At 42.5% G+C, this 114,811-nt stretch overlaps 5 protein-coding genes across 5 annotated transcripts; 3 read left to right on the top strand and 2 right to left on the bottom strand.

The window, feature by feature from the left end:
- Positions 1 to 3,526: 3,526 nt before the first annotated feature.
- Positions 3,527 to 9,771, top strand: MIF4GD (MIF4G domain containing). The gene is made up of 6 exons (XM_075177851.1): positions 3,527 to 3,643; positions 5,695 to 5,820; positions 5,950 to 6,059; positions 6,673 to 6,828; positions 7,534 to 7,626; positions 8,590 to 9,771. Exons 2-6 carry the CDS (start codon positions 5,751 to 5,753, stop codon positions 8,815 to 8,817), a joined length of 657 nt encoding a protein of 218 aa, XP_075033952.1. The 5' UTR covers positions 3,527 to 3,643; positions 5,695 to 5,750; the 3' UTR covers positions 8,818 to 9,771.
- Positions 9,772 to 11,470: 1,699 nt separating this feature from the next.
- Positions 11,471 to 17,101, bottom strand: MRPS7 (mitochondrial ribosomal protein S7). Its single transcript, XM_075177856.1, has 5 exons — positions 16,993 to 17,101; positions 15,112 to 15,303; positions 13,044 to 13,107; positions 11,957 to 12,124; positions 11,471 to 11,875 (listed from the first exon to the last, which is right to left on the bottom strand). The coding sequence occupies exons 1-5, from the start codon at positions 17,049 to 17,051 to the stop codon at positions 11,654 to 11,656; spliced, it is 705 nt and encodes a 234-aa protein (XP_075033957.1). The 5' UTR covers positions 17,052 to 17,101; the 3' UTR covers positions 11,471 to 11,653.
- Positions 17,029 to 43,140, top strand: GGA3 (golgi associated, gamma adaptin ear containing, ARF binding protein 3). The gene is made up of 17 exons (XM_075177854.1): positions 17,029 to 17,205; positions 19,950 to 20,034; positions 21,119 to 21,194; positions 23,844 to 23,942; positions 25,889 to 26,012; positions 29,725 to 29,828; positions 29,919 to 29,999; positions 31,300 to 31,437; positions 32,993 to 33,074; positions 33,209 to 33,325; positions 35,363 to 35,611; positions 35,893 to 35,960; positions 36,044 to 36,297; positions 37,330 to 37,559; positions 40,476 to 40,645; positions 41,502 to 41,612; positions 42,627 to 43,140. Exons 1-17 carry the CDS (start codon positions 17,166 to 17,168, stop codon positions 42,735 to 42,737), a joined length of 2,139 nt encoding a protein of 712 aa, XP_075033955.1. The 5' UTR covers positions 17,029 to 17,165; the 3' UTR covers positions 42,738 to 43,140.
- A 1,069-nt stretch (positions 43,141 to 44,209) lies between these two features.
- Positions 44,210 to 73,982, bottom strand: NUP85 (nucleoporin 85). Its single transcript, XM_075177855.1, has 19 exons — positions 73,879 to 73,982; positions 72,080 to 72,173; positions 69,497 to 69,668; positions 68,749 to 68,819; positions 67,976 to 68,019; positions 66,365 to 66,434; positions 60,325 to 60,446; positions 59,510 to 59,644; positions 55,528 to 55,650; positions 55,161 to 55,292; positions 52,572 to 52,678; positions 52,332 to 52,415; positions 51,372 to 51,437; positions 50,991 to 51,142; positions 49,509 to 49,626; positions 48,685 to 48,785; positions 48,427 to 48,578; positions 44,534 to 44,638; positions 44,210 to 44,373 (listed from the first exon to the last, which is right to left on the bottom strand). The coding sequence occupies exons 1-19, from the start codon at positions 73,912 to 73,914 to the stop codon at positions 44,275 to 44,277; spliced, it is 1,983 nt and encodes a 660-aa protein (XP_075033956.1). The 5' UTR covers positions 73,915 to 73,982; the 3' UTR covers positions 44,210 to 44,274.
- Positions 73,983 to 81,099: 7,117 nt separating this feature from the next.
- Positions 81,100 to 86,228, top strand: SUMO2 (small ubiquitin like modifier 2). Its single transcript, XM_075177863.1, has 4 exons — positions 81,100 to 81,229; positions 83,462 to 83,593; positions 84,581 to 84,652; positions 85,532 to 86,228. Exons 1-4 carry the CDS (start codon positions 81,209 to 81,211, stop codon positions 85,592 to 85,594), a joined length of 288 nt encoding a protein of 95 aa, XP_075033964.1. The 5' UTR covers positions 81,100 to 81,208; the 3' UTR covers positions 85,595 to 86,228.
- Positions 86,229 to 114,811: the final 28,583 nt, after the last annotated feature.

Below are 114,811 nucleotides of genomic sequence, written 5' to 3' on the forward strand. Positions count from 1 at the left end.
AAGCCTGATTGAGTGGTAGGGAACTCCATCAGTGGGGAGCAGCGCGTGAGAAGCCTTTTAGGTGGGAGTGAAAGGTGGTTATCAGAGACAAGACAAGGTGCAGGTCAGAGGTAGATCTAAGAGGGCAGGAGGGAGAATATTTTAATATGAGATTTGAGATGTATGCAGGGGGAGTGTTGTTGAGGGGTGTGTAGATAAGGGTGAGTAATTTGAACTGGATTCTGGAGGACACAGGGAGACAGTGTAGAGATTTGCAAAGTGGTGCAGCAGATGTGGAGCGGTGAGAGGAAGATCATTCTGGCAGCTGCATTTAGGATAGATTGAAGTGGCAGTACATGGGTGATGAGAGAATGGATAAGAGTTTAGCACCTATAATATATTTTGTAGGAGGTTCCTTTGATCTTAATAGAAATTGAACTTTTATTGATTCCTAATCTCGTGTCCTTCCAAGCTCCTCAGCAAGATGTAATATGATCAGTAGTAATAACCAGCAAGATGTCATATGGTCAGTAATGATGCCCAGCAAGATGTAATATGATCAGTAATAATGTCCAGTAAGATGTAATGTGATCAGTAATAATACCCAGCAAGGTGTAATATGATCAGTAATAATGACCAGCAAGATGTCATATGGTCAGTAATAATACCCAGCCAGGTGTAATATGATCAGTAATAATACCCAGCCAGGTGTAATATGATCAGTAATAATGACCAGCCAGGTGTAATATGATCAGTAGTAATGACCAGCAAGATGTCATATGGTCAGTAATGATGCCCAGCCAGGTGTAATATGATCAGTAGTAATGACCAGCAAGATGTCATATGGGCAGTAATAATGTCCAGTAAAATGTAATATGATCAGTAATAATACCCAGCAAGGTGTAATATGATCAGTAATAATGTCCAGTAAGGTGTAATATGATCAGTAATAATACCAAGCAAGGTGTAATATGATCAGTAATGATGACCAGCAAGGTGTGATATGGTCAGTAATAATGTCCAGCAAGATGTAATATGATCAGTAATAATACCGAGCAAGGTGTAATATGATCAGTAATAATGACCAGCAAGATGTAATATGGTCAGTAATAATACCCAGCAAGGTGTAATATGATCAGTAATAATACCCAGCAAGATGTCATATGGTCAGTAATAATACCCAGCAATATGTAATATGGTCAGTAATAATACCCAGCCAGGTGTAATATGATCAGTAATAATACCCAGCCAGGTGTAATATGATCAGTAATAATACCCAGCAAGGTGTAATATGATCAGTAATAATGACCAGCAAGATGTCATATGGTCAGTAATAATACCCAGCCAGGTGTAATATGATCAGTAATAATACCCAGCCAGGTGTAATATGATCAGTAATAATGACCAGCAAGGTGTAATATGATCAGTAATAATGACCAGCAAGGTGTAATATGATCAGTAATAATACCCAGCAGGGTGTAATATGATCAGTAATAATGACCAGCAAGATGTAATATGATCAGTAGTAATGACCAGCAAGATGTCATATGGTCAGTAATGATGCCCAGCCAGGTGTAATATGATCAGTAATAATGACCAGCAAGATGTCATATGGTCAGTAATGATGCCCAGCCAGGTGTAATATGATCAGTAGTAATGACCAGCAAGATGTCATATGGTCAGTAATAATGTCCAGTAAGATGTAATATGATCAGTAATAATGACCAGCAAGGTGTAATATGATCAGTAGTAATGACCAGCAAGATGTCATATGGTCAGTAATGATGCCCAGCCAGGTGTAATATGATCAGTAATAATGACCAGCAAGATGTCATATGGTCAGTAATGATGCCCAGCCAGGTGTAATATGATCAGTAGTAATGACCAGCAAGATGTCATATGGTCAGTAATAATGTCCAGTAAGATGTAATATGATCAGTAATAATGACCAGCAAGGTGTAATATGATCAGTAGTAATGACCAGCAAGATGTCATATGGTCAGTAATGATGCCCAGCCAGGTGTAATATGATCAGTAATAATGACCAGCAAGATGTCATATGGTCAGTAATGATGCCCAGCCAGGTGTAATATGATCAGTAGTAATGACCAGCAAGATGTCATATGGTCAGTAATAATGACCAGCAAGATGTCATATGGTCAGTAATGATGCCCAGCCAGGTGTAATATGATCAGTAGTAATGACCAGCAAGATGTCATATGGTCAGTAATAATGTCCAGTAAGATGTAATATGATCAGTAATAATACCCAGCAAGGTGTAATATGATCAGTAATAATGTCCAGTAAGGTGTAATATGATCAGTAATAATACCCAGCAAGGTGTAATATGATCAGTAATAATGACCAGCAAGGTGTGATATGGTCAGTAATAATGTCCAGCAAGATGTAATATGATCAGTAATAATACCCAGCCAGGTGTAATATGATCAGTGATAATACCCAGCAATGTGTAATATGATCAGTAATAATGAAGGGGTGGGGTGGGGAGGTGTTCTTACTGAATCTTACTGCTGCCCACTGACCACCAATGCAGGCCCGGCGCTCCCATTAGGCAAGGTTAGGCACTTGCCTAGGGCGCCGGGCTCTGGAGGGCGCCCTCCAGAATGAAAATTACTTTAAAACTGTGTGGCGACCGCTGACCATACCTGTCACGGCCGCCACACAGCATTCAGATGCACGGGGGAGGGGGGAAGAGGCTATTGCTCACCACCGCCGCCTCTCTGCTCCGTCTCCTCCCCTCCACTCACTAGTGTCAGTGAGTGGAGGGGAGGAGACGGAGCAGAGAGGCGACTGTGGTGAGGTAAGGGAAGACGGGGTGAGGAGGGAGGAGGGCGCCGATTGTTGCGGGGGGGGGGGGGAGCTGGGGCGCCGATTTTGTAAAAATGCCTAGGGCGCCATGGAGGCTAGCACCGGCCCTGCACCAATGTTAAATAGACCCCTTGACATAGATATGGCTCTGCATACTATGCTTGCTACCAGATATTGCTCTACATCATACTTTTGGCAAGTTGTATCCGGGAGAGGGGCGTGTCTAGAGGGCGGGGGCAATTGCGTCATTTTGTCCCCACCCCCCCACGACAAACATGCCGTTTTGTTGCGGGGGGCGGGGCCAATATGACGGAATTCACTGCGAATCGCGTCATTTTAGCCCTGTAATTGCGGGATGCGGGAGACTTGCCAGCTCTCCCGGGAGTCCGTGAGACCGACCCAAATTTGAGTTGGCAAGTATGTATTAAAACTATTTTTTTAATGTATTTTTATTAATGATTATAGTATTAACAGGTGTTGATGTTTTTAATATTTTTTATTCTTTTTCTGTGCGTTCTGGGACTTGACAATGCAGTTATGCATTGTGCATATACTGCGATGGATACTAAACTTTTTTTTATAATGTAGCTGCATTGAGGGTGTATAGTTAAAAAAAAGAAAGAAAAAGTATAGTTGAAAAACTAAACACGACAACAATCCCTCCACCAGCTGTCACTGTCCTCACAGGTGTGGCAGTGCCTACAGGCCCCCGGTAGGTGTCGCTCTATGTAAGCATTGCTGCGGCCTGCTCCACGTCCAGCCTCGGCCTTGCCTGGGAGTATGTCCCTATAAAGAGACGGCCTCCAGTGTAAGCAATATGATACACGGTTAAGAGGTGAGACAACGCCGGTGATCGCGGCTCTCAGCCCATAAATCAGTGACTCGGTGATCGGGTTCGATCTGTGCTGCTTTAAAACCTTATTATTTGTTTCATCACCGATCCCGTCCCTTCACATTGTGACTTGTACTAATGCAGTGATCTCCGTGTTACTTGTCGCTGTAGTTATATTTCTGTATTGCTGTACTGTATGAGTGACCATAGCTGCAAGGTCTTCTGTAAACACATGTATTGGTTCCAGTAGCAGCCTCCCCCTGGTTGGCCTGTAGGCAGTGAATGGTGATTATGTATAATACAGATTCTGTCTCCAGTTATAATATATAGAACGTTCGATTTCTGAGGGTTCCAGGACCTATTGTTATGTGATCTTCCAGCTGATTGTCGCAGTGTTCTCTTCCCTCCTAGCTATTGTCCTTATGGGTTCTACAGATTACTTGGCAAAAGTGAATTTCATGTGATAATCATGGCTCTGTTTGTGACTTAGTAACTCGCACAGCAGTAGATCTTTTGTGTCACCCTGACACTAGTGTATCCAGTTGGTCAGTTCTCCTGTTATTCTCTTTACAGTTTTGCAAAAATTGTGGTGACCAACCCCTGCCCCCTGTGAGTTTAGCTTAAGTAAATACATAACCATAAACAGGGGCTGGTTGGGCGTGGCAGGCATCTGTCCCCTGGGTAGGTGCATAGTGGGCTACTTTGGGTTGGGCAACCTGCATTTGTTTCCCTTCAAAATAGGCTGCAGAGTTGAGTCTTGCACCCCTGGGTTAGAATGTGCCAGCCCTCCCAAATGATATACAGTTATCTTGTTAAATTGTCCTATAATGAATTGCAATGCCAGAATGGCCGCCAATTTCCAGTTTGAAAATGTTGCAGGGCATTTACTGGACTTCATATGTATTGAGATAATGTAATACATTTAATTACATTTTTATATAACATAAAATTTGGAAAAATAGGAGAATTATGCAAATGAAGGATATCCTTCCAATATTAGATTGGTATAAGTTAAAACATGAACTGTAATTATTTGAAGGATAATTAATGTAATACAATTTAATAGCCAAGAAATAGATTTAAGTCCTATAATAATAATAATAATAATAAAAAAACATTATTTTTTTTTTTTAAAGTAGCTGGGGTACTGTTTTCAGATGCCTTCGATCTGACAGCAGGGAGCAGTGTAGAGAACAGAAAGATCTTCAAATACATAGTAAAATGATTCACAGTGAGCAGATCTTAGGAGATAGAAAGCCAGTACTTTAAAGTAGTGTAGTTATAATTGGCATTCCTGTAAGGAACGGCTTGTATATGTGCCCACTTGTGTCTTGTAACACTTTGTTGTAAACGAAGACTATAACATGAAAATACACTCAATTTCAGGCTACTTTTACCTGTAAAGTGAATCAAAGAGATGTGTATAGTTGATGTTTAACCCATTTGCCTGTTTGGGCTTTTCTAACCCCTGTGCTGATCAAAAATGATCAGCAGACAATAAATATTAATACTATAATTTGAAAGGTGAGACTTTTCCCTTTCAAACAAGGGTTCCCCTACCTTTCTAAGTATCAGGTATAGGGAGATAGAAGTTCTAAAACAGAATCCCCCCCATCCCTGGCGTTTCTAGTAAGTAGCTATTAGCATTGACCTTGCTATCTAAGGGAAAGTGCCTCCCACAACATATTGATATCACGGTCCTGGAGTATGCACTCCTACTCACCATTGCTGCTGATTTCCCCTCCTAGTTCCATGCAGACTTCACTTTAGACCAGTTTTCTTGTGCAAATTGCCCTGTCTTGGTCACTGAAGCTCCTGTCAAACCAGCCCCAACAATTGCTCCTCTTTGAAATCCACTGTGGGTCTCCTCTTGTAGACATAATAAAAAGCAACTAGGGCAGTCCAGCATTTTTATACATGGGCTTTATCTGTGTGGAAGCTTTCAATATGCTTGGTGTTCCTCATTCACCCAGGTGTTTCAATTTTTACTTTTTGTTGCAGTATATGTAATAACCTTTTGTCTTTTTTCTTTTTTTTTTTTTTATGTTGTCTAGGTTTTGTTTGTTTTTTTTAATTTTTATTTTTATTACCCTTGTCTTTGCTTGGAACTATGGGGGAAGAGTACAAGATGCATGCGTTCGATGCTGAAACCCAGAATCTGCTCAAGACAGCTCTGAAAGGTTAGGAGGCTCTAAATATCTCTGATTTCATTTACCTAGAGACTTTGGGCTTCCACACTGCCCTGTGTTGTCTACCAATACCAATAATGTGCCTGTTCTCTCTGGTAATGGTCATCTATTTATTCTTAGAGCCTGGCTCTGTGGATCTAGAAAAAGTGGCCAATGTGATCGTAGAGCAGTCATTGAGAGATGCCACATTTAGCAAAGAGGCTGGGAAAATGTGTTACACTATCATTCAGGTGAGAAGACTCGCAATCTTCTGACAATGGATATGAGCAAAAAAACTGTCTATAGAGAGTATACAGAGTATTTTAGATTGGACGTTTTTCAACCAAATTGCCCAGACAACACTCTATGGGGGAGACTTAATGTGGTGTGAGGTCCCGTAGGAACCTTGTACAATGTGGCTCCGTGGGATGTTCCAGTTAATAAGCTCTGCTCATTTTTGCCCATATCTCAGTGTGGTGCCAGCAGAAGTGAGCAATGTTTTCTGTACCAGAATTGCAGCTTGTCTGACCTGGAACACATCGCTTGAGGTTCCTAGGAACCTTGCGGCTAATTCAATCTCCCCTATATGTCAGCCCAGGATTGACGTTAGCAGATGGCTGTAATTCTCAGGTGTGTGGTGTCATTGGTGGAGCGCGAGAATCGGACCCAATGTGACGCTGTCAAGTATGTGGCCAAAATGGACACATAACCTAATTTTCAGTGGTAACTGGTATGGTGTTTGTGTGAACAGCTTTTGTCACGTTGTAGGGAAGGTGTAAGTCTAATACTCAACGGATATATGTGTGGAAAGTATATTTCTATACTGTCTACTCACAGAATTATTTTATCCTTTGTGTCCTCCAGGCAGAGAGCAAACAGACGGGTCGAAGCGTCTTCCGCAGCGGACTGTTGAACAGGCTGCAGAGCGAGTATCGGAACCGGGAGGAGATGAGAGCCCGCTCCGTGCAGGAGTGGGTCTGCTACGTCAGCTTCATCTGCAATGTCTTCGACTACTTAAGAGTAAGTGTAGATGAAGTGGGGTGACTGTGGGTGTATTTACCTCTTTGCCATTTTCTACACTTTTTATTTTGTTTAGATCATTGAATCAGAATAAATTTATTGGGGTTATTTTTACCTGTAACTTCATAATTTCATTCACTCCTTTTGCTGTTTGCCTAAATAAATCCTGCATTTAGAGGTCACCTAATTAATTGGAGCTGATCTGTTGAAAACTAGGGGTAAATGTATCAATCTGAGAGTTTTTCAGGGGGGTTGAAAAGTGGAGATGTTGCCTATAGCAACCAATCAGATTCTAGCTATCATTTATTTAGTACATTCTACAAAATGACAGCTAGAATCTGATTGGTTGCTGTAGGCAACATCTCCACTTTTTCAAACCCGCAGTTTAGTAAATCTAGCCCCAAGAGTAAATGATTTACCCACAACCTTGTGTGCTTTGTAATTGAGGAAAGGCTTTGGGGATTGTGTGTGTTTTTGTTTTGTCTCTTTCATTAGCATTGTTTGTACTGTTCAGTGGTAAAAATTCCAAAAGAAATTCATTTTGACTCCCATGATGTAGGAAAATAAAATGTCAAAAATTGCCAACGCTGGATGAATACTTTATGTGTATTGTGTCCTGTGGTGTGATGTATTTTCTATACTGTATGCTTTACATTGCTCCATTCTGTCTTCACTTCTAATTATAGTGTGTCTGTTTCCCTTCAGGTCAATAACATGCCAATGCTGGCCTTGGTAAATCCTGTGTATGACTGCCTGTTCCAGCTGGCACAGCCTGAAAGTCTGCAGAGAGAGGAGGAGGTACCCACTCAGTACATCACTGCTCTAGTGTCCTATATGAATTATTATCTCTTACACTTATCAATGTGTTGTGCTGTCTGTCTACTGCAAGCTTGCTAGGAAAGCACGCCTGTCAACGATTGCATCTAATTGCAGTGATGTGATGTTTTTTGTTTTTTTTTGTTTTCTACAACCTATGTCTGTTTGAGACCACAGTTGTAACACTTTGCCCGTAAACACGCTCCTGTTCTAGTGCAAATTTTACATTTATCCACTTACACTACAGACCTGCTCCTATCTTTATTATTGGCTTTGTGTCCATACCCTCATGCATAGGATAAGTATCCCCTTTACTACAAATTTCTTACAGTTAAAGTTTAATTCCTTATGCAGCATGGTGGTTTGGTGGTTAACACTTCTGCCTCACAGCACTGGGGTCATGAGTTCAATTCCCAACCATAGCCTTATCTGTGTGGAGTTTGTATGTTCTCCCCGTGTTTGCGTGGGTTTCCTCCGGGTACTCCGGTTTCCTTCCACACTCCAAAAACAGACTAGTAGGTTAATTGGCTGCTAACAAATTGACCCTAGTCTGTCTGTCTGTGTGTGTTAGGGAATTTAGACTGTAAGCTCCAATGGGGCAGAGACTGATGTGAGTGAGTTCTCTGTACAGTGCTGTGGAATTAGTGGCGCTATATCAATGGTGATGATGATGAATAATGCACAGTACATTAATGCAAACGTGTGAAACCTGTCATGCAAGTCCTCTGATTTGTCAGATATGTACTTCTGTTCTTTTGGCACTATCTTGGGCGCAGAACAATGGCATACTGAAACCGCTAATAAAAGGGTTGGCATTAGTTTATGGGGTGTCAGGTTTTTCAGAATTGCACTTCTTTAATTGTTTTGTGAGAATACAGCTTGACGCTTATTAACCGCTAACGTTCTACTACAACATTCACACTCCAACCCTGTATCTCTCCGCAGGTGGACTGTTTAGTTCTGCAGCTACACCGCGTGGGGGAGCAGCTAGAGAAGATGAACACCCAGAAAATGGATGAGCTTTTTTCACTTCTGAGAGATAGCTTTTTACTGCAAGGCGGACTGGGATCGTTGGCCCAGCTTCTACTGCTAGAGATGATCGAGTATCGGGCAGCAGGCTGGAAAATGACAGACGCTGCACACAAGTATTACTACAGTGAGGTGTCAGAGTGACACCATTTTGGGGTGAATTTTAATATCTTTTAATAAGGAATTTTGTTTTTTGTTTTGCCGGGAGTCAGGAACACATTGCAATAATTATAGAATGTTGCGAGCAATGCCAATTCTTTCAACGTGAGCAAAGTATTTTACTGTAGACAGAAACTGGATTTTATTTAGGTTTTTAAAGAACTATGTAACACATATTTAAAACATTACTGGCCCTTCTGGCTGTGTTTTTTTTTTATTTTTTTTTTTATTTATTTTTTGGTGCATTTGATCCTCTGCCATTGAGGAAATTTGGTGACGGGACAGTACAGCAGATTCACAACGCCTTCCAACCACTCCTAGATGAAATGCACTGCTTGTCTTTTTAACATTGTAAGGCTCATTGGATGGTGACTTATGGCTTTATCTGTTAGACTGAAGACTACCTAATCAATGACCATTCCCTTTTCTAGGTATACCAGCAATATTCAGAACCTCTCACAACGGTTTCTAAAAACTGCACAAGTATTTAATGCTTTAAATAGATTGCAGATAGATCTGCACTAAGTGTACCAGCCAAATTCCTTCTTCCCAGCGCCCCTGATGTACAGTAACTACCAGGCTAGGTGTTACCTGGCCCTCAGGATGTGTACCCTCCCCCATTGTGATGAAGTGCAGTGTTCTATTATTATTGCTGTGGGGAAAACTTGAGTAAGGGATCTGTTTTCTTCTAATAACCGAGTGTTCTATAAATGGCTAAGGCATCTGGTTGGTCTTATTATTTTAAGCAGGCCTCTGATAAGAGATGCACAATACTATCTGCAAGTACCACTTTGCCATTCAGATTTATACACTTCCCTCTTTTCATAAATTGCTTTTTTTGGGTTGGGGGGATGGTACACTTTTCTGCATAATCTTTTGTAATTTCAACTGTACAGACAAGAGGGTGCTTTTATGAATTTTAATACAGTTTTTGATGCAGTTTGTGTCTTCCTTTTTCTTGAAACGGGGTATTACAGCCTGTGCGTTTGGTTGGGTGGACTTTATATTGTGCAGGTGATTGGGGGAGAAATAGACAGTTCAATATTTTATGGAATGATTCACAGCAGAAGAGAGGAAAGCACTAGGATTAGCATGTAATAGTTGTTTATTCAAGAACAGTAGAAATAGAAGGTAAAATCCAATTAGCTGCTCACTGCAGAAGAGAGAAACCCACTATCCAGAGGTCCAAACCGGACATACATAGTCCATTCCAGCTGTAATCCCACGGAGTCTAGATGAGTGTAGACGTGTCTGGATAAGCATTGTGTTCTTGTAGGTGGAATGCACCATTTACATCTGGTTCCAGCTTTACTCCCTTCTTTCTAGATGGCAATGAGCAGCTATGTGTAGTTTACCTTGTTGTTATTTGTTCTTGAATAAATAATTTTAATCCTGGTACTTTTCTTATGGGAACTGCCTTTAGTACTGGACTGTGCAGGTCCAGCTTTGAGTGGCAGACACAGATTCCATTGGTAGTAAACCCAGTAGAAGACATAAATTCCAGCTACTCATTTGTTTCATTGAAAAATCCTGCATCAATAAGTTAAAGGAATTGGAACTTGTAGTAACAAAACCAGAGAAAAATAAGCCTGTGCTCGGTATATCCCATATTCTATGTGGTACCAGCTGCGTGGCAATATAAATGCCCATATATGTATACAAACAAATAGACAGTTGTCAGCGCTTATCCTTTAAACTGCATATCTGTGTGTGTCTAGCAAAATGAAAACATGAGGTATTAGTTCATATTTTGATCAAAACATTTAAGCCTGCATCCCAAAGTCAAGGGCACCTCATTATATGCAGGTCCTACTCTGACCTATATGCTTTAAACACCATTAAAATGCAGTTAACATCAGATGCACTCACCTCCCAGGTATAGGAGTTTACATCTAGCAAGGGCTGGCTTGTGAGCCACACCCAAATGTGCCTTAAATAGGCTTGATGGACAGCTGCTATGACAAAAAGGCAATATTTTAAAACAAAACAATAGAAAAATAAGCCCGCGCTCGGTATCTCCCACATTATAATATGGTACCAGCTGCTTGGCAATAAGCCCGCACTCTGTATATCCCATATTCTATGTGGTACCAGCTGCGTGGCAATATAAATGCCCATATATGTATACAAAACGAAAAGACAATTGTCAGCGCTTATCCTTTAAACTTTTAACAAAGCCACATTCAGTGCTTTAAAACCCTAGAACACTTGACCAAAGCTTAGCCGAGATTCATCTTCATTGGGGCTGGTGTTAGGCCTCCTATCCCCCTGTCATTACACTACAGGCACTTACTAGCCTTTTTAACAGCTGGCACACCCACTGGTATGTGGTCACATTGCAGTTTTCCGAATGCTTCTTGTACCATTAAGTGCGTTTAACGCAAGTTAAGCGTATTGCGGTCAACAGAGAGACCGCAAGTGAACAAGATGTCAGATGCGTTTGACTTGTATTTAAAGATGCACAGGAAAGTGCAGGTCAAATGCCAATGGGTAAAAGGTCTAAAGCTTGCTGAATACAGGAAGCAGACTGGCTACAGTGGTAGTGTCGCAGCTAATTAATACATCCAAGTGTAGAGATGTACTTGACTTGAAAATATAAAACATTCAAAAGCTCTGCTTGTAAATTCCTCTGAAGATGTAGTGGAAACAAAATGCCATTTTATTACATTTTTGTACAAAAAAACAACATGCTAGAAAATGTACACAGATGAGTTTGACGCCAGGCAGACGATAAGCTGTATATACATGTAGCTAATGGGACGTTGCATACTATCAGTCACTGTATGAACAAAAGATGACCGTGCTCTATGGGATCACACCGCTACCACCAGCGGAAGTGAGCAAAGGCTCGATTCGACTCGGCCATTTTATGCAGATCGTGCTTCCTTTTAATAACATTTCCCTGTCCGTGAAAAGATTCCAACAGTACAGCTGCAAGCTTCTCGTACATAAAGGTCCGGCGATCTTTGTTTTCTCTGCTCTCTGTCAGTAACCACTTCATGGCCATGAACTGACGCTTGGTGTCCATGAGGGGTGTAGGTACCTGCACCAGAGACAACAGGGTTATGTTACCAAGCATAGAGACAAGTGCTAAGTTGTAAGATGCAGGTACTTCTGTAAATACCTGGTAGGATTTCCCTCCTCGTGTGATAGTGGTGAGCCCGATGACAGGTTTGCAGTTATTCAGGGCTTGGTGAAAGATGGTGTAGGGATTGCATTCAATATTGTCTCTCTCCTCCGGGGAGGCCATGTAATATTTCTCCAACTGTGTTCTCTTTATTTTCTCCAAAGTCTAAAAAGAGCAGAATGTGTAAATCCTTCTGGTAAATAACAAGACCCAATTTTTTTTAATTTTTTTTTCTGATAGGTTTTATTTTATAGGATAGCCAGATTTACTTAAAAAATAGTTCCCTACAGCTGTGTCATAGCCCCAGGTAATGAACATAAGCTGATGACATAAATACATGGCTTAAAAGCACAGAAGTAAGCCAGTGAAATAAGGCAATAGACTTCTAGTATAACCCACTCACGAAATACACCATTGTAATCACACCCAAAACGTACACCAGGCTCCCACCACACTAAGGCTCTAGGGAACATTTCATGTAAAAATATTTATAGTCTACCACTAGTTAGAGTTGCAAAACAATATTCTTTACAACGCTAACCCAGCAGCTGAAGGACTTGTGGAGACGGGGGTAACTCTACGCCACACGTGGTTGACTTGTCCACAGATCTTTGTCTTCTGGCACAAGGTACACAACCACTTGAATTCGCTACTGAAAGCACTGATTCCTTGGATCTTTCTCCTAGGTCAGTGTTGGCTAACCTGTGACACTTCAGGTGTTGTGAAACTACAAGTCCCAACATACCCTTCCAGCAATAAGCTGCTATATATTGGCAAAGCATGCTGGGACTTGTAGTTTCGCAACACCTGGAGTGTCACAGGTTAGCCAACACTATCCTAGGTTAATTCCCCCCTACTAGGCCTATGCATTGTTTGTGTAAAACATGTCTCCAACATTCTGGCTGCAGCAAAATCTGATTTGATATAATATAAATATATATATATATATATATATATATTCAGTAAAATGGTAATGCTAAATGATAAAAGGAGAATAAATGTAAGAACGCAATACTGGAAAATATTCTTTAATATATTGCAATATGATTAGCAAAAGCAACACAAGAAGAAGACTAAGACTAACCTTATTCATGATAGAGCGAGAGAGGATCTTGTCACCACCTTTCATCATCATGTTGGTTAACTTGCTGGAATATATAAATAAAATTAAACAAATTGTAATGTCACACAGGACCTGGCTGAATACCTTTTTTTTTCCCCCTCAACACCACAATGGACAAATATTTCCAGTAAGATTTTAACTGTACAAGCAACAATTGTAGTGAACTATACAGAATCATTACTTTGAGTATACTTGTGAAACAAATGAATATTTAATTGTAATTTAATTTAAACTTATTGGGCCTGATTCATTAAGGAAAGATAAGCAAAAGTAAGTAAGGCAAAACCATGTTGCATTGGAGGGGGAGGTAAATTTAAAATGTGATGGCAGATTTTTATTTGAGGTAGGGCATGTCCTAGATCAACTATACATTTCATTGTACGAAAATGCTATCAATTATTTGTTTGCTACATGAAAAAACAGCCAGTATTTTCCTTACGTGCAAAATAATAAACTACTTTGCACTCTTGCATTGTAACATGGTTTTGTCCAGAAGAGTTGAGTAACAAAACTTACTCAATTCTTTGCTTAACTTTCCTTAATGAATCGGGTCCATTAAAACCAGGTCCGGATAATGCAGCTTTTTTGTTTGAAAAGTGTAAATGTGAAATCTCCTTTAATTTCTATCTTAACAATGTCCGGCATTGTATTTAATTGCAGGATAAATTAATCTGTAATGAGATAAGGTACCAAAAGGAGCAAATCCAAGACTATATAGAAATATGTCATTGAGCAATATGCTCTCACTGATAAGTCATCAAAACGTTGATGAAATGGTGAGCTGTTAATAGTGTTCTACAACACAGAATGGATAAGATCCAATGTGGACAGTGGCTAAACACACAGTCCTTCCAGGTGAGGTTTCTGACAAGTATACAGAGAGAGAAGGCAATCTAAATAACAACCTACACTAGTGATGGCTAACCTGTGACACTCCAGGTGTTGTGAAACTACAAGCCCCAGCATGCTTTGCCAGTAGATAACTAGCTGGCAAAGCATGCTGGGGCTTGTAGTTTCACAACACCTGGAGTGTCACAGGTTAGCCATCACTGACCTACACCATAGTTTATTGAACAGTTCTAGAAAAATGAAGCAAGCCTAAAGGAGTGGACAAAATTGTATTATCCTTTTTTTTTCTATTATTTACCACCTACATAAGACAGAGGTTTACAGAAAATATTTATTCATATCAGTCCCTGCCCTAGTGGAGTGTACAATGTAATTTCCATAGCACTGGCACACAAGAGTCAGACGCCAATGAACTTACAAGTATGTTTTTCTTTAGAGCAGGCTGGCCAACCTGTGGCTCTCCAGGTGTTGTGAAACTACAAGCCCCAGCATGCTTTGCCAGTATATAGCCAGCCATTACCTGATGGGGCATGCTGGGATGTGTAGTTTCACAACACCTGGAGAGCCACAGGTTGCTTTAGAGCAGTGTTGGCTAACCTGTGACACTCCAGGTGTTGTGAAACTACAAGTCCCAGCATGCCTTGTCAATAAATAGCCGCTTATTGCTGGAAGGATATGCTGGGACTTGTAGTTTCACAGGTTAGCCAACACTGCTTTAGAGGAAGGAAACCAGAACACTTTGAGTAAACCCATTGGAAGCTTCCTTCACAAAATTGACCATAAATCCTCACAAAATTGACCATAAATCCTCATAGCTGTGGGGCAGCAATGCTTACCACTGCGCTGCTTTCATACATATATGTGAAAATGCACACAGGTAAGAAAGAGAAGACATGAAAGGAAGGGGTGAAACAAGTGTCTATATATTGTTACAGGGTTACCAATGGTAAAGTAGATACATTTATTTAAATAGACCAGGGGGTTGTTTACTAAACTGCGGGTTTGAAAAAGGTGAGATGTTGTCTATAGCAACCAATCAGGTTTTTGCTGTTATTTTGCAGAATGTACTAAATAAATGATAGCTAGAATCTGATTGGTTGCTATAGGCAACATCTCCACTTTTTCAAACCCGCAGTTTAGTAAATACACCCCCAGGTATGATTCAGTTATTGGTACATACCTTATGGTTAGATCAGTGAAGACAGAGCTGGTTAGATTGGGTGGGCATGCCTTGATTGGTCTGATGACTTTAAGTTCCCATTCTTCCTGTTCTTCTTTACTGAGTCCCTCTAAAGGACGGCTGTACTTCTCTTTGTCTGTGACTGGGTCCAGGTAATTTGGATTATACCTGCTCCACCGCACTGGGACCAAACTGCATAACAGCAAATGTCACCAACAGGTCTGAATATATATCGCCAAAATGTTTGTCCTTCATCATGTTAATACCTGTCTGACCTGGCTCAGTCAAATATATAATTTAGAAATAGATCACATCTAGTTTGCAGGTGAAATATGAAAATATGGAGATTCTGCAAGTACTTTGTATCTTTCCGATGCCCTTAAAAAATATATTGATCACTAGTTTGTTTTATACCTGGACAGGCTTAATACGCATTATATACAGATAGGACAGGATTCACAATTTGCCATAATAATGTTGATTAAAGCAATGGGCAGCAAATACAATAATTGCATTTTACATTGTGCTGCTATGACTAGGTAAAGCACTAACTCAGCATACCATAGTGGTAATTGTTATTAAATCTTTTGCCATTTGGTGTAGTAAAGTCTCCTCCATCTGCATGCTGTCCAGTATCAAACAGAACCCAAAAGGACCATGGCCTTATCTGTGATTAGTTTGTATGTTCGCCCCGTGTTTGCGTGGGTTTCCTCCCATACTCCAAAAACATACTAGTAGATTAATTGGCTGCTATCAAATTGACCTTAGTCTGTATATCTTAGAGCGGCGGTTTCCAAAGTGTGGGCCAGCCATAGCAAAAGCAAAACACAAAAACTTACCAAACCACGCGCCGCCGGGACCCAGCATTCAGTGACACACTGCGGGAGAGAGGAGGATGCTGGGTTCCGACGCCGCGCGGTTTGGTAAGTTTTTGTGTTTTGTTTTTGCTATGGCTGGCCCGCGGCAGAGGGGACAGAGGTGGGGGGACCAGCGTGTCAGAGGGCAGAGGAGGGGGGACCAGCATGACAGAGGGCAGAGTGTCTGGATGCAGAGGGGGCATTTTGACATACAACTAAATAAATATTTCTGTCCTGACCTAAATACTTATTACAATTTTTTTAAACAACTACTTCTAAAACAGGACTGCTCAGTAATTATTTTGGAGGGGTGCCTGGAAAAAATTAGGGAGACTCTAAGGGTGCCGCGAACTGCTAAAGTTTGGGAACCACTGTCTTACAGAATTTAGACTCCAAAATAAGCTTCAATGGGGCAGGGACTGATGTGAGCGAGTTCTCTGTACAGCACTGTAGAATTAGTGGCGCTTTATATATATAAATAAATGAGGATTATGAAGGTTTCTGAAGCCTGGAGAATGAGGTGGGGATTGTGTATATCAACAAATTACAAGAGACTTACACTTTTGACAGTTAAATGGACAATAACCTCAATTGTTCTTATATATGTGTGCAGGAATGGGAAAATATTGTCTAATGCTTTGTGAGAGTGTTTGTTTACATACAGCAGGCAGTAAATAATGCTCCCCTACATCTTTTAAACTAGTGATGTGCAACAGTGGCCCTCCGAGCTTATTGTTAGAGGTTTGTAACGCTTGTTTAAAATTCCTGGTGACCCTTAGCTGTATAGGTCTCAGCCCACCTCCCTATTTTGGCTCTTCCCGTTGCTTGCAGCCATACTGCACCCAAATGATCAGATCACCATAATATAAGCATATAATAGAAGCATCCTCTGTGCCCTTCACTCAGTGTCACCTCTCTAGACAGTCTATAACCCGTACACCCCTCCTTCCTGTGCTTATTATTACCTGCTCTGATCCCTGGCTCACCCCTTGTTATCCCCATAGCTCCACCACTACACACGCACCTGGGCCAGGCAGCCCTGATGTCCTGGGCCAGCAGCAGGCCGCCTCTGGGCGCCGCCATCTTGGAAGTGACCTCTCACGAGATCCTCCCCGGAATCTACCCCGCGTGAAATCTTGCGAGAAGCAGAGCGCAAGCTTCCCTGCCAGACCTGGGGGCGGCGCCTCCGCTAGCAACATGGCGGAGAGTGACGGGGAGACCCTGGAGTCCTGGCTGAGTGAGTGACAGAGACCCCCGCCGGGTCACACCCTCTCATCAATCACCTGTGTGCACGGGGACCAGACACCCCCCTGTCATGTGGGGGTGGTGCAGGGGATGGGCAGCACCGTACACGACCTGTGTGGTCTCTGTATCCATACATCACCCCCTGCATTATAAGGGGAGTCTGTGGCCCTCCAGGTGTTGTGAAACTACAAGCCCCAGCATCCTTTGCCGGTAGACAACCAGTTGATAGCTGGAAGGGCATGCTGGGACTTGTAGTTTTACAACACCTGGAGGGCCGCAGGTTGGACAGGCCTGTCAGTGTAAAGCTTCTTAATGTCAGACTTCATGGCAGCCTGACACACCCTGAGTCACCACCTCTCATACTTCCCATACTTGGCAACCCTGCTTTTTCTCCAGACGTTGTGGAACTACAAGTCCCACAATAGCTGGAGAACCACAGATGGCATGTGTGTAGGGTGTAAGAGCAGCCTTGGGTGGCAGGCTAACAAGTAGTGGGACTATGACACTTACATTTTGCTACTCCAATTGTTTTCTGCATCACAAAAAGTAATGAGTCAATAGTCTAATGGCAGTGTTGTGTCACCACCTAAATTCATGTTAATTACTGAGGTGTTTGTCTGATGAATGATTCATACTGATAACACAAACATGGCATCTAAAACAGTATAGAATACATCCATCTGTTTGCAACCCTCTGACACCTACAGCTTTCAATGGTCAGTAGGTCTAGTCCATTGTTATCACTGGTTATTGTCAACCATTCTACTTGTCACATTGTATATCCAGTTTTTATGGGTAATTAGTAATTACTAATTACTGCAAGGCATAGTGTCATGTCAATCTCAAACCTTCACCCAGCATGAATACTACACTGGATGCCTGCATTGCAATGACATTCATTTGTTGCCAAGATGGCATAATCTATGGGTTACAAAGCTTTGCATCTTGTGACAGATGGAGCTGGGCAGGTCAGCAAGTTCCTGCTTAGTGCGAGCATATAAAATGCAGTTTTTGTTGGATGAAATCATTTAAATGGGATTTAAAGGATAGGGAACGTACATTTATTGGGGGATGGGGGAGGAATTATCTGGTGTTCAGGTGACTGAATAGCATTTTTGTTCTTGCAAAGCTACTTGTTGTTCCAATGTCCCTGACAATGGTGGAAACCAAGCAGTGGACTATACTTTCAGTGGTACAGCTTTTTTTAATTACTTTCCAAGCTCCCGTTTTGCAGCAAAGCTGATTTGGACTAATGTAATAAAAACATTAAAACTCAAAAGTGACATGTAACAAAGAAAGCCTGATGTCCACTCACTCATGATTAGTTTAACGAGTGAAGATAAACGAGCAAAATTTTAGAAAACAAAACCTAAAAGTTTAAATTAATGAAGGGTGTGGTCTTAAAGTGGGTGATACGCTGGACTTTGAAGGGATGCTTTTACTATTTCCACTATCCACATTTCCTGCCAGAAAAAGACTGCATAGAGCGTTTTTATTGGGCAGTTCCAAAATCCAGAACAAACTCTCTGCTATGTGCGAGACAGACAGAAATGTTGTGCCTTTGGATGATTAGAAATATACTGCACATCCTCATATTTTGCAGTTCGTACATGACCTTTAGGGGTATATTTACTAAACTGAGGGTTTGAAAAAGTGGAGATGTTGCCTATAGCAACCAATCAAATGCTAGCTGTCATTTTGTAGAATGCACTAAATAAATGAAAGCTAGAATCTGATTGTTTGCTATAGGCAACATCTCCACTTTTTTTAAACCCGCAGCTTAGTAAATATACCCCTTAGTGTCTATGCCTACTGACTCTAAATAGTTTGAAACTCTCAAACTTATAACTTTAATCCTTTCAAACAACTGTTCAGCCTGCTGACATTTGCTGTGTTATATCTCACTCTTCCTTTTACTGCCTTCAGGGTAACTTTTCAAGGACCCGTAGTTGTCTATTGCTGTACACAGATCTTAATCTTGATTCAACATTTTTTGTTGCTGTGCATTAAGTACCTTTACATATTGCACCTTGTATACTAGAGAGAATGCCTTCCCTTCATGAACATTTTCAATGAATTTTTATGCTACAGAAGCTAAACATCACAGCTAAGCCTTTCTTATAAACGTTTTGTCTCTGATTCATTAAGGAAAGTAAGGCAAAAAAAGGAGCAACTTTTCTCCTGGACAAACCATGTTACAATGCAAAATACTGGGTGTTTTTTCATTTATCACACCAATACTTGATACATTTATTTTTACATTGAAATTTAAAGTTGATCTAGGACATACCCTACTCCAACTATAAATCTGTCCCCATATTTTAAATTTACCTCCCCCTCCAATGCAACATGGTTTTGCCAAGGTGCAAAGTTACTCATTTTTTTATTTTTTTTGCTTTGCTCTCTTTAATGACTCGGGCCTAGTGAGTTTACGGATACTTGCTCATTTGCTGCCAATACCCCCAAATGTTAGTTCCCATTTTTACATATTAATGAGGTCCGCTTTGTATCATCCATTTTAGCAGCAACTTGTTAAATATGATTGACAACAATTCAAGTGGCTGTCCTAGCAAATTATCATTTATACATGGTCAGGGAGAATAACCCAAGTGACAGATTGCAGTCTTTCCATTTGTTTTGCTTTAATTTGTGTTTCAGATTTGGCTCTGATTTATATTAAATATATTTTCACAAATATTCCATACATTGACTTTCTTTTCTCTCTTCTTGCTTCAGATAAAGCCACAAACCCTTGTAACCGTCAAGAGGACTGGGAATACATTATCAGTTTCTGTGACCAAATCAACAAGGAGCTTGAGGGGTAAGGAGAGGATAGGATACAGTACATGCTTTTAGGGAACAGGGATAAGGATTTGTCTTAGTGGAAATTTTGAAAAAGTGGCACCAAACAAATTTTTCTTGAAATTCGTATTCCTCAATTGATAATAATATCAATTTATTGTTGGAAAAATAAGCGTACATTTGATTGTAATTTGTGATGGAAAATACATTTGCTATAAATACTATGTGTATATGTTGTTTTAGAAACTTTAGAACTAAATAAACTCAGTATGACCACATCTAGGTAGATTATAGCTGTATGTGCCCCTGTACTATTAGATCACTTAAGTACTCATTTTTCCTTTATGCAGAATGAGAATAAGACTAGGCGGTAAATTTATCAAGCTGGGGGTTTGAAAAAGTGGAGATGTTGCCTGTAGCAGCCAATCAGATTCTAGCTGTCATTTTGTATAATGCATTAAATAAAAGTTAATTAAAATCTGATTGGTTGCTATAGGCAACATCTCCACTTTTTAAACCTGCAGTTTAGTAAATACACCCCAAGGAGTACTTTGTTCATTTAGTTTCTCCCTGATGTCGTTGCAAATTATGTTTAATAATGTTTTCAATTTGTTTAGACTTGGTAGTATAAATTGTCACAAAATGTAAGGGGTTCCATTCTTAGAAGTGTGAAATTGATATTGTGCATTGTATAGTAACAGGGCTGGGTAACTCCCAGCACATAAATGTAATACATATGTAGTAATCATCTCTGTATGTACAGATACATCACCATGATACTTTCAGTGTGTCTCCACCACTTAGAGGCATAGAGGAATATTTGGCTTCTGTAGTTGTGTTTTTGTTTCGTTTTTATTTTTGTACCTAAACGTGTTTATGGGTTGATTATTATTATCATCTTGCTTGTGAGTGAAGGTACCTTGCTATATTAATATATATTGTAAGAATTTTAGTTTGCTTTCAAAACTTCCACAAACAATCCAAGCAACAAAACAATTGAAACTTGACAACGTTAGACTAGGACAGCACAATCACTTGCACCTGTATATTATTATTATTATTATTATTGTTCAATATACTTGACAAGCATGTTCTCTTCTCAGTCCACAGATTGCTGTCAGACTACTAGCTCATAAAATCCAGTCCCCACAAGAATGGGAAGCTCTGCAGGCACTGACAGTGAGTACATTTACCTGCTGATTCTCGTCTCTCTGGTGTGTGCATTGTAGCTAGTCTCCTGTGCCAGCTGAGTGCACTTGGTGAATATATAGCTAGAGATATATCACACACACTCCCCGATCAGCCACAACATTAAAACCACCTGCCTAATATTGTGTAGGTCCCCCTTGTGCCACCACAACAGCTCAGACCCGTGGAGGCATGGACCTCTGAAGGTGACCTGAGGTATCTGCCACCAAGACGTTATCAGCAGATCCTTAAGTCCTGTAAGTTGCGAGGTGGGGCCTCCATGGCTGGATTGGCTTGAGATATGGGGAATTTGGAGGCCGAGTCAACACCTTCAACTCTGTGTAATGTTCCTCAAACCATTCCTGAACTATTTTTGCAGTGTGGCAGGGTGCATTATCCTGCTGAATGAGGCCTCTAACATCAGGGAATAACGTTGCCATGATGCCGGCTTGCCTTCTTCCCTTAATGCATCCTGGTGCCATCTCTTCCCCAGATACAGACAGACTGTCCATGTAGTGTAAAAGAAAACAGGATTCATCAGAACAGGCCACCTTTTTCCATTGCTCCATGGTCCAGTTCTGGGGCTCACGTGCCCCTTGTAGGCACTTTTGGTGGTGGACAGGGGTCAGCATGGGCACTCTGACCGCTCTGCGGCTACGCAGCCCCATATGCAGCAAACTGCAATGCACTGTGTGTTCTGACACCTTTCTGTTGTAGCCAGCATTAACCTTTTCAGCAATATGTGCTACAGTAGCTCTTCTGTGGGATTGGACCAGACGGGCTCCCCACAAGCCTCAAAGAGCCTTGGACACCCATAACCCTGTTGCCGGTTCACCGTTTTCCCTTCCTTGGACCACTTTTGGTAGGTACTAACCACTGCTTACCTGGAACACCCCACAAGAGATTTTATTTCACTTTTTATAATCAATTGTTACATATTTCTCTTCATAGACAAAACCAACAATGCTAAAAGTTAACTAACTAACTATATATATATATATATATATATATATATATATATATATAATTAATCATTTTGTCATTTAGGTATGGGAGAACAAATAACTTTTTATTTAAGCTAATTTTAATGGAGAAAATAAAAAAATATTCTTCTTAGGATGATGAAAGATAAAAAAAATGTGCTTAAAAAATGGTGAAATTGGTATTCCTTAATGTAATAAGTTGTAGAATAAATTTAGAAATATATTTGGGGGGGTTCTGATATGCAAAACAAAATGGTGAAACTTGATGGCTTCTCGGCTAAACCAAAAAGTGGCCCAGTATTGTGCCACAACCGAGGATACGCAGGCATCTCTAGTCAATGCCATGACAGTTCCTTGGAATTACGGACTGATATATATCTTTCCTCCAATTCCTATGTTACCTTGGGAGACACAGAAGACTAAAAGATAGGGAGTACAGGTAATTCTGCTGACACCAGACTGTCTGAGAAGATTCTGGTACACCATAGGCTGGTGTGAACAACGATGTGCACCCACCTCTTAGTTCCGTCTGACTCGGTTATTGTCTTTCCTCCAGGATGGCCTGGACAAGGGTCTGCGTTTGGCGTCTCTTAAGCTTCAGGTCTCCGCCTTGTCTGTCTATTTCCAAAGACGAGTGACTGTGTTGCCGGAGGTCCACACCTTTCTTCAGGGGGTCCTTCACCTCCAACCACCTTTTGTTCCGCCGTGGGACCTGAATTTGGTTCTTTCAGTGTTGCAGAAGTCGCTGTTTGAATTGTTAGAATCTGTTCCCTTAAAAATTCGCTTCTGTTGGATGTGGTTCGGGCTTTCCGGATCTATGTGACTCGCACGGCATTTGTGCATAAAACTGATAGTCTCCTGGTGTTATACGACGCTCACAAGCAAGGATGGCGGGCAACCAAACAGACAGTTGCCAGATGTATTAAAACTAACATTCGTTAGGTTTATCTCTCAGAGGGTTCTCCAGTTTCAGAAGAGATTACGTCTCACTCCACCAGGTCAGTCAGCTTTTCCTGGGTGGTGCGAAATGGAGCATCGGTCAGGCAGGTCCACACGTTTACCAGATTCTATGGCTTCAACGTCTCTGTCTCCAAAGACGCTAGCTTTGACCGAAACGTCTTGCGCGCAGCACAGTCTGAGTGTACCCACCCATAGGGGCAACTTTGGGACGTCCCCATTGTCAGCAGTGTCGCCCAAATGGCTATGCAAGAGAAAAGAGGATTTTTGTACTTGCCGTAAAATCCGTTTCTTTTAACCCCTTTTATTCTGACAATATTTGGTTGTATTTTCTGTTTGAATGTGTCTTTAGTACTATCTTTAGGGCGTTGTTAGTTAAATAAACTCCACCGTCCCGGGGGCATAGAGGGGAGGGAGCAGGCCAGTCAGGCTGTTAGTAATTAGTGCCTTACTCCAAGTACAGCGCCCTCTATACCCTATGGTCAGCAGTGTCCCCCAAATGGGTTAAGAGAAACGGATTTTACGGTGAGTACAAAAATCCTCTTTTTGCATAAGGGATTAAGGATATTCACTTGTAAGCCCATTCATTTCGATACAATGGACATCTTATTTATAATCAACACCATCAAAACAGTTGCACTACCAATGTTAGTTATTGGTTATGGGTCTTTTAGCGTGTGCTCTGTTCTTGGTCCTCCAGGTTCTAGAAGCCTGCATGAAGAACTGCGGGAGGAGATTCCATAGTGAGGTTGGCAAATTTCGCTTCCTGAATGAGCTGATTAAGGTTGTCTCCCCCAAGGTGAGTGTGTGCATACCTGGTCTCTGAGTACTGACAATGGATGGGAAGAATCAAAACATACTAATATCATAATCCTCTCTTCTGAGTGCAGCCAGTTAGTAGTAATGCTTGTAAAGCAAACAACCACCAATGGAAACGATTTGTCTAACACGCCCCTCCCCATAGTCCCCATAGAGCCCGGGGACTGCTACATGCAGCCGTTTTTCAATTTACTTTGCCATATTGAAATGGAGGCGGTGACAGGAAGCCAATGGGAGGACCAATCACAAGCTGCAAAGTGTTTTGGCTGGGGCTGAGAGGAATGAATAAGACCTGCATGTAACAGTCCCCAGGGTTTTGGTTGGGGAAGGGGCAGGTTAGTATAATCTTTTCTCTTTATTCCACTTTGCTAACGTTGGGGTTTATCGGTAGGTGACAGGGCATCTTTAATATGAGTCTGCCCCATTGGTATTTATTTTACACAGCCCTTCCATTTCCCCCAAAGTAGTACAAACGTGGTTCTTTCCCTTGACCTCATCCAGCTCTAACACAGTGGTTGGTATAAGAGGCATCTTCTGGCTGGACGGCCGATACACACGTGCTTTTGTCAATGTCGTGTGTGGTTTGGCTCAAGAAATTAACAGCTAAACCCCATTTTACAGGCAAACATGACAATTTGTTATTTGAAGTTATTATTGTAGAATTCCTCTTTCCTTTCTACTTATATAGAATGATTTTCTCCTGTGGAAAAAGCCATCTCTGCTTGTTGATTCACTGACCCATACTTAACTAGATCTGTGTAATTTGTACCATACCCATTAGATTGCGTTGATCTGTTTAATAAGTCAGTCTGTGATGTGGAGGCCTACCTGATTGACACAATATTGACTATTTATGTTTAGTATTGTATCCGTTAAGCAATACATTTTACTTATATTTTAATAAGGTAGACAAGTGTATCTAATTCTGTTCTTATCATAAGGCAGCTTGTAAAGATTAAAAGTTTACATGGGCTGAACAGATTTATTTTTGTGATAACTGAACACACTTTGGGGTAGATTCCATTGTAAAAAAAAAAATCTCCACGTAGTGTTCCGGAACGACCGTGCAAGACTCTACGTGGCAATTTTTTTTTTTTGTGAAATATCGGCTCACTTTTTGGTCGCGTCCCATAAAGAAGCGAGCAAAAGTGAGCGTTATTTTTTACCATATAAACAAAACAAGTTGAATGTAGTATTTACAGTGTTGTTACATTCTTATAAAGAATGTTGATATATGTGTTGTTTTTCCTCCCAAGATTGCCAATGTGAATTAGAAACTTGTTAACCATCATCATCATCATCATTTATTTATATAGCGCCAACATATTCCTGCGTTTTACAATTGGGGGCAAACACAGTAAACTAATAAACAAACTGGGTAAAACAGACAGAGAGGTAAGAAGGCCCTGCTCGCAAGCTTACAATCTATGGGACAATGGGAGTTTGACACATGAGGTTAAGTCTACATTTTGCATTTTGGCCCAGTCAGACTGCAAGGGTAAAACTGACTCATAGGCTAAATGATCCTGTCACACAACAATGTTGGTCAGGGGATAGTTGTCATGTGTGAAATTGTGTAACTGGTGGTAATAGGGTAATGTAGTGAGGTTAAGAGGGTGGTTGAGGAATATTATACGCTTGTCTGAAGAGATGGGTTTTCAGAGAACACTTGAAAGTTTACCATATAAGGAAATTGTAAAATTAGAGTAAAGGGCAGTGTACTGTGTATTATGTGTTTGTTGAAAGGTTTATACGCTTGTAGTTATCTTTATAAGGACCTATTTCTCTTTCTGATTGAGGAGTGTGATTGATTAACAAAGTCATATTTACTCCAGAAGACTTTGTAAGACTCTTTGTTCTGGGTTGTTGTCTGATGTAGTTGTCTCACCATTATCCTTCCTAACTCTATCACTCTCTTATCTACAGTACTTGGGGGACAGGGTGTCGGAGAAGGTAAAGAACAAAGTGGTGGGCCTGCTGTATAGTTGGACCGTGGCTCTTCCCGAGGAGAATAAAATAAAGGATGCCTACCACATGCTGAAGAGACAAGGTACTGTCTTCTTGAACGCTGCATAGTGTGACCCCTTTTGTACATGGATATCAGAAATAACTTTGTCTTTTGCATTTGAGAGACACTGCTGACCATGGGGTATAGAGGGCACTGTGCTGGGAGTAAGGCACTAATTCTAACAAACTTGCCTGGCCTGCGCCCCCCCCCCCCCCCCAGCCCCTCTATGCCCCCTGGACGGAGGACAACCAGTTTTTTCTTTCGCTTCAACGCTGAAAAGCTTTATGTGCAGTCTGAGCGTACCCAACCATAGGGGCAGTTTTGGAACGTCGCCATAGTCCAGAGTGTCCCCCAAATGACTGTACAGGAGATTTTTGCACTCGACGTAAAATCCGTTTCTCTTAACCCATCTTAACCCATTTAGGGGACACTGCGCTCCCACATTTTCGTTCTGACGGTTTCGGTATGTTCCTGTTCCTCTAGTATATAGAAACGGAAGATAGAGATGCTCAAAATATACTCCCTTTACTAAGATCTTTAGGATTTCTCTGCTATGTCAATAACATGGTAAAAATCTAAATGATACAAGTGATAACATTATTGTTTTCTAGTATGTGAAATCGCTTCATGTAATTTGGACACTAAGGGGGAGATTCATCAACGGCCGATTTGATCAAATCTTTTAGTGATCTACATGACGGTTTGCATTGGTGGTCAGTACTTGCTTAGCTAATCGGTCAGCATGTAACCATTGCTTGTGATTGGCTGAGCTTTCCCTATTCATTTTTATGGGCAGTGACTTTCAATGAGCATCCTGTGTCCATTGAAAGCGCATTGCCTATTCAAGTGGGAAAGGGCGTCTCCCATTGAGTTCAGAGGCCGGCATAGCCAACAGAGGCAGCACATTAGGAAGGCTCAAATCTCCCTAAAGACTCCATTGAGACCCCTATGTGTCCAATCAAGTCTGGATCATGTGACCAGGGACGACCAGTCAACACCGTCCAGCTACAGGACACAGTAGCAGTTCTTACAAGCTGACTCCCACTGTCCTCTGTTCACCTGTACCTCACTTTTTTATTATGTTTTTTTCCTCCTTTCATTATGACCTGTCAGTTGGGTGGGTAGTATTGTTTCAGTTGACCAGTACCCAGTTCTCTAGATGCTTCCAATTTGTTTGCTACAGGACGAAACAGGCTCATCTTGGATATCACCCTAGTGTTTCTGTCTGATTTTCAAGAACCCAATTCATATAGGGGATAAAACCCTTCACCTTGGTGGTGCATAACTATATTTTTGCAAAGTGCCAAAGAAAACTACCTGCAAGACAACCTCTCACACACTGTACGTCTTGCATTAACCCGGAGCCACCAACCACACCTTATTTGGGGACACCCTTATAGTGGTACCAGTACCCGGGTAGTTCTGGTCCATGGCCAAGTCAGAGGCTCACCTTTCCTGACTTCAATCCTCACTGAAGTTTCAGAGGAGGGCTCTAACACATCACAACCCCCTGTCTAGGGTGGTTGGTGCCTTTTAGGCCTTTCACACATCAAAGCGTAAAGCATCTTCCTACTCCCTCTGTTAATCCCTAAGGAAGTATTTCGGATGAGTCTGTGGTGAACCCATCCTTGGGCAAATATGACGGTGAAACCAAGGGAAAACTTTGAGGCTAAAGACAATTCAAACACTGTGACCGAAATGTAAGCGACAAGAGGTCACACTAATCCATAATTTAAAATGCAGAAAGACCAGTCATAGGAGTGGGGGTGTATATATATGGTGATATGCCACACCACTACTTCTCCTACTGATTTGTTTGTAAAAATATAAAATTCCATTTACTTAAATTTTCCATATTCCCACTTTTAAATTTCCTCTTTAACCAATGAGACAGATAGAATTTTTTTGGAATAAGATCGCTAATTGCGGGACGGTTGTTGTCTCTGATGTTCGATAACCCCTAGGCTTGCCCAAATTCCTCCTCCTCTTCATATCATTATAATTCACACTTAGACATATTCACCATATTTCTCTGTGTGACTTTGCTGGACAGGCTGTCAATCTGAAATTGTAATAATTGTTTTTGTTCATTATTTTCCCCCACTTTAATGTCTGTAATTTGCGTTTTGTTTAAAGCTTAAGCTTCCTTTGTTCCCTTTTCAGTAATGTTGAATTATAATATATACATGAAAAGCATCCAGGGATATATTCAGATATACTCTCTCACTATACAAAAACCGTACAATGGCTTATTGCATATTTACTGTTTATTGACAATTTTATCTTGTAAAATAAAAAGTCACAAAAACATAAGGCAGTTCAACCACTCATTGGGAATATGGGTCACTTCGATCGATATTCAGGGTCTTAAGGATCAGTTCCTATCACTGTGACCCCTTTTTCAGAAAGAGATATGATGGCCATCTCTTTCCCCTTGATGGTTTTAGAGTAATGGGAAATCTCGGACAAGCACATTGGTGCTCTCTGCTCCTTCCCCCAAACAGACCTGGGGGTAAATGTATGAATCTCCAGATTCTTCATCTCCGGCGTGTTCAGCCTCTTCAGCGCTTAAATTTAAAGCGGCGCTGCATTGTAAAGGGAAGTTTCCCTTTACAATGCAGCGCCGCTTTAAATTTAAGCGCTGAAGAGGCTGAACACGCCGGAGATGAAGAATCCGGAGATTCATACATTTACCCCCTGGAGTGGTGAGAAACATTAGGTTGGAGGGTATGCTCATAAACCTAATTTGTGTTTCTGGCTCGGCCCTTAGTCCAGTCTTTGCAGGGACTCTGGGTGATAAGATGACATTCAAGTGTGTGGAGCAAATCCTAGAGAGTTTGCAACTTGGTACCCCTAGGGCAGCCCTCATGCAACTTTCTTTGAATATCCAGGATGCACTCACTTACATGAAGTATGCTTCCTTGGGTTCCGCAAGATTGTCTGTGAGAGCTTTGCTTAAGGCAGTCGTGGCTCACAGAATCCTATGGCTGATACCCTGGCCGGCAGCAATATGTCCAAGAAGTCCTTGTTTGCAATACCTTTTTCCGGGAAACCTGCTTTGGTCCTGACTTGTCTCATCATGGGTGCAATGGGTGGGAAGAATTACCTTCCAACCGCAGAATAGACATAAGCAGAGTAGTTTGTGCCATAAGTGTTCCTTTTCTGCAAGGGGTGGACCATGTTCTTGTTAGTTGCTTGTGGTAAATTGTCTGGGGCAGTAGTGACAAGGGGTTTATAGAGAGAAGGAAGAGCAAAGGCAAAAAAGTGAGAAAAGAGTCTGTAGACAGCACCCAGTGGTGATCCACTTAATTGTTAGTAGTGTAATCACTTCATTGTTAGTAGTGTAATCATGCTTTTGAGATATATAACTCTTCTTGCACTCAATCCAAAATGATGGCACCAGTGCATTTTAATCCGTATGTTACCTTACAGGACATTTTTGTAAATGTGTTTTCCACCTTCTTAACTTATTTTTAAACCTAAACCCACACTAGTACTTCTTTAGGGGTCTCTCACCTGGTACCCCTGTCACTTTCTCCATTTAGCTGGATTCCAATACTTAGTGTTGGGGAACTTTGGTGGCCAAGGCTCCATAAAGATCAAACCAGTCGAGAAACGATAGCTGGATCCTAATTGGACAATTTCCACGGTCATCCAGTCAAGAGCTGGCTATCTTTTCTAGCTATTCCCTCTATTATCTCTTTCCTTTATGATACTTGCAACCTTTTCACTTCTTTTCTCTTAATTCCCCCAGGTATTGTCCTCTCCGACCCTGTCATCCCAGTGGACTGCACATTGATCCCTTCACCTCCAGTCCGACCCAAAAATCCAATCTTTGATGATGAGGAGAGGTCCAAGGTAGGAGAGTGGCTGTCTGTCAGGTACCTTATACCCAGCTGATTGTTAGCTCCTTCTTACATATTGTCTGCTTTTTCCCACATATCTCAGTTGTTAGCCAAATTGTTGAAAAGTAAGAACCCCGATGACCTCCAGGAAGCCAACAAGTTGATTAAATCCATGGTTAAGGAGGTGAGTGTGCACTTACTTACTGGATTCTCAATAAGGTTATTTAATATATTCTACTTAAAAATGTATGTTTACGTTTAAATTAGAAATGGTCTGGAAAGTGAATAGTTTTATTTCAGCCTTGTGATGTACTACTATATTGTAAACTGTTTTAGATATTGTGGTCCAGTCTGGATAATAGAGGTAGTGGTTAAGACCCAACAAAAGAACAGGCCTTAAATGGTGCTTTGTGCATTCTTAAATAGCCATGTTGATGGGAGGTAGTAGACATGCCACCTCTTGACTAAGATACCACCAGCTCCACTTTTATATGAGTATATTTGACCCTGGCTAGGCTGCACGGAATGGGAAGCTGTGCCTCCCTGGAATGCCCCAAGTGTGGTGACCTTGAGGGCACTTTTTGGCACCTTTTATGGACATGTCCAGTTGTCCAGTCCTTCTGGATCAGAATATGGGAACGTATCTCCTCCACTCTACCTGTGGCCCCTCAGTTGTGCCCCAAGATCTGCCGGTTTGGCCCTACACTGGAAGAGGAACTGGGTAACCCAATCTTTAAATATATTTTTACCTTGGCCTCCCTAGCTAAGGGCGTTAACGCAAGGGGGTGGAAGGCTGAGCCACCTAGTGTGCTTCAGTGGACCACTTTAGTTACTGAGGTATGGAGATATGAGCGGTTCATGTACGAAAGTAGGAAGGCCATCCATAAAAACCATAAGGTATGGCTTCACTGGTATGACTCCAGATTTGTTGCCCACCCTTTTAGGACGACATGGTGGGTTTGGGGAACTATCAGGCTGATAGTTATCTCACAGCCCTGCGCAGCCTCTTTGGGTCTGATCTGGAGTGTAATTTCTCTGGTCTTTTGTGGTTTTAGACAATCTGTTGGAACAATGTTATTCAAATCTCTACTGTATTATTGATTGAAAGTGTGTTGTTGATCTCCTTGCCTTGACAGTTCACATGAAATCACGGTAAACTGTTTATAGCGACATACATACGGGTTTAATTAGGTAGGATGTTTAAGATGATAATTGTATGTTATTACTGAAAAGCTTCAATAAAAATACTTTACTTAAAAAAAATAAATAAAATATCCAGGTTATATATTAACTGCTTTCATTTATTCACTACAATTGCATGCATGTTTGCAACAGAGTAAGTGTATAAGCTACATATAAATTAGCTGTCGGTGTGGTTTGCCCGGTTTCATGAGTGCAATAGAAGCCTTACATCATGTGTCTATAGCTTTTCACATGAAAATCTTCTTCCAATATTAAATGTTCACATGCCTGCAATCCCTTAGGACGAGGTGAGAATACAGAAGGTCAGTAAGCGTATTCACACCCTGGAGGAGGTCAACAATAACGTGAAGCTGTTGCAAGAAATGTTGATACATTATAACAAAGAAGAATCATCGGAAGGGGACAAAGAGCTTATGAAGGTGAGTGATTGGTAAGACATGGACTATATAGACTTGTAGACATTATATTGATGGATATGGGTTGGTCTGGGGAAATAGTCACCATGTTATGGTACATGAATACAACTAATGGTGTTAGGACTTCCATGATTGGTGGGGTGAATAATGGTCTTATTTCTGCTGTGTTTCGGATTTTATTATATGACAGCTCAGTGCCAGAAGATGATGGGTATCGTGGTGTAACACCAGGGAAGTCTAAGGCTTCCATTGGTCCTGGTCTTACCAGGACAATCCCCTTTCTTATACTCAAAATCTTTTAACTCTCAATACTTTTTGCCCCATAATGGAAATTCCTGATAAACCCAAACTAAAAGGACAAGTTGAAGTGAGTTCCTGTAGTCTAAGCTGTCAAAAGCCGGGTCCTCTGTACCTTTGTCTGCACCTCCTGTAATTGTTCTCTTTTTATCTGTGACTGTATCTTAAATGATTTATAACTCTGACTGTCCAACGCTGCAAAGATTTGTGGCGCCTTTAAAATAAAAAAAACCCGATGATGATCATATCTTATTTGAGACCTTATTTGGATTTTTGGGTTCAAGTAAACTTCAGCTCACATAGATATCCCAAGTTTTTCATTTCACAGTAAATTGAGTACTATGTGACTATTATTTGAGAGCTTGTAGCGATTAGTTGAATGTTCTGAGGCTGAGGATATTGTATGTGGCGTTATAGACACCCTAACCTCAAGCATTTTTCTAGCCTAGTACCTGGGATTAATATACTACACATCGATTTCTGCTACTTCTCTATAAACAAACAAAGGGAGTTTTGTGTTTCCTGCCTACGCCTGCTCTCTGACATGTTTAAACGTTACCATTAGTTCATGCTAACCATTGGTATCCAGGGGATTATCGCACATGTTTATATGACCGTTCCACCAACGATTTATACTCGGCTGCAGAATGTCACAACATTCTGTTCACATTCGCTTCAGACTACTAACCCCATCAGTAACATAATGTTGAGCCATAGCTCAGTTATCGGCTCATGTCGATCTTGCTGCTATGCAGTGAAGAGGAACCAAAATGGGAGACAAGAGCAGGGAATGTTTGGGGAGGAGATAAGGAACACAGACTATGACAATACTACTCTAGTCCAGTGGTTCCCAAATTGCGTGCCTAGGCTCCCTGGGGTGCCTTGGAGATCTCACAAGGGGGACTCGGCCAGGGCCAGTGGTAATTATTTTGGCTCAGGGGTGCCTTGAAATATTTTTGGAGAACCTAAGGGTGCCTTGAACTGAAAACGTTTGGAATCCACTCCTCTAGTCAATAGTTCTGGCAGCAGGATTAGGAAGATCATTATAAGCTATATACATCTTGGTCACATGTTTTCACTCATCTTTTAATATTTACATTAGACAAACACAAAGAGGAAAAAATTATCTTTAATCCAACAGTTTGTGTTTAATACTGGTGAGCACTGGACACATAGAAGGGGGGGGGGAGCGGTTTGAGTCGGATTTTCCTTTTGGGTAGTTCAATTAGATTATTATGACAGTTCTTTCCATTCCCTTTAGGAGCTGTTTGAGAGATGTGAAACCAAGAGACTCACCCTGTTCAAAATGGCCAGTGAAACGGAGGACAATGACAGCAGCCTTGGTAGGAGATCATTATGTCTGGGATGTAATTGTCATTCGGGGTTTGTTATTATCTGTTTAGCATTGTAACATATTGGGCTCCTTGGAATTATTTTCCTAAATGTATACATTGATGACTGTGTCTCGGGTGTACAGGGGACATCCTGCAGGCTAGTGACAATTTATCTCGCGCCATCAATATGTACAAGAAGGTTGTAGAAGGTCAAGACATCAACGGGGACATGGACCTTCCAGAGATAGCCGATAGTAAAGGTCAGTACCACCCTGTCTCTTTCCTTTTTTTAGGCGTTTATATTGACTCCATTGACTGTCATAATTCCATTCACTGTTGCTACTAACGTCAACTCGCTTTAATGAGACAGCATAAAAATACAGCATATTAATGCTTAAAGGGCCACAGCAACATAGACAAGACATTGATCACTGCTACTATTCCCCTCTGCAAACAGGTCTGTTACGTTACACAATATCTGTTTTATTAGATCTGTTCCAGCATATCAACAATTAATCGCGATAGCTTTACATAAAAGAAAAGTTACCTGCTTCCATCTAGTATATATTCCACCCAAAGATAATTTTCAGTTGTGGGGGAATTTATTCTTTAAGAGGAATGATTAAGTGTAATATGAAGATATCAGTGTATCAGTGCAATAATATTTATCTACAACTAACAATCTTGACTGACAGCGATACAATTTGAGTTTGCATCTATTGTATCTTAAGGATCTTCTAGTTAGTGGGTAAGTGGAGACAACCAGAGATCTGTTGAACCCAAGAATGAACCACAAAGATGAGCTCGTACTAGGTCACAGATTTCAGGATCCTCTCTCAGTTGCCGTTGATAGGTCTGTTGCTTTTCTCCATCATTATTTCAGAACGATCACACAGAACTGCCCTTGTAGACTGTCCCTGCAGCCAGAGTTCAAAAGGCCATTTAGTTCATAAGCATCTTCAGACACTAGCTTTACCAGCATGGTTGTTGAGGCCTTGACTCCCTCTAGTAAGGTCTAGCTCTGAGGTCTGACTTCATAGCTCTTTTGTTTCCCCCAGAAATCTTGTGCCTCCATCACGGAGGTCAAGGTGTTTATCAATGGAGTTTACCTCATCCACTTGGTTCAACTTTAGAACTACAACCTGGTTTATATTTTTCTATTCGCTCACACATCTCCAAAGATGGTTTCTGAGTGTTTATCACTTCGTAGTGGCATAAGACTATGGGTTTTTGTTTTTTTTCTTAAACAAGGTGAATATCAATGGTTTGTTTATTTAAACTAGTGGTTTGTAATTCCATAGTACTGTCTGTACAGTATGTGATGGAGGTCCTCACTGCATTCCTTGAGTTTAATGAGGGCAATTTAGAATAGAAGCTTCAAATGTCTGTTCTGGATGAACAACTAGTTCTGTGCGTGAATCCTAAGCAGTGTTATGGCGCCTTCTACTCATTCCATTCTAGTTTTATTGTTTGGTTAAGTTAAGTTGCCACCTTTTCATTTCATCACTTCACCAAAGGAGTCGGTTTATTATGGGCAGTCAGTCAACCAAACAGTCTGAATAGCCATGAAAGCCACATGATCGTCTTCTCAGACCTTCTATTAATGATTTGAATATTTTTGCATCAATTGATTCGATTATTAGGCAGGATATTTTTTACAGGTAGCTGTTCCTTTCTTAGGCTTTGTAGACTTCAGTTATTTTGCTGCCTCCACAAAGTACAATAAGGGGATGTCTGAAAACCTAAAGGGGGGGGGTAGATAACTAATCAGTGATCAAAACCTGAAATTATTGTAAAAATAGTCTGTTTGTAGAATCTGAAATGTGGATGTAGTATATAAAATATAGTATTTACAGGTCTATAGTAGTCCTTACCACTGGGTTTATTGATGGACCCTCCAGACCCCAGTCTGGCACTGTGCAGTTTTGTGTTTGTGTTCTGAGTGCTGTGGCGTACGACGTACCTGTGATCTGATGGCTGGAGGGGTAGACAGAGTGGAGGAAACACTTGGTTAGTTGTCCCTTTACGTTAAGTATGATACTTCCCCCTATGTGCCTGATTTCTATATACACTTTTTTACTAACTTCACTTTTACTTTCCAGGCTTTGTCTTTGCACAGTTTGTCAAATTTTGGCAATTATATTTGATATATTATATTATATACATGAGTTTTAATATACATTAGCACCACTTGTGTATTATACCTCTCTCGTGTATTGTACATTTCTCAGCGTATATTTATCAGGTCAGAGTGGTGTCTTTCTTTATGTGAACCTAACACGATTCTCCTCATCCAGAAGCGACAACGTCCAATACCGAGCTGCCTACTCTAATCGATTTGGCGGGATTTGAGCCGTCCGTTCCGCCGGTGGATCCAGAGCCGCTCCCTTCGGCAGCACAGCAGTCCCCAGCACTGATACCCATCCTTCCTCCTCCTCCCCTTATCCCAACGCATTCCCACTCATCTCATTCGGACCACGCGGTCACTCAGATGCACAGTGCGTCCAATTCGCTGTGTCTGCTTGACGAAGAGCTGCTGTATCTAGGTAACACATCTTAGTCCTTGTTGTTTGTCCCATTGTGCAATGTTGTGAGTTTTGTCATCTTCAGTTGTCCATGTTCTATTCTTCAGTTTCTTATATTGACATGACTGGAACAATGACATTACTTTGTGTCACAGCTTGATCATACATCTGATTAGGAGAATTTAATTGTAACATAACATCATTTTAATAACATCCACAAAGGTGTTGTCTGTGGTCAGTGTTTTGAACGCGTTATTTTGTGCACAGCTTGTAGTAGTCAGTTCTATTATATTGTTTTTCAGGTCTAGATGATCCACCAACAAATGCAGCACCAGAATTGACTATAAGCTCCAAGTGTGACTTATTTCAGGTATTAATCTGTCTCCGTTATGGAATGCTGCAGAGGTCGTGCTCATCCCTAAATCTGTTGTTGGGGTTGACTCTGTCTTGCAGGTGGACAGTCAAGAGCTTGATTTCTTCATAGGCCCATCGCTAGATCCCCGAACCTCAACCGCCACCCCGTTGTTGGCACAGCCAGTAATACCCATGGGTACCTCCGCTGTTACTTCCTACTCCTCGTCTGCTACCTATCCTGCTTTGTTCAATGCTACTTCTGCAACAGTGGCAGAATCTGCTCCTCTTACAGGGGGCATCGCACTTCACGAACTTGAGGTGCTAGGACAGCAGCTCCTGGAGGAAGCAAAGGGGTAAGTTTGATGCAAGAGTTACCTTTATCTTTGCAGGGTAATATTACTTGGTGGCTATGTGTGTTAGTATCACTTGGTGGCTATGTGTGTTAGTATCACTTGGTGGCTATGGGTGTTCGTATTACTTGGTGGCTATGGGTGTTCGTATTACTTGGTGGCTATGGGTGTTCGTATTACTTGGTGGCTATGGGTGTTCGTATTACTTGGTCGCTATGGGTGTTCGTATTACTTGGTGGCTATGGGTGTTCGTATTACTTGGTGGCTATGGGTGTTCGTATTACTTGGTGGCTATGGGTGTTAGTATCACTTGGTGGCTATGGGTGTTCGTATCACTTGGTGGCTATGGGTGTTCGTATCACTTGGTGGCTATGGGTGTTCGTATTACTTGGTGGCTATGGGTGTTCGTATTACTTGGTGGCTATGGGTGTTAGTATCACTTGGTGGCTATGGGTGTTCGTATTACTTGGTGGCTATGGGTGTTAGTATCACTTGGTGGCTATGGGTGTTCGTATTACTTGGTGGCTATGGGTGTTCGTATTACTTGGTGGCTATGGGTGTTCGTATTACTTGGTGGCTATGGGTGTTCGTATTACTTGGTCGCTATGGGTGTTCGTATTACTTGGTGGCTATGGGTGTTCGTATTACTTGGTGGCTATGGGTGTTAGTATTACTTGGTGGCTATGGGTGTTAGTATCACTTGGTGGCTATGGGTGTTCGTATCACTTGGTGGCTATGGGTGTTCGTATCACTTGGTGGCTATGGGTGTTCGTATTACTTGGTGGCTATGGGTGTTCGTATCACTTGGTGGCTATGGGTGTTAGTATTACTTGGTGGCTATGGGTGTTAGTATCACTTGGTGGCTATGGGTGTTCGTATCACTTGGTGGCTATGGGTGTTCGTATTACTTGGTGGCTATGGGTGTTCGTATTACTTGGTGGCTATGGGTGTTCGTATTACTTGGTGGCTATGGGTGTTCGTATTACTTGGTGGCTATGGGTGTGAGATAATTCTATTCATCTTTTTACTTTTTAGGGCCTCAGCCAAACCCACCGCTTCTGCCGCTGCTCTAAGCACCATGCCAGCCTTTGGACCAGTGAAACCTCCAAATGGGATTGGAGCTATGGTTTCTGCTTCTCCGTATGGTTCCTTGCCCGTGGCCCCTGGTAGCCCCCTCTTCCTACCACAACAGCAGGAAAGCCCTCAGAAAGGATCACATATTTCCCTAGGAAATGTGACTGTACCCTTGGAATCTATTACACCAAGTGAGTTGGCTAAATGTAAATCTTGCTTATTTGCAACAGTATACTGCATGGTAAGGACTTAATCCACCATTGTGACCTTTTCTTCTTTTTTTTAAATATAACCATACATTATTGGGTTAGAACTGAGTAGCATGTAATGCTATTTTCACTACTCAGTTCAAACTTGATAAAACCAGGTTTCTGACCCCTTGGTGAGGGACAGCCATAGACAGAAGTCTACATATGATTGGAACCAGTGGTCAAAGTGGAAATTTAGAAGTGGCGGTGTGAAGAATGTAAGTGAATGGATTTTAATAGTTTTACAATGAAGGCAGTAGGAGAAGTGACGGTATGGTATACTTACCGTATACACCCCTTCTTCCACCACTGACTGGCACCCCAAAGACGGAGACCCTCCAGTAGTCGTACGTGCTAGATACACTGTCATAGAGAGTATGTCTCATAAACAGACAAACATTAGTCCACCAAAGCTTCTCAATGAACAAAGTCAAATTGATTAATGTTCAGATTTGCCATATTGCATCTTGCAAATACCAAGGTGCTGCATTACCAAGACAATGTACATTCGGAAGGACACGGCCGCATGGGGTATTGTCTCTGCCACTAGACGCATGGACACTAACAGGTGATGCCTCCTACTCAGGCCATACACTCTGACATGACACAAGCTGATGGGGTCGTATTTTTGGGAATGCAATTCGACACATATGCAGAGTGTGTTTATATCTAGATTAATGCCTCGCAGTGAGGATCCATGTTGTTCAGCTCCAACGCTGCTGGTCAGATGTTATCGGGACACTTCAAATGTCCAATCACTGCAGTCTCGCATTGTCATAATGTTAGCTGCCTTCTGCTCTTGACCAGCCTTCCCAGGACCCTATACTTTACCAAAACCCTGCAGTTCACCCTAGTTGGTAGGGCCCCAGTCTTTCATAAAACTGAAGGCGATAGCCAGAAAGTAGTGCAGTATATCCACCCTGACTGTGCTCTCCTCTCTGTCACACAGCCACATTGAGGTAATTTCACCCATCTCTGTCATGATGTACTTTGGCCGGCGTGGAAGTGCTCCCCAGATTGCAAGAGAGATCCCGGGTCCCTGGCTGTCACTCTCTCACCACACACTTCTAATCGGCTAATACCAACCATTTCTGGTGTCTCTCCTCTGGGTCCTAGTGCCAGGGGGCCACACATTCAGTCACCAGGAGGCATGCATAACAGCACCAGAGGGAACGTTACGTACACAATCCCTTGTTGCCGTCTTTATTGAACTCCTAAATCCATAGGAATTTCTTTACTTCTATCCTGTAGTAATCTGAAATAATCCAATCAGGAAATAACAAAAAGTATTTAAAAAAAACAAAAACCTTGTTAAACAACGCACAACTTGATCGTAGCGGAGCTACTAGGAGCCTTTGTGTCCACTTCTATACTGACACTTTGAATTAAATGTATCCGTGAATTCATTTGAGATAATGTAGTTCATTAATGCCCCACAAGGGATCTATATGTGGTCAGCCAATCAGGGCAGTTTTCTCACAATGCAAACTGCTCCTTATTGGCTCGCTGCGGACAGGCTTCTAGGTGGAGCAGGAAGCAACATCTATTTTTCTGTTATCTCCTGATTGGATTTTATCGGATTGCTACAGAAGAGTGGAATTCAATAAAGATGGGAATGAGGGATTGTGTGAATATTCCTAACAAAGGGCATGCTGGTACCTGTAGTTCTACAAGTACCAGCAGGCCCAAGCCGTTAATGATCTATGTTCTCAGTCTGTTTCTACAAGTTGGATATTTTGTTATTGCGGTTTAGCTAATTACTGTCTAACTAAGCAGCTTCTGTCATAATAGGGGAAATAACCTACAGAGTAGAAGTCATTACTAAGCTCCACCCTCCGGCCTTCAGGGCCAATACCCCAGTTCTGTATCCGTCCAATGAGCCTGGGGTAAAAGGGTTTTATGGTGGCTACAAAACATTTGTAGCTGTAGACATTTACCTCTGTAGTTTCTTTCTGAAGCTCAGATCTGACCTTGGCTTAGTTAAGCATCTGATTAGCCAATTCCATTGCTATGTGAGTGCCAATTTTTACACTAAATACTCCGTAGGTAAACGAGGGTGGACAATACATTCAATCTAATTGCAAACCATTAAACCCCACTGAAAAGATAAGTTATAAATGAACATATCATTGACTTTCCACCTAACCAAATATCTGTTCATTATTTAAAAGACTGTTGTTTGGTTTTAAAAATGTAAAAAGTTTTTTTAGTAATCTTTGTATACAAACTATAGTCCACAAGAGCTTCCATGTAGCAGATCTTGGGCCTGATTCATTAAGGAAAGTTAAGCAAAAGTAAGCAAGTAAGGCAAAACCATGTTGCATTGGAGGGGGAGGTAAATTTAAAAATGTGATGGGAGATTTATATTTGGGGTAGGGCATGTCCTAGATCAACTTTAAATGTCAGTGTACAAATAAGCTTTCAAGTATTTGTGTGCTACATGAAAAACAGCCAGTAGTTTCCTTATGTGCAAAATAATAAACTAATTTGCACCCCTTGCATTGTAACATGGTTTTGTCCAGGAAACTTACTCAATTTTATGCTTAACTTTCCTTAATGAATCAGGCCCCTTGATATTAGCTAAAACAAACCCATAACACTCCAGGGGTTCAGCATAGGAAGCATAATTGTACTACTACAAGATGCTTTCAGTGCAGATACACAGAGAAGGGATCACAAACAGGAAGCAAACATTGTAAATACTCATTTTTGACAATGAAATAGTTGTTGAAAGGTTAGAACTTATTCTGAAAGCAGATAATGGACTGGTTATTAACAGAGCAGCCATCTGTCTGCTGCAGATTGCAGGTAACGTGTCGATAGACACAAACGTAATTGACAGATATATTGGCTCCCCAGGTTCTCTCCTTCCTGTCACGGCTTATGATAAGAGCGGTTTTCGCATCTTGCTGCACTTCGCCAAGGACTGCCCACCTGACCGCCCGGACGTCCTGGTAGTGGTGATCTCTATGCTCAACACGGCTCCACTGCCGCTCCGAAATATTCTATTCCAGGCAGCGGTGCCCAAAGTGAGTATTTTAGGGATTGTACGTTGTCTGTTTTTTTTTTTTACAACTCTATTCAGAGTTTTCATGTATTACAAAACTACTCAATCACACTCGCACACGATCCTGATATACACAGCCCATCTCTGCTTATCCTGTAGTTATCACTAGGATATTAATTCATTATCTATACGACAACTCTGTACTATAACCACAGGGGCTACAAATGTCTGCCAAAATCTATTTCGGAGAGTAAGGCTTGAAAATGTTTAGTTGTGGCAATTGAGTTTAGAAGCCTATACAGTATCTCTGCGAAACAATCCGAGAGCCACCCTGGGATCTGCTAAACCTATGACCTCATTTTTACCACTAGCACCATAATGTAGCAATATTGATTACATAAATGGAAATGCAACGTAGAATTCAAGTTTTATATTTGAATACTTTTAACAGAAATATGGTACTGCCAGAATCTTGGTACATAAGCTGTTTACATAGTTGACCAAATGGTGTTTAGGGGTGTAATTAGTTTTAAAAAATCAAATTCCGCAAGCCAGCAACTATAGTCCATGTTTATTTTTTTTTAAACTCTTTATTTTGAAAGGACGCATGTAGTGACTACATTCTGTACAGGATATAAGAGAAACAACATGTACAGGGTCCATATTTTGTTAGAAATACCATCACAATTTTGGAGGGAAGGAAGGTGGGAGGGGATAATGGGACGTAATAGGCATTTGGTACATTTTGGGAGGGGTAGTAAATATGCTCAGCAGGCTATATTTGAATTTGAGGGCCCCTCAGACACAAGAAGTGGGAGAACACCTAAGTAGTCCATGTTTTTGATGAAATAATGTTTTGTCTTTTTTTTTTAAATTAGACGATGAAGGTGAAGTTGCAGCCTGCTTCTGGGACAGATATGGCAGCCTTTAACCCTATCCATCCCCCTGCATCAGTCACACAAGTCATGTTATTGGCAAATCCTCTGAAGGTAAAATGGCAGGAGAAAAAGCATTGCGTGTATGTGTTTATTAGATTATTCATACATGTCTGACCTTGTGGTGAATGGACCGTTTTCATCAATGTCCTTGTCCTATATTTGCCTGTGATGTGGTGGGATGGCAGATTCTCTCACACATATCACAGGACAAAACTTATAGTTTTCATTAGAATCAATAACCGTTACAATAAGTGCATGTAAAAGTCCCTATACCATTGAAAATGTTTCTGGGTATCAAATTGTAGAGGATTCTCTTAATGAAAATCTAGAACTATTCGAGTTTCTGTAGCACGATGATCCCAGCATAGGTAAACTAGCTGTGCTTTTAAAGTGCATTTGACATGGGTCAGAGAATATTTTGAAATCATTCTTTATCTGCTGCTGTAACTGGACAGATTGAACATCCTGTAATCATTCTGAATGCAGAGTGCTCAGAGCAGTAGAGTATTTCAGGAGATGTCTGATAATTGTGTGAAGTCAAATAACTATTATGCAAGTGTGGACAGGGCTGATTATCTCCCAGACTGAGACTAAAGTTGGGTACACATCTGTTCAATTAACGTGCAGATCACACGATTCACAACCGTTTGTTCACATATTGCAAAAGTTTGAATGCTCCCATGATCATGTTTAATCTTATCACAACACATGGAATATGTGGATTTGGTTTTCTAAACTTACTAAAAATCACAATCAAATGTGGAAGTGTGTGCGCACTCACGACCAGCATTGTAGGCAGATAGCTGTAGAGTGTACACAATCTTTTCAGCAGATGGTTATGAGAGATGAAGATCACAGATCTGAATGTAAATCGTGTAGTTGTGTACACACGACTCTGCATGGTCATTGGTGAAATTGCATCTGCGGTAAGATTTCATAGGTGTGTACCCAGCTTTAGACTTTGCAAGCAACATCTTCCTATTAGATTGAAGTGGAAAGATTGGTGGCAAATGCACTTTTATATGAAACAACGTTCACACATCCAACTTATTTTCTTTCCTGTAGGAGAAAGTGCGGCTCAGGTATAAACTGTCCTTTGCCCTTGGAGAGGAGCTCAGCACAGAGGTGGGGGAAGTAGACCAGTTCCCAGAACCCGATCACTGGGGAAAGCTATGACCCAGGTTCCCCATTGTCCATCTCAGACTGTGACATCGCTTTCAGATTCAGGTTGTTTTCTTGTCCTATACACTGGCAGTGATAAACTGGACTCAAGAGGAAGTAAGAGAGACCCTCACCGCACTTTATTCTCCCGAGTGGACTCATTCATCTCCCATCAGGACTCTTGGTGTCCAGAGCTTTTACGGCATTCCCACTACTGTGGTGTAGGGAGAAGCCTTTCCTCTGTCTAAGCCCTCGCCCCTAGAGACCCAATTCGTAGGCGCAGGGCAGAAGCTTTCATATGTGGCAAGTTTTTCTGTACACAGTATTATTGCTAATTTATTTGTTATTGTAGAGACCTGTCTGCACCCTAACATCGTGTTCAGCTGTCAAAAATAAAGGTTAAATATGGTTAATTTTTTCTTCTTCTCCTGTAAACCTTATTAATGATTATACATGGTGGCGGTGGACCTGGGAAACAAGAGGATAATGCAAGGGTCCCGCTATAGACTGCAGGTTGGGGGTTGGTTTCAAGGGGTCTTCAATCCACATATTGTAGAACCTTCTGTCAGCCACCTCTATCATGTAGTTTTGGCACAGAGTCCAACAAGTGTACAGTGGGGTCTAAAACCAGGGAAATGGCAAAATATCTACCCAGCATATTGGCTGCTAGTGGCATGACCATATCCTTTGGAGGAAGGTTCCATCCCTTATATGACAAGAGAATGAAAAACAATAGTGTGTATATGGTACAGATTGTGATCTATACCAGGTGTATAGGATATAACTGCGCATATCCATTCTCCTGATGAGATGTCTGTGTGCAGAAGGAGCTCCGGGGCCCTGTGTGATTATTCCTGAGGGAATTGGTGGCATTTTACTTTTGTTCCCATAGAAAGTTATGTGAGTTAGCGGATTCCTGCGATCTGGAAGATTTATATTATGCAGTTATCTTTTTAACTACCAATACTTTCCGTATAGTGCATCTCCTGTGTAGTGAGCAGTAGGTATCTGTTTCAACCGGCAAAAAACATCACTGAGAATACAGATTGTAGTATAGTAAGTAATAGTAATAATGACGGCCTACTGTCGGGTTGTCTTAAAATGACAAAACACCCATAGGACCTGTTGTGTAGGCCTTAAAAAGTCATTTATTATGTTAGAAACATGCATTGTGTGTCAACCCAAGAGGGTTTGTTGCTGAGGACTCCCCACCTATTAAACCTGGAGGTCCTGCTTAATGGAATGGAGAAGTACTGTAATGTTTCTTGTGGGAATGTAGCGACAAACCTACACTGTGAGGATCCTGCGTGTTCTATAAACTGATTGTTTTCCTTGCACTAATTCCCGGCCACTAAGATAGAGTCCAGAGCTTGCAGTGAAAGGGAAGTAGAAGTTGCAGATTGTTCCCCCTGAGGATGGTATATATGCTTATTACTGCGATAATGGAAGTATTTTTTTAATTTATGTATTATGCTCCAGGGACCAGAAACTGAAAAAAAGAAATTTATTTGAAAACATTTTATACAAGAATTTTGATTTGCAATCCCTCCATCTACACTTGAAGTGTTCCTTCTTTTACTATGGCACGTGCCAGGTTTCGTGCCAGCGCCAATCGCAGCATCTCAACCTTTGTACTTTCAATGCTTCTATCCTGTATTAGAAAAGAAAAGAACAAAGTTCAACACCAAATATTTACCACAAACAACCAACTCCCTCCTAGTCAGTAACACCGATAGACTACGCATACATAAAAATAAAGCCATCGGTGACAGATCACTACACTGAGTGTGTCATTGTATATTGTGATTTACCTGAGGTTTCTGGCTCGGCTGTGAAATGATGGGTTCTGCCTTCACCGCCATCCTGTCTTCCAGGCAGCGCATTAGCTGGTAGGTCTGCTCCGCGGAAAATATCACCTGTGCAAAGACAGCCGATGAGTGACTGGATAGTAAATTAGAAGGAGGTGAATGTCTGTTCCTGAGCTAGTATGTATCTGGAGGTTTACAAATCCTCACTCCCAATTAAGAAATACTGGCTCTACTCCTGCCCAAGGTACATTTTATTCAGCAATTCTTCATAGCAATTAAAAGCAGCAATGCCATGAAAAAAATCAGGTGTTTTTGTTTTTAAAATAAGTCACTGTGGCCGGCTATAAGAAGAATGTTGGTATTCACCATTTTCCTTGTTTTTCCCCCTTCAGTCTGCTATTAAATGTTTAGGATTCTAGACTACAATGGCAACCAGTCACATGAGCAGAGGCACTTCGGAATGCCCTTCTGAGCTCTTTCTGCACTGTGGTTTCCTTCTTATCCCCTTCTCTGCCATCACCTGAAATGCTGTGAGCCTGTGTCTGTGTACCAGACTGACTAAGTCTGTCAGCTATTTTTGTTTGCCAACAAAAGATGTGGATAAGCAGTTTATGATTTGTAGAATGATAGATAAGAAAAAAATCAGATACATGCTTAAAAAAGTTACCCGCTACCTAGGACAGCATTCTTCTAACAAAGTAACAAAAGACAGAACCAGGGTTACAGAACAAGAAGGAGCCGAGAGAACAGTGTGAAAAAAGAGCGTAAAGGGGGACACTGGAACACTGGGGTTGTCCTAAAGCTGTCCCTAAGAAAGGGTACGCTCAGAAGAGGCGTTGCACGGCACCTTACATCGAAATCTGGAATCTTTGGACACAATCGTATTGAAATTGCAGAATTCTGTGAAAGTTTGTATCAAAGACTAGGTCGCCAGCTCTGCACAGCTCCTCAGCCAAGGGCCTGTGCCATGTGGTGTAATGTGCCATCACACTATCGGGAACAGTCTGTCTTGACCAAATGTAAGCCTGGCGCATTACTGAAGTAATCCACCTGGAAATGGTCTGCTTAGAGGCTGACCAGCCTCTCCTGTGTACTTCGTAAAGAACCAAAGTCATCCGTCCTGCGCAAATCTCTGGTCCTATGTACATAGGTGCTCAAAGCCTAACCAGGTCGAAAGACATCTTCCCCTGGAGACTTATCCTGGTCCAAATCCAAAGTCGCCATATCTTGATTCAGATGGTTCTTGGAGACCACCATGGACTGAAGGAGCAATTGGGTGGATGTATGAATGGTGCACAGCCTACTTTCCTCTGAGAACATCAAGAAGGCCAAGACCTGAACCTTCAAAGAGCTGAGTTTTAAACAGCCGTCCAGACCATCCTGCAGGAGCAGTAGTAACTGGTCTAACCAAAAAGAGATAGGAAATCCATTCATTTCACACCAGAAGATGCAGATCTTCCAAACCCTGTGGTTACTTCTAGCCGAAACAGGCTTCTGAGCCTTGAGCATAGTCTTAAGCACTGTCAGAAAAACCTTTTAACTCTAAATATCATGACATCAAAGCCAGCCAAGGTAAACTCTGGTGCAGGCAGGGGCCCTGACTTGACAGGTCTGGCCTTAGAGGCAGGCACCACGCCAAGCTCTCTGGCATACTTGGGATGGAAACTGGCTAAGCTAAGCTGTGTCTAAAGGGAGAGGCCCCAATGCCATGTAAACGGTTTTAAGTATGACCTCAAATTCTCCTATCTGTGCTATCCTGTAAGATAACAGTTTTTGGAATCGGAATGTTGGTGGTTTTGGATAGGTATGCTATGAGAGCATCCACCGTAGATGGGGATTCCCATTTTTCCATATCCTCGCTAGGGAGAGGATAAAGGGACTGCTCCATATCCTCGCTAGGGAGAGGATAAAGGGACTGCAATCTGCATGAGACCTGAAATCTACGGTTAGGTCTAGACCCTCGCTAAGCAGGTTCTCCAACTGAGCAGATGAGGGAAAGGACACTTTTTTTTCTGTTGAACAGCGAACAGTCCAGAATCTCCGATTGCTTGCAGTCCTCAATCTTGAGTAACGCCATGTACAAAATCATACACTCCCCCTACTTCCTAAATGATACCTCAGAGTCAGAGCTTTCTACCACTTCCCCTCTCTTTTGAAGAAAACTCATAATCAGACCCTTCCAGAGCCAGCTGAGGCTTCCGTGGTCTAGACGTGGTGGTGGTCAGAATCCGCTCCAAGGAAGAGAATACATGATCTAAGCCCTGCACAGAACTAACCAGGTGCTATAAGAGTAGAAATCGAAGGGTCCAGATAAAGAGACTCAGGGAAGGTATTAAATTCCCTAAGGCTGCCATGGGAGGGGCAGAGGCGGGAGCATCCCTGCTCTGCTCCCTAGGACGTGTGGTGAGCTGTAATAGCCTGGGCCACAGATGCAGACTAGGCTGGCTCATCATCTCAGTGGACACACACAACGGCTAATACTGCCGCCGGTGCTTCATCTCACATGCTGCGCACAGGGCATCCATTCCGGACTGTTTGCAAGGCAATTTGGGGTGACATCTGGGATAGTGACCTTTGTCACTGTTTCATCTCCATGCTCTTCCCAGACAACACAAAAAAAAAAAAAAAAGGAGGGAAGAAAAAGCGAGGACAGAAGCAGCTGTACAATCTAGAAGGATGTGGTGCTGGAAAAGACAGACCAAAGAAAGAGGAAATCCCACAGACAACCAGCACCCCACCGCTATTTCTGTACAGCTGAGGGGGCAGATCGGAAGGAAAAGGAGCTGCTGCTTCAGGCTGCATCCATGATGACTGCAGTTTCCTTTCTAGTGTGCTTGTCTAACTGGGAAGCCATACTAGGGGGGAGGTGCTGAATAGATTTCACCTTCACCCAGGGCCCAGCCCCTAGGGATGGCCCTCTTAGCCTCCCTGTGCATAGTGTGGGGCTGCTATAAAGGTCTCAATGCCATGGAAACCTTGCTCTCTGCTCCATAAGGAGCAGTGAGCCACTTGCTGAATGCCTCACCTCTGGTGCCATTTGGGTAGGGCTGGAGGTATGGGGATCCTGGTCACTACCTGTGACAGCAGTGCTCGGGTCCCACCCAGAGGCGCTCTCACGTTGGAAGTGAGCTGGCTGCGGAAGGAGTCGTCGATCACAACACATTCCCAGATGTGACCGAAATGCGGTTTCAATGGGAAATATGGCTGTATTAAATGATAAAAAGAAAGGCAAAACATAATCCCATAGGAAGCCACAGTAAACTCGCCCAGCTCAGACAGGCACTGAAAAAAAAAATATCCTAACCAGTGAGTTTAAGCATTTCCCAGTATATTTAAAAGTGCCTAAAATGGATATTTTTACACTTATGTTTGGGTGTGTGCTTTCTAAGAAGGCTCAGATATGTCAAGATAAGGCCAGCAACAGGCAAGCCCAACAGAGCAGCCTGTTGTCCACAAGTTCCAGAAGGACAAAATTCCATTCAGTTACCAAGAAAAGGGCTTTATGCCAAGGGTAAAAAAAAATCAATTTTACGTCAGCCTTGAGTGACAAAATTATCACTGATGCCCTAACTAAAAAGGGAAGGAAGACCACAAGCGAAGAGACTGCAGCTGCAACAAGTTCATTTCAAAGTCCACATCTGCAGAGAGCAGGACCTTACCTTGTAGAAACTGGTGATAGAATCATGGGGATTCTACACCACTGTCCCACATTGCTGTGCTGACAGTAGAAATGCTCTAGTGCGACATTCTCTTTATTCGCTCCCTTAACATTAATCACTTTAGAATGCTATGGTTTCTTTGTAGGAAAACTCTGGCATTTTAAATCCCCCACAGTTGAACCTTTACCTGAGGAAGAGATTCCACCAGGATTCCGAAAAGGTGTGTGTGTGTCTTACCTCTTGCTGTTCAAGCAGGGGCAGTGCATCCAGCAGTAAGGTAAGCCAGAAGGAGCAGGGGGCGATCCGAGCAGTCATGAGTAAGAGTAACAAGCTGGCAGCTTCGTCAAACTGATGTTCACTGTACAGCCTGTGAAACTCTCTGTATTTACCTGGGATTAAATAGATAGCAGAGATATCAGTAGTACTATAGATGGGAAGTAACAAGCTGAGCAGAACGTCAACTTACATTCAGTCATTGCTACTTAATGCACTAACCTAGGAAGGTCAGACGATCACTGAGCAACATAGCAGGACCAAGATTGTCAATCAGGTCCAAGTCTGAGAATCTCCCTCGCTCACAGTAGTCCTTCAGGAACCTGTACAAAGATAAGTTATACAATCACACATCTGCTATAGCTGCAGAAATATTACAGGCACATTTTAAAGTTCCCCTGTCATATACAAACATTACAGACAGTCATTTTGTAGACTGAATCAACAATATTTATGACAATGCAGCCGATCTATTCACTAAGAACAGTGATCTCCCTGGGGCATTCCATGACCAATTCTTTGTAAGGCATTGTTTCCTAGTGCATTAATAGATTGCATTCTCAAGAACATTGAAAATGGACAGTCTGTGAGTTAGGTGTACTTTAAGGTGTATAGGCAGGTCCAGATTTAAAGTGGGTGCTGCCCTAGGAATTGTAAGTGAATACAACCTAAATTGTGGAACATGATAACATGCGCCTCTACCATATTTCTCCTTAATTATGTTTTGTGGAAAGTAGATGCTTGGTAAAGAAAGAAAAACACATAAAACTATTTCTATGCTGCCCAAGAAGTGTTGGTAGTCTGTCTACATGGTAAATACAGCTCTGGTTAGGTGTTGAGTGCACAGAAAATTCTATCAGGAAGACAATGAAAATTGTTCCACTGTATCGTATATTGCTTACAGTCAGTAGATTCTCTCATAAATATGGTAGAATAACTGAAATTATATCCTGGTTAGGGCTGTTTTACACATAAAAGATAAAATGGTACAGTTCACACATATCCAAGTACATTTATATTTAGTTCCACTTAAAGACTATTCTCACTGGTCAGATATGAGTGTTGCAAATGCTGCATCCTTGGCTCGAATGCTCCATGACAATGCTGACCCCAGTCGACTGTTCCGCAAAGCTTTCATTGCCATTGTTTTACAGATACTGCGAACTGGAAGTGGGAAAAAAAACAAAACACACATTTAAGAGCCTCATATAACATCCAGCTCATTTGACTTACAGTACACCGGTCAGCCACAACATTGAAACTATCTGCCTAATATTGTGTAGGTCCCCCTCCTCCAGCCAGCTCTGACCCGTCGAGGCATGGGCTCCACAAGACCTCTGAGGTGTCCTGTGGTATCTGGCACCTAGACATTAGCAGCAGATCCTTCAAGTCCTGTAAGTTATGAGGTGGGGCCTCCATGGCTCGGACTTCTTTCTCCAGCACATCCCACAGATGCTCAATCGGATTGAGATCTGGGGAATTTGGAGGCCAAGTCAGCACCTTAAACTCTTTGTCATGCTCCTCAAACCATTACGGAACTAGTTTTTGCAGTATAGCAGGGCGCATTATCCTGAACGAGACCACTGCGTCAGGGAATTTTGTTGCCATGAAGGAGTGTACTTTGTCTGCAACAATGTTTAGGTAGGTGGTGCGTGTCAAAATAACATCCACATGAATGCCAGGACCCAAGGTTTCCCAGCAGAACATTGCCCAGAGCATCACACTGCCTCCACTGGCTGCCTTCTTCCTATAGTGCATCCTGGTGCCATTTATCCCCTCAGGTAAAACACGCACCCGGCCGTCCACATGATGTAAAAGAAAACGTGATTCATCAGACCAGGCCACCTCCTTTCATTGCTCCATGGTCCAGTTCTGGCACTCAAATACCCATTGTAGGTGCACTCAGCGGTCAGCATGGGCACTGACCAATCTGCAGCTATGCAGCAAGCTGTGATGCACTGTGTATTCTGACACATGTTCTATCATAGCCAGCATTAACTCTTTCAGCAATTTGTGCTACAGTAGCTCTTCTGTGAGACTGGACCAGACAGGCTAACCTTCGCTCCCCACACACATCAACGAGCCTTGGGCGCCAATGACCCTGTCGCCAGTTTTGGTAGGTAATAACCACTGTATGCCAGGAACAACCCCACAAGACCTGCCATTTTGGAAATGCTCTGACCCAGTTGTCTAGCTATCACAATTTGGCCCTTGTCAAAATCACTCAGATTCGTACACTTGCCCATTTTTTTCTACTTCCAACACATCAACGTCAAGAACTGACTGTTCACTTGCTGCCTAATATATCCCACCCCTTTTCAGGTGCCATTGTAACCAGATGATCAATGTTAATCCCTTCACTTGTCAGTGGTTTTCATGTTGTGGCTGATCGGTGTCTATATATGGTATCAGGTTTCGAACTACAAGTGACTACAGTAGGAGAAATGTAGGTACTAGTCTACTGCTGGATGAAAGATCTGTAACACCACCAAAGGCCTGCGTAGGCTACATATTCTCTCAAGACGCACCTTGCTCAGTCATCTGCCTCTGCTCACAGATCCGCAATGCCTTCAGCGCTTTCTTCTCAGTGGTCAGAGGGATCCGCTCCATGTGAAGCTCAAGGTAAACTCTGCCCGAATCAGGACAGTAATCAAAGTAATCAACCCCCAACTGCCAGAGGCTGCAAGAAAGAAATGGCTCTTCATATTTAGGAGTCTTTTGGTGTCAGGGATCTCAGTTCCATCACGTAACATATTTACACACTGGCTGCCTCTACCAAAAATGGTTAAACGGGTGTTAATAAAGTGGTTGATGGGTGCTCAGGGATAGACAGACTGATTAGCCAAGCACTAATAACAGCAGTACATTCAGGATCATCTGCATGAAGGAGATATAGATTAGGAAATTACCTGTGATGGGAGAAGAGACCAGATGCATACTCCAGCAGGAGATATTCTCGCATGTTGGACCCAAAACTGTACAACAGGGAGGAACAGTATTACTTGAGGCTTTAACCATAACATCATCACCACCATTTATATAGCGCCACTAATTTCACAGCGCTGTACAGATAACTCACAACAGTTCCTGCCCCATTGGAGCTTACAGTCTAAATTCCCTAACACACACACACACACACACACACACACACACACACACACAGAGAGAGAGACACACACACACACACACACACAGAGAGAGAGACTAGGGTCAATTTTTTTTTATTTATTTTTTGGATAGCAGCCAATTAACCTACCAGTATGTTTCTGGAGTGTAGGAGGAAACCGAAGCACCTGGAGGAAACCCACGCAAACACAGGGAGAACATACAAACTCCACACAGATAAGGCCATGGTCGGGAATCAAACTCATGACCCCAGTGCTGTTAGGCAGAAGCGCTCACCACTATGCCACAGTGCTGCTTATCACATTCCTGTGCTTTCTTCTTATATACTGTATTATTATTACGGTTTATTTATAGAGCACCAATTATATTATGCAGCGCGCGCTAACACACACACACACACGTATGTTTTTGGCCTGTGGCAGGAAATTCTCACAAATATGGGGAGAACGTACAAACAACACATATAGGACCTTGGTTGGGATTGAATCCATGACCCCAAGGCTGTAAGGCAGCAATGCTCACTACTGTGCCACCAAGTGGTGTTTCCATCTTTATAAATAGGACGTTTTGAAAAAGTCAGTGTATTACATTGTTGCATTATTTAGTGTAGTAAGAATCCTGTGGCTTCGGGTGGGCAACAGTATCATACACTGAATACCAAAAGCTGTAACGTAAGTTACCTTTAAATATTGTCTTTTTAGTTTTCCAAGACAACACTCATCATTAAACAGATTATTACTTACTATAAGTTGTGGGACTGGAAGAGCTGACAGTGATCCAGCAGGTCCGTGAGATGAGCCACAAACCACCAGTTGTTTGAAACAATGCTGTGGAAACAGGGAGGGTAGAGGGTTAAATTAGAGGCAAGAGCTTGAATTCTGGGAAGAATGTGGATTTCATATACAGACAACAGGATAAAACAAGCTACAACACAGCATCTAAGACAGGCATGGATGACTAGGGCAAGGAGACTTATCTTTTACCTAAATTCCTTGATGACTTGATGAATATCCAGCTCAAAAGCGGCGAGCAGGATATTGTCCAGTGGCTCAGAGTTGCTTTCGCCGGTGGTAAAGATGTCCAGACAGGACTGATAGGAAAGGAGGGAGACAGAGGATGAAAATCCCATCATAACAGTTAAAAATGTCACTGTTTACCCAAATTTGTCCTGGAAGACCCAGCATACATCCATGCAGTGAAATGCTGCCTGCAAACTAAATACCAGCTTCAGGCCTGCTCTCCACTAACACACACCGCTTACCCTAATCCACATGGCTTCTCTTTACAAGACCCTCAATCAGGGGGGAGCTGGGGGGCAGGGTGGCATCTGCCTCCCCTCCCAAGCCAGTCCCATAGTGGGCCACCTGCATTTTTTTCCCCCTTTAAAATGTTCCCAATAGGCTGCCAATTAGAGTCTTGCCACCCAGGGTAAAATTTGCTAGCCCTCCCCTGCCCTCAATTACTGGCATTTCAGGATATCAAATATGTTCATATTATTTTCAACCCTCTAATGTCCTGTGTCCTTCCTATTGTGGCATAGGAGTTACTGGCTGACAGTGTCATAGAAAACATCTCAGAGGTTAAAGTAAAAATCTTATCAGAATTTTAAACCCAGAACATTCTATTTGTTCCCATTTGGAATTGAAGTAGACATGTTTTCTATTGAATAGGTAAACGAACATTTGCCTGCTGATTGGTGCAACAGGCAACAAGACAGGCCGCTTCAGGAACTCCTCTATAAAGAACTATAAATTTCACACTTTAGTAGCAGGTCCTGTCTTTAATGATTTTAGCACATCTAAAAACTATTACAAATAAAACGCCTCTTTTCAGAAGGAGATGAAACATATATAAAACACTGTAAAAGGTAAACAACAAATCAAACAGTAAGAGGGTATGAGAGCCACATGTGCACAATTTGAGGGCCAGCTTTTGCTTTTCTAGTTCACCACTAAACTCTGGATTTATAGCAGTAACAACTTACTGTAATCTATCTGCTGTCAATGCAGTTTTCAGCATCTAGGCCCTGAAAACTCCATTCAAAATAGTATGCCTGGTTTTGTATGGGTGGTGTAACATCCGCTACCTGTAAGTGGGTATATTGTGTGTAACAGCTCTTATGAACAGTAAACAACACTGTGCTATTTCTATAAGACGCCTACACCTGCTGTACTCCTGTGACCTACTGATATAAGCTCAGACTATCCATCCCATAACAGTCCTGTGTTGAACCCAGGGTCCCCAGTCACTGTTCAACCCACTAGCCAGCTGTCCTGATCCAAAGAAAGCAGTCATGAGGATCCAGGCACAGAATTGACTAAAGCAAGGGAAAATTGCAGAGGATTACTAAAAATAAAATCCAACCATAGCATACAGAGCCAAAAGATTCTACCCTGTCATAGGAGCGATGAGAGCCGGACACGGCACAGGTCCTGAGGTTTGTTGTGTGCAGGGTAGAGCAATGCTAGGCAGAGTAGTGTAAAGAAAGTTTCCTTTGCGACAACAGGAGGGTAGCTGAATGCAGCTTGCAAACTGATAAATTAAATAGTGCGGACCATGGGGTAGCAGCTACCCCACCAGACACCAGATCAGGGCAGCAGAAGTAACCAGGGCATTCTACACACAACAAAGCTCTGTCCCTCCTCCCCTGGTGACATGTTATAATATTGTCAGGAGCCATGTAAGGGGCAGGGTTGAGGGTGCTCACAGAGGGGACCCGGACTCCCTCCTTTCTGCACCTCTGCATGGTTCCCACGCTGACAGATTCTCAGTTTTCTTTAAAACCATACAGGCAAACAACCTGCCCTCTACCTCCTAACAGGACACCTAAAAACAGAGGCATGATTGGAGCTGTGAGGAAATAAAGAGGATATTCTTAGAACTGGCCAATCACCTAGGGGGCGGAGCTTGCCCTAAGGATCCTGCATTCTGCTATACCGGTGGTGGGCGACGGGCAGCCCGTGGAGCCCTCATCTGCAGCCCCCAGCCAGCTGCTCCCGATCGGCCTCATTCTCTGCTTTGTTATAAAGCTAAGAATAAGAGTGACTGGGAGCAGCTGGCTTCTGTGTGGTCTGACCTCCTCTATGCACTGCAGGGAGGTTATGTATCAAAAACTATTAGAGGAGTGGGTAGAGCAGTGCAGTCTGCAACATGTGCTCTCCCTCCTCCCTCTACGGGGTCTGGCTGTGCAGGTAACTGCAGGGAGGGAGGTGCAAGTGGCATGTGGGGAGGTCTAAGTGACATGCAAGGGCATGGGGGGGATCTGAGGGAGTTTTGGAGCACATGTGGTATCTGAGGGCATTTCATAGGTGTTGGAAGCGGCAGATCTGAGTGGTGGGGTGAAGTTTGGGCGCAGGTGGGCACATTTGGGATGAGTGATGCAAGGGTGCAGACATTGTTTTGGGGTTTTGTTTATTTATTCTTGACATTAAGGGTAATAGGCAGTGATTTTGGTGGTTGGAGGTCCGCACATGTGGCCCTTGAAGTATATCTAGTCACCCATCACTGTGGTATACCAAGTGCAATTGTGATTTATAGTCATTTCAGTGGAAGATTCATGGGTTGCGTGTAACCTGAGCGTAGGAATGTATCTCTGTTGGTTTAACGGTTGGGTGTGTGAAGAGAAGCTGTGACACAAGGAAATGATACCAGGTCGTCATTAGTTCCTTCTTCTCCAGCAAAGTCTCTTCGTCTCCCAGCAAAACCTATTTGTAAAGTAGAAAATACAATCAGCTTTGGCCACAAATCAACTCACACACATCCAGAGAGGAGGCACATCATACAATTGGTAAAAGGAATCTACACAGCTCAAACATTACACACATAACATAATCAGAGACCCCACCCCATCAGCTATGTGATGTCTATTTTTATATAGTCTACGGAGTGTCAGAAAAGAATAACATTACAAACCAAATAGGGCCCAGCAGCCACACTCACCTTGCAGATGGCTTCCATCTGGGGACTGGATGAGAAGGTTCCACCCTGCAAGTGACGAGCACATTTCTCCTGCCAGTTCTGCCACTTTAATTCAAATTCGGTCAGTGTCTGCGACCCTGCAGACTGCATCAAAGAGACAAAACAAAAAACTTTAAACCAAAAGGGAAAAACAGTACGTCCTCTTACAGAACAGTTATTTTTATGCAGAAAACCATCAAAGTTCTACACTGCATGCTGCCATATTTCTGTGAGTGCATCCAACATCCCAAATCAACAACCAATAAATACATTGCTCTAATGCCAGCAAAGTATAATAAAGTGGGTGTTTTTTTTTGGTTTTTTTTTTAAACTTCTTTTGCTGGCAGGAGTTCGTACAAAATTTGTACCTCAGTATGTTCTATAGTTTTTTTTTGCAATTTTACACTGTGTCAGCTTTGTTGTGAATTATCTACATTCACAAGAATAAATCAAATCATGAAATAATAGGATTTTTATATGTTAAATCAATTTCTTAGTCTAGTGGGGGACACGGAGTACACTGGGGTATAATGTAGGGGATTTAGGCATGCTGGCACTTTAAGAATTTTAATACCTGTCCATAGCCCCCCCCCCCCCCCCCTCTGTTTGTGTTTAACCAAGCCCCACAAAAAAAGGAGTCAAATATAGAAATAAACGAACATACAGGAGGAAAAACCAACATCTTCCTACTGAATACAAAACACAACATGTCACACAGAAGGAGAAACCAGGGTGTTAAGGGTGGGAGCCCGGTGTCCCACAATGGACTAAGAGAAATGGATTTAACGCAAGTATAAAAATCGTATTTTCTGCCCAATCCATTGGGGGACACCGTGTACATTGGGGACTACCAAAGCTGCCATCATGGGTGGGAACAGTCAGAAGAAACAGCACAAAACACCATTCTCCCAAAACTGGCATCCCTGGATGCAAACATATTGAACTTGTAGAAATTCAATATGAACAGAGGACCAGCTGTGCAGTCAGGGCGCCATGAAGTGCCGCCCAGGAAGCACTCACCGACCTGGTGGAATAAGCCTGAAGATTCTCAGAAACAGGCTTCCCCGCCTCAGCATAAGACTGACAAATTAGAGCTATAATCCACAGAATAATATTAACTTTAGAAGCTGGTCAGCTCCTTGTGTACATCATAGAGGACCAAAATGTCCTCAGTCTTGTGCAAGTCGTGGGTCCTACGCACATAAGTACACCAAACTTTGACCACATCCAGAGAACGAAGAGAAGCTTCGTCCTCTGAAGACAGACACCTGGTCAGAGCTGGGATGACAATGTCCTGATTAACATGGAATCGAGACACCACTTTAGGTAGGAAGGAAGGTTAGGTCCGAAGAACCACCCTATCCTCATGAAAATCTTTAAGAGGAGACTTGCAGGACAAGGCCACCAGCTCGAAAACTCTTCTAGCCGTAGAAATGGACAAAAGGAAGATACTCTTCCAGATAAGGAGTCCAAGGATTCAAATTTGGAAAGCTGCAAAGTATTCAACACCAAGTATAAATCCCAAGGAGCCACTTGTGGAATATACAGAGGATTTACATGAAACACCCCCTGCAAGAACATCTGCACATCAGGAATCAAAGACAGTCTTCTTTAACAGAAGACAGAAAGAGCAGACACCTGAACCCTACAAGACAAGCTGTTCACCCAAAGGATCATGACTTCAGTCGCCATGCCATTAAAACCAGACGTTCTAAACCAAGATGAAAAAAAAAACAAAAAAAAACAAAACAAACAGTCTTTGACTTAGCAAGTCTGGTCAGAGTGGCCACGACTGACCCACCACCATGGAGAGATTGTTGGTGTACCAGGCCCTCCGATGCCAATCTGGCACCACAAGAATAACAGGAACACGTTTCCTCTTCACTTTCTTCAAAACTCTTGGAAGCATGGCTACCCAAGGAGGTAAAACAGGGATCAGATATGGCATCTACCAAGACTGCCTGAGGATCTCTTGCCCAGCAACAGAAGAGTTCGACTTTGTGGTTCAAACGAGACACCATCATGTCGACGTCCGTTTGATCCCACCCATCCACCAACGCGCGAAATACCAGATCCAGAGACCATTCACCAGGGTGAAGAGTATGCCTGCTCCGAAAGTGTGATGAAAACCACTATGATTGCCCGAGCATGTTTTGTGACCAATTGAAAGATCCTACGTGTCTCTCTCAAGGCTAGTGGATTCCTGGCGCTGCCCTGGTGATTCATCAATCACCAGGGAGTTGTTAGACTGTATCTCCACCACCCTGATGCAAATGTTCCGCACTGACAAGAGCACGGAACACTGCTCACAGTTCCAACACAGTGATTGGAAGCTTGCATTCTTTCAGAGTCCAAAGACCCTGTAAGCGGTCGTGAAGACATATAGCTCCCTAACCCCCGAACACTGGCATCCATTGTGACCAAGGTACAATATCAGATCGAGAATGGGCGACCCTTGCAGATTGTCCTTCTGCAGCCACCAAAGGAGCGTCTGACGCACCCAAGGAAACAGACGAAACACCTGACTGGAAAGTTTCAGGTGAGATCTGCTCTACTTCGAGAGGAGTTCCAGCTCAAACTCCCTTCCATGAAACTGAGCAAACTGGTCCGCCATCTTATCCAGAACATCCATCCAGAAGTGTACAGAAATGTGTCCGATAGCCAATAGAGATCATAGCATCTTCTGTAAGGCCTGAATCTTGTCTGGTGGCAAGAACACCCTCAGTTTGTGGGTGTCTAAGAGCAGACCCAAAAAGATCATCCATTGGACTTCTTGAAATTGAGGATCCAAATGTGGGACTCCAGAATCTGCGCTGTCACCTGGACATGGGACAGTAGCACCAATGGGGACCCCGCCCGAATCTGACTTGCTTCCCTGCTGGGGCGCCACCTTACTCCTGCGCTTACGCAAGGAAGATGGCGCAGTAGATTCCAACATTCTCTCTAATGAGATAACCAAAACCAGACCGCTGCCACAGGACACACAGGACCTTAGCCTAGTGCTACAGGAACGCAATCCGCCAGACTCCCTGAAGAGCCGAAGGGAACCTGGGAAGGGCCGCACCCCGATTGGAAAAAAATCAACCGAGCAATCTCAGCCAGAATCAACTAGTGACCTAGCACTGGCAGGCCCTGCCATGACGGAACCAGAGATCTCCCCCTATCTGATATGATGAGACAAAAATAGGACAAAAACACAAAATAAAATACAAGACAGAAGCAGCACACAATCAAAGACAGTGTGTCTGCAATGCAGCCCTAGAGCCTAACAAATCTGGGGGACTAACCACTCAGAAAACCAACCCCACAGACCTGGTACATTATACATGGAAGAACAAAAAAGAGGAGGACTGGAGCTCCAAGATGGCTGCTGTTCTGGCATCTGCACACACGGAGTGAGAGACCAACAGGGTAGAATTGCAGGGAAGGAAGATGCACCACGCCCCAGTGCCCAAAATTGGATTGGAAGCGGTCCAGAAGGACAGCCCCTTCCACCAATCCAGTGCCTAGCAGGGGCTTACCCTGCAGTTTTAACCTCACCTGACCCAGCCCCGAAAGCAAACTAATGGCTGTCCCCTCTGGCGGAGACTGCCTTCACCCCCCCTGAGCCCACTTCGGTTTCCCAAGAACCTCTATCCCAGCACTGTGCCGGGACAGGATAACACTTACCATCTGCCGTTACTCCATTGCACGGTGAGGCGATGGATGCTCCCTGCAGCATTGTTGAGGAACACCGGGCACAGGTGTCAAGCGTTGAAAGCGCACGGGCGGCGGAGGGGGTATTTAGGGTGCTGCAGTGGAGTCACCCCCTCGGTACCTCTAAGCTGGCCAGTGCCTCCCACCGTATATTTATGGAGAAGGGTCTTTAACAAGTCAGGTTAAGCAACCTGTCTTATAATATTGGCAATCTACAGCATTGCTACAGCTAAGACACAGTTTTGAACATGTTAAATTGGTTACATACACTGAGAATGGGCATATTCTTCAACAGCTCATCCAGAACTCGGCACATGCTCCGAGTGCTCACAGAAGCAGCTGCTTCTTTGGCCAGCAATTGCCGTGCTTCATCCATACGCCCTTGCAAGACAAAACCAGTGATCTGGAGAGAAGGTACAAAACACAGAGAGGTTACCGATCCATCTCATAGCATGCATTCAGCACACAGCTTGTCCTTACACTTGAACTCTGCAAATGAATGCCTTTGATTCTGAACTAGACACATCGGCAATGATCTGTACTTTTGCATTGTTGTATGTTTTCTTTAGTTAACTGTTGCAGTTACCTATTTTTTCATCTTATTTATAATCAAAGGTCACAAGAGTGTACATATTCCATATCAGTATAAAAAGTGTAGATTAATAATCAAACAAAAAAAAACCTCAGTACATATGATATAGAGGGCAAATAACGAAAGCAAATTAAAGGGGAGATCCCAACTCTCCCAGACCCCTATACCATCAATATAGAAGTCTTTAATATCTTAACATGAGGGAGTGGTGAGGTTCATGAAACAGTTTGCCTTTAGGCATAGTTCCTGTAAAAGGACGTTTGTCAAAGCACCCAGTTGCTTAAAGAAGAAAACAAACGATTAAGGGAAACCATGTCTATATTGGATTTCCTGCTTTGTATACTATACTACATAATCAATGCACTGTAATGCTGTAGACTGTAGAGAGAAAGGCAGCACTAATTCATCATGAAACAAACAAGACCACATGGATGAACACAGCTGGTGAGTTTATAGCTATTAAATTAGTTTCCCTAGCAGGTGACACTTACTGCGTCCCAGAATCTATCATGCTGTGGGGGGTTGTCACTCTGTAGTACATCCTGTGCCACAGTGTCCACCTCAAACACGTGGAGACGCACCCAGTCCAGCAGCAGTATCAGAAGGGACCCAGCTAATGGAGGAAGCAAAGACATTACATGCCAAGTTGACATCATCCCCAATTCACTGCTATACACCACATAACTTACAACCAGCCCAATGAGAAATGTGTGACTGAACAGGCAGAAAAGTGCAGCACATATCTTTGTATTACAGTTGGATTGTTAGTAGTTTAAGGCTACTATCAAATCAAATGCAATAGTCATTTTAATAAACATATTTAAAAGCTTCACAACGAGAGATGGCGGGCACCTCAATGACAGATCTATTTTTACCATGAAACGATGATATATATACGTAGTCTAACCAAATGATCTTTATGCTGCAGGATAGGTAGTGTTTCTGTTTAAGCAGCATATAGGAATAATCGTCCTATAGAAAACAAGTAAAGACTGAAGGAGAAAACAAAATACACACTTGCTATGATTCTTTCCCTAGTTGCATGTTACACAATTATTGCAATTCTAAAAAGTTAACACTAAGTCAAGGCGGATGTTGGAAGGGGGGTGTTACAGAAGAAGTGACACCGTATCAGAGCCCAGAACAGAAGTATGGGGGTTTTTATTCCCCACCTTATTATTTTTGTCTTTTTCTAGACCTAGTAGTTAAGCGATATGCCACTATTAGATCAATTATTTGGGATGTATTAGTGCGGACGCAGGGGAGGCTGAAGATTTCTATGTACTTAACCATGCCTCTAGGGGGTAAATTTATCAAGCTGCGGGCTTGAAAAACTGGAGATGTTGCCTATAGCAACCAATCAGATTCTAGCTATCATTTATTTAGTACATTCTATAAAATGACAACTAGAATCTGATTGGTTGCTATAGGCAACATCTCCACTTTTTCAAACCAGCAGTTTAGTAAATATATCCTTAACAGTACACAGAGTTCAGTTTCTACATTGTGCACACATCACAATTTTTATACCAATCTCCAGGCTGTACCAGACATGCAGATCTGACCACAGCAGCACAGAGGAGAACAGCTAGCATATTTTACATGTCGATTACAGACTTTCAAACGCATGAAGGAGATAAATACCAGGATTTCATTGCTTACATTAAAAATCCCTTTCTCTAGTACAATACTGGGGGACACAGAACCAGAGGTATAGCTCAACCTGATAGGACCTGGACATAAAGACAATCATTCACTAAAGGTCAATACCTGGTACTGCAAGTGGTCGCATACACTTTTGTTATCATCACCATCCACATACTTCAATCAGAAAAAAACTTTCATAAGACATAAACAGACAATGACAAGTGGTGAAATTATCACAACCGTCATGATAAAATAACACCAAAAATAAGAAAGATGCCATAACAACATTCTAAACAGTCTAAAGAATAATCTACTGTAAAATAATACAGCAAATTTTGAATAATAAATTAAATCTGGTGAAATGACAGCAACAGATTTTGCTGCAGAATGTTTCTTACAATATTTGCCTTTCATCCAGTCTTATTCTTTAACTTCATCCTGATTCTTTTATATTGGTATATAATAATTGCATTTAACATTTACATATTTTTCTTTTTTTCTTTCAATTTATTAAATTAGAAAGATAAAAAGTGAAACAAAAGACCTGGTGGAATATGCCCACATTGACAAAAATACCTAGACGCTGGTCCCTCGAGGTTTATGGATTGTAAGAGAACCTACATTTGGGGCAGATAATGAGAAAAATTTTGGCAAACATTGGCTTAAAATCCTTTATGACCAAGAGCTGAATTATATAGATACATACTTTATATATTTAAAAAGGATAATGAATAAGTATCTTAATTAAATTAAATAAAAAGAAGGATTGAAAAGGTTGAGGAAGATGTTTGTAATACTAAACAGAGGACATTTCAAATATACAAAAAAGTGTATTCTAAATTAAAAAAAAAAAACTTGTACTAAGAAATTCAGAGACATCTCACAGTCATGATCACTGTACACACCGTCATATAAATCTTATAGGTAAACAGATTTTCCTACACCCAGAACAGCAAGGATAGCCAAGAAAGACTAAATGTAACACGAACATAGGTTATCCCATATTCTTATCCTTCTTTCTCGACTACTATAACTACCAGGTAATAGATACGCTCACCACAAACATGTAAAAATCCACACTCACGTCTTTTAGAGGAGAGCCATCACTGACTAAACAGGCCTCTCGTAGCAGAACAAGAAATAAAATATATAAAATACAATCACCAATAAGCGATTACACCCAGAAGGATAAAAATAGGAAGAGGAAGTGAAACCTCCCAAAAAAAAAAAAAAAAAAAAAGAATCCTAAATTTTCATGAGAACCCACAAGAGAGTATCCACCAAATCATCAAAACCCCACACATCACAACACATCCAAGTACTGGGTAAAGTTCCTAGTTTTGCAATAAATGTGAATATTTTATTGCTTTAAATAAATACAGTCGATCACTCATCCCATTTTCCTAACAGTTTAACTCGAGTCACCCCCAAACAATCCCTTCCTCCAGGTTCTATCTGGTTTAGTCGAGAGGTAGTCACAGAAGTTTTTTCATAAAATTTTCATTAAGTCTTAAAAAGTTTTAAAAAAAAAATTAAAATTAAAAAACTTAAATTAACTCTGGAATTGATTATCAAAACCTAACATGACCAGATCAACAGGCTCTCCCACAAACTTCATGAAGATCAAGCGGATTCAAATCAGATGGACAAAGTGGGAAAACAAGTCATACAAAATACTGTCATTGCTAAATACGAATTAGATTATTAGCGGATTAAACATTCTATTACACCGATTTTCTAACATAAACCCAAAATTCAATACCTGCTCCACAGAAGGCTCATTATACCAGGGATCAATTCCCTTATAGCCAATATATCACATTACGTTGACAGCTTATTCTATGTGCAAACATTAAGTCTCTGCAATAGAATTCTCTCTCACAGATGATGCCTATAACACCGCAGCAAAACAGCAATTTAGTCTAGATTCTATTCTTTTATGCTTATGTATAACTATTTTCTTTTTTAATACTGTGTTATTCCCAAGCCAGAGGCACATAGACAATAGCTATACCAATCTGTTCATTAGTTGCTGGGAGTCCATTTAAAAGTTATAAACTTTTATAGACACCATAAGTATATAAGATATTTCATATGGTCTATTAAATTCGGAAGTAGCGGACTTTGTTAAGCATTTAGAGTTAATTTTAGGGGGAAAAAAAAAGATAAAAATGTATAAATCACTATCAGTACGTTATTTAAGACAGTCGATGAGTCAATGCATTACCTTCAATTTGTCCCCTCACAAAATGGAAGGATAACTCACCCTATTAGAGTTTGTAATACCCGGATGTACCTGCAGTACTAGACTATATGAGTGACAACTAAAATCTATATAAAAATGTACTAAAAGAGATAATTCTGAACAACAAATTCATTGAGCAGCAACAAGTGCAAACAACTCAGATAGATCAAACCTTTTAGTATATAACTAAACTAATGTTTCAGTCTGTAGGTACTAGTCCATAAAGAAAGGAAGGAATTACATTTGTTGTGGTGTTCTACTAGGGACCAAAACATAATAAAACGTATCCTTTATTTTTATCTATTAAAGGTCCAACGTTATCACTGTCAACCAAACATTAAAAGACCAGCGAAAATAATAAACCAAGTAAAGTTTTCATGGAAGAAATAAATGAGTCTTAAAAACCACTGTGCGTTTTTTCTGTCTCCTTATAATTATTTACTTATTAAAATAACTTTTCTTAGTACAATTTATCTCACTCAATTACACCAATTTAAAATGTGATTCTAATGGGCTTCACAGGTAAGGGAGAGGCAATTATTTGTGCTATTTTTCTGTTGTCTTACAGGTTATAACAGGATATAATATTCAGGTCTGTGTACAGTATAAACTATCACCATTTAATAAGAGGCCTCTATTATAAAAAGGTATAATGTAAAGTATTTACATCTCTTACAATCAAGTAAGAATGAATGAAAACATATGAGGGGGGGGGGGGTTATTTTGCATTTCATTTCTATAATTAACAGGTTGGAACGGCAGATTCACCTTGAGCCATATTTCTTCGGTCAATTCTTTCTCACCAAGTGATGTACTGATGCAAATATAACCAAGAATGGCAGCAACCACAGACCATGGGAAACAGAAGGCCGGCATGGCATTATCAAATCACCATTCAGACTGACGTAGTTCAGGAGAAAAGTTATTTACAGGAGTTTATACATATATCACCATCACTTGTGTTTTATATATGATAAATGCGCACAACAATGTAAACTATATGAATTTTAGACATTGTATTTATGCGACTATAGTATAAAAACACTTGGCCGACAGCTTTGTGCTTTTAAACAGTTACAGAACTCCTAAGTGCATTTCCTGTGTAATATCCCAGTAGATACTGTATTATTACATACAGAACTACCTGCAATAAATCATTTTCACGTACAATGTTCAATAAAATGTACGGCAAGCCCTAATCACTCAAAGATAACCCTGCTAATAGCCACCTCAAGCTAATTATAATATGCAAGGTATGTTTGACAGACACCATAAGTAATGAATGATTCTTTATTAATTAATTTCATGTAAAGATATTAAAATATTTGTACCCTTGTCGGTGACAGCCAAATCAAGATCAGCGATTAGATAAGGGTCCCTTACACAGAATAATAAATAAGCCTTTTTATGCCAAAGAGACTGCAAATTGCAACATGTGTGCCCAAAAATACAGTTGAACCAGATCAGCATCTGACTATGTGGGCACCATGCTAATGGTTCTCTATCTGATCCTGCTAGAACAGACGACAGCATCTCTCGGATGTCCCCACGCGACCCACGTCCTGGAACCTTATAGCAGAGTACTTTTGTGTTGCCAGACGCATAATGCCCTTTTTATACAGGGAGTTACAACTGCTACAACCTAGGAAAAGTCACATTTACTTGTGTCTCATATGCTTATATAGAAGCAGTGAGAGGATCGACTGACCCTAGTATTCGTATCAATCTGAGAAGCGTCATCTGCACATAAATCTATCTGTAGTTAAATCCGGGCCAATGAAACTGCATGAGAAACAATGTTAGTAGTAACTTACATATAACTAGTATGAATACAAAGTGTATTGCACTGCATAACACAAGCTAACCAGGACAGGGGAGAGATTTTCTTCCACATGTAAAGGTAGAAGGAGTTGTTTGTCCAATTTGGAGAACTACTGATCTGCTGTTGAAAATAGCCAAGCACAGACACAAGATACATCCAGCTTCAAATAACTGAAGAACGATGACTTTAAAGATCAGCCCTGTTGAAAACATAATCAGGGAAGGGGTGCAGTGGGTCCTACTCTATATTAGATTGGGAAGGGGGGACATGCTCTACTACACTCAGAATGACAGGAGGGGGAGGGGGGATTTGCTGTACACTAGAACACAGAACGGGGGTGCCTGCTCTACACTAGCCTACAGAATGGTGGGATGTACATCTGCTTGTCTGTATGTCTGCTTTTAATAAGCCACCAGAATGGAGAGTTTGCCCTATACTAGTCATTATAATGGGGGGGTATTATGCACACTACTTCAATTTTTTTGCTTTGGTTGGAATGAGCCATTAAATATCTAGTTCTCTAGCAAGAAGTTAACATGTGTTGGAAATGTTCAGCATAGCCACATTGTCTATATTGAGCAAAGACAAATGCTTTTATGAGCATTTCTAACACATTCTGTTAAAAAAAGTCGTCTTCTTCAAATTTACATTTTATCTGTGATTCCAGCATACTGGAAAGGAGCTAGTGGATGTACATGTGTCTTTCATTTAGTATCATGTCTTTTTACCATGGAATCTTTAAACCCTGAAGTCTAGTAGAAGATATGTGAAGCAGGAATAAATATTAACATGTGTCTGGGATTTTCCAAAGACTCACCGGTGGCAGCTTCAATAAAGAGTATTTCACACAGGTTCCAACACAGCTCCATGGCAGACAGGAAGGACAGCTAGAACACATAAATTGGGTATTTGCTTAAAGCAAAACTGGTCTTCAGCCAAATATAAAATGCACATATCAAATAAGGGGCAACTAATAACATTTACAAACAGTTCAGAAATTTCTTGACTACTAGATTTTAGATAACGCTCTAATAGGAAAGTAATGTTTTCTATCCATCATACAACTTGGCTGATTTAGACAAAACTGCCCCAAAACTTGAGCTTCCACCAATAATGGCTGAAAACACTATCCATGTGAATTGCTATTTTATGGGCATATATCTAGATACATTTCTTGCACTACCTAAGAAAGTTTTTGGAAAAGTCTAAATGTTTGCATCCCAAAAAGTCTAATTTTATTTCAAGGACGAATTGAACCTAGCAGTTATCTTTACTGGTACCTGCAGCTTAGACATGTGCTAGCAGTACAGTTACCACAGGGCCCTCCTATTTATGCAGCCTTTCCTCTGCTAAATGCTCTGTAACGTAGACAATGGCTTCTCGTGTGGTAACTTCCAGTTGGGAGCAGTGGGAGGCGGATGTTGACAGGAAGCTTGTAGCCTCATATTACCTGGAGATCATGACCCCATTTATATATTTAGATTCCATTTTTCTATGTTCCGGTCAATCAAAATTAATAGCTCATATCCTAAATGCATGAACACATTCCAGGAGATTTCAGTCTTCTCATAATACAAAGATCAATAAAATGCAGATAGCGATTACTAACGAATGCCAAGATCTGCTTATAGGGTATGACTGGAGCCATAACTCCAGAAAGCAACCCTGTATGAAACTATATTTCAAGATAGAAAACTAATTTTTTGGAGATGGGTCTCCCAATTACTTCTTACGGTCCTGCAAAGGTGAGCTGTGGTCAGTGCCTCCCTCCTTAGCAAAAAAAAAAAGTTGTACTCTAAAATTAAAATGTCCAAACAGAAGCTTCAAAGAGACTGAAACTGCTGGCTTGACTGTCCTAATACGGACGCTACCTCTTTGGTTATACCTTAGTCACCCAAGAAACCTTACATATGTACTAAACAGGGCAGACTTCTCACAGGCTCCCCCTCCGTGAGTTCTCTAGTTCACGTATTCTACAAATTACACTCTTCCAGGCTATAATGATTCCCCGCTATAAGGTTACTGACAATATTCTCGAAGATAGACCAGTTTCCTGTGCACCCATCATCAGTCATTTATAAAGCCCCAGCAAATTCCGCTTTACAATTGGGAACAAACAGTGATAAAACAATACTGGGTAATACATACAGACAGAGATGCAAGAGGGCCCTTCTCGCAAGCTTACAATCTATGCCTTGAACTAAAATATTGCACCCTGTGGTTTTAGCTTGCTTCATAGTCTTCTTATTATTCCCGGTTTATATATAGCTTTTAATTTGCACTAAACTCTACTCTACAGACTACACTACGCACTGATTGGATTAGTGAGCATACAATCATATTGAAGCTGTATTTCAGTGACATATTTTGCAATAGCAGAGAACAAAAAAAACCTCAACAAACCTATATTGAAAACATATTTACCTACCTGCGCAGAGCACTTGGCACTTTGAGCTGGATCTCGTATGGAAACTGAAAGACAAAATTACTATTAAGTGTATTTGTAAAATGCTGGTAAAAGGTAGAAGTGTACAGCGCTGACAACCAGAACATAACACAACAGGGTGGCAACGGTACCTGGACACAGAAAACTATATGAATTGAGCAAAAGTATTGGCAAAGAGCGAGCAGAATACAGTGAGCGAAGAGACTGAAAAAGCATGAGTACCAACATGGTCTAGAAAGAATAAGAGAGAGACAGATACAATAGCTATAAATGACAAAATGCATAAAGAAAATTAAATTCAGACTATTTCTATGCAAAGGGACAGAGCCAGTAATGAACCTCAGAATGCTAAAAGCACAGGGAATTATGGGGTGTACGTCTATAGCTGCCCTAGAATGCGGATGGATACAGGAAGATCCGTCATGTAATACACAATGTATATATAAACGGTGAGTTCTCATTAAATTGTTTCACAGTTCATTAGGAAAACCTGTGGCCTCTTTTGATACGGCCACGAAACTAACTGGTGACTTATAATATCATTATAATTTACAGTAGGGACATTTATTATCGCACACATATAAAGCTCTGTTATTATGTGCTGCCCTGTGGTACATCATTAAATATGGCTAAAAGTTATTGCACATAGAAGTATTAAAAGTACAAAGTCCTGGAGGGATGTAATGCTTCCTCGTGTTACAAATCTTAAAACAAAAACGGTTATAGAAGAGTAGTTATAAGACTGCAACTCTTACCCGCCAGTGTATGCATCTCTTCCATGCAAGCCTGCAAAACCGAGCGATAGTTTTTACTGACTCGGACCAGCCTGTGAAAAAGTGAATATACATAGTATCAAAACACAGCTAGTACACATGCAGGAAAACAGAGACTCTTTCCCAGAAAGCAAGTCCACATGGAGAAGATGTGTCACATTGAGCTCATTTCATAGATTTTATTGGGGGTGGGGGGCAGGGGACTCATTCTGTTGTGCAACATTCTACTCTACCTCTGTATTGTTCAGACACAATTATGACAGGTACGACTAAGCACAGTATGTTAAATGCGCTTTAATGATTAAAGAGCATAATATGCTTTAAACATATCATGATGCTTTTGAGATCTACTTGGTGATGATGATTGGCATTTTAATGTAAACTTAACAAATAATGCAATACACAATTAAAAAAACAAAAACAAAAAAACACAGGGTGACCCCAGCCCCCGCCCCAAAAAAGTGGGCTTCTATCCTGGGCTGGTAGCAGCAATAATAGTCACTACCAGCACTAGGCTATGATAGGATGGGTAGCAGGGACCCCGCAGCATATTGTCAGAACCCTATACTTGGGCTCCTCCCAACACCTTTAGAACTACAAGCACCAGCACGCTCTGCACTATCACAGAATAAAGATGTACAATTTTGCATATATAGAAGCAAGTGCTGCATGGGTCATACTTTTCATAAATGATCCCCCACCGACCCACTCCCCTAACATGGTCACGTACTGTGCTTTGCGGGTCTTGCTGGATGTCTCTTCTTCGCTCTTCTGTAAGCCTACAAATATGCTGTGTGACTCATTCAGCAGCTTGCGCAGGATTGGGGAGTAGATATCTTCATCATTCCGTACCACATACATGAGGGGACAGAGAGCTGGAGGAGTAGTAATACGAGCAGCATCTGCAGTGTCAGAGGAAAAGAACAGAGACAATTTTTTTTGTTAAATGATCGAATGTCTTTTTTGGCGAAGATGTTTTTTGTTTTGCATATGAAATTGCTAACATTACAGGTCAGCTGCCCCCAAGATTGACTCCTATCACATTGCCTTTAGGTCTGTGGACCACCTGTTATATTTCTAGTTATAACAACAAAGCAGGTGTGTTCAGTTAAAATAATTTAAAGAAACAATGTGCTGACTGAATACATGATCCCTCCAAGAAAGGAGATGGATGATACGGACTGACAAGAGACTGGTTAAATCTGCATCAAAGTTAATGACATATAATAAGCAACAAAAAAATGAATTCTGCAATTAATCTTTTTTGTTATGAAATGAAAATCCCACAGTCTAATACTGGGAGTGTTTGTTATTAGCCCCTTCTTAGCGAACGTTATAAAGATCCACCATGTGACAAAGTGAGAGCTTAACATTTTTTGGGGGCTAAAAGAATCTGGCATTCTAACATGTTTGTATGACAACAGCCTATAATGGTGACATTATATTGCATACTGTATTATACATCCAATGTAACCCACCCAACACATTGCAGAATCTAGTACAATCAAGGTCTCCAAGTGATAAACTGCAGGAGAGGCCTGCTGAATAGGTTTCATTAAACACTGCAGGCATTCTTAAAAAAAAACAAAAAAAGATTCTTGCAGTCAGTGTTTAGATGTGGTCTGTTTCCTTAACTGTAGTTGATTACAAGTATCATATCATATGTCATATTTTAGGGAGCATCTCCAAATCATTTTATAGTTAGCATTTATGCTATCACATGGTTAGACTTGTTGATATGCACTTTAAGTATCCAACGCGAACAGGTCAAAGCAGGCACTGAGCAAATGGTCTTAAACTAACCTGTGCTTCAACACAATGCAATGAATAAATGCTTACATGCAATAGACACCTTAGCCACTTTTGTTATTTCTATTAATTCGTGCAAAAGTTGTTAGATACACCCTCTAATAGACAGCATCTAACAGTAGCTGCAGAAATATATGCAGAGCACATTGAAGCACCCTTCTGTACGACCTTTGGCATTGCAAATGCTGCTGTTAGAGCCTGAAGCACAGTCATTAAATATTCCCACTTTCTGTTCTGTTTTCGACAGCTTAACAGAGGAGAGACAAACTCAGACAGAGATCATTGGTCTCTATAGAGAGACACTGTTTCAAGGTAATGGCCATCTTAGCAAGTGGGAGGATAGATCATGGCGTATATTCTACATATTGTCATCTGGCTTGAAATGAAGCATGCGTTCACTGCATAGGCATTTTTTCCCAGAGATCAGCAATAATTCTTCCTGTTTCTCCTCTAAGAAAACTTGCACCTTGATTTCTCTTTGTCATATAAGCCTTTTGTTTCTGGAATATTGTCATAATGCAATCAGTCATTTTGAATTCCTTTGTGTTAATCATGGTTTTCATCACAAACAGTGTTTCTGTTTTGAGTTCTTCTGCCATATTGAATTATTTGTATATGCTTTGTGTGTCTTAGTGTTACATATACAGCTCATTATTCCATCCCGCTTTCAATTTAAATTTATACTCCCATTGCTTTTTTTTTTTTATTATTATGGTTTTAAAAATGTTATGCTTTTTATATTTTAAAGCTGATAGTCTAAGGTTGGAGGTTACAATTACTTCACCTCTGTATTTAATGTTGGGATCTTGAGAAAGGGGCACCACAAGTGCCCAAACATTGAAGATACATTTCTTCACGGAATCATATTCCATGTGGAGGTCATATTATATAATTATGTACTGCTTTCAGAGACTTATTAGTATAAAATCCTGTTAAGTTGTTGAATATCTGATACATTTTGTAAACTTCGTGTGAACCTTTCATAACCAATATAAACAAGAGGTGACAATATGAAGGACTCTGTATCCCAAAGCAACTGAGATATTCGTTTTTATTTGTCTATCACATGACTCGCAAAGGAAATATCAGAATACTTTTTGAGAGTAATAGCACATTTTTTGTTATCTGTACAATGTTACTAAACCGTCTGTAAAATGCATCTGACTTCAAGACCATGGAGATTTAGTTGTCTGAACCAAGAATCATGAGAATGCATCACAAGAAAGGACTGTCTCCACTGGATGCAGACAAGTGCTCTTCAAAGGATGTGTCCAGTCATAAGTACATTTTTTAGTAAACATTCCCCCAACTAAGAGAACAGTGGTGTTCTTATGCAAAGAACCTCATAGGAGTTTAACACAGCACTGTGGGTACTTCCCCTTATACTTGCTACAAACGCAGGAACCGTACCCAATACAGCACTGGTAGAGTCCCTGGCATGGTAATCCTACAGTTCTGCTAGTTAGGGGAAAGGTATATGCTGTAAGGAATAGGATTTATCCACCTGTGATGGGGTAGTGAGTCTCATACAGCAACAACTCTCCTGGTGCCCAGTTGAATCCAATGTGACGGTTTTTCTGCCCTAATCCTGGAATGGTCTAAAATAAGTCAAATAGACACAATAGTGAATATACGGAAAGAAAATGTTTAATCGCTTCCTAAGACTGAGGGTCTATGGAATTGGAGCAGATGGGAATTAAAAAACAATGTTGTACGCCTAATAAGTCCTTTTTCTCTGAGGCCAATGTGGGAGAAGAATAACAGCCTGTTTCCCACTATAAACACACAAAAAACACAGGTCCGTCCTGAAGACAGGATTGCCCCAAATCACCCACAACAAAAGACAACAAGGGGGGAACAAAATTAGGAATACCAGAGGTCTCATCAACAACCAACCAGAGAAAAATCACAGGGAGAGCAGGCGTGTGTCCCCCACAGGCCTCAGAGATAAAGTTTTATCAGTGAATAGAACATTTATTTTTCTGCAAAAAATGTAGAGGCAGTTCTATCTGAAGCGCAACCTTTATTGTATGTAACAAAGCAACTAGATGAGAGAGAGGGATGGGAGGCCAGCCTGCCTTTCCCCCTGCCTGGCACAGCACACTCCCTCACCCCTGTCTGGCACACAGCACACTTCCTCACCCCTGCCTGGCACACAGCACACTCCCCCCCACTTGCTTGGCACACAGGGGCACAGCACACTCCCCCCACCTGCCTGGCACACAGGGGCACAGCACACTACACCCCCCCCACACCTGCCTGGCACACAGGGGCACAGCACACTCCCCCCATTTGCCTGGCACACAGGGGCACAGCACACTCCCCCCAACTGCCTGGCACACAGGGGCACAGCACACTCCCCCCACCTGCCTGGCACACAGGGGCACAGCACACTCCCCCCACCTGCCTGGCACACAGCACACTCCACCACCTGCCTGGCACACAGGGCACATCACACTCACCCCCACCTGCCTGGCACACGGGGCACATCACACTCCCCCCACCTGCCTGGCAAACGGGGCACAGCACACTCCCCCCCACCTGTCTGGCACACAGGGGCACAGCACACTCCCCCCCCACCTGTCTGGCACACAGGGGCACAGCACACTCCCCCCCACCTGTCTGGCACACAGGGGCACAGCACACTCCCCCCCACCTGTCTGGCACACAGGGGCACCGCACACTCCCCCCCACCTGTCTGGCACACAGGGGCACAGCACACTCCCCCCCACCTGTCTGGCACACAGGGGCACAGCACACTCCCCCCCACCTGTCTGGCACACAGGGGCACAGCACACTCCCCCCCACCTGTCTGGCACACAGCACACTCCCCTCACCTGCCACACAGGGGCACAGCACACTCCCCCCCCCACCTGCCTGGCACACAGGGGCACGGCACACTCCCCCCCCCCCCACCTGCCTGGCACACAGGGGCACAGCACACTCCCCCCCCACCTGCCTGGCACACAGGGGCACAGCACACTCCCCCCCCCCCCACCTGCCTGGCACACAGCACACTCCCCCCCCACCTGCCTGGCACACGGCACACGGCACACGGCACACTCCCCCCCCCCCCCCCCACCTGCCTGGCACACAGCACACTCCCCCCCCCACCTGCCTGGCACACAGGGGCACAGCACACTCCCCCCCACCTGCCTGGCACACAGGGGCACAGCACAGTGTGTCTGGTATACAGTAAGTGGTGAGAGGGGTAAGAAGCTACTACAGAGCTGCCGCTACAGTCAGCGCACATCGTGCGATAAGAGGACGCAGTGTGAAAACAGATGAGGCCGGTATAGTTACAGTCTCCGTGGGATCCACATCCAGTTCCTCCATCATTCTTGAGGGCTTTTCCGGATTCCCGCGTGATTACAAAGACCCCGGGAAGGACCCCAGGGCTGTCCCCGTAACTGCCTGAGACAATCCTGTGCGATGTGTAGGAGGGTTATCCTACATTATACGTCACATCAAAGACTGGCTGGGCTTTCTTGTCCAGTAAACATAACATGTGCAATATCATGCACACACTTGGAGGAGAGAACGTTGTATAAGAGTCTCCAGGGACGCCTTGCTGCTGAGTCTGTACACCTAGCCAGGTCATAGACTATGGAGCCCATCTATGTCATATGTCCATACATTTTATCAGATCAGATCTTGCATGTTGCATAATACTCTTTAAGTAAATATATGGATATATATATATATATATATATATATATATATATATATATATATATATATATATATATATATAGCCGAGATTGCATATGAGGCAATAAAAATAGAAAATTTCATTGTTCAATATCAAAAATAGGGACTCAGATTTCAGTCAAGGCTGTAACTAGGGCTGTGTGACAGGGGTGACCGCCCAGGGCACAACGCTGAAGGGGGGAGCAATTTAGCAATATTTTAGGTTCATTTGGTTAAAATTTAGGGCTAGGGGGGCGGCATTTGTCTTTCTCACCCCAGTCGCTAGAATTCTAAGTTACAGCTCTGCAAGGAGTACTTTAAAAAAAAAACAAGGGTCACTCGGAAGTAGTGGAATAAAGCATAACTGCAGAGTTAAAACTCTAAATTATTTCTTAGGAATTGGACATATAGCTGCTTTTAGAGATGTGTAGGAAAGATGAAAAGAGTTGGGAATGACTTGATGCTGTTTGCATCAAGTGACCGGGTTAAAACATGATGACACTCATTTTGTCATCACACCTCTGCCCAGTAAGTGTTCACTGAGGGCTTGAAGATGTGATTTACATCATCTCCCACCTTGCAAATAGTTAATGTTCTTGTGGGAGAATTGTCAGCTCTCCCCAGACACTCCAGGAGAGTAGGTAACTATGGTTTTTCGTAGGTGACCAACTCACACCCAAAATTTCCTTCGGTGTGATATTTCCATGACATGAGTAACCATATCTATGAATGCAATAAAGAGTGCACACAGTACTTTGTTAGAATAAATTTGTAAGGCCACATCCCTTTCGTTAGGTCATGCCCCTTTTGACCAGGCCTAATGGCAATCCTATTATAGAGTTCACAAAAATACATTACACAGACAATAGCAAAGTAATAAACAGCAAATATTATAAAAGCTGCATAATGATAAATTATATCAATATCAAGAGGCAGTTATCTAGTCAAACCCAGGTAGGTGTAGGTAGGTGTGTGTGTATATATAAAATATTTCTTATTTTATGCTGCTAATATCAAGATAATAATTGTAATGAGTTATTTTATGCCACACAGTAGTGCCCCCATTTCAAATTATGCCCCAGTAATGCCCCCAGTTCATATTATGCCACAGTAATGCCCCTCTCCATCACACTGTTCCATGCTGCTTTTGCCCCTCTTCACACTGTGCCATGCTGCTTTTGCCCTTCTTCACACTGTGCCATGCTGCTTTTACCCCCCTTCACATTGTGCCATGTTGCTTTTGCTCCCCCTTCACACTCTGCCATGCTGCTTTTGCTCCGTCTTGCTTCCGTTCCTTCACTTACCTTTTCTATCGGCTTCTTCCTTCTCTTTTCTTCTCTTCTTGTCTTCTTGCTTGCTGGCTCTTCTTTGCGCCGTTCCTCACTGAATGTCGGGCGTGATGACGTCACGCCCAACATTCAGTGAGTACGGAGCAGGGAGGACGCCGCGAACATGTGAGTATTTTTTGCAGATGCCGCGAACAGGCAAGTGGTTTTTTTTTAAAGTACCCTGCTCCCCCCACCAACGAAGAGGGTGGACTCTGAAGCAACCAGTTCACCGAACTCACCTTAAAATTAGGTATCGGTTCTGGTGAACCGGTGCGAACCAGGCTGAATCTCACCACTGAATGTATCCCATTAAAGGTATAAAAGAAGAACATTACAGGCAAACAGTTGACTGTCTATAGGTATCCCAAAAGCCAATCACATGAGAACTGAAGTTGCCATGTGAAACAGACAATTATCACACTCTCCTCTCGTCTGATTGGCTCTGGACTAACTTCAGACAGTGGCTGCCCAGCATTGCAGGAGACATGAAGCTAATTACAATGTGAAGGATAGCCAGTACAAACCTATCTCTCCTCCAATGCTTCAGTGCCTGCTGGTTCCTTATATTTAATTATCAAGTATTTATTGAATATTAATTATTGGTATATGCAGGGGCAGGGAGGCATCAGACGGGGTATGAGAAGGAAAAATGGCTGTAGCAATAGCCTTATCCACTCTATGGATATTGCACAGGGCTCTGCATTTGCAAAGGCCATCCCTGTTAATAAATCTATTTTCTTATTGTTAATGCACAGTGAGTTTTATTTATAGACAACTCAATTAAAATCCAAGTAGAAGGTGACATTTTGCACTTTGACAAAAGCATGTTGCATTGCAGGGGCAACAAATTTAAAACGTGGAGATTTAAAGTTGGGAGAGCAGCATCTCAACTTTAAATCGTAGTGTTTAAATAAAGGTGCCCAGTATTTGTGTGCTACAGGCAAAAGCAGGCAGTATTTTCCTTGCATGCAACAAAAAACTATTGCAACATTGTTTGTCCAAATACAAATTTGCACCCCTAAGGCAGATTTGCTCCTAACTGAGGCTCCTAGTGTTTATTTCAATGATATAAATGAGGCACAGAATCAGTATAACCTAATTCAAAAGTCAGCATGTAAACAAAGTCTAGTAAATAGAATCCTCTTTCAGTCCTCGACCTGTTTCATGTGTAGCCTTGAAAAAGGGGCAAAATGCATTGGTACAGCTACATATACAGCCTGAATCATATACAGTTCAATTATGTGGCAAAATCAAGTATTTAGATCTCGGAGCTGAAGACCCGTGAATTCTTTATCTCGTGCTGTGTGACGGAGGCAAGGACTAAAAGGGGATTCCCCAGGCCACAGTAAACTTAACACATACAGGTGAGCTCAATAGTAACTAAAGCTGGGTACACACTACACTGTTTTCGTCCAATAATCGGCTCAAACAGCCGACATACGACCGCTCGTTCAAAATTCGGGTCAGTGTGTGCAGTGACACGATGGTCAAAAGTCTGCCCAAATGGACGATTATTGCCTCATTTGGTTGGTCGTACCGTTTAATATTTTCGTTCCAATCTCGTTTCCGCTGTGTAGTGTGTATAAACTTCCGACCGATCCACAACAGTGAGTATGAAATTACAGTCATTGCTCACGACAACATGGCTGTAAAAAGTCGCTAAAGGGAGGTCCGCTCTTCCCTTTATCGTCCTAAACAAGGCTAGTGTGTATGCAGTCCATGGACCGAGCGATCGGACCATCGATCGCATGTAAAATCTCTCGGCATAAAAAGTTGGTCGAAATTTCTGTAGTGTGTACCCAGCTTTAGGAGCGGCATGTAGCTCTGATGTTTTTGTTCAGTGCCTGATAACTCCTCCTTTTCACTAATTGTACATATGTACACTCGTAAAAATGGGAAGAGAACAGTTTTGTAAGGACAATGACACCATTCAAAAGGACCATTTTTATTATGATTGAAAGTTTGACTTGGTTTATAAGTTTAGCTGGGCATATGAACTACAAACACTGCTCATGAACTCTGATGCAGCAAGGCTGATTTTTATGTAATTATTGAATAGATATGTTTCTGGCTTGCCAGTCAGGGAGGGATGGAAGAAAAGAGGGGGGATGCGCGAAACTCTAATCACAAGTGAACGCTAGGGGTCCCCGGAATGGGGGAATTCATAAAGGAGGACCAAGGATCTCATACTTTTTGAAAGCTCTTAGTTTTGTCATTACTCTGCAATCAGCCCTTCAGTGAAAATGTCAATTCAATCAGAACATTTGTCTCATCTGTTTGTAGTCTTTATAAAGTCCCTCAGTTCTACCAAACCATTACAGGAGCAAAGTTTTCTTTTGGATTTATCTGCTTGTGTGTTGAAGAAGACTTGTTTTGATGGACTGTACATCATGATTCGACCTTCTCCAATCCTTCCATCTCGGCTTCATCCCCCCACTTTTCTACCTTCTCCAATCCTTTGACTTTGTCCATCGCTATTCTACCTCGTACAATACTTTGACTTCAGCTGGAACCTCACCACCAGTCCTCTTAGGACTAAGCGGTTTGGCCAGACTTTATGTGTCTCTGATAGCTACCCCTGCCAAGTGGTTATTCCCTGGAAGCTACAAGCACTGTGACATTTGTCTACTTGAAGTATATATTTTCTTTAGAATTGTGTCAGCTTTAGGTTGAGAAAAGAGCTTGTGGAAAATTCTTCTAATATATGCGAAAACCTTTCAATACCTGCCAGCACCTAAGGGTGGGTACATTTTTCGATATTTCACAGTGGAAAGTGTGGCTGTTTCCAGATCGGAGTGAGAGGAGAGGGATTATTGGTAAATTTGTGTGTCTTAAGTTTGTCCCATAAATCTAGTGTAAACTGTATGATCATCATCATCATTTATTTATATAGCGCCACTAATTCCGCAGCGCTGTACAGAGAAATGCCCCATTGGAGCTTACAGTCTAAATTCCCTAACATACACTGTGTGTCTCAGACAGACAGAGAGACTAGGGTCAATTTTGATTGCAGCCAATTAACCTACCAGTATGTTTTTGGAGTGTGGGAGGAAACCGGAGCACCCGGAGGAAACCCACGCAAACATACAAAGTCCACACAGATAAGGCCATGGTCGGGAATCGAACTCATGACCCCAGTGCTGTGAGGCAGAAGTGCTAACCACTAGGCCACTGTGCTGCCTATGATGGGGAAAGAGTATGCAGAGGCTGGTCTACAGCCTTTGGGAAACCAAGGTAATGCCACGAGCCCACTAGGAATCAATGGACGAGTACCTCCTAGCAGGATGTAAGTGAAAGAAAATGATGCAGATCTCTCTAATGGATTAAAACATGTTGAAAGCGCATATGAAACTGCATAATAAAACTCATTCAAATAGTCTAATGCACCTGCCTCTAAAAGCTGGACACATATGTGTAAACAAGCCTAGAACATTAACATGTCCTCAGTGGAACACATTGTTCCTATCTGTAAAGGTACATTTACCATGGTATATATCACATTACAGCTAATACACTGTATATTAGTCTAACTAGCGATCTTCTTCCCTACTAAACGGAATAATAATCAAAGGAGAAAAAGAAACATCCATAGAATCGTGCAGTGTTGAAACCTAGCATACCTCCCACCATGTCTGTCCCCAGCAGCGGGACAAGGGGGCGTGACCGGCAGCTAGGCTGCCCATTACATACCTCCCTTCCCCCAACATTCCCTCTGCAGGACAAACATGTCCCCCGCTGAAATCAAGGCAGTTGGAGGTATGCCAAAGCAAATAAAAAACTTATACGCACCTAACCTTACCTATTGTGTGCATCATTAGCCTAAATTATTGGAAAATAAGCATTGTTTGTTACATGAGTACACAACAAGGTCTGTGCTTGGAGATCCAGAAAACATGTGGCCTGATTTTGACTTTCAGGTCAGTACATTTGCACAATGCAACATGTTAGTGCAACATTTACATACTGCTCATGAGCACAACTTGCGCCTATATTTAAAGTTGCACATATCTTAGACTCTCGGAGAGCACAGGGTAATATCATCATCACTAATTCCGCAGCGCTCACATCAGTCACTGCCCCATTTGGGTTTATGGTCTAAATTCCCTAACACACACACACACACAGACAGACACACAAACTAGGGTCAATTTGTTAGCAGCCAATTAACCTACTAGTATGTTTTTGGCGTGTAGGAGGAAACCGGAGTAACCGGAGAAAACCCACGCAAACACGGGGAGAACATACAAACTCCACACAGATAAGGCCATGGTCGGGAATTGAACTCATGACCCCAGTGCTGTAAGGCAGAAGTGCTAACCACTAAGCCACCATGCTGCCCCATGCTATATAAACAATAATAATAATCGGGCATAAGATGCAGTAAGTATAGTAAAGTATAGGCATGAAAATGAGAGTTAAACACACCCCTTTACCCCTTATAGTTGGGTTTTGTATTGAGTTACACTGATCTTGAATATATAGCTACAAAACGTAAATCATACTTGCCCACTCTCCCTTATTCTGGGTGGGTCTCCCGGAAAAGCAGGCCATTCTCCTGCACCATGCTCACTCCATTCTTGTCATATTGGCCCCGCCGTATCAAAACGTTCCAATTTGCTGCCCACTTACTTCTCACTGGGCTGGGGGGCAGGGCCGGATTAAGGGAATGGAGGCCCCTGGGCTAAGCCCCCCCCCCCCCTGGTGAGGCAAACCGCCCCCAAGGCACTTACCTCCTTCTCCTGGCATTGCAGTCCTTCCCTGGCGCGCTGTACGCTCTTTACTGAGGAGATCTCCTCAGTAAGGAGACTACAGCGCGCCGGGGAAGGACTGCATTGAAAGTGCTCAGCAGCATTGATCACTGCTGAGCACTTTCAAGGGCCCCCTGTGCTGTAGCCCAGTTAGCCCTCGGGTTAATCCGGCCCTGTCTGCCCCCTGGGCCAGTCCCATAGTGGGCTACCTTGAGCTGGGTCACTGGGCTGCATGCATTTGTTTCCCTTTAAATTAGGCTGCAGAGTCATGTCTTGCACCCACCCAGGCGCGGGCTGGGAGATGTCACGGCCACATCGCGTGTCATGTGATGCGGCCGCATCCCGTATCATGACATGCGGCCAGCCTGCTCCTGCCCCCCCCCCCAACCTGGGCTAAATGTTGACAGCCCTCCCCTGCATATGTGTAACTTGGAAATACAAGTGTAAGGTTGTATCTTTACTTTTAGATTTAAATCAAGTCCATAGTGTCCTGAGTGTATATACCCACTGGAATGCACTAGCTTTTACATTGGGTTTGGTCATGTTACACATGGCTCAGGCACTGACCACTGTGATCTCATTGTCTGCACTTAGCGCTCTGCGCTCTGAGCTCTAACATCGTCGGAGAGACCCGACCACACGCCCCTCCCCCCCCCCGGGCGCGGCCCCGCCGCCACGTGCTCCTCAGCGCGGGCTTCTTCGCAGCGCAAAGCGGGGGGTGGCTACGCGGGGCCGCGCACGTAAGCCGTGCTTTATTAACGATCGTGCGTGCGCGCTCCCGACACACGACCCGCGCGGGTTCAGGCTCTTTGTGAGTAGGAGGAGGCGGCACCACCGAGAGCACCGGATACCGGCGTCAGACACAGCATGGCGGACGATAAACCAAAGGTCTGTTCCCGGGGGGATGAGAGGGAGTGCGGCGGGGAGGTCCGGGGGTGATGTGGTTATTAGGAGGAGGCCTGGAGGTGATGGCGATGGTGAGAGTAGGGCAGAGGCCTGTGTGGGATAACGATACGGCGGGAGGGGAGGATACGTAGCAAGTGCAGGGAGAAGAGGCCGGTCTGTGGGTGATGCTGTGACTGCATGAGAGGGCTGTATAGCGGAGCTGCCGGCCTCTGTAGGTATCCAGCAGCGAGTTATGGCCAGGCAGAGGTGAGGGGGATGATGGCTGGTGGGGTCTGGGGATTAGGAGGAGGATGGCTGGTGGGGTAAGGGGGACCAGGAGGAGGATGGCTGGTGGGGTAAGGGGGACCAGGAGGAGGATGGCTGGTGGGGTAAGGGGGACCAGGAGGGGGATGGCTGGTGGGGTAAGGGGGACCAGGAGGAGGATGGCTGGTGGGGTAAGGGGGACCAGGAGGAGGATGGCTGGTGGGGTAAGGGGAACCAGGAGGAGGATGGCTGGTGGGGTCTGGGGATTAGGAGGAGGATGTCTGGGGATTAGGAGGAGGAGGATGGCTGGTGGGGTAAGGGGGACCAGGAGGAGGATGGCTGGTGGGGTAAGGGGGACCAGGAGGAGGATGGCTGGTGGGGTAAGGGGGACGAGGAGGAGGATGGCTGGTGGGGTAAGGGGGACGAGGAGGAGGATGGCTGGTGGGGTAAGGGGGACCAGGAGGAGGATGGCTGGTGGGGTAAGGGGGACCAGGAGGAGGATGGCTGGTGGGGTAAGGGGGACCAGGAGGAGGATGGCTGGTGGGGTAAGGGGGACCAGGAGGAGGATGGCTGGTGGGGTAAGGGGGACCAGGAGGAGGATGGCTGGTGGGGTAAGGGGAACCAGGAGGAGGATGGCTGGTGGGGTATGGGGGACGAGGAGGAGGATGGCTGGTGGGGTAAGGGGGACCAGGAGGAGGATGGCTGGTGGGGTAAGGGGGACGAGGAGGAGGATGGCTGGTGGGGTAAGGGGGACGAGGAGGAGGATGGCTGGTGGGGTAAGGGGGACGAGGAGGAGGATGGCTGGTGGGGTAAGGGGGACGAGGAGGAGGATGGCTGGTGGGGTAAGGGGGACGAGGAGGAGGATGGCTGGTGGGGTAAGGGGGACGAGGAGGAGGATGGCTGGTGGGGTAAGGGGGACGAGGAGGAGGATGGCTGGTGGGGTAAGGGGGACGAGGAGGAGGATGGCTGGTGGGGTAAGGGGGACGAGGAGGAGGATGGCTGGTGGGGTAAGGGGGACGAGGAGGAGGATGGCTGGTGGGGTAAGGGGGACGAGGAGGAGGATGGCTGGTGGGGTAAGGGGGAGGAGGAGGAGGATGGCTGGTGGGGTAAGGAGGAGGAGGATGGCTGGTGGGGTTAGGGGGGCGAGGAGGAGGATGGCTGGTGGGGTTAGGGGGACGAGGAGGAGGATGGCTTGTGGGGAAGGGGGAACGATGTGGAGGAGGATGGCTGGTGGGGTAAGGGGGAACGAGGAGGAGGATGGCTGGTGGGGTAAGGGGGAACGAGGAGGAGGATGGCTGGTGGGGTGAGGGTGGACCAGGAGGAGGATGATGGCTGGTGGGGTAAGGGTGGATGGCTGGTGGGGTAAGGGTGGATGAGGAGGATGGCTGGTGGGGTAAGGGTGGAGGAGGAGGAGGATGGCTGGTGGGGTAAGGGGGATGTTCGTGTCGGGGTATTTTGGTGCTATGGAAAGGAGGATTACACACCCGGCCAGGTCATAGGTTGCGGCTTCTGTATTTAAAGAATGGGTTGTATGGGATCTCAAATATGATTTTGTGTGTAATGGAGCAGATTTGCTTTGGCTATACAAAATGTAGATGAAATGTGATAAACCTTGTTTTTGTTGTTTTTAAACCATGAATGGGAAAATATGCCTCAATTTTTAAGATATGTTTCCATGTATTAGGTGTGTCGATTTACAGTCCTTTCATGTAACCCTCCATAAGGGATTTGGAGCTGCTCCGTCATTACTCTGATAGCCATACAATGTGATGTTTGGCCTACATAGGAATTTATTCTCTTTACTGCAACAAAACAAATCTCAAGTTCTTGGATCATTCATCTTTTTGTCTGCTGCCATTAGGTTTCATGTCAATTTTTTCCCAATGTAATAGTTGGATGCTATTGTGCTGGTGTAGGATGGAAGTCTATGTACAAAGTAGGAATTTATGCTAACTTCTTTTGATGTTGCAGGAAGGTGTGAAGACTGAGAACAATGATCACATTAACCTGAAGGTGGCTGGTCAAGATGGCTCAGTGGTGCAGTTCAAAATCAAGAAACATACACCACTAAACAAGCTTATGAAGGCTTATTGTGAACGACAAGTGAGTATTTTCTTTGGTGTTCTCTCAATACAGTCTTTTTTATCTGTTTTTAATATGGTGCCTTAGTCTGTTTCAGTACAACTGTTTTTTTTGCTCATTAAAATAGTTTTCCTAATATAAGCTACTAATAGCTCTGCTTCACCTGCAAATTAACTTCTGTATTTTCTTTTGTGGAAATGGAACATGTAATGGGTTGACAAATATTTCTTCCTTCAGTCAGCATACGGTTTGTAATGTTCATGAATCCTTTTATCTTCCATATGTGTTTGAATATTACAGCTTTCTAAAGAAAAAAATACTTGTGCTAAAACACTGCACAGCTTAAAAATATGATGCATGGTTAAGGAGATACTTTGATAAAGCAATTTATCTTTACTGTTTTCATGGCATTTTGGCACTTGGTGCAGTGTTCCATTGTGCTTTCATGTTCACTTTAAATCAAGTGGTACAAGCCATACAAAAGCTGTTATCCACAAGTTTACATTATACTTGGTTCTATGAGTAGAATAATGTAGGAATACAGATTGTCAACCTTTTTATAGAAACTATTCCATGTCTATATATGATGTAATTTTACCAAACTACTTGGATTCATTGCTGCCTCCCTATTTCCATAGATTGCAACTTGAATTCTAATAGCAAAAACCTCATAGTAAATGGCTTAAAAATAAACCTTTCATGATAAAATGATTAGGTTATGGAAAGAATTCCTTATTTTAGAAGCATTATGATCTAATTCCTAAGACGTCTGTATACAGCCTGGAGAAATTTAGTTGTCCAGATAGTTGAGGTAAGGAGAGGTTCTGAGGGAAAAAAAAATTAAAATCTAGTGAAACGTTAAAACAGAAGTGTTTAATATATTACGGTTGGTTAAATTTAAATTGGTAGAAATTATTTGTTTTCCTGCAATATTGACGACTTTTTTAGTTTCAATTTTGTTATATGTAAATACTAAATCTACACGCATATCTTTGTTTAATTTTCTAGGGGTTGTCAATGAGGCAAATTAGGTTCCGATTTGACGGGCAGCCTATCAATGAGACGGACACACCAGCACAGGTAAACACGTTTGATTGTTAGGAAAACTCTATCACTGATTGCTCAGTGCCAATTGCCTGATGTAGGGTAACTGGATATAAGAGGAGCTGGTTGTCTGACAGTTGGTAGTTGTATACATTAATATGCAACATTATCATGAAAAGCAGAAACTGAAATCTATAAGTTTCCTTTGCACTAAAGACAACTGACAGAGCCAATTCTAAGAATATGTATGTTGTGCAGATAACTGCGCCATAGAGCAGTATTAATGGCCATACTGGGGTACAGTCGGGTAAAACAGCAGCTATCCGTCCACCCCCATGACCACTTTTCACCTCTATTAAAACAATAAGAGCATTGAAGGGTAATTCATTCAAAATGGGATACTTGCGTAATATTTTGGGACAGTGGTTCACTTTACCAGGGGCCTAGTGCTCATGCAGTCCAGTATGTTCCCTGTGCGGAAACAGGAACATGTGTGGCACACATCATGCTCCTGCCAACCCAGTCTATTTTTTTCATACAGTGACAACAGGTGCCCAGTGGGAGTTGGCAGCGTAGCAATGTGCTTGAGGATATACTATAGTCTGAGACATGACTGATCATGTTAATGCCCCTCCAGGGTAGGCATGTAAATGTTTGTGCTCTGGTTATCCTTCTAAAGAAGGATTTTGAAGGTTTGTTTGTATTTTTCCCTAACATTGCTTAAACCTGAAAATGTACACTAAAACCATAGCAACCAATCAGCAGGTAGCTTTTATCTGTGCCGCATGTTTGCAGGAAACTCCTTCAGGCTTTCATTGTGATATTTACACCATTTGTCAGTTGTGGTAAACACACAATGCTCTCTGGCTATGGAGGCATTTCTCTTCCTAAGTTTAATTTTTCTTTTTTCCCCAGTTGGAAATGGAGGATGAAGATACAATTGATGTTTTCCAGCAGCAGACGGGAGGACAATTCTAGACCATGTTTATTGCCCAAACCCTCACCCACTGCCTCCACTGTTAAATTCCCTGACTATGTTCACCTCCATCCCCCTTCCCTTATTGTACATAAACATAGGGTGGATGTGTGTATGTTATTCTAGGGGTTAATTCTTGCTTGTTTTTTTTTTTTCCCCCCTCCTTTTCCTTAAAATTTATTTTGATTTTGGACCAAGTTATCCTGAGACGGTGGGTGCTTTGCACAGTCTCCCACCTTAATCGGTATTTTGATATGTTTTGTTTCAACTTTTATTCCAGTAAATTATTTTGCTTTGTCCTATTGCAAACCCATCCAGTGCTGTCAAATACGGAGACCTAATTTATATAGGCTGGGTAGCCCCAACACTGCTATTAACAGGCACCTCCAGCAGTTAATTGGTTATCATACCATAGGGTGCAAACCCACCTCTCAATTGGAGTATAATGTTTTGGTTTTTTTTTTTATTAACTGATAACGATTTTATAACTTTTTGTATGTAGCTGTTACATGTAGCTGGGTGAATAAATAGGACTGATGTAAAAAGAAAAAAAATAGAAAGAAAAACATAACACATTTTAGGTAGAAATTCCCTTTCCGACATCTCGTTGTTTAAATAAATCTTGTTTAAAATAAATTGCTTTCAGTTCTTTATTTATGAAAAGCCAAGTGAAAACAGATCTAGTCTTTCATACAAAGATTAAAAGTATTAATGACAGGTGACTGCTCTAACTTTTTTTTTGTTTGTTGGTTTTCAGAGGTAATGGTACAGAAAATAAATAATTGCATAGAAACAAATAGTACAGTGATAAAAATGATAGAGGGAAATATACATAATTCCAATAACAGAAATTGGGGAGACAAGTAGGGGAGTGAATGTAGGGAAGGAGAGGGCAAGATACATTGAAACGAAAATACAAATGAGTAAAAGAAAGGCAAAATAGGTGTGGGATGGTGAGGGGAGTAGTCACTGAGGAGTGTTAAAGGGGAGGGAAACATACATGTGTCATACGTTGGACAAAGGAGGTTCAGCTGCATTAAAGCTCGTCCATGGGGTTTGGAAGTGCGAAGCTGTATTATCTAGTGGGTCCATGATACTTTACATACAGTATGTCGACCAAATGCTATGTATAGTGGTAGGGAGATGAACTTCCAGTGAGCGGCAATTAGGCATTTAGCCGCGTTCAATATATGTCTACATAGTTTTTGAACAGGACACAGGATGTTTGGGAGGGACCTGGGTAGAAGGGAATGATTTAATGAAGGCATGTACTTCTAGTTTTTCGACAAGACCACCATATGTGCAACAGGGTGCCCCATGCACACCACGTAGATCAAGAGGAGTTTGGAAAAATCAAACATATGGGACCCAATACAATCTATAAAAAAAGCTTGTTCTTTTATTATCATTTATTTGTTAGGCGCCACAAGGTTTCCGCAGCACCGCGCATAGTACAAACAGTAGACTATACAGGATATAACAGTACAGAACAATAAACAAAAAGTACCAATACTTCAGAAACTCTAGGCAGGTGCAATAGACACGGAGCAGAAGAACGGGTAAGGAGACAGGAGGGAAAAGGGCCCTGCTCATTCGAGCTTACATCCTAAGGGAGGGTTGACAGATCAGGCACAAGAGGAGCCGGTTGAGGCAATGGGAGAGGGGAGAATGAGCGGAGGAGATGGGGGTTAAGTGGATGGGTGGTAGAATTTATTCTACCACCCATGTATAATTTATTCTAATTAATACTAATTTGGCCAAATTAGTATTACTTTTGGTCCACTCTTTAGGGTCCATGACTGCTCTTATTATGAAATAAAGGTGCATATTAACTCAGTCCTTGCTTTTAATGTGTAGTACTTTGGGGTTCAGGGACAGCTGTATTAAGCCATTCAGGATTCTGGAGACGACAGTAACAATTCACTGTTAGTGAGGTGTGCATAAGCTCACTACACAAATTTTGTGCCCTATAATTCTGCTCCGTCCAGTGGTCTGATGTGTGCGCAGAATTTAGTTTTGGCAATGCATAAATCTCTATAATTTGGGGTAACTAGACCACAAAAGAGGGAGCACAGGGTTGGTCGTGCTGCTGCTCACGACATATTACCAGCCCTCCAGTGCTCTTCAATTAGAGCTCTGTTAAAGAATATTGGACAGATTAAGTCCTCAAACAATGTGTGTGGCTGCACACTCTGGTGTCATGGCTTCAGGTAAGAGTAGGTTTTGACCCCAATTTGCTACATGTGGGGTGCACAGGTTGTCTAAAGGTGGATAATCGCTAAGGCTAAACATTGGTGTGATGCAGGGTACAGTAGTGAAGGAAGTCTCCGAATTATACTGATTTCCTGAAACCTTAATTTAAAATGGAAATGTTGTCATGCTGCAAACAGCTCAAGAATGTTTATGTAATTTTTTTATTTTTTTTTTATATTCCTGAAACTAAAGTATGTCGTAACATGATATGGTCCTTGTTTCCTCCAGCTGGCCAGTTGTATTATTGCTGCTGTCTGTTCAGTTTGTTTATTTTAGGTACATTTAAAGAAGTAAAACTACCCTCTGCATTTAGTGCAAAATTAAGGACTTTACAGACAATGTAAAATAATGACAGCCATCCATTCTGATTCTGTCCCTCTCCACTCTTATGCATCAGCACTGAAACAAGCCTTGTGGTCATTTAAAGTAAGGATGAGCGGGCTCGGATTCCGCTAATCCGAGCCCACCCGAACAGTGCGGATCTGAGCACTGTTCGGGTATTTCCGGTGCCCAAAAAAAATGAAACTGAGGCTCTGACGTCCAAGTCTCGCGAGACTCGGATTGCATAAATTCCCCGCTAGCGGCCGCCATTTTCATTTGGGCTGTGATCGGGGTAGAGGGAGGTTGTAGGGTAGTGGTACTCCTGCGTGATCAGTCCAGTTGTGCTTTATGCTTGTGTCCAGTGCTCTGTCCTTGCTGAGTCCAGTGGTGCTTTATGCTTGTGTCCAGTGCTCTGTCCTTGCTGAGTCCAGTGACCTTTTGTCCTGTGCTCTGTCCTGCTGAGTCCAGTGGTGCTTTGGCCAGTGTCTGTCCTGCTGAGTCAAGTGGTGCTTTAGTCCTGTGCATTTTTGTGCTAAGTCCATAGTTATTGTCTAATTATTAAAAACTCCCCCAAAAAATTAAATTATACTAAAAAAAAATTATTTAAAAAGTATAAAAAAAAATCTAGAGCAATATATTATTGCAGTCCTGAAATATTAGTACTGCAATACCTACATTTACTGTTTCTGCAGTCCAAAAAATAGGAACTGCAATCTATATTACTACGTTCACTGTTTAAGCAGTCCAAAAAATAGGAACTGCAATCTATATTACATTTACTACGTTCATTCTTTAAGCAGTTCCAGAGAATAGGTACTGCAATCTATATTACATTTAATACGTTCAATTTTTAAGCAGTTCCAGAGAATAGGTACTGCGATCTATATTACATTTAATACATTCAAATTTTAAGCAGTGCAAGAGAATAGGTACTGCAATCTATATTAAGATAAAGTGATAATAATATAATAAGAGAAAGTGAGGGAGGAGCTGGTAAACCATTGCGATTCCACCAAGCATGTAGCTCTTGTGGATGAAGCCCTTAGTACGCTTTGATGATATATTGTGGCCCTGGTACCAAATCGGGTACCGGGGCCACTCCACTACGCAGTCCAGATAGATGCGTATCAACTACATTCAGTGTTGGGGGCAAATCCAAAATTAATGAAAATGACCTGTCATCGTCAAAAACAAGAAGTATTGACGCGCTAGAACTACACCCTGTATATGCTGCAGAGGATGTAGGAGCAGGCAGCTGTGCAGTGGAATTCAGACCCGTTGAGGGTGATATATTGTGGCCCCGGTACCAAATTGGGTACCGGGGCCACTCCACTACGCAGTCCAGATAGATGCGTATCAGATATTAAACTACATTCAGTGTTGGGGGCAAATCCAAAGTTAATGAAAATGACCTGTCATCGTCAAAAACTAGGTATTGATGCGCTAGAACTACACCCTGTATATGCTGCAGAGGATGTAGGAGCAGGCAGCTGTGCAGTGGAATTCAGACCCGTTGAGGGTGATATATTGTGGCCCCGGTACCAAATTGTGTACCGGGACCACTGCACTATGCAGTCCAGAAAGCTACCTCGGTGCAACATTTTGGACTAAAAAGAATATTGTGAGGTGTTCAGAATAGACTGGAAATTAGTGGAATTGATTGTTATTGAATGTTATTGAGGTTAATAATAGCGTAGGAGTGTAAAAAAAAATAAAAAAAATGGATTTTAGCGCTTTTTATGCTTTTTTTAAAAATAAATCAGAACCCAAAACCCTAAATCAGAACCAAAACCTTTCGTCAGGTGTTTTGGCAAAACAAATCAGAACCCCAAACCTCAAGCTAATCAGAACCCAAAACACTAAAAGTTCCCGGTGCACACCCCTAATTTAAAGGGATGCGATCAACCTCGGACTCTTGGAGAAAATAACTGATTACCACACATTCACTGAGGAGACACATGGTGGGCTATAGCATGACATTGTATGCATTTATTATAGGGGCAAGTTAAAATGCCAACTTGTTTGAGAAAGTGATGTATATGTAGTGGAAACATTCAGATTCCTGGGGTGTCATTGTTGAGTCACAGGAAAACCTTGGTGATATGGAAATTCATATATAGGTGCACAATGAAAATGATAAACATTGATAATGAATTATTTTATTATTGTATTACTAAATGTTCCTTCCATTAGAGGGTTACCTGAAGCACCCAAATTTAAGATTCATCACCCCAATCCCTTAAGTCGACTGCGAAATGTTTCAAAGCTGGGACCTGCTGCCTTCTTTGGCTCCAAGTGAAGCCAAGCCGTACTCTACAGTGTTCGGGCTAGAAAATGAGCCGGGTGAGGGCAGAGTAATACCTTGCAATAATATTGAAAAATGTTGGAGGTTATTGCCCAAACCTGCCAGGACTGCTCTAGCACATACAGATGGATGTAATGCTCACATAGTGCCTGTTAAACAGGAGAAACAATGGCTTATTCTATTATAACTGGACTCTTGGGTTCCAAGAGCCGGGTGGAGCACCTGGGAAACAAGTGCTGGAGAGAACACTGTTCTAAAACTGTAACCCCCAGCAATAGGTTCTGACACTTCACCTGTCTGATATGGTCACAGTGCTGTCTGACATCCAAAAGTGTCAGCCCACCATCATTTTGTAATGACTAACGTGAAAAGAAATTCCTGTGGAGCATGGGTTGAAGTACAACGTCTGGGTACTTGGTCTCCTTGAAAAGGCTGAAGGTGCCAGTCTTTCGCACTTCTTGCTGGATCTATTGGGGTTTACCACGATCACCTTTTTTCTTTTTTTCTTTTTTCTTTTTTTAAACAATATAGCGCCACTAATTCCGCAGCGCTGTACAGAAAACTCACATCAGTCCCTGCTCCATTGAAGCTTACAGTCTAAATTCCCTAACATACACACACAGACTAGGATCAATTTGACACTTGTGGTGAGAGACCACAGAGTGCTGATAAGCTTAGCCCCAATCCCTAGTGTACCACTGGCACTTTCTTCAACTCCATTTACAAGAGTTGGAAACCTCATGTTGACAGGAACTTAGGAAAAAAGGGAACTATCAGAATAGAAACTCAAAAATTCAGACTAAAACACGCTTGTTTAGAATTTAGGAAGAACCTGAAAACTCTGAGTGTCAGATCTTAGGGAAAATTTTCTCAATGTAAGTGTCATGCTAATTTGTAAGATTTTGCTATTAATCGCTTTAGATCTCATTCTTATTAACATACTATATATACACTAAAGGCCTGATTTACATTTAATATGTCTATTTTGTGGCGTAATTCTATGTATCTTAGATTTGCAGCCTCTTTTGCCTGGAGAGTATGAACAGGGCAGACAGAGATGGCTGTATCCCCAGATAAGTTGCTTATGTTGTGTATCATATACATGTAGTGGATGCTTGGTGTAAATGATGACCCCTGCAGCACTATTTAACACAGGAAGCAGAACAGATAGAAGGAAACTAAGGTCCAAAAATAATGCAGTAGTATTTCTATGCTAGGTGCTGCTAGAGATCTGTCCTGAGTTGTACTGGCTATAGGTATAAACTCCTGCAGCTGCTGTGAGACCTGGCCATTCATCAGTCTGACAGAGAGTCTGAATGAATGAGCTTTGGTCTGATTCACTGCTATACTCTACAACTGTTGTCTGAGAGGACGGGTAAGTGTGCCGGGGATTGTGTTGCTACAGGCGTGAAACTTGTTACTGGAGTGGTAATATTGTGCTTCCCTGAACTAGCCTCTTCTGCTAGATCTAGATAAAATAGTGATGGTGCGGAGTATCTAACACAAATTTTACATACAGAAAACAATCGAAACAGGATAGGTGCTATTGGCTCTCTTGTGATTATGGTATGGTTTAATTGTCTCTGGCTGATGGATAGCTTTGATTGTTAAGAGTGGCTGTCATGTTTTCCCCTGAGACAGTATTAGCTGATTAGCTCTTAACTGTATCATTTTGTACTTCACTAAAATCTAAATACTCCCCAGCCTTCCAATGGTATGAACAGACTGTGATTATCATCTAACGGGTGGTCTTGGAGGAGACCCCTCTGCTTTTCTCTATGGGGGAGTGTTCAATAAATATATCAGTGGGTCTAAAGTGAGTAAATCTGTCCAGAAAGAGTGAGGGGGGCCTTCATAGTGTATAATATTTGTTAAATCACAACCTATGAACTGCCCCCTCTATCTTCCTTCACAGACCCATTGACCTGTGGAAGAAACAGGTAATTAGGAGAGGAAGCTGCAGACCTTCTTATTAGTACAGTGAAACTTCAGCCTGAAAGAGATCCAGATAAAATAAGTTATAAATAAATGCTAATAAAAATCGAATTAGATATAAGGCGCCACAAGGTTGTGCAGCGTTGTACATGACGGTAGTAGAAAGTAGGCCGTTCACATGCCCATGAATCTTGTGTGCTGTGCATTTCAGTTTTTCAGCAAGTCTGAATTTCCTCAAGATTGGAATTACAGCATTCAGAATTTTCCTGTCTCTAAGCGGTGTCAGTATGATCGTCTTGGCAGGAATGACTACCACCAGTAAAACAATGTACACAGCTTTAGAGTGGGATCAACTCGGCACTGGATTATAACATTAGATTATAACACCAAGTGTAACCCATAGATGGCAGGGAATGACAGGTCTGGAAGTAAATTCAGTTGAAGTATTATTTTGAGTCACCAGGGGGCAGTGTTATTGCCAGCTCAAATCCAGTATTTACAGCCGATAAGTGTAAGTCAATGGATGTTCCAATTATTCAATATACTCCATCAAAGCAAGTGGTAAGCACCTGAGCCTATACGCTAGTATGATACCAGAACAATGAAGCTTGTCACATTTTGCAGTGGTTTCAGCCCATGCAAGGCTGAAGGGGGGTGCAATTTAGGAATATTTTAGGTTAATTTGGTTAAAATTGAGGGCTGGGGGGCGGCGTTTGTCTTTCTCGCCCCAGGCGCAAGAGATTCTAAGTTACGGCTCATTTCAGGGCTACATTGAACCCAGGGATGGCCAATAGATATCCCCATATAACACTATCAGATGGTCCTGTATAGAGAGGTTGACCAATGCATGGGAAAATTTGACCAAAAAATATGGCTGAAGAATGACAAGTACACTAGTAATAAACCAGGTAGCTGGCAGATGTTGGGGTATATACTGTATCAAAGTAATGTTAGTAATCTTAGTTGCTCATTATGGTGGACCGAAGAAGGGATATGGTCCCCCGATGCCGTAGGGAGCGACATGAGCAGGGAAAGGGTATGTTGAAAGTTGGGGAGAAAAGGCAGCCCTCATCTTACCCTGATGTTGCACCAGAAGTAGTTGTGGACTGGGAGGTCAGTAAATGATGTGAAAACATGTCTGATCATCTAGTCTACTAGACCATCCAGTACCACTAGGCGCCCATTCCTTTCAGAAAGTGGCCCTTCTGAAAGCTGAATACAGCTAAGATGTAAGACATGGCGCTGGAGTCTGGGCAGCAGGACAGCAGCACCACAGTAGTTGATTGGGCCGGAGACACCTGGCAAGATGTTCTAGCAGCTGTGTACTGTTCTAGCAGAACCATCAGTAACAAGGATCTGACTATCTTCACTCTGCCGATGTGATGTAGATATGCCGCAGTTGCTGGCAGGCATGCAAACCATGGTAAGGAAGTCAGGTCCGCAAGAACAGGATTTTGAATCAGGATCAGCGCAGGAGAGTAGGAGACATGCAGCTTTCCCAGAGTCGCCAAGAGGAATTTGGGGCCCCTGGTACACCAAAGTTTTGCGCCCCCCTTAGAGCAGAAGGTAAAGAGAAGTGCGTCGACGCATGGTGTGTGCCCAGTTTTGGGGGCACGGTCAACATGCAGCATAGCCGTGTCGCTTTAAACATGACATATTAAGTATTAAAACAGTGTTGCTCTCACCTACCTGTTATTGCAGCTCTCACAACCTGGTACTAGATTCTTGTTTGCATCCTGGAATGTTGGGACCTATTTGGAAAATGTATAGGTACATGAAATATTGAAAACCAAGCAATAAGTGAACACAGTATATAACATATAACACAGATGACGCAGTATATAATACATACATTATAATTAAACGTTACATTTATCACGTCACCCCCCCAGCCACATCACGCTACAAAACACCAAACACATCACAACCCCCCCAGCCACATCTCAACCCTCTAGACATCAAGACCCCTACCCAGATATCACAAATACACAACCCCACCAGACCAGCATACATACCTAAACTGTGCTGCTGGTACTGCCTGAGCAGGGAAGCTCTAAATCTTGTGAGATTACCAAATCTCGTGAGACTTAGTGCTCCCCGGACAGTGTGTGATGTCACACACTGTCTTGGGACTGGGAGCTGCTGACAGCTGTCATCTTGCTGCCTCTCTCTCCCTTAACAGAAATTCCCCTCCTCCCCCCATCCGCTAGCCAAAAAAACCCCAAAAAAAAACAAAAACCTTGCTGCCAGTGAAGCCCAGTCCCCCCAGCAGGCTCGGGCCTGGTAATCTGTATCTGCTGACCCCTCTTGGCGCTGCTGAGTCTATCCCCTATTTTTATTTTGTTTTGTTTTTACTGATAATTTATCATATACACTTTTTTTGCCAGCAAAGCTTCCTTTGTTACATGTATCTGTCACGAGCCGCGGCGGTACTCACAGCCGCCGCGGCTCGCTTCCTGTGGCCTCTGGCGTCCCGGCCGTCACCTTGACGACTGGGGCGTCATTTCCAGTTCCTGCCCGGCCGTTGCCAAGGCAACGGACGGACGCTTCCCCTCTGGCGCTGCGTCCCGGCGGTACTGGTAGCCGGGCGCATGCACGCAAAATAACACAGCCTGTGGGCTGATTAAGTTAATTATTACTGGGGGCTGTGTGGGACTCAGAGCTAGGCTCTGATTGGGTGCCTTTGGTATTTAAGGCAGTGAGGTCTGCAGCCTCACTGCCGGTTATAGCTTCCTGTTGCCAGTTTGCTGACTGCTGTGTTCCCAGTTCTGTCCTGTGGATATTACGATTGGATTGCCTGTGTATGACCCCTTGCCTGGATTTGGACCTTGCCTGTGTTTCTTGTGACCCTGACCTTCTTGCCTGTATCTGGACCTAGCTACCGTGCCTGTGACCCTTATGTATTGGATTCCCTGTCTGCTGCCGGCCCTCGACCCTTGCCTGGACTTCACTCCGCTTTCCTGGGTTCTCCCTAGTCGGTACGCACTTCACGACCCTCTGCTAGTCTGCGGCCAAGTCTGTCCCCACCACTAGGGGCTCCAGTGAACACCTGACTGGCATAGTAGACTCCGGGTTGTGCTGTACCGGCTAGAGGGGTTCCTAACAGTATCATCACTAAATATGCATAACATGACTATTGCTAGAGCCTTTATCTGTCCCTTTACCTCCTCCCAAAAACCTGTTAATCTTAATCATGTGTAATGGTAATTAGGGAATCATGGGCATGTCTGTAAATGTCATAGTAACATAGTTGATGAGGTTGAAAAAAGACACCAGTCCATCAAGTTCAACCTATTGTGGATCTCCTGCGATCCTGCACTTATATATGAAATTGATCCAGAGTAAGCAACTGCCAATCTGTTTCAATTGTGAAAATCCCCCCAGACCCAATACTGCAGTCCTATTTTTACCTTATATCCACTACTATCCTTCATTTCAATTAATGGTCGTATCCCTGGATACACTTTTCCACAAAAAAATTGTCTAACCCTTTCTTGTCAGAGCAAGCAAAAGGGATTCGGACACCATCATTGTCATCATTATCATTTATTTATATAGCGCCACTAATTCCGCAGCGCTTTACAGAGAACTCATTCATATCAGTCCCTGCCCCATTGGAGCTTACAGTCTAAATCCCCTAACATACACACAGACACACACAGAAATACAGACAGAGAGGGAGTCAGACAGACAGAGAGGGAGAGACTAGGGTCAATTTTGATAGCAGCCAATTAACCTACAAGTATGTTTTTGGAGTGTGGGAGTAAACCAGAGTACCCGGAGAAAACCCACGCAAACACAGGGAGAACATACAAACTCCACACAGATAAGGCCATGGTCGGGAATTGAACTCATGACCCCAGTGCTGCGAGGCAGAAGTGCTAACCACCACCTTCTAGGTTTCCCGATAACTAGAATCTCTCATTAAATCTGAGAAAACTGACTAATAAAGCTTCATGTAAAGAAATCCTATATGTTCCAAAGACTAGTAGGTTTGATCTGAAATTACGATAAATACAATTGAATTAGTTTTGGTCTCTACACATAGGTGTCAATCTTACAAATATTGGAAACTAGCTGAAGTACCTGGTTTAAATCTTCAACTTATTAAGTTATCAATGAGTTGAATGTAACTGGTAACATTTTAAAAATAATTAGCAGCTAAGATGTCATCCAAATCCAGTGTAAGGCACAGAACAGGCTCTGCCCAGAGTACACTAACAGGCGGTCCAATCGGGACCTCAACCCCCTAGAATGTCTTCTAGGATCCAAAGTTACCACTCTGTGAAGTTTTTGTCCAAATCTATCCAGTGGAAGGCTCAGAACAAACTCCCCGGGTCAAAGTTCTGCTCAGCGTACAGCAATGGTAGGTCTGACAGGGACCCTAACCCCCCTAAAACATGGCCAGGATCCAACTGGACCACCTTGCAGGGGTGATACTAAGCGGAGGAGCAGAGCACTAGGTGTCAATTTGACACCCTGGCTCAGAACTGGCTTAAGGCTCTGGTGGGTCCGGGGTACTTTAGACAGGGGGGCCCCTATGATGTACTACTGTTAGGTGCACACAGCTCTGACATCACAAGCAGTACACTGTGAGGTAGGACATAACTCCCAACTGTCCTTGTAGTCAGACTAAATCCTGACTAAGCGAGACAGTCACCCAAATTCAGGACTGCCCCACCAGATTCAGGACAGTTGGCAGACTGTCCCGCTCTCTTCTACCTGTAAAATTAATAGTATTCCCATTTAACATACCAACCTATTTCCATCCCTCCAAACAGCCTCAGCAATAAATTAAATAGCATTTAAATATAACCATTTTCCAAAATCATTCCTGGCACTAAATTAATATTCACATTGAAAAAACAGCCCTCCTCCTCAAAATCAGCCCCATATTCAATGAATAGCCCCAAACCACCCTAGCATTATATTAAAGGTCCCATCACCTCACCTTAAATGAATAGGCCCCACTATTAAATTAAATAGCCCCACTATACCTCACAAATAAAATAGCACCCATTAATTAATCCCCACTTACATTCCACCATTAAATAACCTCCCAAACTATATTAAGACCCCTCTTCCCTCACATATTATATTAACATACTGTGCCCACACACACACCACGCACACACTCTATACTAACATACTATGCCCACACACACACGCTCTATATTAACATACTGTGCACACACACATACACTCTGTATTAACATACTGTGCACACACACACACACACTTGTTTTTATTGCATCGTGAGGACCAATGTCTGGAACATGACGTACAGGGACTGCAAGATGCGGATCGTGTCATGTATTTTGACTGTCTGAGACATCCACATTCCCACATACATAAATTAATAAATAATAACAATGGTGGGCAAAGTTTTATGTATCCTGGCCGTCTGAGGACATCCGCATGCCCATTTACACAGACACCTAGCCATGGAGGTTATAGCCCTGTTCAACCACTGCTCATAATTTCAACAACTTTGATCCCCTTTGAAGCAGTTATGCGGTTCTTTATGTAGAATTTCACCCCCGACCAGTTCCGATCAGTATAAATGTATCAGCCATGAGACACGCAACACAGTCTCGCTTTCCAGGCACCCGGCATGTCTGTATAAACCTCATCAGGTGTTTCTCCACAGTCTGAACCTCCTCTTTATCACAGGATTTCCTCCGCACTTCTTTGCAACCTGAAAGGAAGTAGAGTGGTCCATTATGTCTCCGCAAAATACAAAGAAGGCAAAGTTCTTCTCTCTAGCTACACCTACATGTGGAAGCCATGGCTGGGCACTGGTTCCATGTTGCCAGGTCCATACAATGCCTGTCAACCAAATGCTTGGCCACTTGTCCCTCTGTCACGGGGGATTGCTCATCATCCAACATTTCACTCTGTAGCCAGACCGGTTATGAAAAGAAACAGATATGTAAATGACCGAGGTAAAAGTCCAAAGCTTACATCAGACACCAGAATTTCCACCTACCGTCCAAATCAATGTGTATCTCCTCCAAATTCTTGCCTTTGAATTCGGCCAATCTGCCACTCTCGAGAGCCATCTGCTGATCTTGACGAGTTGGAGGGTACCTTCTGGGAGAGGGTAATACTGCCGGTGCACCCTGATGTCGTGCCCAAGGAAGTCTGCCCAATGATCCAGTTTTGTGTTGTTTAGGTTGAGGACCTTCGAGAGAGTGGCAATGTGCTTTTGAAGCTTCATGGAAGACAGAGTGTGGGGATGCTTGGCCCCACACTGTCGGGCAAACATTCGTATGCAATCGAAGCTTCTGAAGTATAACAAGGCAGCTGGTCTGGTGAACATGTAGACATTTTAGCTGTCCACTCCACATTTGTCACGCTTTTCTGCGAGAAGTTCCATTGCAGCCTGCATGGCTGGTGTGAGCAGGATGGGGACTTTTCTCCCTTGTTTTCCTCGGATTTCAATGTGAGTGAAGTACTGGCAGAGCTTCCTCTCAACCTCAAAAAGCGCTAGGGACACATCTTCGTGGAGATTCGAAGTATCTCTTGAGGAGAAGGAAGTCAGCCAACATATTGTAAACTTCCCCTTACCTTCTTCGATTGAACAAGACACCCTGGTAGTCACCCTGTGCCAGGGTGAATTTTGCAAGTAGTGCCCAGTGGTTAACCGTAGGCTCGGTGGATAGACCACTTCGGTAAACTTGCTGCTTCTCATCGAGGTACAAGTGCATCTTTTTCACATCTTCCGTGAAAGATAAGAACTGAGGCATGTCCCACTTGGACTCCTTAAGAGCTCTGAAGGCAGCCGATGAGATCAACTCGTTCCATCTCGCCTCATATAGCTTCCTGAAATTTTGTGTGTTTTCAACCGCAGCAGTACAGCCCTCCATCATATAGCCGGACCTTGAATGCCAGCGAGGGCATCTTAAATGTTCCTGTTTCCTTGTCATAGCCAGCTACCAGCTTCACAGTGTCTACTATGTGCAGTAAGTTCGATGGGGGTGGTAAAGTCTTCTATCCTCTGGCCTGTAGCAGTAGCCTGCCCATTTCTCTAAGCTTCTGACGGATGTACTTGTGCCTGCCAACATCTTATCCGACCCGGTTGAACAGATGCTGTCCCGTCTGCATGATGCATGGGTCAATTTTGACTACGAGTAAGAATTCATCCTGGGTCATATCACTCAAGAGCTTCCAAAAGCCACCACTGATGTCAGGTGGAACAGGCTGAGCAAAGGTGCACAGTGACTGGACTCTGTTCTAGTCAGGTGTGAGCTTGTTGCCCTGTCGGTTTAGCTTACATCGCTTCATGTGTCGCCACAGGTATTTCCTTGCAAACAAGCCCTGGCAGGCTACACAGTGGATGAAGCCTTCAGCATTCATCTCTTTGTCTGGAAGTTTGCAACGGGACCAGAACGCCATGGCCTTCCCTCATTGCCTCAGCGTTGTGTGCAAAGTTGCCCCTATTGTGAAGATGTGTCATTTGCATGCACCTTTCTTTCGAGTGCATGGGGAATTCTAGGGCCCAGGCTACTTCAGTCTCATTGCAGTGAACATGCTCCATGTGCCGGGCAAATTTTTAAGAAGGGCTTCTCAAAGTACAGGCAGTACTGCTTTTTGTTATTCGCCCTGGAGCATCACTGTTTCTGGATAGCGTTTGGACAGACACCTTCTGTGTTTAAAACGCAACTGCCAGAAGATCGAGAATGGTCGTACATAGAACTCATCTCTGGGTACCTGCACTCTGCTGCGCTGGTGGACAACGGGGCATCACCGCTGGTGTCTGAACTGCTCTCCTCCGAAGTGTCAGGGGCATACTCATCTCCACTGCTCTCCTGGCGAAGGTCGGAGCTACCGGTGGGCTCTGTCATTCCCTGTCCCCACTTTACCTTCAGCAGCAGACGGATTCGACTGTGTCTTTACCCGCTTGGTGTATAAAGCGCCGCAGGCTGCAATCATTTCCTCCTCCTGCTCCTGCTATGCATTTGGACGGTATAGTGGCCTCTGAGATGCTCACACACTCTCCCCTCCACATTGGACACACACTTTTGTTCCGACAAATGTGACTCGTGGGGACATACCAGATTTTTAGGCTAAGCATATAAGCATGGTCCCCTGCATTGATTAGCCTTGAGAAGCTTTGTGGGGACCTCAATTTTTGTCTCCACTATGACACGGATCCCCACAGTGTTGGTGTGTAAACAGGTCAATGTCCCCACAAGCATATGAAGTTGCCTCCCTTGACAAAGCAGATGTTGAAACGTACGTTGGGACTTTGTGACGTCAGAACTGACGCCCCAGACACGGAAGGAACAGCCGATAGTGAAGCCGCATCTCATGAATATTGTTTGTTTGTAGCAACACTTGGTTTCTAGTCACCAGCAACGCTTATGTTTACTGCAGGATAGTCTAACCCTCTGGATAAATATTGGGTCAAAAGAGGATTGTATATGAGTATTATTGGGACAATATAAGGCGCAGCTTAGGGACTTGCGAGTAAAATTCCGGCTTTGAAATTACTGTATTAACGATAATTACGTGCACTATTACCGTAATATCGGTAATAACGTGCGCCACGTTACTTTCGGCAGTAACGTGGCCTATAGAATTCCCCCCACAGTATATGTAGTACATAAGCAGTAGTAATAGGTGCGAATAATATGCTCTAGAGATTAATGTGTATAAACTGACGGCTGATTTATAATTGATATGCTAAAGAGCAATGATTATTCACAGCAATTGTATGAAATCTTAAAACTGATGCAGTAAATTTATGGGACGATAAAGATGGACTGTGAACTAAATGAATGTGGCATTTACCGAAAGGGTTCTGATATTTTTATCTCCCTGTTTTCTATATCTCTTTGACCACAAATAATTTTTTTCCTTATTTTATCTTAAAATATTTTGCCAGCACGGTTCCCCAAATACAGGATTTGGCCAATTATTGAACAAGCTCAAATTTATTTTAATTTTAATTAATTAAATGTGAACATAATATACAAATTATCAGTGGACTGGAGTGCCTTTTTCTAATTTCTTTCCAACTCTGGTCTTTTAGACATAAATGTTACGTATGCAATGGAAGAGCACCCCCTCATCAGTATAATTTATCATTAAATTGTGTGTTATTCAGAAATGAAGAAGGTTCTACTCCTTGTGCGATCCCATATTTTTCTTTTATAGTTACTAAGCTTGGAGAGACAAGTTGCTAATGGAAGTACCCATTTTTTTTTGCAGCCCAATCAGCTTCTCCCAGATCCGTAAAGCATCCGAAACGGAGAGAAGGCTATGAGTAGATGGAGGGCGGGCGCCCTTAGAGTCCAAAGCAGGTCGGCTAAGGGAAAGTCTGTGCATATAGTCCTATCGAGGTCCATCCATTGTTTAGAGGTAGGGGTGAGAAACCAATCTCAAAGGTGTATCAACATACAATTTTCCTGATATTGTACCAATTTAGAAAGCATGAGATCCCTATGTTTGGGGAGGGTCATGTGTTTATTAGATAAAAGAGAATGTTTCTGTTTCCAAATATAGGACACCATCAAATTATAGAACCGATCCATATATTGTTTGGGGAAAACGTATGGGACGATGCGGAATATATACATTAATTTAGGTAACAGCATCATCTTAAAAGCCTCTATGTGGCCCAGCCAGGAGACCTCATAGTTAATCCAGTTCTTGGCCAAAATAGCAAGACATAGTAATAGAGGAGAGAAATTGACTTCAAAATTAGTAGTAAGAGACCGTGAGATATGGATTTCAAAATAGGACAAAGAATTCCGCACCCACACAAAGGGGAATCTTTTTGGCAAGCTTGCAAGGGAGGGTAGGGGTACATTAATGGGAAGGGCGTCGGATTTGTTAGCTTCCAATTTGTAGAAGGAAGCTGCACTATATTAATCCAAGATAACTCGTCAGGCTGGCAAGAAGGTCTCCAGGCTGATAACAAATAATAACACATTGTCTACGAACAGACACAATTTATGCAGAGTAGAGTGATAGGCAATCCCAGGCAAGTTTGCCTTTACAAGCCATTGCTGCTTTAAATTTCCCCTGCAAAGTCGCCAATTTCCAGCAACTTGCAGAAATCGGAGCTTCTTACATTTACGTCCTAGGGTTATATTTACTAAACTGCGGGTTTGAAAAAGTGGGGATGTTGCCTATAGCAACCAATCAGATACTAGCTCTCATTTTGTAGACTGTAATAAATAAATGAAAGCTAAAATCTGATTGGTTGCTATAGGCAACATATTCACTTTTTCAAACCCGCAGTTTAGTATATATATATCCCCTAGCTGTAATCTAGATTTATGGCTGCTATTAAGGGAAATGTATTTATTCCAAAAGGTCAGAATCAGTTAGTCTGACCATTTATCATAACATTAATGATTCAATATATTATAACTTCTGACATACATTGTATTCCCATGGTATCTGAGATAATACACCCCCTATGGGAGCAATAAGGTCATTACAAGATCCTAGCTGTAGTTGTAGGTAGATATATAGTAACAATATAAATTAGTAAAATTGTATAATCCATTGTTGGTTCCATTCCCACAAAAAATATTTTGTTTATTTACTTTACATGTAACGAATCACATTAGAGATTGTGGATGAACACTGATCATCAAAACACTGAATGAAGAACTTACACTTCAAAATAGAAGTATTTTTTTGTATGATTGCTACACTGTGAAATATTTGTGTAAATACAATGAATAGCGCTGGAAACTCAGTCCTCTTAGCTTCTATAATGTGTGAAATATATGTTGATTTTCTTTGGGTAGGAAGCAATATTGTTAGGATCGCAGTTCACAGCTTAAACATTCTATTCTTTCAAATAAAAAACAATGCTCCTCCTTATAATAGGAAAGGATCACCAGCGTTATAACCTGGCCTGGGTACCGCTAAACCACAGGGATGAGCGTGGGGCCCCCCTGCAAATGTGGCACCAGTGTGGCGCAAAATTTCCCGGGAAACAAATTCTCATCGTTCTCTTAGGGTTTTGGTTTTTTTTTTCTGATTGGACTACTTCAGGACAGATGTATTTAGGAGACTAATAAAGTGGTAAACGAAGGATTTTGAGGAATATTTATTTGAATTAAAATGCAAAAATATTCAGTGACTGTCATTTTTTTTTTTATGTTAGGTACTTTTGTGGAACTACATGTTCCAGCAGGTATTTTATTCATATACTATTGTATGATACCAACATTCGGCTAAAACTACAATACTCAAAGTCTTCTAGAGAAGAATCAGAATAAGCCATTGGCGCAATACTATCGTGGATAGCATAGTAGTAAAGGTCCCACATTTTTGTTATTTTATTACCAACTTACAAAACTTACAATTGACAACCCTAGTAAAACAGACGGATATTCCATATTTCTTCTATTCCGTACAAGTCTTTCAGTAAAAATAACCAAAGTCAATAATACTGCTGGGTTCGATAACTAAAACACAGCTTATTATATTGTATTATAATAATTATATTATTATAGCTTATTCTATTGTGTGCCATTGACTGCGTCTGGGGTACCTGAATGGTGAGAAATACACAGTCCACGGTAATGGGAGGCAGGCCAATAAATCACTTGTAATTCATAAACACAGACATATCATTATAGATGTAAAATTCTGTGTGGGTGGGGCATATATATATATATTAAGACCATTTTATCTATGGGGCTAGCAGTATCATGATCACAACAAATGTTCTCATGCGTTAGATTTTTTGCATGTTTAAAGCGGTGTTGAATACTGCAACTATTTCCCTCTCTCGCTCCAAATAAATACTTGCATGACACGTACCAGTGACACTGGAATGTACTATTCTACCTACTGAAGTTTTAGACAGGCTTCAAATCCTATTTTTATTTCCTAGTCCCTATAATGCCCCCTGTGGATAAGGTTACTGTTAGGGCACACAGCTGCTCTCGCATGCCACCATGCCATTATGTGGCAAGCTGGAACACTTGCCCCGATGGCTGAGATAGCAAACTGACAGCTGCTGTAATGACTTATCTTCACCTGTTACTGAAAGGCATCTGATGACAAATGTAATAACAATGGGGTTGTGAGGACTGGTGACGGACTGATCACTGAATTTACACTTTAGTTAAACAGGCATCTTCACTTAACACTTATTGCTGGAAGCCAGTGGTGAATATTCCGACTTTTATCTTTATAACCCTACAATACATATTCAGATTTCACATTTTTCACCTGTCCCTAATTTCAAGGCACAGTCCCAGCTTTTCAGAATTTGTTATTGGAACTGTTTTATCCTTGACAGTGTCGACGATTTTAAGGCTAACCAATGACACAATAGCACTATTCTGTATTTGACAGTGTGCCCTCAACTGTATATTGCAGTGGTTCCCAAACTTTTGCAGTTCGCGGCACCCTTAAGAGTCTCCAAATTTTTTCAAGGCACCCCTCCAAAATAATTATTGAGCAGTCCTGTTTTAGAAGTAGTTGGGTCAAAAAATTGTAATAAGTATTTAGTTCAGGAAAGAAATACTTATTTAGTTGTATGCAAAAATGCCCCTCTGCATCCAGACACACTGCCCCCTCTGCATCCAGACACTCTACCCCCTCTGCCCCCAGGCACGCTGCCCCCTCTGCAGCCCTCTGTCACGCTGTCCCCCTCTGCTGCCTGCTGTCCCCCTCTGCTGCCTGCTGTCCCCCTCTGCTGTCACGCTGCCCCCTCCGCAGCCCTCTGTCACGCTGCCCCCTCTGCAGCCCTCTGTCACGCTGCCCCCCCCTGCTACCCTCTGTCACGCTGCTCCCCTCTGCTACGCTGCCCCCTCTGCTGCCCTCTGTCATGCTGTCCCCCTCTGTCATGCTGCCCCGTGTCACGCTGTCCCCCTCTGTCATGTTGCCCCCCTCTGCTGCCCTCTATCCCCCTCTGCTGTCACGCTGCCCTCTCTGCAGCCCTCTGTCACGCTGCCCCCTCTGCAGCCCTCTGTTAAGCTGCCCCCCTCTGCAGCCCTCTGTCACACTGCCCCCCTCTGCTGCCCTCTGTCACGCTGCCCCCTCTGCAGCCCTCTGTCAAGCTGCCTCCCCTCTGCAGCCCTCTGTCACGCTGTCCCCCTCTGCTGCCCTCTGTCACGCTGCCCCCCTCTGTCACGCTGCCCCCTCTGCAGCCCTCTGTCAAGCTGCCCTCCTCAGCAGCCCTCTGTCACACTGTCCCCCTCTGCTGCCCTCTGTCACGCTGCCCCCCTCTGTCACGCTGCCCCCCTCTGTCACGTTGCCCCCCTCTGCTGCCCTCTGTCCCCCTCTGCTGCCCCGCTGTCCCCCTCTGCTGTCACGCTGTCCCCCTCTGCTGCCCCGCTATCCCCCTCTGCTGTCACGCTGTCAGGCTGTCCCCCTCTGCTGCCACACTGTCAGGCTGTCCCCCTCTGCTGCCCTCTGTCCCCCTCTGCTGCCACGCTGTCAGGCTGTCCCCCTCTCCTGTCCCTCTCCCGCAGCTGTCACTGACGTCGATATTCAGTGACAGCTGCGGGAGAGAGGAGGCTGCTGGGTCCCGGCGCCACGCGGATTGGTAAGTTTATGTGTTCTCTCTTTTTTCTATGGCTGGCCCGCGGCACCCCAGTGACAGCGCCGTGGCACCCCTGGGAGCCGCGGCGCACACTTTGGGAACCGACGGTATATTGTGAATATGGTAGAAGTCAGTCATGGATCTTCTTGTTGACTTCTGATCACCATGATCATTTACTACAGGTTGTACATTATCTTTAACAATACAAATGGTTTTGATAAAAAAAAAACACACAAAAGTTCTGCTCTAGCCTCTACCTCGTGATGTTGTCCAAGGAAAATATCCTTCCTGCCTCCAGAAACAAAGACAAATGTGTTTTTGATGGACTTCAACTCATGTATACCGTGACTTGGCTCCTGTCACTCTAAGGAGAAGATAAAAAATAAGGAACTAAACACTTAAGAGACAAAGAGATTAAATATAACTAGGATTAAATATAAATAGGATTAAATATAACTGGGATTAAAAATAACTAGGACTTGCCTTGTAATTTGATGGTGTTCCTATGAAGGTAGACAGTTGGCAGCTAAGACACCAGAAGAAATGATGGGGCTCTTTACTAAACTGAACCTAATGTGGGGGTGCGGCTAGCACTTTACTGAAAGAATTCAGTGGTGGGATTCAAATAAATTAACTGTATTGAAGGGCAAACTGACCTTCACCAACAATCATTTTGTGCCTTGTAAGAATGCTTGAAGAAAAATGTTCCTATATATTCCATGTGCAACAGTGAAGATGAACAAATGCTTCTTATGGAGAAGATGAAGTAATCTCAGGCTCTAGCTATGAAAAGTGTAAAAATGTTTACACTATTTGAGAGAGAGAGACTGACTCTTACGAGAGAGTTTGATTCTTCATCCCTTAAGTTCCGCCGTGAAACGCATGTGCGTTCCACTAACAGGAAGTTCGGCATTTGGAACGCAAGTTTGCGTTCCAAAAGCCGAACTTCCTGTTGGTGTAACGCATATGCGTTCCACTGCGGAAGTTAAGGTTGAATGTACAGTCACGGCTCTGCCCGCTGCCCTTCAGTCCCGGCGTCTTCACTGCTGTCTTTAGCCTGGCTGTCATAGTGACAGATAGGCTGAAGATAGCGGGCCCCCTGGTAAGAGTGTGCCGCCGAGCCCCCTGGTGAGCCCGGGCCCGGTACAAGGGTACCCACTGTACCCCCCTGATGGCGGCCCTGGACGCAATCAGACACTGCCTCACCTGCAGCCCTTTCGCATGGTGGTCTCCATTTCGCCCACACTCCCAGACCAGGAAGCAGACAAGGAGGTGAGGCTGGACTACTTCTCTCCCCACAGTGCACGTTCACAGTTCTACCAAATGTCCCATCACTCACGTTCACATCTTTTGAAGTACATACTGTTAGGATTTTTAACCCATTCTCTATGCGTGTTGCTGTCATCTATCGCCCCCCTGGACCTCACCAACAATTTCTTGAACACTTTTCTGCATGTCTCCCACACTACTTATCTTCTGACATCCCCACCATAATCATGGGTGATTTTAACATCCCTATTTTTTAATCCACGTTCCAATGCTGCTTCAAATCTGCTCTTTCTAACCTCCTCACTTGACCTCTCCCAGTGGATTAAATCCACTACTCATCAGGATTACCACTGTCTTGATCTTGTTTTCTCTAGACTATGCTCAGTTTCTCCTTTCCTTAACACTCCTTTCCCCCTCTCGGGTCATCAACTTATTAGCTACTCGTTCACTCCCAGTGCTTTAACCTCTCTGCTGTCAAACTCTTCCAAGCCTCCTCACAACCGCAGGAATATTAACTTTATTGATTTTCAACAGTTTTCCACCTCTCTCCAACACCTTCTCTTCCCAATTTCTACATTCTCCTCCCCTGATATGGCAGTTCCTCATTTTCACCAAACCCTAGCAACTGCCCAAGATCAAGTGGTTCCAGCCCCTCTTCATACTGCGTGTAGACTTCGTTGTCAACCGTGGCACACTAAAGTAACACGAAATCTACAAAAACTTTCTCGTAAGGCTGAACATCACTGGCGTAAATCTTGTACCTCTAATGATTTCAGCACATATACTGCTTTATACCACCCCTGTCTAAGTGCTCTGGACACTGCTAAACAAGCATACTTACAATCTCTCATCTATGCTCAGGCTTCTAACCCCAAACGCCTGTTTAACACATTTAAATCTCTTCTCAATCCTCCCACCCCAAACCCTCCGACCACCATCAGTGCCCAAGATCTTGCTTCCTATTTCAAGGACAAGATTGATACAATCAGACTTGAAATGGTATCATCTCCCTTGACTAGCAATCGGCTCAATTCCTTTGACACCCTCTCTTCATTTGATGCCACAAATGAAGAGGAAATTTCTACTCTCTTCTTATCTTCCTACTCTACCTCCTGTCCTCTTGATCCCATACCCTCACAAATTGGTAGGTCCCTGTCTCATGTGCTCATTCCACCTCTAACTAAACTCTGTAATCTCTTTCTCTCTACTGGTATCTTTCCATCATTATTCAAGCACACAGTGATTACTCCTATTCTAAAAAAAAACCACAATTCTGACCCAAACTCTCTCAAATCACCGCCCCATCTCTCAGCTCCCATGCCCCTCCAAACTTCTCAAACAAATTGCCTACACTCACCTCACACGCTTCCTTTCCGCAAACAACCTGTTGGATCCTCTTCAGTCTGGCTTTCGCTCTCAACACTCCACAGAGACTGCGCTGACCAAGGTTGTCAATGATCTGATCACAGCTAAAACTAAAGGTGATTACTCTCTTCTGATTCTCCTGGATCTCTCTGCTGCATTCAACACTGTTGACCACTCTCTCTACTCATACTGACGCTACAATCCCTAGGTCTTCAAGACACTGTCCTATCCTGATTCTCATCCTACCTATCTAATCGCTCTTTCAGTGTTAATTTCTCTGAATCCACCTCCACTCTGCTTCCCTTATAAGTTGGAGTACCACAAGGCTCAGTCCTAGGTCCTCTGCTATTCTCTATCTACACCGCTTCTCAAGTTGATGAGGTGGCACAAGCTGTTCAGGTCCAGTATCTGGTCTACCCAAAATTAGACTTGAGCTCCTACAATCTATTTTGCACGCAGATCCTTTTCCTTGCAAATCGTTATTCCTCTGCTGAGTCACTCTGTCAGTCTCTACATTGGTTGCCTGCTTTTCAACGAATCCAATCTAAAATTCTTCTACTAACATACAAGGCTATCAACAAAATTGCACCAACATACATCTCCTCACTTGTCTCAAAATATCTCCCAACTCGAAACCTCCGTTCTGCACAAGATCTGCGTCTCTCTTTTACTCTCATCACTTCTTCCCATTCTCGGTTACAGGAATTTTTTCAGGCTGCACCAACTTTATTGAATTCACTCCATCGCACCACAAGACTTTCCTCTAAACTTCACACCTTCAAGTGTTTTCTGAAAACCCACCTCTTCAGACAAGCTTATAGTATTCTTCTACCACCCTCTTAATCTCCTGTGCGATAGGGGCGACCGCTCAGGGCACAACGCTGAAGGGTGGTGCAATTTATGAATATTTTAGGTTAATTTGGTTAAAATTGAGGGCTAGGGGGGCGGCATTTGTCTTTCTCACTCCAGGCGCTAAAATTCTAAGTTACGGCTCTGGGTTACCCTATTATCACCCTCTACACAGCTAACACAAGACAACAACCCTCTGACCAACATAGTTGTGTGACTGAGCATACAGTCCACTAAATACTTTGTAACCTTTGCACTCTATCTGGACAAATATGCAATATGATGTAGCACTTACCATTGTGTATCAAACCATTGTCCCATAGATTGTAAGCTTGCGAGCAGAGACCTCTTACCTCTACATATGTATTACCCAGTATTGTTTTATTACTGTTTTTCCCAATTGTAAAGCGCTATGGAGTCTGCTGGCGCTATATAAATAAATGTTGTTCATGATGATGATGATGAAGATGTCCAGAACCAGCAATATTTTATTGGGTAAGGAGATTACCACAGGAGAAATAATCCAAGCGATATGGGGCCAGAAGTCCAGCAAAGCACCGATATTCGGCGACTTTGCAGAGGAAATTTAGGATGGCAATGACTTTAAAGGTAACTTTTACCTTTGAATTTTTACAGTATCGCATGTTGATATAGTTACTATTAAATCTCACTGACATGGAAAAAAAACACACACAAAAGCATAATATATGGACGTGCAAAGAAGAAATCACCTATCGGCATCAGAAGAGCATTTGCATACAACTAATCACAAGCGGTTCACTATTGCTGGCGACTGCCATCCGCTATTTGCACTAGCGCTTTACCACCCGTAAATAATACAGCTCGGACAAGTGTATATGGCCTACAATATAATGCCCCTTCCCCTCCCCTTTTTCCATCCCTTCAGGAGCAAATGAGCATGACAGAGTCACGCAAATCTGCATAGAAGCCTATGCGAGCGGCCACTTCTATGGTCATGCGCAGAATGACTTCACGCACTATATGGTATGCAAATTGGTGCAGTACTAACTACGCATCAGCCCATATAGAGCCTCTAAACTACAAGGAGTATTGGTAGGAACCAGATTGCTCTGATCTTAATTTCCCCGACAATGCAGTCTCCTGAATTCTATTTAACACCACCGTTGTCAAAATAAATGTGTTTTGTCTTGTCTCCTACTGTACAGTTTTATCATACTAACATTAATTAAATATCCTACTTAATGCTTTGGCAAAATATTGTTACACCATAAATATTAAGGGCCTGAGTCATTGAGGAAAGTAAAGCAAAAAAAGAAGTAACTTTGCACCTTGGCAAAACCATGTTGCATTGGAGGGGGAGCTAAATTTAAAATGTGATGGCAGATTTATAGTTGGGGTAGGGCATGTCCTAGATCAACTTTAAATTTCAGTGTAAAAATAAAGCTATCCAGTATTTGTGTGCTACATGAAAAACAGCTGGTATTTAACTTATGTGTAAAATAATAAAGTAATTTACACCCCTTGCAGTGTAACATGGTTCGCCCAGGAGAAAAAATACTCCTTTTTCTGTCTTGCTCTCCTTAATGACTCAGGCCCTAAGTGTCTGATAATTAGCCAGCTTTTTTCCTCTTCTGCTGCAAAATACAAGAAAGAAAGTAAATGTTGTATTGTACACTTGTATGTGGTGCTGGATGCTCCATGAGACTGCATTTCTGTGAGCAGCATATGCCATGATGCATTAGGGCTTATAAGTTCATTTTACTTATACACATGAAATGTGGTCGAGTTTGGGGCCTTCGGGGGAAGATTGGGGGGGGGGGGCTGTTTACATCAGCGATATTATGCCGTCTAGTTCTATCATTTGAAAGCCTGCTAGTGGTTTTAATGCTCATTAAAATTTAAGATGCTGTACATGCATACTTTCCTCCCCACTTGACCCTGATCTCCTTTTGTACTCACTCCAAGGATGTGCCTTTTCTACAGTCATTTTTAAAACTATCTAGTTTTGTAAATCATTAATCATTAATTGCTAAATAAATAACTATCCAACTGAAGAATGATTGGGCAATTCAGTTTCTACATCCAAGTCCCCTTAAGAAAGATATGTAGGATATGTCAGACATTCTGAGATGTCACTGTGGGGGCCAGGTGTAGACTGCATTTGCCAGGCCTTCCAAAGATTGAGAATTTGTTCAGTCTGAAATACAATTTTATATGTACTCAGATTATACCATTCTGAAACATATGTGTAAGACTACTATCTATCTTTCCTCTGGCTGGAGTTTATGGAGTCCTGCTTCCTGTAGGATCTGAAGCCTTCCTCCTTGTTGTCCTGGTCAGATGTGTACAATGACTGATAATATTCTACAAATAAAAAAATATATGCGATGGCGCAAACGCAATATTTAAAACGCCTTTTCATAAGTCTTCACATTCCTTACATGAAAGCATGATGCTTCATACACTGCCAATATTTATTGTATGAAGTTCTTCAATGTGTATCTTTCCAGCGATTCCACCCAATGTGTAAAAAAATAAATAAATAATAATAAATAATAATAAATAAATGTAAAAAAAAAAGAACATCTGCAGATACTGTTCTACTACACAAGACACTGTAGGATACGTCCAATATCTATGTGGATTGTAAATTCTCAGAAGAATGCACAGAAAAAAAGTATTGTATTAATGTCACCTGTTAATAACATAGGGCCTGATTCATTAAGGAACTTAAGTAAGAAATTGAGTAAGTTTTCTTACTTACGTTTTCTGGACAAAATCATGTTACAATGCAAGGGGTGCAAATTAGTATTCTATTTTGCACATAAGTTAAATACTGTCTATTTTTTCATGTAGCACACAAATATCAACTTTAAATTTCAGTGTACAAATAAGCTACCAAGTATTTGTATGCTACATTAAAAAAGCACAGTATTTAACATATGTGCAGAATAGAAAACTAATTTGCATCCCTTGCATTGTAACATGGTGTTATCCAGAAATTTTAAGTAAGAAAACCTACTCAATTTCTTGCCTATGTTCCTTAATGAATCAGGCCCATAGGCATTACTGCTGAAACAGTAAAAAAAAAAGTTACTTTAATATTTATTTTCCCCATGTATACTCAACACAAAATACATTTTTACACTTGCTCCTGACTGCAAACACATGTTATAGCATGTATACAAGACTGTCATCACTAGTACTCAGGACTTAGACTAGCCTTGTAGCTGGAGCAAGAGATACGGCAGAAAAACAAGTAACTTCGAGAAGCCCAGAGCTGGATTTGGACATTGCTGTGTGCGCTTGAGTGTGGCACAACCCTACTGTATAATGACAATGGCAAAAAGCCCATCCCCACCCCATTCACTCCCTGAAATCGTAGGCCGCAGTAAGTGTCCTTTGTGTTCTAAGACGGAATGGACAGGGCTGCATTCACTGGTATATGTCTCAGTTCTGAGAATGCGCAGAGTGATTTTACGTTCAAAATCAGCAGATACGTTACTTGAGGAATCAGGCCTGTTATGTTTTTTCTCAATTATCATTCCATCTGACAACCTGTCACTCTCCTGTATACACACTTAAATTAAAAATTAGCACTTTCTTCTAAGAAGCTCAAAATATACATCCTCATTTTCCTCGCCTCCCCCAACCCTCCCTTGTTACCCATCGCCTCACCGCTTTGTTTCAACCCCTATGGTTCTGAAAATGAGTAAAATTCGGGATAGTGAATTGAAAATATACTGTATTTATAGAAGTGAATTCAGAATGTTCTGTCAGTGACTCAGTAACATCTCAGTTCTCGTTCATGATTGATTGTGTTGACCTGTTTTTTTTGGGGGGGTTTGTTTACTTTACGGCAGGTGGGCCAGTTGTCATACAACATGTGCTAGCCACAGAAACAGCTATGCAATATGCAAAATGCAGAAATAGAACCGGTCCTAATATATGTACATAGCCACACTGACAGGTGTAATATAAGGCTTTAAAGATAGAAACATGTTCTTTACTTATTTTGCATTATGGGAGTCACTTGCCATCAAGACAATACTAGCGGAGGCCTTGCAAGCTCTGGAAATTCAGCTAATACAATAAACTATGAAATTATGCTGCTTGCTCATCTTAGGGAGAAAACAACCCTTACACTAAATAAAGCATATTTATTTAAAGAATGCACATTCTATGAACTAAACCAAATGGGTGAAACCCATACTGCAGGAAAGATCTGCTGTAGTGCCTCTTCAGATTCAGGATTTCCACTGCACGATCTCAACACTGCAGACATATTTCTCCTAAGTATACTGCATGATTCCTTCATTGTCAGGGGTTCTAATGCAAACAAACACCGTTGTTATATAATGTGGCAGCTACATTATTTGTTTATATGATCGCCAGCTAACCACAAATGCACTCAGGTCTACTGCAAAATTTTAATATGTAAATGTTACACCTGTCTCATTCTGAATAGAGTCTTACATAGCGTGTGGGGGGGGGGAAGATGTGATGTCATTTTAATGACTCTTGACACAATGCCTCCACCCAAGTTGTTTCACAATAGTATGTGGAATTGGTTACGTATTTATATACTGAAAAGTGTTTCAGTATATGGGGCAGCACGGTGGCGTAGTGGTTAGCACTTCTGCCTCACAGCACTGGGGTCATGAGTTAAATTCCTGACCATGGCCTGACCATCTGTGAGGAGTTTGTATGTTCTCCCCGTGTTTGCGTGGGTTTCTTCCGGGTGCTCCGGTTTCCTCCCACACTCCAAAAACATACTGGTAGGTTAATTGGCTGCTAACAAATTGACCCTTGTCTGTGTATCTGTCTCTGTCTGTGTGTGTGTTTGTCTATCCGTGTCTGTATGTTAGGGAATTTAGACTGTAAGCCCCAATGGAGCAGGGACTGATGTGAGTGAGTTCTCTGTACAGCGCTGCGGAATTAGTGGCGCTATATAAATAAATGGTGATGATGATGATGATGTTTTATGCTAAAAAAAAGAAAGCACACATCCTAATGCACCCATAAATACATGAAACACATGCTCAAACCAGTGGACTCCCCTAGGAATGAGCGCTAACATGCATCTTTCAAGAACACTATGGGGGAGATTTGAGTGCCGGCGATGAGGCGCCCGGACACCGCCACGGTGTCAGCTGCGCACGTTGCAGGCCATTAAGATAGGAATCTCCGCTCAATATTCCTGCACACCTCCATAGGGTGCATGAAAAAAAAGAGCAGAGATTCCTGTAAAATCTCTGACGAGAGGTGTCTTCATGGATGTTCTGGTGACATCTCACATCACATCGCCCCCGCTGCCAATTGAATTCCCCCCTATGTGTACATTAAAAAATGAATAAATAATTATATACTAGTCGCGTTAGGCTTACATGGGATCCTAGCTACAAGTACTCATTA

Source organism: Mixophyes fleayi, chromosome 6 (assembly GCF_038048845.1).
Source record: "Mixophyes fleayi isolate aMixFle1 chromosome 6, aMixFle1.hap1, whole genome shotgun sequence".
In the NCBI taxonomy this organism is placed as follows: Eukaryota; Metazoa; Chordata; class Amphibia; order Anura; family Limnodynastidae; genus Mixophyes; species Mixophyes fleayi.

Coding starts and splice junctions, on each gene's coding strand:
- SUMO2 (XM_075177863.1), top strand. CDS start 81,209: ATGGCGGACGATAAACCAAAG. Junction 81,230..83,461: donor TGGCGGACGATAAACCAAAG/GTCTGTTCCCGG, acceptor TTGATGTTGCAG/GAAGGTGTGAAGACTGAGAA. Junction 83,594..84,580: donor AGGCTTATTGTGAACGACAA/GTGAGTATTTTC, acceptor TTAATTTTCTAG/GGGTTGTCAATGAGGCAAAT.
- GGA3 (XM_075177854.1), top strand. CDS start 17,166: ATGGCGGAGAGTGACGGGGAGACCCTGGAGTCCTGGCTGA. Junction 20,035..21,118: donor ATCAACAAGGAGCTTGAGGG/GTAAGGAGAGGA, acceptor TTCTCTTCTCAG/TCCACAGATTGCTGTCAGAC. Junction 35,612..35,892: donor CGAAGAGCTGCTGTATCTAG/GTAACACATCTT, acceptor ATTGTTTTTCAG/GTCTAGATGATCCACCAACA.
- MRPS7 (XM_075177856.1), bottom strand. CDS start 17,051: ATGGCGGCGCCCAGAGGCGGCCTGCTGCTGGCCCAGGACATCAGGGCT. Junction 13,108..15,111: donor TTCACTGATCTAACCATAAG/GTATGTACCAAT, acceptor TATATATTCCAG/CAAGTTAACCAACATGATGA. Junction 12,125..13,043: donor CTCGCTCTATCATGAATAAG/GTTAGTCTTAGT, acceptor TGCTCTTTTTAG/ACTTTGGAGAAAATAAAGAG.
- MIF4GD (XM_075177851.1), top strand. CDS start 5,751: ATGGGGGAAGAGTACAAGATGCATGCGTTCGATGCTGAAACCCAGAAT. Junction 6,060..6,672: donor TGTGTTACACTATCATTCAG/GTGAGAAGACTC, acceptor TGTGTCCTCCAG/GCAGAGAGCAAACAGACGGG. Junction 7,627..8,589: donor GTCTGCAGAGAGAGGAGGAG/GTACCCACTCAG, acceptor ATCTCTCCGCAG/GTGGACTGTTTAGTTCTGCA.
- NUP85 (XM_075177855.1), bottom strand. CDS start 73,914: ATGATGGAGGAACTGGATGTGGATCCCACGGAGACT. Junction 52,679..55,160: donor AGATACATTCCTACGCTCAG/GTTACACGCAAC, acceptor CTTTCCTATCAG/TCCTGTCTGGACATCTTTAC. Junction 49,627..50,990: donor GAGGCAGATGACTGAGCAAG/GTGCGTCTTGAG, acceptor TCCCACTTCCAG/TTCGCAGTATCTGTAAAACA.